At 42.2% G+C, this 144,179-nt stretch overlaps 4 protein-coding genes across 7 annotated transcripts; 1 reads left to right on the forward strand and 3 right to left on the reverse strand.

The window, feature by feature from the left end:
* Window positions 1–8,513: 8,513 nt before the first annotated feature.
* gatad2b (GATA zinc finger domain containing 2B) lies at window positions 8,514–51,833 on the reverse strand. The gene is made up of 11 exons (XM_035633874.1): window positions 51,685–51,833; window positions 20,441–20,821; window positions 19,017–19,146; window positions 18,532–18,663; window positions 16,202–16,330; window positions 14,368–14,538; window positions 12,061–12,424; window positions 11,447–11,649; window positions 10,898–11,008; window positions 10,392–10,596; window positions 8,514–8,882 (listed from the first exon to the last, which is right to left on the reverse strand). The coding sequence occupies exons 2-11, from the start codon at window positions 20,818–20,820 to the stop codon at window positions 8,746–8,748; spliced, it is 1,962 nt and encodes a 653-aa protein (XP_035489767.1). The 5' UTR covers window position 20,821; window positions 51,685–51,833; the 3' UTR covers window positions 8,514–8,745.
* Window positions 51,834–57,389: 5,556 nt separating this feature from the next.
* Window positions 57,390–70,718, forward strand: LOC118311562 (gonadotropin-releasing hormone II receptor-like). The gene is made up of 4 exons (XM_035635556.2): window positions 57,390–57,622; window positions 60,471–60,978; window positions 62,662–62,863; window positions 68,892–70,718. Exons 2-4 carry the CDS (start codon window positions 60,472–60,474, stop codon window positions 69,302–69,304), a joined length of 1,122 nt encoding a protein of 373 aa, XP_035491449.1. The 5' UTR covers window positions 57,390–57,622; window position 60,471; the 3' UTR covers window positions 69,305–70,718.
* A 744-nt stretch (window positions 70,719–71,462) lies between these two features.
* On the reverse strand, window positions 71,463–89,992 carry si:ch211-57n23.4 (immunoglobulin superfamily DCC subclass member 3). Its single transcript, XM_035633422.2, has 13 exons — window positions 89,693–89,992; window positions 88,804–88,948; window positions 87,714–87,844; window positions 86,385–86,522; window positions 86,109–86,267; window positions 81,430–81,595; window positions 78,677–78,927; window positions 77,328–77,492; window positions 76,996–77,184; window positions 76,044–76,157; window positions 75,633–75,759; window positions 75,387–75,501; window positions 71,463–74,966 (listed from the first exon to the last, which is right to left on the reverse strand). The coding sequence occupies exons 1-13, from the start codon at window positions 89,922–89,924 to the stop codon at window positions 74,892–74,894; spliced, it is 2,007 nt and encodes a 668-aa protein (XP_035489315.2). The 5' UTR covers window positions 89,925–89,992; the 3' UTR covers window positions 71,463–74,891.
* A 22,877-nt stretch (window positions 89,993–112,869) lies between these two features.
* Window positions 112,870–126,389, reverse strand: mgat1b (alpha-1,3-mannosyl-glycoprotein 2-beta-N-acetylglucosaminyltransferase b). Of its 4 annotated transcripts, none has more exons than XM_035634546.2 (4): window positions 125,878–126,389; window positions 122,462–122,510; window positions 119,374–120,621; window positions 112,870–116,254 (listed from the first exon to the last, which is right to left on the reverse strand). In XM_035634546.2, exons 3-4 carry the CDS (start codon window positions 120,229–120,231, stop codon window positions 115,553–115,555), a joined length of 1,560 nt encoding a protein of 519 aa, XP_035490439.1. In that variant the 5' UTR covers window positions 120,232–120,621; window positions 122,462–122,510; window positions 125,878–126,389; the 3' UTR covers window positions 112,870–115,552. The 4 variants fall into 4 exon arrangements, with proteins under 4 accessions (XP_035490439.1, XP_035490438.1, XP_035490441.1 ...); XM_035634545.2 differs by having other exon boundaries at window positions 125,250–126,389; XM_035634548.2 differs by lacking the exon at window positions 122,462–122,510.
* Between the last annotated feature and the right edge of the window lie 17,790 nt (window positions 126,390–144,179).

The raw sequence follows: 144,179 nt of genomic DNA on the forward strand, positions 1-144,179 counted from the left end.
ACGAGTCGTTCAGAACTGTTTTCAACTGGTCTTAAAACTGAAATGAGAAAGATAAAAGTCTTAACATTAAAGGATAATTAAATGATGCATGAAATGCAAAAAACCCAAAACACACTTGCTTCCTCTGTGTGTTTGTGTTCAGTGAAGGCCTCCACAGGGACCACAGTCACTGGTCACACGATGCACCGTGGAAAGAATTACACATGCACAAACATCCCAGGAAAAAGGATTGTAAAACTTTTTTTAGAGCGGCACTTTGTTATCATAAAATAAGTAAATGATGGAAATTGTTATCAGACTTCATTTTTAGGGTCTGTTCAAGCAACAAAACGTAGATGTGTTAAAATTCATTTTTTTGGTTGTCCCACTTGATCAAATATGTTTGAGAATGTGGAACAGTAATTTCAGTTCTTCAAATGAGGGGGGAAAAATGCAACCTTTTATTCAAGGTTCAAGTCTAATACCAGTTGACAAAAAAATGTGTATATATAATATATACAGTATATCATGAAAAAATATGACTCTTTACATATATATATATGAATTAATGACATGGCTACAAATGAAAATTTCTGTCCAAATTGGTGATACTGAGTTTGTCATGCATTATTTAGGCTTTAAATGAAACAACTAACATAATTGTCCCACATTATGAAATTCAGTCAGATTTGATTCTTTTGGCACAAAGAACACTAATAGGTGCTAGCCTGTCTCCTCTGGGCATGATATCTTTCTCCTGCTGTCGTTAGAAAACATCTTTAACACAGGAGATTTCAGAAAAGTATCCTGTGTTAATGTGTTACTTAGATATTGGAATAAATTGCAGAAGTAAATGATCCAAGATTACCCAAATTCGCACTGACGTTCACAAAAAGACTGCACATTGAATGCCCCTGTTATTAGCTGGAAAAAAATAAATCTGTTTTATTCAGATTAAAGTGGAAGTCCTATCATCATTACGGTTATAATGTTCACTTTATGTTGTGCTTCTGAGAGATGATCCAACTTTCTGCTCATTCTTTCTATCCTGTTAGAAAAAGGTAAATGAAGTCACACTTGGAAGCAAATGTTTCAACCTTTATTAAACATAGCTTGCAAGAGATAAATATTACAAAGGTATTTCCTCCAAAATTAGCTTATTTTTTCAATCAATGCATAATTGTCAATCAACTGGCAGTATTCAAACAGCATTATTTTCTTTTACTATTTTTGAAGACCGTTAAATATCAAGTATGTGCAAAAGGTCAGAATTGATGTAAGCAAAACAAAAAGAACTTCAATTGATCTCTGGTTGATTTCATCTTCTGTTTCTGCTTCCCAGATGTTTATTTTAACACTGTCATCATTAGGCAAAAAGAAAGGTCTCTACAGGTAAATCCAAAATTGATAAAAACTGATTTTGAGTTTAAATGTTCCCCTGCATTAGCAACAACAACTAATAGAATATTAAGCCAAACAAGAGAGGAGCATACATGTTGTATGTCGGTGTTGGCAGGGAAAGTGATCACTGATTCATATTTGAGTGGCCACTCAGCTTATGAAGTCAGTCCAGGTTTGATGTCAGAGCTTATTGGCATAGACTGATATACATACCTGGAACATTTAATACCAAACTTCTGTATAAAAGTTCGTTTTTGTGTTTTTTGGGTTGAAGGGGCCTTACAGGGGAAGTTAGTAGCTTCTTGAAAACCCATTCACTACAAATCATGAAATGTTACTGGCCATTTATCACCATGTCCACAAGTCATTGGTATTTTGTATACTCTAGACCACCGTTCATTTCATCAGGACTTTGGAATTCAATGGTTGGTCCATTAAAATTACAAAAAAAATTTCACACAGGCATAGAGATGATCTAGTTTGGCTTTTACTGGTCAAGGACTTGAGATCACCGATCTGCTCACTGCACTGAAGGACGACAGGAATCAATGTCCTCGTAGACCCGAGTCCCTGTGAACCACTGGAACCCTGATCTGCTGATGACGTGACCTCAGTGTCCTGACACTGGAGACAACAGTAACTGGGACTGTCTAAATGTCATCCTTCACCACAGTGAGCAGAACAAACGATTCAGCCTCCACTGCCCAGTTCAGCAAAGAAAAGGTCTGAGTGGTTCATAGGAGGCTCAAGTCTGCGTGAATGTGTGGACATATGCGAGTGGTCAGCAGGGATGTCATATGGACAGGATTTATAGTAAACATGAAAAAACACCAGTCTGTTTCTTTTAGAGATGCCGTTATCAGCAAACTGATGCAACAGTCTGACTCCGGACCGACATCCAAGTGCTTTTATCTAGAGCAACACAAGAGATGTTGAGATGTAATGGCAGACCCCATCCGTCTGAACCAATGAGCACTTTCCTGCAAACTCTAACCAGTCCAAAACCAAAGGAAATGCATCCAGGAAGATCGCTTCAACAAGCAGAGGAGGGGAAAAAAAGAATCCCAAACATTTTGCACATTAGTTACACAATAATACACAGTGATCACAAAACGAAATTACAAGCTTCACAATATTCATGGCTTTTTGTTTGCTTTTCTACACAATATACAACCATTTAATTTCTTTTTTTCAGTACAAGGGAGGAAAAAAATGCTTATGTACAATAAGTCATTATTACTTCAAACCTAGCAAATATCGTGTCATTTATTTCATAGTCAATACATTTTTTTTTTTTAACTGCAATTTGAAAATAAAAACGGAAATCATTTTAGACGTCAGATAAAGAATGACTTTTGGAATCTAAAAATTGACGTATGAAAAGAATCTGCATTCCAAATACAAAGGTGTGAGAATGCATCTGCAAAAGAGCAAGAGAGACAGGAGCTTTTTTCCCCCTTCAGCTTCAGCTTGGCAGCAAAAGGCATGACAAAAACATTGTAAAGTAAAAATTTGTCCCAGACATTAAAAATTCATGAAAATATAGCTCTACATCCAATTGTAACTGTTCAATCAAAAGGGAAGCAGATTTGTGTGTTTTATGTAATGAAGTAAAATTAACTTCAGTTTAAAACTCTGAATTAAATCCTAGGTAGTTTCATAGTCTTGGCAAAAGTCTTCCATTTCGATTGGCATGTTTATCATCACACCACGATGACACGGTGGCAGGATAACATGAAGGACCACAATACATTCCTCTTCCAGTCACACCAACCAACCAACCAACAGCCTCTATCAGTGTCTGCCCAGGACAGTTAGACAACCCTGCAGAGACTGCTGCAGCATCTCTGCTTTGTCTGAAATTGTCTTGGCCTGAGAAGAAGACCTCAGAGCCTGGGCCTCACTATCCCTTGGCCAGACGACGTCTTCCCCGTGAAGGTGTCCTTTCATTCCTCTTTCAAAGGTTCAAACTATCCAATACTCTGCTGCAGCACCAGCTCGAAAAAACTTCATCCAACAAAGGGTGATTATTTGATCAAAATAACGAGTTCCCTGCTGGACTGTTGAGATTTTGCAATCGATTCTATAACTTACTTCAGAATCATGGGTTAGCTTTTCGCACAGAATGAAGACAGAAGCCATCATTGAGAAAGAAGACTGAGCAACTAAAACAAGTGGAACAGAGGTGAACCTGGGCCTGTGTTAGCTACCTTTGCTAACTAGCTGCTGGGCTAATTCAACAAGGAAAACAGACACACGACGGGCCAGGACATGCACAAGCTTAGTTTTAGTTGTGAGATCACCTATTGGGCGGCTGTGGCTCAGGAGAAAGAGGGTTGTCCACTAACCAGAAGTTCAATGGTATGATCACCAGCTCCTCCCGCCAATGTGCTGGAGTGTCCTTGGGCAAGACACCTAACCCTAAACTGCACCGGATGGCTGTGACAGCACTTTATAAGTGATAGAAAGAAAAAGTGGTCTATCGAAGCGCTGTATGAATGTGTGTGCATGTGACTTGTACTGTAAAGCGCTGTAGGAGATCTATAAGACTAAAGGCCCATATAAATGCAGTCCATTTATCGACCCTTACCCCAACCTTAACCATCACAACTAAATGCCAAACGCCTGAACCTTAAAACAAAAGCCCCTTCACACATATACGCACATTCACTCTTCCATATGAAGTGCTTTAGTTTCTTTTTCCATTTTATTTTTAATGATAAGCTAAAATGTTTACTTACTTTGAGGAAGAGTTTTTAACTGCCAGCGTGGCTTCTCTCTTAAATGTTTGCATCGCCACACTAGCAATGTAGCTTTACTTAGCATAGCAGTGCTTTCAACTAAACGCTAATGTCAGGAGAAAAACATACTGACATGACAACGTTAAAAGGATAGGTAGCAGGTCAAATGTCATTTTAGCATGTTAAGATTCGCTAATGAACACTAAACACTAAGTCCAGTTGAGGCTGGATTTCATTAATTTTTCAGGTACAGTATTAGCTCAGAAACCAAAGTACTGCACAGAATTCAAATTTAGAACCTTAGGGTCTGATTACAAGTGAGCTAGAGTGCAAGTCCAGAATGAAGTGACTGAGTGTTATGTAGCAAGTCGTATGGTAAGAAATACAATCCAAACACTAAAGTTAACATAAACTGCACAGAAACTGAGATCAATATTTAGTTAGAAAAACGAGCTGACAGAATCCAACATGGCTGCAAGAGGCCACATTGACGCCTCTCAATGAAAGACCTGTGCTAGGATGTGTCACCACTATATGTGCAGCAGTCTTATGCTTCATAGTCATACATAACATTTTGTAGAGGAAGGGATGTAGAAAGAGTGATACCTCTTTTCACTGAAATGTCTTTGATGTCAACTGCCTGGTTCTTCTGTCATCAAATCAAACTGCCTTCAGAGCATCTCAGTCCTGCTGTAACCTGTCACCATGTCTATGAATATTGCACACTGACCAGAAAACGGTTTCAAATGCTTGAACTGCTGCAAACTCCAGGGCCCTGTACCATGAAGCAGGTTCAACATAACCAGGATATCTGTTTTCGGGCTCCACTGAACCCAACAAATGCAGTCTCACCAAAGCTGCTTTCAGACATGCATGACGAACATTGTCCTGAACTCCTCCAGATTAGCTGTATGTGAGAACACTAACGTTTCTCCTTCCAGCCCCCTAGTATAGTCTCCGGAGAATGTCTGATTAAGCCCATGTGAGAATGCAGCAGGAGAAAATCTACGGAGGATTCAGTGAGCGAGTTAATGGCTGTAAACAAAAACTCTGCTTTCCGCAGCGAAGTTATCATCATGTCCTGCCTCCCGCTGCTCTGCCCAGATGCCACAGAATGAGCTGGAGGTTATCCTGCGGTTGTAAACGCATCTAAATTGACAATATGCTGCTGCGTTGGTCATAACCTACACAGGAGAACACTCCCGCTGAGGAGATGGCCCTCTGTAATATTGAGGGTGTGTCATTATGGTGGTCTCTGAACGCACTGCCCCCCCTAAGAGACAGCCTCACTCTCCACCCACCTAGTTCTATGGGAGGTAGAGAATTGATGGTGAGTAGGCGGTACTTTGTACAAATTGATGTTATCTCCAGAGCAAATAAGGTTTCTGCATAAGTTAACATGGTGATGTACTCCACTAAAAAGTGATCCAGCGTTGTACCATTGTAAAACCTGGGTTAAACTTAAGTTACCTGGCTGACCACAAATCCTGCTTCCTAGTACAGACGTCTGAGGAAATCAGTGAAAACTTGTTTTTTTTTTTACATCTGGGTTCTGCCAACAAAGGGACCATTGACTGTATACAAAAATGGACATAGTCACCTGGACCGTAAAGTGAAGCCGATAGGAAAGCACTCTGAATGACCAGCAGAGGGTGACTCAACTTCTCATTTGATTTATAACGTCAGTAAACATTTTCCTGAGGAGTTCATAGTCTTAATCACTAGTTTCAAGTCTTCTTCAATACAGCATGATGTTCAATTTGTAAACTGTGGTCTCATTTAGAAGTCAAATAGACAATAAAGCACCGTATGAATTGGGGCATGGATACAGCATGATTGACAGCTAGTTCCGTCCAATCGTTGCATGGTTGCAGGTGTAGGTGGACCTGCAGTGGACAAGATCTCAGTCAGACCACCTTCACGATCATCTAAATATAGCTAATTCTTGTTTCAAACTGGCCATAGTGTTTAACTCAAGGCTTCAAAACGGTAGTTCACCAACAAATGGGTGTTGTCATGGTGGGTTGCCACTTGGATGAACGGCACGTCATTTTGATTGCCCCCTGGTGGCTGGCTGCAGTATAGGTGTAGACCCCATCTCCTCCATGTTAGGATATGGACGGGGTACGGACCCAAAAAAAAGTCAAAGCAAACTTTAAATAATTTTTCTCGAAGATGGATTCTGTCATTATAGGTAGAGGATGTTCAAGCGTTCATGTTTCTGATCAGTTTGGTTTAATGAGTTATTTGATGCCCTGAAGACAGGGTGAAACATCATGATCAGCTGAGACTGGTTGTTCGTCTGTTGGACCTTGATACCACCATCACTACTGCACATCTGGCTCCAGATGACGTCTGAAGTGAAAGATAATGACGACCGCACATATGAGATTTTTTCGCTTCATATTTGTACAACGGGAGGAGGTGGTCGATACGTCGTCCATCTTTATATACAGTCTATGACGTGGAGTGACAGCCACTACCAACAACTGAATATGCAGACTTGACCGGAGCACTTTTTGTTAGAATGGTGCAGCAGGTCTTTCCTCTGAGAAGACAAGTCCACACTAATCTAACCATCAGATGGTTGTGTTGCTGCAGCAGTGTATCAGTGGACCACCGAGTGTACGTCTGTGCTAATCATTTTGGCCAACGTAAGCTCCATTTATGAGCTCAGCACTCTTTATGTTGCTACATGATCGTCAACCAGCTTGAAAACAAGAGCAAAGAGATTAACTCTGTAGAAATATGTGATGTCAAAGTTGGTTATGCCTCAGCAAACAGGTTGAGATCATGAAAATACCTTGAACATGCAACTAGCTGCTGAAAAACCGATATTATGAAATGGAATCACTTAGTAACATTCAGAGTGTTGAGGCCACAAAAGAGACTAGTCCAACCACAGATTAATCTATAGTCGCCTTAAATTTATCAAAATGTAAAGAGTAGGATTCAATGAGCCCGTCTAACCTCACATGTGCAATGTTTGATTAAAACAAATCTTGATGACATGTCTCCTTACTTTGGTCGGCCATCAGCCAGCCTCCAGATCTTAGCCACTCTAGACTGTAACAAAACTTTTCCCAATTGGAAATATGCAAAGTGCTCCTCTGGAGTGAGGGAACTTGTGTGCAGAGCATACACACAATGATCGATCCATGTCTCTCCCATAAAAGATATAATCCACATCCTTTTTTTATCTGAAGCTAGGTATCTATACATAATCCATACAGATATTTCAATAGTTTCTGGTTTTAGCTATGTTGATTATTATCGTCTCCAGGGGCTAATACCTCTCAGATACGCCACCGATTAATTAGGAGACGCCGCAAAAAAGAAAAAGAAACCAAGATAAAAAAAGAAACCAAGATAAAGAACAGGAAGTGGGGTGGGGCAAAATCAGACAACAATCTAAAAACCCAAATAGAAGAAGCACAGGAATCGAGATTGTAGGTTTCTAGGTACACAATCTGACGTTCGCACAAAATGTTTTCATCTCCAGATTTGAGTTTGTTTCATTTTTCTCAAACAACATGTGATGCCAAGAGGAGCTGCTGGGTACGAGGCTTGAGTCTGTGCAATGGATGAACACAGGGAGTGAGTGGGCATGATGGGTGTCAGTGGCAGCTAGTGAAACGGGATGGATTCAGGAGGGAAATCAATTTTCCTCCTTGCCCCCTGTGAAGATTGGTGAACTTGGAGATGATGCCCTCCGGTCCTGTCGGCTCCTTCCTCACTGGAGTCTATATGGACTGCTGGGTTGCTGATAGTGTCCGTCAGTCGTGATTAGTACAAGTGCAGTAAGTCCTGCGTACATCCATCTGGTAACTGTTAAATTCTGTAACAGGAGAGGCTGACGTCTGAAGTGAATAAACTGATGAATACCTTTTGATGAGAAAGTCCAGGTTGGACTTGAGATGGAGCTTTTGAAACTGTCTGAGTGTGTGTGGCTGCTCTGCTCTCACTGTTCCCCCACACATTATTTAATTCTAGTACAGGCTCTTTTCAAGAGCAACCAAAGTAATTATTAACTTTATTTTGTATGTCAGTATTTTCCACTTTGTTACTTCAAGTTAGCAATCTTAAATTGTTCAACTTTATGTTGCATAGCAACCAGAATGAACCCTGTTGATCTTCTGTTACTAGCAATAGTCACATCTAAGCTTCATAATTGAAAGGAGAAAACAAATCCTAAATGGCCGTGGCCTAAAGTGACCCTACAATGGTTCACTGTCACTCCCCATAGCGAAGGAGAGACAGTGTAGAAACAAACACTTAGAAAAGAAAAAAGCATAATGAGTTATAGTAACTGAAGCGAAAATGGTAGTTGCAGGTATAATAATAGTGCTACCAGCAGCGATAATAATGGGAATTATAATTGTTAAACAACGCTGACGAAGAAGATTTTTACTATCATAAGAACATTTGAGATGCACTGACAGTTTAGTGTCTTTGTCCGACTTGGTGGGTTTTCATGGGTTGGTTTAAGGTAGGCACACGGACAGGCACTGCATGCGGTGGGGGGGTGGGGATGTTGGTTGATCAAGGAGTGCTTCAGTATGGCGGAGGGCTAAGAAGGGCAGGATGGGTGTGACATCAGAGGGGCAGGAGGGCTGGTCGGGGCTCATTTCTGTCCGGTGATGGACTGCGATATGGATCGAGGTGGGATCATGTCCAACAGGTACTCTCTCTGCCGGTCTGCTAAGCTGGAGCTCTTATGGGCTCCAACTGCCGCTGGGTTCAAATAGGCAATGTTCAACCCTGAGGGAGACAAGATACACACATCAAGAGGATACACTTCAGACATCCGCCAGACAGAGGCTTTCAGTTTGTTGTATATGTTCAGTGTAAAGATGCCGTCAACACTTCCTGCTCATGTTTTACATTACAAGTCTTCCAGCAGCTCAGAGGGATTCCTTTCTCCAGGCTTTTCATTTGTAACATTTTCAAAAAATAAACAGCAATAATTAAAAGACAAAGGGAGAAAATAAATGAGAGACTGTGACCAGTACATGTGCTGTTTCTTTGTGATGAGAATGATGTTTTACACTGGTGTTGTTATTGATGTGGAAAAGTTCCATGCCAGCAACTACATCACAGGTATTACACATCATACTTATCAGAAACATACTGTGCTGTTTATTCATGGAGGACTTATGTGTAACTGCATTACCACAACCTCTGGATGCACTCAGTGTCATTTCAAGTGACAGGGAGAACCTAACATATTTTCACCACATTCATCACCTCAGTTTAATGTGTTATAACATTTGTGTTTTTTACATTTGAAGTGCAAGAGGAACTCTTATAAGTTTGAGTGGTGACTGTCTGCAGACCTCCACTGTGAGTTCACTGCTGGGGCAGGCTCCCCTCTCAGTACAGGAAATAACAAACTTTTTTTATGCCCCGCAGAAAAGGGATGACAATAAGTGATTTGCAATACTCAAAGTTTGAATGCATGGCAAATGTTCGACGTCAACATAGCTGCCACTATCAATAAATGTAAATATAAATCACCAAAATGATCAAATATTATACGTGTGGGTAGTTAGACTGACGTATAATAAATATAATTAAAGTTACGCTTATGGTGGCTAGCTCTCGTATGTTAGCATTAATTGTGCATTAATGTTAGTTTTTTGTTTTCTGTAATGTCCTAATAATAATGGAGGCTAGTGTTAACGGTTTATAAAATGTTGCAGATGCTCTGGCTAGTTAATTGATATCTGTTGTCATATTAAGATTAAATAAAGACAATCAAAACGTTACTGTTGTACTGTATTAACATCACTTTCCTTCTGGAATTCATCGTTTCCAGTTAGACTGAGCAGTCAGACAAGGTGAGACCGCAAAAATCTTGACATCTGATTGATTTGGAAAAAGTAAAACTGTCTCAGATATTCCCATAATCATTCCTTTTTTTTTACCCTTCTCATTTAAACTGTGGCAAAAATGTTTGCCCACTGGACAGACGCATCAAGAGGAAGCTGGATGACATCACGGAGGTCAGACTTTTAAAATTGTAATCCATTTTGCTTAATGGACAGTGCCTACATAATACAAGATTAATAAAAGAATATTCCACCTCAACAGGCAGTGGGGCATGGTCATTTCTGTAACCCCAGTAACAGTGAGTCAGCTCTACATCATCACATCGATTTCAGGAGTTAAACATTCATCCATACGACATCAATAACTAGAGCTTATAAAATCAGGACCTTCAGTCTTTGGATTAAGTGGCTTGTGGAAACAAACATGTACAATAGGTACCTGGGATGTTGTAGATCTGGCGACGGCCGTCATGCTGCAGTCTGTTGCTGCTGCTACTGCCTCCGCCGCTGCCACAGTGCTTGGCACTATTCATTCCCATGAGGCTGCTGGCCACCGACAGTTGGGAGGCCTGAGCAAAGTTTGACAGGACGCCCCGCGCCGAGTTGGACAGACCTCGCTGCATGGAGGCCTGAGGCTGGGGAGCCTGAGGGAAATACAGACACGCCATTAACACCACCAGCACTAGGCAGAAATTACACAATTACAAATCACAGCTGGATTTTTTATTGAATTAGATTTAGTTAACTATCATGCCAATGCCAGAGATATTCTGGTAACATTTCTTTGAATCTCTCTACATAAATCATTCTTAAAAGTGCTGCTTTAAACCTTTTTTTTAGGAAAAGTGAAGATAAAAGCTCAAATCAATTATGAAAAAGAGGATGAAAGTTCATGAAGAACTCAAAGAATAATATGGATCTGTCACATGACGTGCTGCAGTGTACCTGGCGGAGGGCATGATGTCGGATCATGGTGTCAGTCTTGGAGGCGTTGGGGCCAGTTGGGACTGAGCAGGGAGAGAGGGCTGCCTGCTGCTGCAGCCTCTGTTCAATCTCCTACACAAGCACACACGCACACAAATGCACGTTTTATAGAAATCCTTTCAGGAAATGTGTTAAAATCAAACTGTGAAATCTCTCATGTACAAAATTTGTTGCAGCTCCAAACTGTGGTCAGGTGCTTCCTGATTGCTTTGGTTTTGACATGTCATTAACTGAACCAATAGGACAATTCATACTGCCTGTCAAGACAAACCACAACCAGGCCATGAGGTCCAAGGTCCCTCTGTAGACCTGTTGAGGACTAGGATTACTGTGGCCTGTGCTTTGAATACTAGTGTGATATTTCAGGTTTTCCTTTTTAATACATTTTACTTTGTCATTGTTGGGTATTGATTGTAGACTGATGCGTTATGTATATTTAGTAAAACAACTATTTTAACTATGTTAAAATGATACTGGTATATCCTGATGCAGAGGGACAGTGGGACTCACCTGCTCCTGCTGCAGGGCCTTCACAAAGGCGTTCTTCAGCCTGTTGGTGTGTTCTGCCTTCAGAGCCTTCTTCTGATTGGAAGTCATGCACTGCTCACAGAGGATTCGCCCGCTCTTCTCTTGCTTCCAGTGAGGGGTGAAGTCGGTTCTGCACTGGGCACAGAAGAAGGGCTCCATGCGGGCCAGATTTCCTCTGAGTTTACCTGCAGACAAGACTCAGCTTCAGCCCACGTCTCACAACAGGGATGATCTCTCTCTCTCTCTCTCCCTATATATAAACAGACTTCTATTTCTTAAAGATTATTTAATACTGTCTAATTATTTTAGCATTGCACAAATATTTTGCAAAAATAACAACATATTACATTATATTTCTTCTCCTTTCCAGTGACAGTGTGACCCACAGGTGTCACAGCATAGACTATAACTTATAGACTTAAACTGTCTGGATATCTGAAAGAAGGTCTTCCATCTCCAAATTCATACGGTTCTTCTTCTAGTCTTTGATGCGTCTCATAAATAAACACTTCCTGACATATGAGGTAGAAACCATAGCCCTACAGTATATGGGTTTTACTGGTCATGTTACGTGTCTCTGAGTGTCAGGTGCTCACCCTGACTGTCGAGCACACTCTGCACCACCTCCTCCAGGCCCACCATGTAGATGAACTCGCTGTTGGCGGCAGAGGGCAGGAAGTGGAGAAGAGGGGCAGGGGGTTTGGGTGGAGGGATCTCCAATAGGGTTTTCTCCAGCTGCTTCCTGAGGGCCAGCTTGGCCGCAGCCTGGCTGCTGGCCTGGTCGGCCATTGAACTCACCCCTCCACTGGCCGACCCGGACATGGTGGACGGGCTGACAGCCGAAGCTCCGCCCATGCCGCCTGCCACCCCACCGGCCCCCGCTGCCGCTTGCATGTGGGCCAGGTTCATGTACATGGCACTGGAGCCTGAGCGCTGGGAAGCTGCCACCTGCTGGCTGGCCTGCACGGACACACACATTCTCTACTTGTATTATTCATTATTAAAAGTCACATTTTTAAGGTTTGAATGCTGCCATACAGTTTACAATATCAGACATTTTGCTTCTATGAGGAAGTGGTTGTGTTTTTGTCCCAGCATTGGTTTCTAACTGCAGTTTTTTGTCTGTGCTCTCTGTGCACTCTTGCAGCTTGTCTCTGGTCTGACTTGGTTCTGGTTCTGGGATTGACATTTTCACAGGTTCATTTAAGTCTGTGTGTTAGTGTTTCTAAAACTGCAGTCTATCCAAGCAGACTCTCAGTCCCTGTTCAGACCTGGTATCAAAATCTGTCTCAGGTGATCTGAAATGGAATACCATTCATTTAATGTAACTGATCTCGGTGTTGTTTGAGCGTTGCTGCGGTGGGGCCTGAATGACTGTGCTGCTTGCCCCCACTCACTGAACTGTTACTTTAAACCAAAACCACAATAAGAGAAACAATCGCCTCTTAACTATGGAGGTTTTCTCCTATCTTCATTCAAAGGCGTGGTCATTATTTTTAAATTTTCCGTTCAGGGCTCTGGTCGATGACATACCTGTCATTGTGGGACTCAAAGGAATCAAACTGAAGCTCAGGATCAAAGAAAATCTACATGTGAAACTAATCAGGTAGATAAACTTCAGGATTGTCTTAAAGACATAAAGGCCTGGATGACTTATAATTTTTTACTTCTAAATTCAGAAAAAACTGAGGTCATTATACTCGGCCCTAAACACCTCAGAGAAACATTATCTGATCATATAGTTACCTTGGATGGCATTACCTTGGCCTCCAGCTCTACTGTGAGAAACCTTGGAGTTACCTTTAACCAGGACATGTCCTTTGACTCACACATAAAACAAGTCTCTAGGACAGACAGCCTTCTTTCACCTGCGCAATATCAAGAACATTAGAAACATCCTATCTCAAAAGGATGCTGAAAAATTAGTCCATGCATTTGTTACTTCTAGACTGGACTACTGTAATTCCTTACTGATAGGATGCCCCAATAAGTCTGTGAAAAGCCTCCAGTTAATCCAAAATGCCGCAGCTCGAGTTCTGGCAGGAACTAGAAAAAGAGATCATATTTCTCCAGTGTTAGAATCTCTGCATTGGCTTCCTGTAAAATTCAGAATAGAATTCAAAATACTGCTCCTAACCTACAAACCCTTAATAATCAAGCTCCATCATATCTTACAGAGCTCCTAGTTTCATATTATCCCAATAGATCACTTCGCTCTGTAAATGCAGGACTACTTGTCTGTAAACAAAGTCTGTAAAAGTAGAATGGGAGGCAGAGCCTTCAGCCACCAGGCTCCTCTCGTCATTATTATTGTTATTATTATTATTAATATTAATATCATCACTAATAATAACAACAACATAATTGTATTTTTTAATTATAAGTATCAGTCTGGTAGAGATTAAAGCGGCGGTTGTTCAACTGTCCTCCCTCTCTCTTCTCTCCTACTGTCTCTCCTCCCACCCTCTTTCTGCCCACCTCTCCTCTCTTCCCCATTTCTCTCCTCACCCCAACCGGTCGAGACAGATGACCGCCCACAACTGAGTCTGGTTCTGTCAGAGATTTCTTCCTGTTAAAAGGGAGTTTTTTCTCTCCACTGTCGCCAAGTGCTTTCCTCATTGTGGGATTTGTTGGGTTTTCCCTGTAATATTGTACTATTGACCTCACTATAAGTGCCTTGAGACAATGTATGTTGTGATATTGCGCTATACAAATAAAATTTAATTGAATTTAATTTAATGTGAGCAGGGACAGTTTGAGGGCAGAGGTTTTATGGAAAACAATGAAAAAAAGCTACCAAACAAACAGTCTCTGTTGGACAGAGTAGTACAGTACATTGTGTGATATAAGTGAATGCAGTGCAGAGCTTAGAGCAGTGAGCTGGACTTGGTATGAATCTATACCTGCTGGTAGCTGACGGCGTTGGCCATGCTGCCGGAGCCGGAGCGAGACATTCCGGGCTTGGAGGGGATCCTCTGGCCATGCAGCTGGGCGGGGTTGGGGGCTATCACTCGCTGGGACATTAGCATTGGTGGCAGGTTGGCATTGGCTGCTGACCTGATGACTGTATGACCCTACAGAAAAAAAAAAGATCAGTTATACAGAGGTGCTATGCAAATTAGCTAGAACAACCAAGTGAACCCTTTGAAATTACCAGCATTTATGTAAAAACAATTTCACAAAAATGCAAACACCCAATCTATTTTAACTAATAACACTCACATTACTGCATTGCTCTTCCCCAAACCATTCAAACATTCACTGTCAGGGTTGGAAAAAGTAGGTAAAGCCCTAGCCCACTAATAACTTCAGCCACAGTCGGTTGAGTCAGTAGTTAGAAAACCTTGAGTCCAGTCAATGAAACAAATTAGGAGGTGTTTGCAAGAGCTACTCCAACATTTTGAGCTGGCCATTTACAAGACGCATCTATTGATGTGAACCATGCCTCGCAAAAAAGAGATTGCAGAAGACCTACGATCAGGTGTAGGTCATTTGCATAAAGCTGGAAAGCGTTACAAAGTATTGTCTATAATGGAGACGGTAATGTTGCTAGTTTCCTTGGAAGTGGGCGCCCAGTCAAAATGCTGAATCTCAATGAGGTAAAGACGAACCTTAGAGTAACAGCTAAAGGCTTGAAGGAATCATCGGACCATACGCAAAACATTGAACCGGCAGGGTGTCCATGGCAGGACACTGCGGAAAACTCTCCAAAAAAAAAAACATTGCGGCGTGCCTGAAGTTTGCCAAAGAGAACCTTGACACTCCACAACACTACTGGGAAAACCTTTTGTGGACTGATGGTTGATGATTGAATTTTTCGAGGAAGAGCACATAGTACTATATGGCTTAAAAAGTGCACTGCTTACCAACATTAAAACACAAACCCAACAGTAGCCATTTAGATAGCCAGTATTTAAATAAGAACATATGTAGAGGTCCGCCAGTGTGAATGTAGCTCCTTACATTCATATCACCAAGTTCACCAAGTTGTTGTCATCCCTGTCTGCAGGGTTAGGGTTAGGGTCTCCTAGGGAATAATGCTTTGATCTTGTTAAAAGGGACCACGATTTATTGCAGGGCTGCTCGCATTGATCAATAAACATACATCTGAGTCTATACTACTGTGTATAAATCTCCTTTTTAATACAGAGGCAAATTTATGTGAATGTATTTGTACCACAAAACAGGTTTGGAGAGAATCCATATTAAAGAGGAAGTCCTCGCTTCATGTAGACGAACTGAGCATGTGCTGTTCAAATAGACATTGTACACAGTGTGGCCAGCAGAGGGCAGCAGCTGCCCAGTGACCCCCCCCCCCCCCCCACACACACACACACACACACACACACACACACACACACACACACACACACACACACACACACACACACACACACACACACACACACACACACACACACACACACACACACACACACACACGTGCTGACTATTTATTAGCATCTCAACATGTAATGGAGGAGCTGGGCTCCATCATGAGAGTCTGGACTGAACCAGGCCTAATGTTAGTCTACACCTGATTTAACCCTGATCTCACAGAGTCTGGTGAGATGATGATGTTGTAAGGTCAGGTGACTACACACAACAATGGTCACAAAAAACTCAGACTGAAGCAAATTGGAGATAATAAAATCACAGAGTTCTGTCTCGTTTTCCTAAGTCACAGCCGATTTTTCTACGGCCTTACTGTGGAAGTGCAGAAGTGAGAACACAGACCTGTGCAGTGCGGAGGTTCTGGGGCTCAGAGTTGTGCAGGCCCGGCCTCACTGGCAGCTTCCCCAGGCCAGGAGAGCTGTGCATGGGAGGAGGCTGAACAGAGGACGGAGCGTTCTGGACCACAGCGACCTGCACACAGCAATCAACACTAAATGAACAGTGCAATTTAACAGCACATGAGCTTTTATTACACATTCCATATTATATTTCAGATCATATTACAGAAGCCATTTACAGCTTGACCACAGCAACAGCCAATCCGACACCATCATACCGATTGACTCTTCAAATGCTTGTGATCATTTAATATGTCATCCACATTAGATGGTCAACTCCAACAGTCCTGCACCTCCAGGAAGTTACAATGTTCAGTTTGTGTTGAAACTGTTTAAGAGGGCAATTCAATTCAATTTGGGGCTGCAGTTTGTAAAATATCGGAGAGACATATTGATATCAATGTTTGCCGTTATAAAAACTTTCAATTTAAAGAACAATCAATGAGGTGTGCATTTATGTTTACATTTTACGCATTTTCCTATTTCCAGTGCTATAAATTTGGTTGTATTTGTGTTTTATTTTTATTTATAACGAAGTTGTAACTGTAAATTAAAATGGCACGCAGTAGAGCGCATACCTCCTCCAAAGCCCAACAGCCTCCTTAAATTCAATCAAGCCACATCAAATTGCACATATTCATAGATATCAGATATTAGATAGATATTAAAATCCATGAAAACAATTCCTGAATGCGTCCGTTTGTCCGGATCAGTGCCAAAATTTAATGGGTTCTTTCTTGGATCCTGCTGACAAACGGCCAGGGGCAAAAGCATTACCTCTACGGAGGAGGTAAATATCAAGCCTCGATTACATTTCATTGTCATAAGGGTTAGATAAGGACATCTTAGGAATCATTTCCAATTTGTATTAATATATCTATGGGCTAATATATCAGTATGAGAATTTTTTTACTCCCTAATATCAATATCGGCCCCTAAAATCCATATCAGTCGGGCATTAGCTGATACTAGCTCAAGTTATGCCAGATCAGTCCACACAGTATTTAGTGTGTACAGACAGTCACTGTGTCAGAGCAGGTCATCAAAGAGCCATTCATTCCTGCTGACCTTAATAAAAGGCAGTGTACCCCTCAGGGCCTCAACCAATCAGACATTGGCGTGACTTGTCTGAAATACCGACGTCACTTTTCCACCTGACAGCACCAACAAGATCATCATTCCTCTCTTAGAGCAGTCTCCAGTGGTCAGTGTGAGAAGACAGACAGGATGTCAGGATGACATAGCCTACTCTCAACTCTTTGCCGCAGTAAAAACTTTACAACTCAATCTACACTCACAATGACATTACCATGCAATCCTCCACAAACCCACCAAGAGTGTATTTAACACACTGGGGAGTTTATCTTCAGGTCAGTAAAGCTTGCCAGGTGTTCAGTCATCCACACAAAAAATATCCTGGTGGTTGCTCATACCAGCTTCCTTTAAACTTCACCTATATACATGAACTACCAAATATGTATAAAAAGTGTTCACATGAATCCAACTGTCCTTTGAACCTTCAGACAACTCAGTAACAACAAGTCATATATACACTCAGCTCAGCTCACACAGGGCAAACAACATGCAGAGGCTTCTGATGAACTCTGAACTAACTGAAGAAAAGAGAGAGTGATGAGAACATAACTTTCCAAACTCTTTGATGAAGGCTGCAGCATTTACAGCCAATTGCCAAAATATGCTTTGGTAGAGTGTTGTGGATGCTGTACAGTATGTGAGATTTGTTGTATAAAGGTTTTCATAAAGAAACATACTGACATGTATTTATATAAATAATTTCCAGTGTAGTACAGTGTAATGTAGTACTACTGTTAGAACTAAATGGCCTTCATTCTAAATTTAAGTTGTAGTATCAATGTCAACGACAGTAACAGTAGTCATCATGAAGAATGGCCCATTTTAATTCCACATGTCTACATCAATATCAGCGCTTTAGTTTTTTAGATCCCTAATATCTAAGGTAGAAGTTCTACAGTTCTATATGGCTAACAGCGAACTAGAAGACATTCACAAAGTGACACTGATTCTCCAACATGATCCCACAGATTGTGTCTGAAAACAAATCTTCAAATAGTCCACCTTTTGTAAATTGTGGGTTTGGACATTTTGTTTGAACGAATCAGTATTTCGGCTGAGCTCCTGGTTGAGGGGGTGACGGGGAGCTTTAGTAGGCGCTGATTCTGTGTGGTTAGTGATGCTGACTGTGATGCTGTGATGCTGACTGTGGACATGTGAGGTGTCAACAGCAGCACTGACCTTCTGCACAACGTTCTCCTTCTGCATCTGACTCTGTCGGAGCTTCTTCAGCAGCACCAGGCGAGCCTCCTCCAGACGCAGTTCCTCTCTAAGAGCTTTGATCATCTGCTGCCTTTCCTCGCCGCTCTTCCCCTGGAACAAACAAACCAACCAACACACGCACACAAAATCAGTTTACAAGTGGTATCAGAGGGAAAATTTAAGGGAACTAATTACACACCTTTGAGCTGTGCAGACTGCCTATATAAATGTTAAGACGAGCAAAAGCAGCAATGTGGTGTGTTATAGATATAAATTGTTTTATGACATGCAGCATAGGTCCAGCTGGCCAGGAGTCCAACCAGGGACCAGTTGCTCAAGCACCCCAACCATTCTGCTATTGGGTCACTTGCAGAGCCTTTCTTCTTGCCAGCCCAAACACGGACATGTGAGGATGTATTTATCAAGCTGTGCATACGTGCAGTGACTGCTGTTGATGGTTTTACCTTGAACATATCCAGGTTGGCTTGGTGCAGGCGCTCCTCAGGGCGAGGTGTTGTTCGGGGACTGGATGCCTCGTTGTCTGACAGGATGATGACGTCCGGAGACGGAGTTCGTCTGTCATGTTCCACATCACTTCACGGGAAAACAAGAAAAACAAAACGTCCTGTCAATTCGTGGAACATCTGAAGCGCAGGTTCATCATCACATATGCCACTTTCTCAAAAGTTGATCTGGGCGTGAAGCTTTGAGGCCAACTGGAGAGTTGTTCAGATGTTTGCTCAGTTTGGAGTTTAAAAGATGTGTGCCACTTCCCAGTTCGGAAGAGTTTGGATTTACAAGAACACACTCTGATCCAGGTGTTAAAACATCTGGGAGGCAGTGAAAAGTGAGTGTAGGCGTGACTGTGCAGTTGTGTGATTCAGATTTCTTTTTCCGCATGCAGCATTTTTGTCCTTTGCATGTATTGAACATTTTGGTTTAAATCAGTTTTATAAAGTATTAAAGAGATCTGGACTCTGGATCTGGAGAAATCATATACTGTGAACAATAGTGTTGGGGGGGCGGTCATTTTTGTTTGGATTATATTAGAGTCCGGCCTTTTTTTCTATTATTTGATATTCTGCTATTATGTGAGAATTTACACTAGCTTCGGTGAATGTAATATAACACACACACGCGCATGCACACGTCAGCCCAGCGAGCCGGGAAAGTTTGCGTTTATTGGGTCAGATAAGCTGGAGTTTACTGAGTGGACAGACAACGCACGTATAGAACCAGGTTGTGGAAAATGTTTTTGATAGCGCATTTTATGGTCCACATTTAAATGTTCACACATTTGTTGGTTAGCACTTAAAGTTAAAAATGGGACACATACTTTGATGTGCACTGAGGGATGTGTTCACAAAGATGGGCGAACATGATGGATGTGTCCCCCCCCTTACTGTTTCGATACACCCAGCTATACCTTTATTCAAACATCTAATGAAAAGCAAACAACGGTTTGTTTTGGAAAAGTCATGGCCTGTTAAAGCCTCGGGCACAAACACGATTTTCAAAGTCAGTTCTGTGTACCATTCATACTACTTGTAATTGCAGGCTTTCAGATGTTGTACTGTTCACACTACGAGACTCATCTGTGATGGAGGTTCACACACTACATGATCTTTCTCCAGGAGTAATCTCTCCAAAGTACGAGAAGTGACACGGGAAAATATGTGATACACGTGCAAAACAGGAATTGTTTGTCACTTTCACGGTGGACGTCAAAAAGAAACTGTGATCAATATAATGCAGGATACTCTTATGTTGACAGGTCAGAAACAGGAAGTACCTCCAATAAAGATTTGTCAGAAAATTTACTATTAATAATTATTAAGTCCCTAAGAGGGATTCTTCCTCCAGCCACTATGTTTAAATACATTCTCACCATCTTCTCCCAGCGCTCATATCCACCGGCTCATCTAGGATGTTCTCCTTCCCATTCTTACTGGGTCCAACATGGCCCCCGTGGCCTCCCAGCCTCAGACTCCCATTTAGTTTCTCCTCGTAAGCAGCACCCATTAGGCTCTGGTGGTGGAGGGAGCTAGCTCCAGGGCCCTTTCCATCTCCCAGGGGCCCTGCGACCTCCAGGGCAGCTAGGTCAGCTAGGTCCTTGCGTTTGAGCAGTGCCAGCATCTTGAGGCGCTCCATTGCCTCGTGGCCCTCCATTTTGAGGCGCTTAGCCAGTGCCTCCTCTCGATCACTAGGGGACTCCAGGCCTCGCTTCAGCAAGTTGAGCCTCAGCGCCTCCTCAGACATCCGCTCCATCCTGTAGGAAAAGAAACAAGGGTTAAAGCTACAGCAGACACAAGCCATCAGGGTCTGAAACCAGCTGACACTGGGCAGAATGAATTACAAAATACGACACAGTGATGTCACAAATGTGCTAAGTGGCATATTGCGCTGCCACAATAGTTTTTAACTGATCATTCAAGTCAACGTTTTGACCTAGTCTCGTTTTTCACATGAACAATAAAGAACACTATGAAAATGGCCTATCCCCATGATATCCTCAAGTCTCATCATGTCCCACTGTGGTGATTCAGAATAACTCTAACTCACTTTAGATATCAGACTTCTCTGCAACATCGAATGACGGTGATGCAACATCACCGTTATTATTAATTACAGCTACAGTATTTAATATTTTTCTCCGATTTTCTATTTGAAATATTCTCTAAAACATGTCTTCATGTTGAGAGGTTATGTCAGAGGCGTCTGTGACACAGACACATTGAACAGCCCAATCAACATGTGAAAGTGCTCCTGATCTACTCCTCATCTCAAATTGAGGCTTTAGGCTTCTATTAGCTCCATGTCTGAGTCACTGGCGAACAAGCTACAGATTCCTGCATTAGCTAAGACAGTGAACACAACAAAGATGTAGGTGGATGTCTGGGCGGAGCGTAACAGAGCAGGGAGAGGGAGGGTGGTTTGCTTTCCTGTCTCACAATAGCTAATAAATGTAGGTTGTTATTCTCAAAAGAGTTAAGTGAGCTTGTTTTAATAGTGACTAGTACCAGCTAGAGAACAGATATTTTTATATCTGGCATTAACATGTGATTGGTTATTTATGAACAACTTATAAAAACAAAACACATTGACCAAGTTCTAAGCAGAGACATTCCGTTTTGGAATAACTTGATTGATGATAACATAAGCACAATGAAATGCAGATGTAAATACACACAACTGTGCGCAGCAATCAGAATGCCAACTGATCGGCCAGACCACCACCTCTGGGGATTACAGCCAGGTTTAAATAACCTGGGACAAGGTCTGCACAACCTGGGACAAGACCAAAAACCTAAAAGCGTTAAACATGGCTCATAACTACACCTAGGGGTGGGCGATCTGGCCCAAAGATCATATGATTAACTATCCCAAAAGATCAGAATCACGATCCACGATCTGAATCACGATTTTTCTCACCATCTTGGCTACAAAAAGTGAGACAAAAAAACAACGAAGAAACAAGTGAGTGGCTTATGTCAGAAAAGGACAAATAAAAATTAAATATATTTAAAAAAATAACAGATCCGTGTTTGACTTGGACCAGCAGAAGGGGAGTGTACTTTCACTAAATGTTTCGACAGATCGCTCATGTTACCGCCTTTATTTTCTTTATTTTGAAAGATGTAGGTGGATGTCTGGGCGGAGCGTAACAGAGCAGGGAGAGGGAGGGTGGTTTGCTTTCCTGTCTCACAATAGCTAATAAATGTAGGTTGTTATTCTCAAAAGAGTTAAGTGAGCTTGTTTTAATAGTGACTAGTACCAGCTAGAGAACAGATATTTTTATATCTGGCATTAACATGTGATTGGTTATTTATGAACAACTTATAAAAACAAAACACATTGACCAAGTTCTAAGCAGAGACATTCCGTTTTGGAATAACTTGATTGATGATAACATAAGCACAATGAAATGCAGATGTAAATACACACAACTGTGCGCAGCAATCAGAATGCCAACTGATCGGCCAGACCACCACCTCTGGGGATTACAGCCAGGTTTAAATAACCTGGGACAAGGTCTGCACAACCTGGGACAAGACCAAAAACCTAAAAGCGTTAAACATGGCTCATAACTACACCTAGGGGTGGGCGATCTGGCCCAAAGATCATATGATTAACTATCCCAAAAGATCAGAATCACGATCCACGATCTGAATCACGATTTTTCTCACCATCTTGGCTACAAAAAGTGAGACAAAAAAACAACGAAGAAACAAGTGAGTGGCTTATGTCAGAAAAGGACAAATAAAAATTAAATATATTTAAAAAAATAACAGATCCGTGTTTGACTTGGACCAGCAGAAGGAGAGTGTACTTTCACTAAATGTTTCGACAGATCGCTCATGTTACCGCCTTTATTTCTTTATTTTGAGAGATTATGGGGGGTGGACCTCACACCCTCTGGGGGGCAAGGGGGTATGCTCCCCCGGAAGAAAATGTTGTACATTATAAAGTTAAATCCATCAATCTGCTGAACTTTCACAGCAATTTAAGAGTCTATATCTATGAAGGACTTTTTGCTCCTGTAAATGATTGTGTGCTGTCGTCAAGAATTTTATCATAAACACATAAGTTGTAAGGATATTAATGGAGGTGATCATCATTCATATCCATACAACCTATGTGTTGTATGAACACCAACCACATACCATTACTAAAAAGGGGTAAAAGTAGCTACTTTTGAAAATATCATCCTTTGCATAAAAACAATAACAGAACAGAACAATTAACTGTACAATGAACATCCTATTCTTGCAGGAATCTTTAATAAAATAAGTAATTGGTATAAAATTATGAACAGATTAGCATATTGCAATATATCAGATGATTTTTCCTCATATTTTTAATACCACAGTTCTGTCAATCATGGGTTTTTATTTAATTTCCACTATCATACTTGTGTTTTTCAAAAAAATTAAGTTAAATTTCTGACATACATTTATTTATTTATTTATATTTTAGGGGAAGCAGAGAGACTAATGTCCACTGCTTCTTACCAACCCTGCTAATTATTCAACAAACCTGTCAGTCAGTCATATCTGGAGAACTGTTCTCATCAGCCTGACACTTGGCGCGTGTGCTGTTTAGGGCCCAAAAAAGTACAGTGTTGAATTCTGACAAGGTTATGTTTAGTATTGATACTTTTTGAATAAACAGCTGATCAGCGATTTGAGGCTGGGATTCGTCAATACAAGATACTTTGTCAATACGACAACGGTGCGTCCGGGGTTCTGAACCGAACTTTGATTGAACAGTTGAACAGCTGTTTGTTCAGCAGCGTGGCGTCAGTCACCGCTGCTCAATTACTGGAGGTCACTTTTTGCCGTTTCAAAAAGAACAAACATTTTAAGAAGTGCCACTACACTAGTTACGTAAATAATAACACAGCGGACCTCTCCGCCTCCCTCAGTCTGTTATTAGCGTGTGTACATGAGCGCACGTACAACGTGAGGAGCAGTGCGCTGCTGAGTGACAGACAGAGAGAGAGAGAGACTGAGAGCTGCTCTGCTGGGGTAACTGTGCTAAACACAAATTTGTGCCCAGTCGCGTCTTTGCATTGACTTTGTATGTAATCTACTCGCGCAAATAATTAGGGTCGCGTTCGACGTGAACACACCTTAGAGATCTTTTATTTTGCGATGAGAAGTAAAAAGATATTTTCAATTTGTTCTGAGTCTATGGCGAAACAAATCAGAATATGGCGGCCCGCCACTGTCTAGTCAATGTATGGGAAACACTGGATATGCAAGCAAAAAATCATTTGTTTGATGTTTGTTGAATATAATCTATGGTCAATAAATGTATTTGCATCTTTACCATTATGCATATTAACGTGGGATAATAACCCTTCTCACCCAGTTTTATTAATACACACAAACTTAGGCTCTGTGTGCTGTTGATCACAGTGTCTGCTCTCCCTCTTAACCTCTACACTTTGTGCTCAAGTTTGCCTGCACGCTAACTCAACATGGCACAGCATTATATTTGTGTCACAAAATGAACCAATCGGAGAAGGTCAATCCAGATTGGCTGTTTGGTATCTACCTGCATTTCTACAAGACAAAGGGATGGGTTTGTGGGACCGCAGCCCAGGTATCCAGTCACTGAACATGACGGAATCAAATGGTGAAAACAGCAACAGTGTAGTAAACTGAACATGACATGATATTGTTGATGGAAAGTGGAACATTGATCACGGTACACGGTCAAAAGTCTAGCTGTAATATAATATTTTACAGTAGCTAGCAAGTTGGAAAAGAAAGATGGTAAATGCCCTTCATTTTGCTGCCTGCAAGCTGCAATCACCAATAAAATGTCAGTATAAAAATATTTTATATATTATAATATTTATATGTTTGATATTTTCTAGGTAGAGGTATAATTGGTAACCTAACCATTAGGGTTGTCATGGTAGTGTTACTGGTTTCACACCTTACACACACCAATTACATAACTTGCCCACCGGCTCCACATCCACTCCTTTTTATAGATAACAACCATTCAGTTCATTTTCTCATATCAGTGGTAGCATATATCACTAAATGAAAAACTCCACTATAAAAAATACTAGTTACAAATACTTAGTCTGACTGCAGTTATAAAATGAGTGTGAGCTAAGTGCAGTTGCATCACAGAGTAGCAGAATCTTATTACATGACGAGGGCAAGGGTGACCGATAGGGAGTAGGACTTGGTGTCAGAGGTAAAAGTAAAAGCACTTATTTGGCAACGTTTCTGATTCAACCAAAAGTGTACCATATAACATTAATGAGACAATCTGCAAACCTTGTGTGATGAAGGTGGCAGCATCTGGAGCTGCACCACAAGAGTGAAGCTGCCTGCAGCCAAATCTAACATTAGAGATCAGAGTAAAAGCTCTACAGAAACTGAGCTGATATGACTTATATTGTAAAACGTGTAGTGTAACCTGTAACACCGATGTCGGCAGGGGTTTACTACCCAGTGAGACACTGTGACATCCCTACTGACCGTATAATCTGATCATACAAACACTCAGGCTTAGGGGCACTTCAGCAAAGGAAATTGTGACCTGCGGATTGGGACCTTTTTTTTTTGCGAGAACAGGGAGCAGGGACTGTTCCATATCCAACATCACCGGAGTCAAATTAAGGTTTTTAACTCAGTATAACCACAATGGCCTGAGAATCAGTGCAGTGATGCACCAAGATGCAATAGGGATAAATTATTAATTAGCAACTGATGGTATAAGCTCATTCAGATGGAAGTGGGTTAAAACAGAATAGCCTGAATCTCTCTACTTGATGGTGACAAATACATAAATTGTTTGATATATGTATCTGTGTGTGTGTTGCCACGTGATTCATACCAGCAAGAAAAGGCTTTCGTAAGGATGACAAGCCAAGTCTTATGAGCACATCATAGTCATGTGACCAGCTTCAGCATGGGGAGTCACAGAGAAGTGAACCCATCAATTCTTTTGTTGTCTGGACGTAGTACTGCTTCGTACAATATTAAACATCACCAAATTTCAAAAATGATCAATACCACAGGGGTGGACAGAATAACAGGAAACTCTGTAACGTCCAGCAAAACAACCCTGTAATGAAAAACTACCTTTAGAATTTTTGATGGAAGAGTGGTGACCACAAGAATCTTACCCACTGCTGCCGCGTGAATGCATTTTAAGCATTTAAAATGGTAAAATATATCTTTGGTTCAGGATGAAACTGTAGCAAGTCAGACAAGGTCAGCTGAGTAGGCGGTCCTTCAATGTAGGCGGTCCTTCAACATCTGCAATCACAATGCTAAAGAGTGTGGCCACGTGTCCCATACCCAATTTACACCTGCATTAAAACATGTTTTGGGCGACTAGATTGCAATCACATAATGTTTGACCACATGACTGTACAGATATAAATGTAGCCAAGATGCTTTGAGGACATATTGTGATCTGATTGGCCAGACCATCTCCAGTGCAGCAAATAGACAGCTGGTGGTTATTAGCCAGTAAACATCACGACACCTGAAGGTTGAATGAAGAAGAAACCAATCAGAGCAAAAAAAACAACCAATAACACCAATTTACGGATGGTCACCATCTTCCTGTCTTTTTTTTGTTGTTGTTTGGCACTGCACAAACGAGGATGATGTAGCGTGAGCTTGACAGTGCGATCAGAACTCAATGTGGACACATAATACCAGCTGTCAATGTAATTAACTCTGAATGGGGTTTGAGTGATCGGATCTCAAAAACATCTTTAACATGTCTTGGGTGTAAAAAGCTATCCACCTGTGATCAGATACAGATGTTTACTTACAGTACAGTATATAGCACATTTCTAGGCTTAACAATTACTCTGAACACTTTACTCTAAAGTCATATTCACTGTGTGGCTCAGAAGTAATAGCAGGTCATCCACTAACCAGAAGGTCGGATGGTTAGATTCCAGGCACCACAAGGACCTCTGTCCAATGCACAGCGATGAGGACAATAAGAAATGGGTTTAACATTTCTGTGAGACCACACATCCCAGGACATAATCGGCCACTCATATGTTCAAGTGATGACATCTTCAAATGTCACCTGCCTCTGCAGAGCTGGCAGCATCTGGACAGAACCAACCCTGCAACCCACTCTTCAGCCTGTTGCCTTCTGGGAGACACTATAGGGCCACAAACACAACTTCATCCCAAAAAAATACCTTTGACACCAGACTTCTATCAATTTCTACAAATCATGAAGATATAAGTCTAAGAAATGTAAACAAATCTGAAAATTAGTGGTAAATACTCGAAGTCTACAGATACGCAGTTTTAATTTTAGCGTCTTCATGTCAATTAACTTTAAGCTTCATAAGCTTAACATCAACAACGTTGTGGTTGTGTAAAACATATGATGATTGGAGCAATTGCGTGTAAAACGTGTTTAACAGGTGGTGTAAAAAAGGACTTTTATTTTTGACTTCACTTAAATAGCTATGAGCATAGTTGTCCTTAAGTTACCGTGTCACTGGTCTCTGCTGCCTCCTCTGGGCTGTGTGCACTTTGTGTCATGTGTAAACAAAATGGCATTTTTATTCAGGTGAGGAAGATTGCTGAAGTTTTTTTCAAATTAATCTGTTCTTCCACACGCTGCATGCGTGCAACTTGAAAAAGATAAGGCAGACTTGATTTTCACTTTGATTCATCATAAGGGTGCTCCAATCCATCGGCCACCTATTGTCATCCAATATTGGATCTCAAAAGTAAGACTCACGAGACAATTTTTGTGTGCAGGTAAAATAAATATGGTGTGACAGGCTTTACCGGTGTGGCAGTTCTCAAAAGTTGATTCTTGATCTCAACTTTCAATTTTAAAACCCTCCCAGGTTGATGAGGTCACCGCACATCTCGGGAACGCTGCATACTAGAGAACAAATTCTTTTTTTACCCTTTGTGGTAGCGTTTTGTGTTTCAAATTGTAATGGTATCACTTTCATACGTTTTTTTTATCCAGTCTTGAACTGCACTGTCTATTTCGACTCTGTAAAATAGGGATGTCACCAGAACCAATACTACGGTACTAAGTCGGTCCAAACATTCTGAAAACTCGACGGTACCGAGGTACCGAGGCGGTATTTCTTCTGGAATTGGTGGGGGCAGCATATGGGGGGGGCATAAACCGTTGCCAACAATGCTAAAACAATGTAACGTTACAGGCTACCACATAGTGAGCTAACATTAGCCATTCAGCCTGTGTCCAGTCAACAACATGTAGCTGATGCTCACAGTATATAAGGTGTGTGTGTGTGTGTGTGTGTGTGTGTGTGTGTGTGTGTGTGTGTGTGTGTGTGTGAGTGAGTGAGAGCGTGTGTGCACTTGCGGGCCTTAGTACTGTAACTGTAGCCTCTACGGTTTTCTCATGCATTGTCAGACAGTATGTTTAATAACTGAAATATCTCTCTTCTTTTTTTTGCCACTATGAGCCAGAGGAGGATCCACCAGGAGCAAAGTCAGCAAACATTAATACAGCCAACCACATCAAAAGCTCTTTAGAGGCACAGAAAATATGATTCTAATTCTAATTCTAATTTTAGGCACAGTATTGTTTAAATAATTGGAAGGCTATATGCCACTGTTGCCGTATAAAGAGTTGCTTAATTTTATTTATAATACTAATAAGCCATGACTTCCAATGGCCGAGTCTTATGGCCGGGTATTGCAATAGTAAAGCTGTGTCATAAAAAAGTAATTTTTTTGTAATGCTTAATAGTTTTTTCATTTAATATTTGAAGGCTTCATGCCACTATTGTTGATGTTTTTGTAGTGTTCTTTAAGAATGGTGTCAATCCCTTATTACCTTTATTGCGGTATTGTTTAAGTATTACTGTTTTTATTACACCGTGGTATCAAATTTGGTATTGTGTACGTTTGGTGGTTTCGGTCCGGCTAATAGATTTTTGGTATTGTGACATCCCTACTGTAAACCCAACTCTGAATTCTTCTGTACCTTTTTTTGTGTGTTGAAATCAGGTTAGCAGCATGGTTAATTGCCATGAACTCACAATCCCATGATGCCTTGGGTTGAGTCTGTCTATGTAATTAATAATGTGTAGGTTCTCTTTCACATATTTGAATGGGAAAATGGAAAAAATAACGTTCTCATCAACACATCAAACATTTTCAAAGACTTAAGAGAACATTGTTCATTATTGTTCTCCTTTTTTTTTGGTGTTTATGATCATATATAACTATTTACATATTCTTCACTGCAGCACACATTCTCTTAGCCCAGTTGTGTGTGTGTGTGTGTGTGTGTGTGTGTGTGTGTGTGTGTGTGTGTGTGTGTGTGTGTATATATATATATATAAATAAAACATATATATAACTTAATTGTGCATTACAAGATAAGGAGACCAGGCAACTTAGTAGTAGTCGTTATTGTTCCCAGTGATCTGTAATTGGCCCCAAACATGCTGATAGAAGAAACTCATGAGTTTAAAGTGTCTGCTAAGCAAAAGAAATGAGTGGCTGTCTATGACTGAAATTAATTTGCTTTTTTTGTGGTGTCACAGTGACGTGATCCCCCTCCATTAAGGTAACAACTAAATGTGCAGGCTACTCCCACCTCCTCCTTTGTGACAGACGGTGCGGGAGCACGGTGTGCATCCACACAACATGCAAATGGATGCTCTAATTTCCAGCACTGCACAATGACATCATGAACACCTGGACCAACACTGAAAATGGCAAACAAAATTATAAATCCATGAACCATATTGATCTGATCTGCTCATTCCGTCCTTCTCTAACATCTCTCTCATCTACAGCAGCATCATTTTAATAGGGAGGAGTCTTAATGATCGTACAATATGACCACACACACACACACACACACACACACACACACACACACACACACACACACACACACACACACACACACACACACACACACACACACACACACACACACACACACACACACACACACACACACACACACACACACACACACACACACACACTTCTCTAATTCATTTGTGACGCAGCGGCAGGGCCTAGTCGTCGCCTCCATTTGCTGAGAAAAAACACAAGCAGCTTCTGCAACCTCTCTGCCAAGCCTCCACCTTTAATGAGACACAGAGCGCCGCTGAGAATGGAGCTGATGAGCCAATCAAGGTCGGCCAAGTGCTGCACGTCACACAGCGGCACCCCACACCAGCCTCCCCTCCAGCCCTCCTCTCCTCGGCCACCGTCGCCGCTGACTGCCTTTACATAATGTAATGACTGTTTCAGTCAGCTGCTACACAAGCCGCACACTCTTTCTCTTGAACCCCCCCCCCCCAAAATCCTCCAATAATCCCTCCTACCACCTCCCATCCACCCCACCCCTCTTGCTTTCAGCGCTCTGCCAGGCCAGTGTGTTAACGGAAAAGAAAAGAAAAAGAGACATGGCGATGGAGAGGTAAAAAAGACAGTTGGTGGATGTTGATGGGGCAAATGTCACTCCCTCTAAAGATAATATCACATGACCAAACATGCTGACAAAGTTAGTCAGGTAGACGTCTTCATCACAAATCTTATAAAAGGCTCCTTCCACTGGTAACACACAGAGTATAGAGAAGTAGCCCTCCATCATAAAACAGCACACAGCCAGTGTCCAGACATCCACGTACAGCGCAGCATTCCAACAGAAGGCAGGATTTTGAAACCCCCTCTCCTGCTCCAGCTGTACAGTACCACAAAGAAAACCCTCCCTGCTCCTCTACCCTCCCCCAGTTCCTCAAACCCTCCGCAATTTCCTCCCCCCTCTTTCACTGTAAAAATAAACACATGCTTACTTTCAGGGGCCCCTTAAATGCAGCCAGAGCCGAGGGCTTCATTTGTTCATATTACACCGTCCAATCAGGAGTGGATGTGAAGTGTGTGTAGGCATGTGTGCAGGAGCATGTCTTTGTGTATGTACAGGAGTAATAAAGGGGTGTCAGCCAAGACAGAGCTGAGGGAGTTTTTCCTTCATCTTGTGCTATCCTCGCATAAGTCTTTGTGTGTGTGTGTGTGTGTGTGTGTGTGAGTAGAGCTAGAAAAGAGGCAGAGATGGCAGCTCTTTCCTGATATAATGCCAACTCTTAATTCCCTCCTCCCATCCCCCATCCCCCAACACACACACACACACACACACACACACACACACACACACACACACACACACACACACACACACACACACACACACACACACACACACACACACACACACACACACACACACACACACACACACACACACACACACACACACACACACACACACACACACACACTATTCTTTATGCACCGCAGTGTCTGCTGCTAAAATGTCCTCCTCAGAATAAAACTAGTGGCATTGTGCACACTTGCACTTTCAGTCGGCAGCAGAAACACCCTCTCGTCCTGGTCTATGATGTTCTATCCTGTGTTCCAGCAGGTTAACATTGTCAGCTGAAGAGTGGAACAGAAGTAAAGGAAATTTGCAACTACACTGTGGAATCTGCTGCTCATTTCATGCATGATATGCATCATGACAATTCATTTGGCTGATGCAATTCCGTTCCTACCAGTCTGCCTTGTGTCTGTCCACCACCTCCATCTCTTCCTCATGGATCTGAGAAGCATTCCCCACTTCATTTTTCAACCGTTAGATCCGTCGATGTCAGGCTTATCGCTGAGTAGCAGGAGCCAGACGAGTCAGGCCTGACATCCCATCTCCACCCAAAAAACAACAACAAAAGGTGCAACCACTGATCTACTGCTGCAAATCACCTCCAGTGGTTCATTTATCGCACCGTTAAAATGGTGGCGAGGGGTGTAAAATGGTGGCATTGACACAAAATTGGCAGGACCCTGAGCTTAAGCCCCACCAATAGGGAATTTTGGGGGCTGAAGCCGATATCGATATTAGAAAGTACATTTTTTTATAACAATATTATATGTGTGTGTGTATATATATATATATATATATATATATACATACACACACACATAAACACATATACACACACACAAGGTAAATTGTAAACATAAATTCAAATTTTTTCTGCTCTGCCATGAATACAAATCAATGTCATGCTTGGACGATCTTAATATGGCCTATGATCTGCTTTTCAGAGGAATCGTGCAGATTGCACAGAAGTTTCTGCAACGCTCTGGAGAACACCACCAACCACCATGATGACTCTAATACAAGACAGTCCTGTTACAGAAAACTGCACGTTCATTCATTACAATCAACAGACATTAATTTTATTATATATTATCATATTCGGTGCTGCTAACGGTATTGAAGAAAATAAAGCATTTGTCTATAATGAATCTTTGCTATTTCCAATTCTGAGGAGAGATCTGTGTGTCTGTTCACCTCCTTAATTCATCTATCTCTATGATTGGTCAACACAGCGCTTTGTCAGTAGGGCTGAACGATTAATCGCATTTGCGATAATATCGCGATATGATAAAACGTATTTTTCTAATCGCAAGGGGCGCGATTACACGGGTCACGTGATACGCGAGTGAGTGTAAATTACATTTATGTTTACAGGTTATGTAAAATAAATTGTTTATTTTCGTAATTCAAGTTCTATATATTTGGTTGCAATTGTTTTTTCTCTTAACTTATAGTTATTTATGATAAAGTTTAAGGTTAAACTAAAATATCAAAGCCTCACTTACATTTCTTTGTCATAAAGGTTTGATGACATCTTAGGAATCATTGACAGATTAATATATATTACGGCCAATGTATTGTATCGGAGACCTTGTACTCCCTAAAATCGATATCAGCATCTCCCCCAAAGTTCCATATTGCACCAGCATTTGGGGGACTGATTTTAACTTTGGTTGATGTTGGACAGTATTTATCCTTTGCAGTATTTACATTTACAGTTTTTTAAAACCACAGCATTCAATCACTGTTTTAACTCAAAGGCACTCAGTAGAGCAGAGACCTTCGTCAAGGCCCAGCAGTCTCTCTAAATTCAACCAAGCAGCAGTAAATTGAAAATCATTAACCTAAATGTCAGAATTTGTTCATCCAGATGCCTAAATTATTCTGGGAAAATTGTTGAAATGTTTAAGAAAGTGAAAAATATTTCCTTGATCCACTCCTTTAAGTGGATCCACAGCAAACTTGAATGGGTTCATTCTTGGCCCATGTCACATCCTTCCTAAGAGTTTCGTGGAAATCTGTTTGTTAGTTTTTGTGTAATCCTGCTGACAAACAAGTTGAGAGAGTGATGATAGTAAACGTCTGGAATTTTATCATATCGAATTTTAGAAACCAGTAACCGTTTCATCATTAACTGTGCTCTTCTGAAAATGAATGGGTCAAAGAAAAAGAAGGAAGAAAATGTATGAGTTTACCTGCAACTAATGAGCTAGGAGGCTGTATGATGCTCTGCCTCAGCTCTGCTTCACTGGTACAATCAGAGTGTGACTGTTCAGACAAGCAGAGGCTTAAAGTTAGAATGGGAGATGGGAACAAAATGGATGCCTGTCATAATCCCTGCACGATCCAGTAAGACACGATACCTGTAATCCACACTAACGTCTAGAGGCTAGACTAAGCTTCGCGGAAAGTTCAGACCCGAAAGCAAGCCGATAATTGCAGGTGAAGGCGGTGTTCCCACTAAGAAATCAAAATATAGCTGTAAATTTTAACAGTGTTGGGCGCAACAATTTACATGCATCTTACCTAGTCATATCGACAACCTCCACGCTTTTTGTAAGGTGTGTCGCATTGATTTAAATGTAGCGCACGGTGGGAAACAGCGGCACCATCGCATGTAAATAATAACCCCCCCCCCCCCATCGCGCCGCCATGCCCCCGTACAAATCTCCCGGATTTTGAAAAACCAAATGTTGGCAGGTATGGTCATGACAGCATTACATTTTAGGGTTCAAACCCCGACAGGGGTAGAACCCTATTGTTTGTGTGTCCACAGAAATCTTTATTATTCTCGTTCCGCCTTATTACGCTAATTATCCAAAATAGCCACACAGTGGTGCTGTAATTAGGGCCAAAAATAAAATTTTGGAAGGACCACGCCCCTTAAAACGTGACTCCATTTGACACACGTCATGTTCATTCTGCTCTACAAAAAGCCTCTTGAATCACTAATGTGCCACTTTATCAACACCAAATTTGGTATGATGCCCTAAAGTATTAAAATGCATATTTCTGGTATAAATGAGATTGGTCCAAAAATATGGCCGCTACTAGCCAAAATGTCTTTGCAGAGGGCGGAGCTTAGAGGAATATTGTCTATAAGTCATTAATCATTTGTCCAATCATCAGAAATCTTGGTACATAACTTACAGCTGTGCTACAGTTCTAATCAAAGCCACAAATGTGTATCTCAATAACCACTGAACAGAATTTCATCAAAACTGGTATGCAATCTCTGGGGGCAAGTATTGGTCAAAATTTGAGGCATCATCTTGATCTGTTGAAGTGTGTTTTTTGATTTGCTTCTAATTTAAAGCAGCTATATATTGAATTCAGATGGATTAAACACAGTTAACACAGTGACAGTGATCACAGGGAGCAGGGGGTGAACAGAAGCCATCACTGTTGTGGACTATATGTGGTTCACAGAAGTCACATGGAAATGAATCTGACAAAAACGATTAAACGTAATTTAACCAGCTCCCAAACAGTCTGCCGTCTAACTGACTCTCCAGTCACTTGGAATGAGGGTCAAAAGTTTTACAAGCCCGAAAAACAAAAAAGCTAACTGATCAAGAAACTGTCAATTTCTGTCTGGGGCACCTACACACAACGACCAGCGCAGTAAGAGTTGAATTGATCAGAGTAAGTGTATGTGTGTGTGTGTGTATATCACAGGTGTCAGTTATTTGTAGATGATGCAGACAAGAAATTATAGCAAATAAATTTTGATAACAATTTAACTACAAACAACAAATAATGATCACTGCATAAACCAGACCAAAATCTCAACTTTCATGGTGATTAGTATAATTTGGTAAATCTTAAATAATTAATCGAAAAAAAAATAATAATCAAGAGATTAATTTATCTAAGTTATATGTCCTGCTTGGGAAAGTGAGGAGCAACAATTATATTACTATATAACTACTATTTGGTAAATAAGAGAAGATAAATGTTGTATAAAAGTGAACATTGACTAATTCACTTAACTGTAAATACAGTTTATACAGTTTTATTACCAGGAAGTGTATGAACTAATCACATATATCTATTGTAATGATCATGCTGAGCAGGATGATGCATAAAGTGAGTCTGCGCACTATTTCCTCTCCTGATTGTGTTGACAGGACATCAGCCTGGCATCTGCAGACAGCTGTTAGCTGGTGTTCGCTGCCCAGCAGGGACAGACTGAATGAATTAGTATGCGCACAATGTGCACCTGACTTCCACAGCCTCACATCTCGTAACCGGAGATAATATCAACAAACACAAACCGACAGTTTTTTCACTTGATCAGCAGAGTCAGCTGACCATCCTGAGTCACCACAGCCCTGTACACTGATTTAGGTCCACATAGACAGTAAGTATTCATGTTGCTGCCAGAGGACTGTGTGACTTAGATAACCAGCTATCATTCATGTTAATTTTTATATTAAAATAACATTTGAGGTCATATTGCAAATTCAAAGATCAATTTTCAAGAAAATGCTTGTAACAGCCTTAAACTGTACAAAGCCAAACTACTGCAACAATACTGACGTCGAGTCACCTCATCCATCATGCAGTTATCTCACGTGGAGTTATTTTTAAAATATATCACGCATGAAAGAGACCCTGTGATAGGGGAGTCATATAATTTGGCCAATTACGCAGTCATCAAAAGTGATCGTGTTGAAATAGAAAGAGATCATCTGCATTTAAGTCAGGAGTGTGGCAGTATTTCAGCTTTTCGGCAACTTGTATAGAAAATCATTTAAGACCTGCTGACAAGACAAAGACTAGCTACAGCAGGTACAGTACAGCAAGATGACAAAGATGACAACAGCTAACAACCTACACGAGCACTCATCTCCACCACTACCATAAGGACTCGACAAAGGAAAACAGGAAACTCTTTTCCAAAAATCACTGTGCAAGCTAAAAAAAAAAAACTAGAGCAACTGGCAACTCTGTTACAACCAAACTACAGCTCTATGCTGAAGTCCAGAGCAGGGGTTTAAGAAAGCTGCCCACAGAAAAGGCTGGGCTTTTATTTTTATTTTTTACATTTTTAACAATTTCTCTGCAAATAATTCATGGTTCTTGATGAAAAAAAATCGAAATATTTAGAATGTGTGCAATTTGATTGAATTTATGGGAATTGTAGGGCCTGGGTGCCGTACTAGTTCTTCAAGTGTTCAGTTGCCCAGTGGGTGAGTCTGAGTTTAGAATATCTTTTTCTAATTTTAGCTTATATTTTGTTAACCTAATCTATTTTGACAATTTGTTTTCTTTAACAACTGACTGCAGCACATGGACACGTCCGTCTGTATTTCTGGGTCACTGATGCTGTATCTCTACTCTGCAGATAGGAGCTGCTGTGTGTGGTGAAAACTGTTGCCCATCATATAGATAGTCCTTCGGGAAACTACCTTCTAAGAGTGGCTGTATCTCAGGAGGTAAAGCCGGTCATCCAATAATCAGGGGGTGCGGTCGAATTGTCAAATTTGCTTAGGAAGTTTCCTAAATCCTGAAATGACCCAGAAGTTTTTCATGGGCAGCCATTATAAGAGCTGTTCGGATTCTCTAAATGCTTAGGAAAGGTGCTTCAATGCTTCCTTTCCTTTCTCCTTTAGCATAGGGTACACTGGAGCTTCCTATGCAAAAGGAAAGGAGAGACGCCCCACAATTCATTGCGGCAGCAATATTTAACGTGATGTGCAATGCCTGAAATTAAACGATTAAAACGTAAATAGTAAATAGTAGAAGAAGAAGAAGAAAAAGAGTATGAATATAAGTTATCATGTAAGTTACTGTTGTCTCTGAAGCATTTACATCTGATGTTATATGGTGTCATGTGGATAAATATGAGTGGAAAGGAGCGAGAGTAAACTTTCTTAGTGACAACCTTTTCCTTTAAGTTTCGTAACCTATATCATTGTTTTTATTTCAATTACAACCTTGCTAATGAATACATATTTTTCACTGTGTTGTCCATGTTTAGCATGAATCAACCATCTAAGAACTCACAGGGCCGTCTAGAAGATGCTATCTTTCTGTAGTCCATCTTCAGAAATGTGTAGTTTCACCAGGACAGACGCATCTGCCGTCACATGACGTAGTTGGAGTCGGATTCTCTGAGCAGCACTGTTGGCTTATGAATATGAAAAAGTCCGATGAATCCCGGATCCATTCAGAGAGCTCGGTCCCTCAAGCAAGATACTGAACCCCTACAGTTGTACCAGCAGTGTGTGTGTGTGTGTGTGTGCGCGCGTGTATAAGTAAATTGAACATTTACAGTAGGGTCACAGTGAATAAGACAAGAAAGGGGCTATGTAAGTAGAGTCCATTTACCAGAAGCTGCTACCGTCTGGCTTCTAGCCAGTGCTAGACAAGATGGAGGGATGTCCGAGAACAACAAACCTTTCCCTGTGCGAACTTGTGCGTGAGTGCGTGCACACTGATGACAGGGCTGCTGGGAATATGACCAAAATGTGTATATGGCTAGTTTTTGACACTAATGAGGCCAATCAGAACGGAGCCCATAGCAACAGAGTTGTAATTGGTCGTGTGGAGTGGCTCAGGAGCTGATGGTTGTGGGATGCAGATTCAGAGCCAATGACAGTTGAGAGGAGAATGCTGCTGGTGCTTTGTTTTGGTTGGAGCGACTGGTGCGTTGACTGCAGTGTGAGAATTACACATACCTCCACCTCCTGTCTGGATTCACAGCACTAAGGCAACACACCTTCCACCTAGTGCTCAGACACAACACTGCTCTTTATTAAACAAGACATCAGCTCATTGTGGGCGTTGCTATGACAACCAGTCGTCTATTTTTATGCTGTGCCACTAATCAATTCCTGTTCTCCTGTCGCCTGCGGGGTGGGGGGTGTGCATGTGCGTGTGAGGGAGGAGAGTACAGTTGGGTGGGAAGGGGGGCAGTGGTAGAGGGCAAAGGGGAGGAGGAGGAGGAGGGGTGAGTGTGCTGTTGAAGACAAAGAGCAGCGCAGAGGAAGTGAGAGAAAGAAACCATGTCGACGATTCATCTCATACCAACACACTCCACAACACAGAGGTCGTAATCCACATTATTCTGAGTATTAACCAGGCAGCACACATCTGATCAAACATTACATTTACACATATCACTACACTTCTGACAACTTGTATGACATTTGACAGACAAAAATCAACCAATGACTTAAAAGACTAAAAAAACTCATCTGTAATTCAACTAATCATTAATTGCAGCTACAGATATACCAAGCTGAACCAAAGCATTGGTGTTGGAGCTGATCTCGACATTTTAATGGATCAGTATCTGCTAAAATAAAGCTCATCAAATTACAATCTTCTACATATGCACCGCAATATCAAGCTATTTAATAGGCTTAATAGAAATGAAGTTGGTAGTGGCCATGTTGTTGTAGGAATCATCCACTTGAAGGGGTGGGAGGAGGGGCGACTGTGGCACTCACTGCACCTGCCCATACAGTATAGGTGGCCTATTTGGGACCATGTAACCCCAGTCAGATAGACCGTTATTTATTTTTTTAATAGACGGGTTCTCGACTGGCTGCAATAGACATAGAAGAAACTGCAACCCCCCCCCCCGCCCCAACATTGCGGCGGCCGTGCGGCCCACAATTGGGCTGGCCCATCTTGCCAGATTGCCAGTCTGATCCTGGTGGTAGTAGTAGTAGTAGTAGTAGTAGTAGTAGTAGTAGTAATATCATCCAGCCCTGCAAACTTACCAATTGTGCAAATAATGACAAAGATACTCGCCAAAAACATATTTTTACACCTGCCTTCCTACCTGACGATGTGACCGATTTTCAGATATAAAAAGTATTTATATGATTGCTTGGCTGAATATCTAATATTTATTATTCAGTCAGAGATGTGCATCTTAATTGCTCCTCCGACATTTAAAATTCTTTATTTAATCAAATTTCAAATCTATTGCTTTCCATCTTGCATGAGTCCAGAGTAAGGTAATCATTGTCTTGTTTTAAAATGTCTTTCTACAATGAGTGCACTCACGCTCATATATTGTCTATGGTGTGCATTCACATTTGCATGTAGGTGAAGGCATGTGGAAGCATATGGCGGACATCTTTACGGACCTGCAGTTTATTAACAACACTGTTCCCTGTTGGTCAGACACGAAGTGACAGAACAGCCCTGAAGAAGATGCACTGCCCAGTGAGGACTACAAGCTGGCACTTAGCTTTAGCTTACTCTTGTTTGCTGACATCAAATTTGGAGAGAAGACAAGATTATCTGAATAATTTTCACACACTTGACTTCCATGGTGCTTGTTTGTCTCGTTTCCTGACTAGAGGGATAGTTATGCCTTATCCTCTCACTGAAGCTGTGAACACTGGCACGACAGGTCGGGTTCTTGTTAAGGCTGCTCTCCACTGACACGAGAGCTGTTGGGGTTTCTCTCGATTTTATTGTAAGGTGTGGACCTTACTCTGTAGAGGGTCTTGAAAATCTGGGTTTTTGACAGCCCTAGCTCTGTAAATCGACAACGGACCGCACCACACAACACTATGTGCAGTTTATTAACATCACTCGTCGTCATTGCTAGCGGGTGGGCCTGCAACTCCGTGGCTTTGGCCTAGGGGTTAGTGTGTCAGACTCCCATACCAAGGACCAGGGTTCTCCGCCGGGCCAGAGCAGTAAAATCCCTACAAAAACAAAGAGAGATACAAGCTTTCTCCAGAATTGCTTACTGCCCCTTTAAGACTTTTGGGCCAATGTGAAATATAATTACGAGGGCTGTTTATAAGGGTAAAGAAATGTTCCCACTAGGTAATAAACACTCACAACACCAGTGTTACTGATTCCACCAGACATATCACAAGAACAGAAGTGTGTCAGCCAGTCTGATTCTGATCTTTAATGTTAGATTTGGCTGATTCAGATTGGGTTTCTTAGAGGGGCAGCTATACTACAATCCAGCAGCCCCAGGCTAATGTTTAGTCCTGTACCTTAATGAGGATAAACTATGATATATTGTGTTACACATAGAATACACGCTCTAAGTGTAACAATTCAATTCAATTTTTATTTGTATAACGCCAAATCACAACATACATTTACTTAAGGCAGTTTTACATAGTGAGGTCGAGACCTCTCAATATTACAGAGAAAACCAAAAGTTCCCGCAATGAGCAGCTCTGAGAATGTGGAGGGAAGACTCCCTAACCTATATATTAAAATATCAGCACTGACTACAAACTCCAAAATTACCATAAAGTTGAAACAACACCTCCCTAACACCGTTTCAGCAAGAACTGGGAATCAGAACCTTTATCTATTATCAATAGACACAACCATTTTTACACCAAACCACAGTTTGAAAAAGTCATTTTCAAACTGTGCCAACCTCTATTTGATTAGATGTCTGTGTGTAAAGAGTAGAAGCTGTGGCTGATCAGCTGTTATAGACACACAGTTCGTGTGTGTGGGTAATATGCTCTCAGCATACAGGCGTGTGTGGATTATTTACATTCAGACACAAAGAAATGTCACCGTGTCTGTATCCTCAGAGACATGGCTTGACTCTTCATCTCCATGAACAATGAGGAACTAGAATGTCGCGCAGTAGAGCACATACCTCTGCCATGGCCCAAAAAGTCCCCTTATGTAAACACATTTAAATCCCCTTGATCTAGAGTTTTTCTCTGGACCCACACCCCTGCACACAATCATCAATATCAGTCCCCTAAATATGCCAGATTTTTTAAATCAAGATCCATGCATTATTCCATGGGAACTTGGGGAAAATGTCAAAAATGCAGTATATAATCTCGCAATATTAAAAAAAAGTGACAAAAATCCTGGATCTGCACCAAAATTTTATGACTTCTTTCTTGGCACATAGGGCACCACACATAATTCCTTATCCATCCTTCCACCACGTTTCGTTGGAAATCCGTTCAGTAGCTTTAGCACAATCCTGCAGACCAGCAAAAACACCAACCAACCAGTGGTGAAAACAACCTCCTAGGTGGACTGCATTCATTTATAACTGTGCAGTGCATCTTAAAAAACAACCAACTGAGTCTACCACAGTGTTGCACATGTGTATATAATTACATTTACAACAATGTGGCAAAACCAGGTAGAGTCAAGAACAGTTGTAAATGGAGCAACCTGTTTGTGGTTTCATCTTCTCTGTGATCCTTTGTGTTAATGTGAGGTCTTTAAGTGTTCCTCTCATCAAACACAACCAACAGAAAAACTAGCCTCAAAAAGAAAATGGTGTTATTTGTTCCCTGAGGTCAAATGAGACAAATGATTTACAATAGGGCACCACACATGATTCCTTATCGCCAGACAGAATTGTGTCTTTCCTGTTGCTGTTTCACTATTTATTTTAACCCAGGGAACAGAGCGCAGGGAAAACGCACTGAGCCAGTCTGAGCCGGTTTGTAACCTCAGGGTATGGAATTATCTCTTAATATGTAGCCGTTAGTGGTCAAGACGTCACACAGTAAGACAGTCTGAGAGAGCAAACCAGGGTGGGAGGAGGGGAGGAGGAGGAGGAGCAAGCCCAGTGTTTTCAGAGCAGAAAGAGGAAAAACTCTTCCTTCAGGAGCTGGCACTTTGACAAGAAAAGAGTGAGAGCAGAACTTCAGACCACAGGGTGGGGCATACACAGTTTCACCAGCCAAATGAGAGGAAAAAGAAGAAAGAAAGAAAAAGCAGCGGGAACATGAGACATGTAGTCAGAGCGAGGCACACAAAGGTAGACAGACATTTTAAAATGGAGCTGAACGTGGCAGCAGGGAGGAGTTTCAACACACGTTACAGACAATCAAGTACAACAAAAGGATCACACATGTTAGCACACAACATAACACACATCAGCACACTTACATTAAATATAATAATTCCGATTAACTACACAAACCTAGTTCACAAACCAAATTCACCCTCAGGTCACATGGCTAATGCATCATTGTTGGATGCTAGTTCTTGTTTACATACACTATGGAGCAAATGTGACAGATGATGTGAAGTTTAAATTTTTCCCTTTTCCCTTCGTTTCGTTGTACAACAAAAAACTTTCTTTACAGCAATAATTTGGAAGATGCTTTACGTTTTTCCATGTATAATGTAGATGCGAGAAGGAAATCTGCATAAAGGCCACACAAACAAATATGGAGTGAAGGTGACAAGGAGCAGGAGAGGAAAACCTGACACTGACCCCACAACACCACTGACTTCTTTTAGCACCTAAACAAGAATCATGACAAAGGTACAGAGAGAGATTATGGATGAGAGCAAACCCCAGACTCAGACGTTTCCTGCGACACAAAATATGACTAATAATGATTGAAGATGGAAGGAGACCACAACTTCAGATCTGCAAACACCTGGATGCGGTCTACACGTCAGGAAAGGGCTTGAGTGATAACACGTACCGTTATCTGACTATGACACCTGGATATGACATTCAGGTCATTACACACAGGCCTACTGACAGATGTTATTTTTGGGTACACATTGATATAAAAACACTGAAATGGATGGAACAATGTGGGCAGATGTGTATAGTAATGACTTACTCTTACTCTTTACACATGCTTAAGTAACTTTTAAGTAAATTGTACTTATACAAAATTTGGGGAAGGTTAAACTAGGGCTGAACGATTAATCGCATTTGCGATTATATCGTGATATGATAAAACGCGATTTTTTTTAATCGCCAGGGACGCAATTACACGGGTCACGTGATACGCGAGCAAGTGGAGCGCTCAGTGAAAGAAAAAAACAGCAGTCAAGCTGCACTTTAACCTGCTGCGCAATGGCCACAAGCTCGACAGCGCAGTCAGAAAATGATTCAGCGGAGACTTTAGTGTCGAAGAGGAGCAGCACGTCGGTTGTGTGGAAGTTCTTTGGTTTTAAAAAGGAGGATGCTGCGCAGCGTCAGGTACCGTGGCAACTTCATGGGGCAACACCACCAACCTGTATCAGCGCTTGACACAGCGCCGCGGTTGTTGGCCGTGCCGCGGTGTACGGCCAACAACCAGCGACAGTGGTGACGAACACAGAACCACACGAGAGTTGTTTGAGACTGTTACTCCGTATGAAAATGAGGTGACGAACACCACGACTATTCCGTCGTTAAAGAGACAGACTGCTAACAGAGAGAGAGCTCTCACCCCTTCTCCTCTTCAACACATCTCACTCTCTGTCAGTGTGTGTGCGTGTGTGCATGCGCACTAATTATAATCGTAAATTGAATCACAATCGCAATATCTGTTGAAATAATCGCGATACGATATTTTCCCCAAATCGTTCAGCCCTAGGTTAAACGCATCAAACATTCGATACTGACCAGCAGTTTGAAAGCAGCATAAGCTTTACTCTTGACTTGACTTGAAAATGATTACTCTTATTCCATTATATATTTATCAAGCAGGAATATACTTTTAAATCCTTGATTATTTCATGCATTTATGCTCATTGTGTTATGAGGCTGGTGCTCCGTTATCCTATCACAGCCTTATTACGCTGGTCATAGCAGAGTGATGACAGCGGCCACAGCAGGAGACTCACATGAAACTAAACAGCCTCAGCTCCACTCTGGTCTTTTGCTGCTGTTGTAGTTTGTCAGCAATAGCAGCTAATATTAACACAACACCTCGAAAGGTGTAGCAACCCCCGGCTGTCAGCGCAGGTCTAAGGTCAGAGCAGTGACTGTGTGTTAAGTTAAATACTATAAAGGCCTGGGCGATATGGAATAAAATCTTATCACGATAATTTTCTTCATATTGAGTCGATGTCGATATATATCACGATATAAATCAAATCACTATTTCTGTCAAGCTTACGGTTCCTTTTTACTCCCAAGTGAGAATTTGAACGTGACAAATGTGCTGTAAAACATTATACAACTGTATTTCAAATAAATAAAATGGGTATATATCATAAACTAAAATCTTACTTCTGACCAGTCAGAAGGTTCAAGGAGAACACACTGCATTTGTGGGTCAACTCCAAATAAATAAAATCTTAATTCTAAATTTCAAAGTCTTAAAGCTTTAAAGTTTTACAGGAGAACACCAACTAAACAGGTATTAATACAAAATCAAATTAAAAACAAAAAACTCACTATCCTGTCCTTTTATAGATTCAAGCTGTTTTAAATTGTCGGGATACAAACCCATAAATAAATAAACAAATTTGACTTTTTGGGAACAGGCTTTCGACATTTGCAGCGCACACTACTAATCTGTAGTTGCCAAAATATCTCCACACTATCAAATTCCCCGGACCCATCTTGTAATCAATGTCCTCGTCTTGGGCCTTGAGGCTGTGTCCGTCGGGACGTCTTCATTAAACGCTGTCGCTCGACTTAACATTTCCTGTCGTCATTTTCTCTTTCATCTTGATCTCACTCCTGACGGACTGATGTGCACGACTGCAGTAGCCCAAACATTCACAAGTGAGTTGCTGCTTCTTCCACTCTCTGCAGTGTGCGTCAACCTAACTTGACATGTCTGTAACTCTACTCCAGCCATGTGTCTGTCAAAACCTGGATGGAATGAATTCTATCGTTGTTGTATCAACCGTGTCCTATATTTCTATTGAGGAAAAGTTATATCGCGATAATTATGTTCATTGTTTTTTCGTCCAGCCCTACGTCCATACAGCTGTGTTAATGCACTGGTATCGTTATCTGAAAGGGCATCGAGTAGGGTAAAATTGTATTGGAACATCTATAAATCTGTTACAATAATGGAAGTTATAAATGTGTAAATCACACTGGGTGGCTGTGGCTCAGGAGGTAGAAAGGGCTGTACACTAAACCAAAGGTTGGTGGTTCGATCCCAGCTTCCCCCAGTCCACATGCCGATGTGCCCTTGGGCAAGACACTTTGGCAGCTCCTAAGACAGTGTGTGAATGTGAGAAAAAATGTGCTGTATATTGTGTGTGAATTGGTGAATGTGCCGTAAAGTGCTTAGATGGACTGTATTTCTATAGCGCTTCTATATAAAAACAGTCCATTTACCATTTAGTGTGAATGGCTTTTTGAATGTGTCTGAAACAAATAATATGAGAACCATATACTTTTTATGGGAAAATACCAACACCACAGAAAATGTGTCTTATCTACAGAGAGAGTAAAGTACCCCAAAAAGTTCTGTTACTACCATGTTCCAGAACCGAATAGGTTCAAATGTGAACGGCACCCAATCCTACTGTTGTGCATTCCATTGGTTTTTAATTTGCTGTGTGTTAATCTCTTCAAAACATGTAGACCTAACACTGCAGATCACCTGTACTCTGTGCTTCTTCGTGTTACTCTTACAATACTGATCAAAATCAGCAACTTCTAGAAAAATATCATCGATGTTTGGTCAAATTACATGATCATTTGTATCACTGCAGAACACCCAGGTTTAAAATCCCTTCAATGTACAGGGAGCATGTTGAGGATTGACCTTGTGCAGCACCTGGCTAAGTGCAGCACAGCAATGCAGCACTGATGTGCACACTGCTTATTCACTGGCTGAATTAGTCACAGCGGCAATGCCTCTGTTTGCTGGGCCATTTCCACACTCAAGGAAATTAAACTCTTCTTTCATTTTAATACAGTGAGCGTGCGCCTACACATGCACACACACCCACACACAGTTAATGACAAAGTACAGGCACCGCAAACACGCATGATTTCTCAAACACCAAGGGTGTACACAATTCAAATTATTATGGAATTTTATACATTTATCATATTCAAATTCACAATCGTGTTTGGATAAATATAAAATTTAGGGAAGTAGAATTCGATAGCCAAGCGATTTTGGCCTCAGTCCTGGTTTCGAACCCTTTTTCCTAGGTATATACTGATATATACCAATAAAACACAGCGGAAAAAAATTTGTTGATTAAATGTGTCGGACACATTCAAATAAAAGCTGTAGCTTACTAACTTAAAGGGCAGTAGGCAAACTAAAGCAAGACACATTTTGAAAAAATCTGCGAATATTTCCTCACGGTTAGCTGTTGGACAAAGAGAGGTGCTAGCGGGTGGCACCGCAACTCTGTGGTTTTGGCCTAGTGGTAGCAAGTCGGTCTCCCATACCGGAGACCGTGGGTTTGTGGCCCGACCAGAGCAATAAAATAACAACAACAACAAGAGAGAAACAAGCTATCTCCAAAATCACTTACTGCCCCTTTAAATGTTTTGTTTATGAGCTACTTGATCCAAACAACTGAAGGTCCAGATTCAAGACTGAAGCCGGTGAGTACAACTTTAGATCTGATATGGCAGGACAGGAGAGAAGATGATTCACTCTGTTGGGAGTTGCTTTCAGGTGAAGACAAGCTAGAGGCGCTGATGAAGCCTTTGTCCTCTATCTTCTCAGGAGACACGCAGTCAGAGAGCAGCTGGTGAACATGTTGGTGCATTTAGCATCTAAAGAAACAAGTGCAGCCATCATGTTTCACATTGTAATTTTCCTACTATGATGAGTCAAAATGTCTACCGTGAGAAGGGCCTGACCAATTCAAGTGGCAATATTGTTTTTTTTGCAACCAGACGTAGGAGCTTAGGTCGGTCTGATTGAGAACACGTCCACTGTAGGGCTGAAACGGTTCCTTAACTTGATTACAACAAAAGCATAGATTAAAATTCTTTGCCCCGAAGCTTTATTTAATCCATACGACGTACTGCTCAGTGTCTGTGTTCACACAAGGGGTGGTCAAAAAAAAAACGATTCATGCAAAAATTGTGATTCTGATCTTCTAAGATCCTAAATCATTCATAACTTCCAAAAATCGATGTTTACAAACTCCTTTCCCCGTCTTACTGTTCGACTTCCGTAGAACACTGTTGCAGCAAGCTACTGGCTAGTCAGTCACGCTAGCCCTTAGTTTGACTCTATAAAATACCAAATGGAGTAGCAAGAAATTCAGCCAGCCCCTTTGTCATTGAAGGCAAGTATTTGGGTGCACTTAGGATTTTACAACCTCCCAGGGAAGACGGAGCTGGACATGACTCATTCAATATGCAAGGTTTGCAAAAGGAAAGTCAAGTACTTCAGCAACACATACTCACATACTCTTATACGCCATTACCCAGAGTTGAAAGAGGAACAGCATGGACCAACACTGGCAGCCAACCAACTCACACTGCACTACTTTAGCAAACTTTCAGCCAACTCTGAACGGGCAAAAGAAAATATCACTAAATCCATCGCCTGTTTCATCTCAAATGACCTGCAACCCTACAGCGTAGTCAAGAATGAAGGATTTAGATGTATGATCGAGACAATGGAGCCAAAGTAGGCCATGCTATCACGTAACTCTTTTTCCTGAAAAAGCGTTGCCTCAGGATGGGGAATAGCGTAAATTCATCACAGACATATGCATTTTTTCCCCCAATACAGTTAGAAGCACCGATAACATTGGAGCTTATTGATACTACGGTCTTTCATAATTTTGCGCCATGGCCTGTTTAATACCAGGTTTCTGTTCCCACCCCTAGATGAGACGGAGCCCAATCTCCTCTCGTAAAAAATATTCTAATAATTCATCAAAAATCTAAATCCAGGAAAGGCGTACCACAGCTGCTGAATTCATGTAGGGGAAACTGCATTTTTGAACATCCACACTAGGAGGTAGAGGGTATAACCTGTCATCACAGCCTCCTCCAACTGCTCTATAACAACTCAGTGTCTCCTGTGTGTCTTTGTTTCCATTAACACAATGAACTGTACATAGGAGATAGTAACACACACTTCCACACAGTCCCTTTTCCAAGAGAATTGTGGGGTTGCACTCAGTTGTTCACATAAAACCTGAGGGAAGTAGTTGTGTGAAGAATGAAGAAAAAAACCTGACACACCTCCACACAGCAGCACCTGACTATCAGACTGCCATGTGCCTTTGACCTTGGAAAGGAGGTTCCAGATGCTATCGGGTAATCTGAGCAAAAAATAAATAATTTTACAAACTAATTATCAATAATTTGAAAATAAAACCAGTGCATGTTTGCTTCCACAGTTATGTTCACTGAAATCTGATGCAAACCATAGCTTTAAGCCTGGTGTATACGCATATACAGTACATGTGGCTGAATCCCCATCACTAGCCAACGGAACTGAACCATTTAACGCATGCCACCACACATACATACTGTGTGTGTGTGTGTGTGTGTGTGTGTGTGTGTGTGTGTGTGTGTGTGTGTGTGTGTGTGTGTGTGTCCGTCCGTGTGTGTGTGTCCGTCCGTGTGTGTGTGTGTGTGTGTGTGAGAAAAGGGGGGCTAATTTGTCAGACACTGTTTCACCTGAACCCTCAGCTCTTTCTAGATTTGGTTGTGGCTGAAGAAGTTTCACATCCACAGTGAATAACCATTGGATGCTACATGTCTCAAAATGTGCCCTTGGTTAGTTACACAAACACCATTGTTCGCTGCTGTAGTTTCAATTCTGTAGATAATAACCTTATGATTATAAAAACAAGACTGTATAATTAGAAACAAGTCACCTGATGCCTGCACTGATTGAGACTGTGATGAAAACCTACTAACTTGTGGGTCGTAACAGCAAATATCTGAGAGATAGGAGCTGGGTACTACTCAGACTTTAAATAGAACTAAAATGCTATGCTACACTTCCTCTTGTCAACAAATCCCATATGCAGAGCCAAACCAACACTGAATGTGATAGACTGACGAGTATTTTGTGTATCAATACCTGATAGGTCTTATTCCTCTGTGCCATGTTGTACAAAAACTATTAAAGACATCAGTGAGCCACACAGTTGCACTGGTCCCACACACACCGTCCTGCTGCCCCAAATACTCACTAGAGCCCCTAATGTGGATTAATCCACAGCTGAAAATAGTCCACAACTAATGAACAACTGCTATGGAGCTAAATCTGAGCCTATAGTTTTCTTAACTTGAAGAAAACATTGGAAACTGGAAGGTCAAATTTTGATGTTGAACTTTGAAAAAGAAATGTGTTCAAAATAAATCTAAGTGAAGGAAAAAAAATGTTTTCAAATTAAATATTATTTTGATACAATTCTGGAATTCTTTTGAATGAATTGTTCACTTTCATGAATATTTTAATATTTGAGGTCTTATTTTTTCAGTTGCAGATTTTATGTTTTCAGATTCAGATCTTATTTTTTTCAATGCTGAATCACATTTTCACTTTTTTCCCACTTTTAGGTTGATTTTTTTCAGTTCAGACTTTTGGCACTGGTCTGGTGTGGGGGCAGAACAACTGGACACTTTATTGACACCATATTTACGTGATTAGCAGTAAAAAAAAAAGGCGGCAATGACAATATTGCAAGCTGTTTTAGATCGGGCTTGGCACTAATCAGTAGTATGAAAGCAACAAACTCTGCCATAATTCAGGTAAGAAGGTTTCCCTTTTTTTGAATGTACGCTTGGAAATTGGTACATTTTTTAACATAGGGACATGCATAAAAGGAAATATAAATCAGATGGATTTCAGACTTTTTAAGGACCCACGGAACCATGTATCAGCTGATCAATCAATATGCAAATGTGCAAACACCCAATTATCAATATTGGTGTTGGCCTAAAAAAAAAAAGCCACTATCAGTCAACTACTGGCGTCTCCTCTCCAGCCCTACTGGGACATTGTGGTTTAATAAAGCTTAATTGCTGCTGTTTGACGGGCAGGTAAAAAAAAAACACTAGATGTGAGAAATGATCATTACTGGCAAATCTGTGGAACATAATACTTTTTTGGCTAAAGTTATGCTCACTTGGTTGGAAGGCACTTAATGTCCCAGCATGGTTTGGGGCTCTAAGGTTGGGAGTCTACGAGGTAGCCGTCAGTGAGAAGTTTGTGTAACAGATCTACATTAAAGAAATGAAAAGGAGTGGCAACAGCTTGAAATTCCATGTCATGATACACACGCACAAAATAATTCAGAATCTCTACTATTTCATCCTGGACGATTTAATGATGGCTCACGGACATGGAGCCCTGACTGCTTGCTCAATAAGAACAATGCTTCAGGTAGTGTACTGTCAGAACAGTGTGGTTGGCTTCAACTGTATGCTGCTGGGGCTGCCGGGGGACTGTGAGCTGAAAATGGGAAAAGGAAGGTCTCCACCATTGAGAATACTACAGTTCATTCACACTCTTCAACCGCAAGGACCTTTCATTCATACGAACCACTATCACTATGTGAGTGGAGGGCTGAGTTTGTCAAGGTCTGCCAACTTTTATCTCACAACCAGAGGCTGTAAGGCTCCTGTACCTCAACGCTCACGTCTGTGAAGTGAGCACCATGTCCTGAAGAAGACGCCACCAAAAACCAGCAGCGGGTTGAAAGTGATACACTGCCGAGCAGAGGGAAAGTGACAATGCTGCCGTCTGTCAACTTTCCCAGCGACTAAAATATGTTGTTAATAGCCAACCTTTCCTTATCTACCGCTGCTGTATATGGCACAACAACAATATACCGTACATGGCCCGTTCTTGTAAATGTGCACGACCTCTCTTCATGTCAAAGATGGCACTCACTAGAATCCAGCCAGGGACTGTAACGTGAAATGACTTGGAGTGTGATAGCAGGTCAGCTGTGAATCCATCTGCCTGTGACTCATGTAAATCTGGAGGAGCGGTGCAGCAGCAGCAGACACGAAATGAGCTCCAGTACACTGCAGAATAATAGGCAGCACACATTAAATATTGATTCCCGTTTTGTCTCGAACGTCATCCAGAGATCTGCCTACGTTTATCCGCCGCGCAGCCAGAAGAACGCCTTGGCCCTCACAGTAACGTGATGGTTCGTGCTGTCAGGCGCCAGGCAGCCATTTAGCAGCATATGGAGCCAGTTGAGTCTCTACGTAAATGGCTGATGCATTTCGAATTTTTGTTCCTAATTGCCGAGAGCCATCAGCAGCTCCGGCCTCCTCCCGGCGCCTTTTCATCCGCCACTTCTCGCAGCTTTATCCCATTCGAACCGTCAGAACACCCCATCTCATCCCGGTGCTTTTTAAATGAGCATTAGCGAGTATTTGGAGGAGCCTGGCTCTTTCTCCAGTCGGAGTTAACCCCCAGAGACTCTGGATCAAACAATGAAACCGACCGGAGGCATTCCGCTTAACGTCCCCATCACACCGGAATCACAATATCTCCGTTAACCGTCGGTTAATATGGACACACAAACCGCCGGCCACGGTTAAGGAACACCTAAATGTGTGTGCTGCGCCTCCAGACCTTTAAATGTAAAGGAGCAGTTCTAGGCGACGGCTGCTGGTCGCCACAATGTCAGCCTGCATCAATAAATAGCGAAGGGAAGCCGCTCTATTGTCTATCAGCACATCGGCACATCCACCGGCGGCACAAAGACACAACTTGTCATCCTGCCGCTACTAGAATCCCGCCGCTGCCATTTCAAAAACATTCCCGGCCGGGGGCCAGGCCTCGCGCACATCCTCGGACTCACCTGTGTCTCCTTACGCCTCAGTGTGTACCGTCTCCGGGTTCACGGTCCGGTCCTGACAGCGCTGCAGCGGCTCCTCACCACCAGTTCCCGGCACCGGCAGGCAGCACTAAACCGCTGATTGGGCCTCGGCAGAGGATCACCCCTTCGGTGCAGCCAGACAGACAGCTCATTGGTCAGACTGTTACTTCGTATAACGCAGACAGACAGCAGATTGGCTGCTTGTTTCCCCAGCAGATCCAGACAGACAGCTGATTGGTCGTCCGGGATTTATGACTGGAGGCACTCGGACAAATGATTGGTCGTCATTTTCCGCGGCGGAGACTGAGAGTGATTGGCTGGTTGTTGTGTTGTTGTCTGTGTCTAGATGGAGAGCCATGTTACCATCGGTGTGTCGGTCTGTATTCCCCCAGTAACGAGAAGCTGGCCACACTATCTCTGTAACGTAGGTTACCTTGATTGGTATCAGGGGTGAAGAGACACCTGCTGTCTTGTCATGGCGGGTTCTAACGGCTTCCTATGCACGTATGTACATGACAAAGACCCGCACAGGGCAAACAGCTGTGACAAGAAACGTCACGAGTCTCACCAAACCAAGGCAGTCATGAGCATCAGACGTGTGTCTTCAGCGACTGTTCCAATATTGTGACAAAGAAGAGTCTTTGGCCTTCAGCGCCATGCTCCCCAATTGTGGCACAATTCACACATGAGGAGGGTGGAGGGTCACAGCAGCTGTCATTACCTCTGTGCAGAAACTATATCACTAATTAGATACCAGACTGACGGAACTATTTAGCATTTTGAAATATTAAATACTAACCATCTACTTGACATTGGATACTGCTAACATCTGCTTACGAGTTTTCTTTGGGAACCATATCCTTTTCTTTGCAGTCTCAGTCCTGACACGCAGTAGATTCTTCTGTCCAGGTTACTGACACCTGCTATTTGTAAGTGTGGCATGTGATTCATATTTGCTGTTATTTACTTGAGTAAATTCATCCACAGCTTATTTTGGAAATGGAAGTAGTGTCTGTCGACTGTTTGATACACCACAGTTGAAGCTCTAAGACACAGTTAGGCTATGACACATATCGTAATACCCTTGGCTAATGGCTGCAGATAATGAATTATGTTAGATGTTGCTGGTAGTAGCTATTCATATCCACTACCATGATGATTGAGCCCTCTAGTGGCTGGACATGTTTAAACTTCACTTAAAACAAAGGTGTGACTTGCATTACTATTGTTCAGTCAATGCTGTATAATGATAATTTTATCTTTCGCAATCATCAATACTATTAACTGAACATCTACACTATATCCAGCCTGCTGCTTCTGTGATGATACAACTTTTTTTAGAAAGCCAATTCAAATTTTTAAAAAATTATTCACTCAGTGATTTCCAAAAACAAACAATAAAATAAAATATATCAAACAGTAGCAACATTTTGCGTGGCCAGCTGATCAATTGTGCAGATGTCCATATATGAATGCCTGTGTGGTCTGCTCCCTTGCAGACACCTGAAGAATGAACTCAGTTTGAACTGGTGATTTTATAAATGGTTGATAGAGCATTTATTGAGGCTTCGTTGATCAGTTATATCTGGAATTTGATATTATTCCTCCAACAGAACACTTTTATTGTAAGGACTGCTTGTCAGGAATTTGACCTGTAGTAGACTTGTAGAACATCTGGACCAAATCCCTTTAATTATTTGTTATTTAGCTCATTAACATTTAAGACTTGCCACATTCAAAGACTGTTTAATTGCAAATTATTAACATTCATGATGCAGATAATTAAGCCTATTATCTTTTTGCTGTTTGTTTACTTACAGTGAGAAACCAAACATTTTTATGCTATTTAATTGATAAAGAGAATCAATTAATTCATAAAGAATGACCACTTTAAAAGACTAATCACAATTAACATTACTGTTAGTCAACAAACATCTGTTATTCAACTACAACTGGCAAACTGAGTAATGTTACTTCACTATCTGTACATAAAAGGTGTTTGTGGATTTGACCCATGTGTATTGTGCATGTTAGGGGATAAGCAAAGCAAGAGAGAGAGAAAGAGAGTTCATAACGTTCACAGTGACAGGTATTAAGGTGACATCTGCATGGGCAGAGAGATTATAAACCAGGTCTTGCTACATTAAACATAATCCCTCAAGTTACAGGTAAACAAGATATTTGCCTCAGTACAATCAGTTTCCTCTGTGAAGCATTGAGATCAGAGAAGGAAGAAGAAGAGGAAGGTGGTTAAAGGTTAATGGATTACTCCTAAAGGTAGTTAGCCAGTGGAATAGCTATGGACTGGTTTGTAATTTGTCGTTGATCAAAAAGGAGAGAAAACCTAGTTAGCAAGAATTGCTGTGATGGTCCAATCATTGAGGGTTGCCATCTGTTGCCAGCTCGTTCCGGTTTAATCTCTGTTCCTTCATCCCTGACAGCCATGCTATCCTGCTATCCGTATGCTCAAGCCACCAATGTATTTAGTCAAATAATAAAGGGGTTACTTAAAAAGAAAAAAGTAGATGTCCTTTGGTTAGCCTTAAGTTGGGTCATGGTAGACTAGTGGTGGTGTTTAAAGGTGTAAATTTATTTAGCCTTTTCAGAAACCATGTTTGATAGAGACTTCAGTAGGTATAGGTGAATGGGTAAATGAGGGATGAATCCAATGATGCTAGATCCAAAGAAATTTGAATTGTGCTGCCGGGACTATATGCCAGGTTCACCTGTGAAGGTTGCACAGCATCAATATCGGCAACATCCCGTTAGTTTGTGTTGCTGTCTGCATTTCCTGTTTTACTTGGCATCTACTAAGATTTCCTGTCGTTTCAGTTCCTGTTTCCCAGTCACTTGATTATTACTCGCCAGCATACCCCCACCCTTATATGCTCTGTTTTGTCCGGTTTCCAGTGCCAGATTGTCATTGTTGATCCTAGTGTTCATTGTTTGTGTCATTGTTTTCTTGATCCTGACATGCGCTCAATCTATCAATCAATCAATTTTTATTTGTATAGCGCCAAATCAAAACATACATTGTCTCAAGTCTCTTTACATAGTGAGGTCAAGACCCTCACAATATTACATAGAAACACAACAGTTCCCACAATTAGCAGCTCTGAGACTGTGGAGAGAAAAAACTCTTTCAAAAGGAAGACATCTCTAACAGAACCAGAACCATCTGCTGTGACCGGTTGGTGAGAGGAGAGAGATGGGGGAGAGAGGAGAGAGAGCGAGAACAGTTGTATAACCATTGCTTTTATCTCTACTAGACTGATACCTGTCATAATACTGTCACTTTTAGATGCAAGATGTTGTTATAATTATTATTATAATAATAACAACCATTTAATAAAAATTAAATGGTCAGACTTCTCAGCAACCTCTTTTCTTCTACTGTTGTGAAAGCCTCACAGCTAATTTTAGATTGTGGTTTAAAGAAGAATCTTTAAATGGGGTGGAGTCAGGCGTCCTTCATCTTTCCTTAGTAATGATAGTATCTCCCCAAATGCCGTAGGTACCTGCATTTTAAAATAGTTTAAATGCTCCCTCAAATTGACTATCCCTAGCCCTTCACCACTCCCCCCACTTAATCACCAACCCACCACGCGCGCACGCGCACACACACACACACACACACACACACACGATGATCATAGTGTTGATATTCCTATCGTGTCTATATTATCATAAGGCTGTCTAACCCTGGGTTCATAACATGGTCATAGAAAATCTGATTGGGCTGGAGTAACCGCTAATAATCTGTTTAATGTCGATCGCTTTACCCTGAATATGTCTATCAGTGTACACATGACTCCCATTAACTGCTCTGTTAAATGCAAGGCCACTCAAGTCATTAATTTGCAATGACTTCATTACCTCAAAAAATATTCACATCATCTTCCTCACTGAAACTTGGTTATAATGTGATTATTTTATGGGGGTTGGGGGTTGCTGTAATCTGTAGGGATGAATTTACCTGCAGCGCAGCACCTTGTGGGGAATTTCCTCCTTTGCATAATATGGCTTTCTTCATGGTAAGTGTCAGTCTACATTGTCTATTTAAGTCTTCTTATCTTCTCAATAGAAAAATCAAAACAGCTCCTTTATCCCCATGTTCTCTGACATATTGTCACTGACTATGTTTAAATATGACCATGTTATCATTCTGATAATATTCTGTTATGAATGTGGTTCACCTCTTACCTTCCACTACTTTCCATCCTGATTGTCAGCATATCAGAGTTCTGCCTGTGTAGCGGTCTACCCGGACCCTCAGCTAAATGTTCCAGACCTTCAGTCCCCTCATCAGCCTCCAGAGAGACCCCATCCACACAAGGCCTGCCAGTCGGCCGCTAGACGGGTGACGCCAGCCGGCCCAGCCTCCGGAAGGGAGGAAACAAGTCTACAAATTTAAAAGGTAACATATGAACACAAAACTGAAGAAAAACCCCACTCCAGTACAAAACCAGGATTTGTTTAAAGCATACCAAGTGGTGATGTCAAAGTGGTGATGCCCAGTCGGCCTCTAGAGGGTTGACGCCAGCTGGCCTCCAACCCAGCCTCCTCAGTAGACCCATCAGAAATGATGACATGTAAACTTTGACTTCTGAATTGTCTTATGAGCTACATATGGCCTGGAGGCTGGAGATCCCCCACCCACATGGGGTCATGGGATACCATATTGTCCTTATCAGAACGTTATCTTCTTCTGTTTTTTTAAAATAATCTGTATTCAGTATCAGTCTGTCCTCAGTAATTCTAAGTGACACACATGAGACTGTGAGTGGACCATCACTCATCATTCATTCATTCATCATTCATCATCTACCGCTTTATCCATTTAAGGATCGCGGGGGGGTGCTGGAGCCAATCCCAGCTAACATTGGGCGAGAGGCGGGGTACACCCTGGACAGGTCCCCAGCCTATCACCATCACTCATGCTAATATAAAATTAAATAAGAAAACACAGGGTGCCTGAATGTATCTCTATGGCTGACAGCATTTTATGATAACATGATGTTACAGTTCAACCTTCAAAAATGTTCCTTTAAAGGCACAGATCCCCAAATGCAATTGATTTAGATAGATACATCTAATCAATATGACTGTATGAATGTCTATGAATAAGTGAATATGAATAACTGTAAAGCACTTTGGGTTGTCGATACGGCTAGAAAAGAGCTATTTATATTCAATTCATTCATCGGATGCTGCACCATCCTGTATTAAGCCTTCATGTATGACATTGCAAGATGTGATTTGTCTGCTTCAAAGTGTGTTTTGACATTATGGAATTCATGAATCTAATTCTGATAAGTACACACGTCATTGGTTTGTGATTCTTATTTATTCATTTATTTTTAAAAATGAGACTGAACAAGATGCATATTTGGATTCCCAGTGCTACCAGATCCCAAATCATGGTGCAGATATGAAGCAATTGAACCTTTAAATGGATTATGTTGGCTGAGAACATATGGGAAGATTGAACCTTATCAAAGGCAGAATGAGTGACAGGAAGGTAAAAGCCAGTGACAGGAAAATGATACACTGCAGAGGAGATGAAGTGAAAGCTAGATGTGAATGAAAACGCTCATTAATTCTGCTCCTCCGTCCTCAGCTCTGCTGCACAAAGAGACCATACATGTACTGGAAATTCCCCAGGATGACTCTGTCACTAAGGTGACTTCCGCCGCAACACCCCGCGCGTCACCCAATTTAATTAACCAATCGGCATTGATCCTTGTGGCTCCTCGTTCACGCGGAATAATGCTCACTGTAGATAGCAGAGCGTGCGGGGCGGATGGTGGAGGATCAGAGAGACCAGGCTAATCTAACTGAAGCTTTGCTTTATCACACAATGAGAAGTGTGCAAGAGTCAGGGAGCAGGCAGTGATGCTCCAGCATCCGACACACTCAGGTAAGAATCCTGCCGCTTGTGTCTTTGTGCGTCAAAGTGCTGACATCTGCTGATAGATTCAGTAATCGGCACTTTGGATCGGTAGTGTGTGTTCACAGTACTTAAATCAGTATCAGCGTGTGTACACAGTATCAGTGAGGGGTGATAGCCCCCCGTGTCAGAGTACTGCAGTGTGATATAGTGAGCTGGAGATATGGAGCTAGTGAAACAGAGAAGGGAAAGCATCCACTCAGACCGACATTCTACAGAGAGCAGAGGATGAGAATAGTTCATTTTTGTGGCGTGAGAATCCCACCAGGATACCTGACCGTCATCAATCGCCTGCACCATGTTCTCTGCTGCAGCATCACAGGTGGAGCTGCAGTGGTTGGCCAGCAGAGGGCGCCCCTGCTCCACAAGCGTGGCTCAGCTGCTCGAACTGTTTTACTGTGATTTGTTTCATGTCTTCATATTCTCCCTTATCTTGACTCTTTTGTCATTTATTTTTTCCAACATTTCGTTTGCAATAATTCATTTTTTCAGTGTTTGGACCTGGGAGTACAACAGGCTGCAATTTAAGAAAACAATTTTCATGCACCAGTTTGAATGTACAGGATTAAGAAGTGAACAAATGCTGCGAAAAGACCAAACAAAGAAGCTTACTTCAAAATGTAAATGGCTGGGAAAGTGAATCATTGGATACTGCCTTTATCTCAAACTATGGTCAGATCTTCATCGTACAAACAATATCTATTAGAACTTATGACACGTGGTTCATTGTATTGCTCTGGTTCATATACATCATTCCAACATTCAGTGTTGGGTGTAAAAAGTATCAGCTAACTGCAGTCAGGAGTTTGTAAAGCTGGTGTCCTGAGGTGTGAAATACACTCAAACATTATGAGCTTGTTATGCACCAGAAGCATCTGCTGGTGTGAAGCTGGGAGATAGCAGAAGACTGATGAACAAGAAATGGTTGGAAATGTTACAAAGTCATCTCAGTGTTCAGATATTCATCACTTCAGTCTGACAGACTGTCCATGATTTAGCAGCCACACACTTTAGTTGTGTGGCTCCTCTCCAGCAGATGGCGCAGAGTGATCAGTGAGGTAAAGAAGAAGCCCAGAGTATAAAGGTTCAGACAGATCACCGGAGCTTTTAATGAGTCGACCACACAATTCATGGAGAGAATCCAGCAGGAGGAGGACACTTATAACAGTTATATTGTAATAAATAAACCAAAAAAATATCACTGTGTGCATGAAGTTGACATAAATCGCAGCTTCATCCAAACAGTGATCAGTGAAGAGAGCCTCATGGTTTGTCTTCCTCCAGGCCTGGACAGCTGGACATCAGATTGTCAGTATATCTTACCCGCCAGGGAGATTGTCCACCAGCCGAAGATCAGGAGCAAATCTACTCAGAAAAAGTAATTCCACCTGTTGGTGTGGCTGAGAGAGATCCTGACAATATGTCTGATCTGCAGCAGCTCTGTATCTCTAGAGAGTGCTTGGGAAGCCTTTCTCTGGATGGTTATTCAACCACTTGGAATTTATTTCCATTGTGAGACACAGATTTATCAGACTTGTGTGTTAGAATTACCAAACATTCACAAGAGTCAGTCATGTATGTAACAACACGTAACCCTATGAGAGGTGCGTTACATCAGAGTGGTTAGGTTCTCACCTAATTTGTCTTACATTAGTATTTCATGGTTTTCAGTGTGTCCACTTTTTGGTGTGTAATCTCCTCATTAACCAAAAGCATCAGGTCCATTGAGCATTTATTTAGACTTTCACACAATTTTTTAATCCTTAGATCATTTACCAATGTAAAAATGTGAACAGTTGGGGTATGAATTTGTTGTGCCAGTATTACTCAGTGTATAGTCAGGGAGTTGAAGACCTATTTTTATCTTCTTTCTGTGATTAGTTTGGTTCCCCACCAGATAGTTTGTACATCTTCTCGTATCAACAGACTGACTGCTGTACTGTAATTTGACTGAGATAAAATAAATTTGGCGAGTCCCAACCAGGTAACTGCACCTTTCTGGTGTGTGCCAGATAAACAAAATAAAAGAACCGGGTGATTACAGGAGTTTACCTGGTCTCATAAATGTTTGTTTAATTAAATTAAAGCCATAAGTTTACAGGATGAGATTATCAAAATAAACTTTTATTCTAGCCTATAATTCATTGTACATTCTCTTAATCTACTTTGAAAAAGCTAACAGCTTTTTTAAAAACTTACCAGCTCTCACATGTATTTTCTTCGATTATGTATTATCTTTTTCTGTCTTTTAAGTTGTTAAAATTAAAAGTAACAGCACATTGACCTGTGAAGAAAAGCATTTTGAAATGTTGTTTTTTTTCCCTCAAGGGGTTTTATTTACCACTTTTCAAATGTTTTTTTCAAACTACAACCCAATATAATTATTTAAAAATGATTTAGATGTACTTTCTTCGAAGGTACAGGAAAGTATTGCTCCTAATGTCCATGGAGTCCGTATGAATCTGCGTTGATAAATCCGGCTGCTCCCTCGGCTTGGAATGCTCATTGGGTACCTTTAAAGAGATCTTAAATGACCTAGAAGCAGACACTACTGGCTTTAAATACTTTGACTGTTGATGATGTCGTCTCTCATTTTCAATTGTTTCATGTTTTTGTATTTGTCTGCAACCACTGTTATATGTGCTGCTGCCTGTCTTGACCAGGACACTCTTGAAGAATATATATATTTTAAATAAATAATAAATAATAATCAAATGTAAAAAGCAAGAATTTAACTGGACAGTTAGTTGTCTCTATACAATAAACGTTATGTTACTATTACGTCATATTAGTCACTGTATGTTTCTCTGTGTCACAGGATGGCAGGAAACCAGTCCCTGTGGAATTCCACACCTGCTGAGAACTTCTCTGCTCCAACCTCCGCTTCACCCTGGGACGCTCCGTCCTTCACTGTGGCGGCACGCTGCCGTGTAGCAGCCACACTGGTACTATTTGTCTTTGCTGCTGTCAGTAACCTGTCGGTCCTCATCAGTGTGTGCTGGGGGCGGGGCCATCGCCTGCCAGCACACCTCCGTCCTCTCATTGCCAGTTTGGCATCAGCTGATCTGGTGATGACTTTTGTGGTGATGCCACTGGATGCCATTTGGAACATTACAGTGCAGTGGTATGCCGGAGATGTCATGTGCAAGCTGTTGTGTTTCCTCAAGCTGTTCGCCATGCACTCAGCTGCATTCATACTGGTGGTGGTGAGTCTGGACCGCTACCGTGCGATCCTTCATCCTCTGGACTCTCTGGACGCTGGGCTCAGGAACAGACGCATGCTGCTTGTGGCCTGGACTCTGAGTGTGCTGCTGGCCTCTCCACAGGTAAAGTCGGTTCTTGGCCTTTCATCAAATTTACCGGCTGGTGCTAAGTCTAATGCACATGGTCAACATTACTTTGATATGCAGTTAGATTTTAGGTAATGATTGTCTGTGAACTATCAAACAGTACCACAGATTGATCATGTTGAAAGGTTAGCTAACACTTACAGTAGGTCCGTTGAGTTGGATGTTACACATACACTATTTAAACGCAAACGAGATTCTTCAGAGATGCCCTGAGATTTATTGAAAAGTGAATTCGACGGTGTGCAACTAAAAACGCTATTTTGTTGTAAACAACTTGGCCAGAGTTTGTATAGAAATCCTTTCATTAGTGCAATTAATTCCCTGGTGTGTCATTTATTGTGCATTACATCATGGCTAGAAAATGTGATTTTTTTTTTAAATACAGTAATCAGAGACTTAGAAAAATACTTTCCCTGATCCATGTGTGATTATCTTCCAGAGGTCAGACACTTCAGTCTCTCAGGAGCTCAAGAAATTCTTTACGGGAAGACTGTTTAGATTACAATCTGAACTCATGGTAGGAAATCATCTGTTGTCTGGTGTGCGTCCACTGCACAGAGCATTACTGAGTTATAGTCTAGTCACAGACACAGTGATATACAATGATGTAATGAGCAATTTTTAAGTAGGAAAAAGGCTAACCAGGGACAGGGGTTGCAAATTAGCCTAGGCTAGAAACCCTATATACAAGACATATGTATCATGTTATTGTAACCTGCCACAATGTTTTTTTGCCTTGTCCCTGACAATAAACTAATAAGTAAAAAAAATGAAGTCACTGACCCCTAATACACAGAGCGATGACAACATATTGGAGCACAAACAAAACCATAGCAGCCAGAGCATATGCCATGAGTGATAAACATATGTTTTTTAATCTATGTTTATGCATAAGTGGCCCTATAGTCAATGTTTCTTTTAATGTCATAGTGTTATAGTGTAAAAGATCTTGGAACAATGTTACAACAAGAGACAAGAGTATAGTTTTTCTCTCTACAAAAGGTAGGACAAAACAAATCTTTGAAAAAATATTCCTACACCATTTTATCAAATCCACAGGGGATCAAATAAATAGAAAAGAAAATGTATTTATATGAGTCAATTAGTATGTCATTAAATATGTTGAGTAGTTCAGACTTAACCATTTGACGTATTTTTAAGGGACATATTATGCTTTTTCAGTGTAATACCATTTTTTGTGTATGTAAAAGGTCTGCAAAGTTAAAAAGCCCAAAATCCATGGCAAAGGGAGCTCCTCTCTGCTGGTGAAGCTCTTTGTCAGTCGTCAGGTCAACTCAGTAGTTCAGCTCAGTGTAACCACATCCAGCAGACAATTACAAACCAGCCTGTGCAGCCTCGGCCCCCCCACCCCCCTTCTGACATCTGCTTCCACAACAGTCAATAACAAGTGCTGGTCCCAATGCTGGTTGAATTTTTGACACTCCTGCAATTGCATTGCAATGCAATGATGAAGTGCATTCAAATGACCTGAATGGACAACATGGAGTCAAACACCCTCCTGCACTGTGTGGTTCTATGTGTAGTTTGTTATACTATAAACAAACATGATGTAAACTTTGTTTAGTGAATACAAACTACATGTGTTTTTCTGTGACTGCATGCATTCATTGCTCATGTCTCTACACTATTCATCCTCAGCTGTTCATCTTTCGGGCCATTAAGGCTGATGGAGTGGACTTCACTCAGTGTGTGACCCATGGAAGTTTCCGGCATCGCTGGCAGGAGACGGCATACAACATGTTTCACTTTGTGACGCTATATGTCTTCCCCCTGCTTGTCATGACTTTCTGCTACACCCGCATCCTCACCAAGATCAATGGGCAGATGCACAAGAGAAAAGGTGTGTGACCCCTGCAGGAAATCTCAAATAATGTTTCATCCTTTCCACCCGTTTCCACCCAAGGATACTTCCAGTTTACCTAAACGTATCCCATTGTTAACAATAACATTATACCCACCACTGAGGTCAAAGAAGAGTAATATTAAAAATATGTCAGACGACGAGACAGGTTGGAAAAAAGAGAGGTGACCAGTGAAATGATCACTTTGTTCATAGACCAACTTCCTGCTTCAACAGTTCTTCCTGCCCACAGTTTTCCTGTTCAATGAAGGATTATTACTGATACTGCAGGTAAATTGCTGAATTACTGATATCAGGTAAATTGTCTGTTAAACACAGAGCACAGTGACTAACACTAGAAAGCCAGGAACATGCTAGGGTTAGTCAGTCCCATCGCTGTTTGGACCCTCCAGCTCACTCTCAGCCAATATCAGTGTGCCTTCAAAGTTCACCACAGAGATCTGCCGAGATCTCCTTTGCCCCAAGCTAAACCTGATTCCACTAAATTAATGGATTTGACTGGTCCTTTATCAGACTGTAGAGAGAGCACAGACGTTGAAAAAGATGCAAAGTGTTTGGTTGTAGTGTAGTAGGAATACCTGTGGAGCGCACCATGGATAGTTCTGGTGACATGTCACTGTCAAACACAGTGTTTTACATCATCTGTTGTTATCTGGGAATGTAGAGTGGAAGCCAGCTATTATACTTCAAGCCCCAAAGGGGCCTTTGTTTTGGTGTCAGTTTTTTTTTAAGCGTCCAAGCAGCTAAGAAGCAGCTGGGAGCATTTCGCATTTGTTCTCATGTTTAAGGGTCCAAGCTTGTGGGGCTGGGAGGCGTGATTATAATTTTTTATTATAAAGGATTCAAACAGTGAAGCTGAAGTGTTTGTGCAACAAAAAACGTGAAAAAAAGAAAACCCACCTAAAATTACTTACATTGACCTCAAGGTGATGCTGCAAGAATATTTTTTACATTTTCACAAATATCTTAATCAATCAATCTTTTTCTCAAATGGTTTTCTGCCATTTTCCGAAAACCGAAAGTGAAATAAAAAGAAATACTGATACTGAGATTGTTCATCTAAATGAAATGTGGTATACATGATACAGACAATACTGACAAAAAAGTGATCAAAGATATTTCAATATATGATTGATATGAGAGTAGCCAAACTTGTTGCATGTGTTTGGATGCTAGTTCTTAAAGTCTTGTGATATTCTGCCTTTTGGGAATGCCAAAAATACAACAACAAAAAATAATTCTCTTAGTTGGCTGCATGAATCACATGAAATTTGGTTGGCACAATCATTTGATGTGTAACATCAAAATGTCTAAACATTTCACATTCGAAAATCTGTAGAATGTGTATGTTCTACAGGGCCAAACACTTTTCAGCACAAATTGTGACAAAAGCTTGGTTCATTGTAACTTATGGTAAATTCACAAATCCATCACTCACTATATTTTTCTAAATATGCAAAAAATTAATTATCAACAATGTCTTCACAAGACTTTATTAAAATCCACCCACATTAGCACAGACATACGCTAGATGGTAGGAGGAATAAATATTCACGTTCTACCAAATATATCCTACCGAATTGCAAAAATAAAAACGGATCAAACTTTCACATTATATCGTGGAACTTTTCACGTTATTAAAGGGCCCATATTATGCTCCAGGCACCTTTTCAGCCTGCCTCCACAAATATTTTGTTATCTGGGGTGTCTGCCAGCCCACGGAGAATGAATAGAAAACAATGAGGCGTTGATTCGTGCATGGCCAAGCTAGACTCGCGGCTCAAGGCCGGCCAGCGGAGCTCGCGGCTCGCGGCTACCGGCCGGCCGTGAGCTCCGCCGGCCCGGGATATCGTTATCATTCTATCGCCCAGCCCCTCATGCTCTGTGTGTAATTATGGAGAACGTGTTCGCCTCCCGGGTCTCTACGTCGTGTATGTGCCTTGTCACGTGCGACTGTTGTCATGGCAGCGCAACGGCGTAGTTGCGCAGCAGACCCGGGGAGGAGTGAGGCGGTGCGGGGAGGAGCGAGGTGTGCGATTTTCATAAAGTGGACGGGACTACTGCAGTACTTTACTGTGGGGAAGTCAGAAAAATAATCACATATTGAGTCTTTCTGGATCAATAACTAACAATTGAAACGTTGTCACAACACAAGCGCAGCCTCTTCCTAACCAGAGTTCAGTACACAATGAGCTACAGCAATTTTCATTCAAACGACCTGAATTCTGGGCTGGAGGAACATGTGTCTCAATGAGACTGGACTCTCACCCACAATCCGACCCAGTATATAAGCCTCTCCAGTTCACAGACTCAGTGCCAGATTGTTCTTTGCATCAATGAGAGACTTTCCAGCGTTTCGTTTGGACTGATTTCCCGGCTGTGACCCTGCTTCACCCCGACCGCCCTGCCTCGTCTCTGCCTTCTGTCCCCGACTACGAGCTTTGTCAGTGTGTTTCTGGAGGCCTGTCTGCCTGTCTCCTTGACGGCCTGGCTTCTCCCCGTACCTGCTCATCGTCGTGAGTTTCCAGCCATCAATTCTGTGGGTTCATCTTAAAGAGTCTAATCTGTGTTACACCCCGGTCGTCTGTACTGCTCCTGGGTGCCTGCTCTTCCGCCTGGTATTTGCTACAAGCTGCCCTTAGCCTGTTTTCCCTGCCAACCTGCTGGTCTGCTGAAATAAAGGACAATGCCAACTCTCTTGGGTTCAATCCCCACTTGTTACAGTTATAACCTTTAAGTTTACACCAAATAACGTTTACTGTTAAACTTTTCACGTTATTACGTGAAGCTTTCACATTATAACAATACACTTTTCACATTATAACGTGTAACTGAAACATTTTTTAAATTTCCTGCCTTGGCAGCAATACGCTGCCGTAATAATGTATGTTGACCTAAGTTTCTAAATAATTTTTAAAATTGGCCAATAGGGGGCCCTGCAAATCTTTTTTATATGGGCTCATAGGGTAACGTTTTGGTTCTGGTATTTTAAGGCTTGAAAGTTGGTGACAGGCTTCAATGTAGTCAAAGTTGAAGCAGGAGCAGGCAGGCAAGCACTGAGTGGTGTGGAGATGAATCAACACAGGAGACAGCAGGCTGGCGTGTGGTTAGTGTGAGCATAAAAAGGTGATTCACTGAGAATGCAAATGAACATAAACTTGAGCCGAATCACACTACCACAAGGTTAGGCGAATAATCCAGCGTTGAGTGACTGAAGTGCCGGAGTCTTACTGCAGGAGGGTTGATGGTTGATGTGCCCAGCCGCGCTGCTGCTGCTGCTCCTAATTATTCTCTGCTTGCCCCACACACAGTCACACAAACACACACATACAAAGAGCCAGAGAGGAGGAGGCAGGGGGGGAGACACTATGGGTGCGGACGAATTGTTAAATTTGCTTGGGAAGTTTCCTAAAGAGCTCTTTCAATTCAATTCAATTTTATTTGTATAGCAACAGACTCTGTTGTGGGCGGTCATCTGTCTCGACCGGTTGGGGTGAGGAGAGAGAGGAGGAAGAGAGGAGAGGTGGGCAGAAAGAGGGTGGGAGGAGAGACAGTAGGAGAGAAGAGAGAGAGAGGACAGTTGTACAACCGCCGCTGTAATCTCTACCAGACTGATACTTATAATTAAAAAATACAGTTATGTTGTTGTCATTATTAGTGATGATATTAATATTAATATTAATAATGATAGTAATAATAATAATGACGGGTTTGGGTCCTGCAGCTCTGGGGTCAGAGATACACTAGGAGAGATAGAAAACACAAACAGGGTTAGTGACATGTACTGTAAACATATCGGGGGATGGGGGGGTAGTATAACAGTTGCTTTAATTTCTACCAGACTGATACTTATAATTAGTGAAAACTGATACTTATAAATACAATGATGTTATTAATAATAATGATAGTAATAATAATAATGACGGGTTTGGATCCTGCAGATCTGGGGTCAGATCTACTAGGGGAGAGAGAAAACAGAGTTAGTGACATGTAATGTAGATACATGGGGGCAGAGAGAGAGAGAGAGAGAGAGAGAGATTGAAAAGGTGGGAGAAGGAGAGAGATATAAAGGGAGAGAAAGAGGGAGAAGGAGAGAACGGGAGAGGGAGAGCTGTTTGGATTCTCCAAATGTTTAGGAAAGGTGCTTCCTTTCCAATCTCCTTCAGCATGGGGTACACTGAACTTTCCAATGTGAAAGGAAAGGAGAAATAGAAGCCCCACAATTCATTGCGGCAGCAATATTAACGTGACGCCCCATGCACAAACGTAAATGATTCAATCCGAAGAAGAAGAGTATGAATAAGACCCAGAAGGGACACACGTCATCATGTAAGTTACCATAGCCTATGAAGCATTTACATCTGATGCCACACAGTGGTAAATCCCACTGAAAAATGCTGGAGCTAGCTGCTGCTTTTTTTTGTAGTCGAAATGTGTAGTTTCACCACAGCAGACGCACATCAATAACATTCGCCGTCGCATATTGACGTAGTTTAGTGTGAGTGGAGTCGGATTCTCTTTCGATTCCGATCTAGGGTGGATTCAGATTTTCCTTCCTATCTACTATTCCTTGACCACAGTGGAAAACTTGATGAGCTCAAGGAATGTTGAAAAGGAGTCCTGATAAGACTAGGAAAAGCGCTGCTCAAAGAATCCAACTCCACTTACACTAAACTACATCATTATGCAACGGCGGATGTTGTTGACGTGTGTCTGTCGTGGTGAAACTATACATTTCTGAAGATGGACTACAGAAAGCATGTTCTAGACGACTTGGTCTCGTGAGTTCTTAGAGGGTTGATTCATGCTAAACATGGACAACATGGTGAAAACCATTTATTCATTACCAAGCTCAGAATTAAAATAAAAACAATGATATAGACTACGAAGCTGAAAGGAAAAGGTTGTCACATTGGGACTGTTTGCTTTTGCTCCTGTCCACTCATATTTATCCACATGACACCGTATGACATCAGATGTAAATGATTCATAGGCAACGGTAACTTGCATGATGATTTGTGTCCCTTCTGGGTCATATTCATACTCTTCTTCTTCTTGTACTTCAACTTCGGATTTAATCATTTATGTTCATGCATGGCGAGTCAGGTTAAATATTGGGGCCGTCTATTTCTCCTTTCCTTTCGCATAGGGAGGTCAAGTGTACCATATGCTAAAGGAGATAGGAAAGGAAGCATTCAAGCACCTTTCCTAAACATTTAAAGAATTTGAAAAGCTCTTATCATGGCTGCCGATGAAATACTTCCTGGTTACACCATTTCCATTAAACTCAGTTAGAAACTTTTATAAGCTAATTTGACAATTCGACCACAGGGTAGGGTCACAGCCACAGGGTAGAGTCACAGCCAGGGCAGTATAGTATTTTTATGGGCCTTTTTGAAACTCGGCTTTGTTTTTTTGAGAATGGAATCCTTCGTTTTCTTTAACATTAAGTTGAACTAGCTGGATTTACTTTGCTCTGCTTTGTGAAGCCTGAAACCTGCTCGTTACTGCACTTTTTTTCAATCAAGGACCATTTCAATTTCACGACCAGGACACAACAGCCTGAAGGGTCCACCACTGAAGAAGATGTTAGTTTACTACTTTATGTTATATTATAAATTGTATCACAAGTGAATGATAAATGGACTATATTTATATAGAGCTTTTCTTGTCTTATTGACCACTAAATAGCTTTACAGTACAAGTCACACGCATTCGTACAGTGCTGCTATTTACCGCACGATTTAGGGCTAAGTGTCTTGCCCAAGGACCCATTGGCATGTGGACTAGGGGAAGCTGGGATCAAACCTCTGACCTTTGGGTTAGTGGACGACCACACACAAAACAAGATGATGATGATAATAATAATAATAATAAAAACAATAACAATACATTTTATTTCAATAAAACATCAGCACAGTCAAAGCTGTTCTGATTGCCTATGTACTTTCACTTATGTAATATGCTTTGCTCTATTTCTGTAATTTCCCATGTTGTGTTTGTGCAGATGGTGAGCAGTGCCTAAGGCGCAGTGGAACAGACCTCATACCCAAAGCCCGGATGAAGACCCTCAAGATGACCATTGTGATTGTTGCCTCCTTTGTAATCTGTTGGACTCCCTACTACCTCCTTGGGATCTGGTACTGGTTCCAACCAGCCATCATCCAGCACACACCTGAGTACATACACCACATTCTGTTTGTCTTCGGCAACCTGAACACCTGCTGCGACCCTGTCATCTATGGCTTCTACACCGCATCTTTCCGGGCCGACCTTGCTGATGTGGCGGCATGCTGCCGCGGCCACCAAGCCAACGCCTCACCTCGCTCTGTGGATCATCTGTCAGGTCGAAGAGCTGGAGCTGCTGGGGAGATGGAGTCTGACATGAGTTCAAACCAGCACAGTGGGAATCCAAGTTAAACAGAAGTAATCTTGCCCTGGAGAGTGAAGCACAGTTTCAATATACCCAGTGTCAGCCGTATGATATTCAAGGCATTCCCCATGAGTACATATTGGATTTTAAACAACTTCTATTCTTGCCCTTTACAATAGCTGATCTGAAGGGAAAAGCGTCTCTCCTCAGTACCTCCTTCAACATACTATATGTTTATGGTAGCAGCAGTTCTGAAAATGATTGCCCTTACCAGTCCCCCACAATGTGCTGCAAGAGCCATGTGTGCCAATACTTTGTCAATTACTGCATTCCAGTTTTATTTGTCGTTCTCACAGCTGTGTATGCCACGCCAGTTCAAAGGGATGAGCACCACATGCACATGTGCAATTCCCTACATCTATTACAGTCTGAGTATTTTGTTTCTTACATTAAGAGTGAAGCCTATGTATATGCCTGTTTTACCAATTTACCCACAGTGTAGTCTACTGAAAAGTATTTACATGTCATATATAGGCTAAACAAATACTCATACTGTATATGTAACACAGATATGAAATTGATGTCGATCTTTTTATCTCACTGTCAGAAAAGACAAAATATGTCCAAAAGTGTTGAGCTTTAACTTTAAGAGTCTATAATTACCACTACCTCCAAGAGAAGACAAAGACTGCGAACTGGATAATTATTGTTTCACTGCATGGCTGTTTGTGTCACTGATTGGTGCTATTTATTGGATAGAAATCAATAGGAAATAAGAAGAGGTCATTACTCAAGACGAAATGAAATATGTCACTGTGTAAAAAATGTATATTTAACCGATTGGAACTTGGCGAGTATTAAATTCATTGTAGAATGTAAGAAATAACTGCTTGTTACTTATGCATAAGTATATGATTAACATACATGCAATTCATATTTAATTGATATACTTGAGAAGCACAATAGGAACAACACACTAATACCAGGTAAAGGCTCCCTTTACTCTCAAACAGTTATAGAATCCAGATGTTGGGAACTTTCGGCTCCATGTTGAGTGCATCACTTCTGCAGATTTGTCAGCTGCTGTCAATCTCCAGTTCTAACACATCCCAAAGGTGTTCTGCTGGACCATTCTGCTCTGACCTTTCTCATCAACACAAAACTGCTGCTCACAGGATTGTTTTTGATTCTGGCTCCATTCTGAGAAAAAACTCCAGAGAATGTTGTGTGTGAAATTCTGATGTTTGATGTGAACATTAACTAAGGCCCCTGGAGGATTTGATGCATAGCACTGCTGCAACATGATTGCCCAATTAGATAATTGCATGAATAAGCAGGTGTACAGATGTTCCCAATAAAGTGCTTATTTAATGTGACTATACCAACATTATTATTCTCGAAATGCAAGCAGGTGTGAATTGGGGTCTCATATTTGCTTAATAAAAGTATTGGAAAACATTCTCAAAAGTTGTGACAGAGATGTCAGTGTGTACCTTCAACAGAACATATGCTGTACTGTGCTGAGCTCTGAAACTAGTCGGGAATTTATCAAAGTGAAAGTTTTGTGAATAAATAGTAGCTTTGCGATGGGCCCCTAGTTATTACGGTAATCTGGACTGAGGCTATGTTAATAGAGGTTGCCCAATTGCAGCTATTATTTAAAGAGAAAACAAAGGTAGATTATAATTAAAACCTCCTCCTGCTGTGGCCCAGGAGATAGAGCGGGTCGTCTACTAACGATAATGGTTCGATCCATGGGTCCTCTAAGTCTGCATGCTTACCCTAAATTGCCCCTGACAGCTGAATGATGTGTGACAGATAAAGTGCTGTGTATAGAAGCACTGTATGAATGTGTTTATGTGACTTTTAATGTAGAGTTTTGAGTGGTCAATAAGACTAATAGTGCTATACAGCCCATTTACCATTCAAAAAAGGCGTGATGATATAATGTCTGAAGGACAATTGTGAGATTAATTGTGATACCTCAGTGAGCTGGGAGAAGGAAGCCTGACAAAACTATTGGATGCGACAGACTGGATGTGTGTTTTAGGGTGCTTTCACACAGTCTGGACCAAGCTCCACCAAGGTCCGAACCATCGCTTGGGTTTTTGTTACATTGTATAAATTGGATCCGGTTAGTTTTTGTAAGTGGACTAAACAACTTTACATGACAATGCTATGGCAGAGAAAAATGAATTAAACAAAATGTCTTTATTTGGTTGTAGGCAAGTTGGAATGTGATGAAGGAAGGAGAGAAGTCTGACATTCAGATAGGGGAGTCTGCATTCACACAGAGACCAAGCTGTTCGGTAGAAAATACCAGACTGAGAAAGCTGCTGTCACAGTAAGCAGATAATTTTTGCGGAGAAGCTTATGGACACTAAAATATTAAATTATTTTCAGAATACTAAATGACAATGAATATCCATTTTGTTAAATGAGATAAATACATAAGAAGTCCGCTCAAACAAACCACAAGAAAGAAAGGGAAAATGTTATTTTATATTTCAGGAGTTATAATATAGTTGTTATAATGTTACTGTCTCTTCTCAGAAATTCCCTGCACTCTCAAAGTACTGGGCTGGTGACAGACAAACCTCCGCAAAAATCTAAAAACCCAAACTGAAAGTTTTTTTGTGCGAACTAACACCAGTAAAGATCTTTGTGAATGTCCTACATTTAAGTGTAACATTTACAGTGACAACCTTGCAAGTAACAGCTTGGTCTCTGTTTCCACCAGCATCCTATCTACAGTCAGCCGAACAAACCTTCTCATTTTGGTTAAAGACCAAGGACAGGACCCCAGTCCCAACAGGGTAAAGCTTTAGTTTTGCAGTTGGCTACAATACACCAGTGGAAAGCTAGGAGAACATAAAAACACTTGTCATCATTAAAGCATTGTTTCTCGTTGGTACTAGCAGCCAGTTTCCACTTTCCTACATTTTTTTTCCTTTTATTTTGTATTTCCTGGTTCACTAGTCACTGGCTGCTTCAAGGCAGAAAGCAAGTTTAGCTCAAAACATTTTGGAAAACTTAGACTCAAAGACCATCCTAATGAGCACATTCTTAGCATCATTACATGTCATATAAGAAAACATTTGAAATGATCATCATTAATGTAATCAGGTCTAATAACATTAATAATAACAATAGAAAAAGCAAACTTTCGTTTTGGCAACTTCTCATGTGCACTGCAGGGAGAACAAAAGACTCAAACGAAAAAAGACAGAAATAATTGGTTCAAAACAAAAGTTACAGATGCTTTAGTTTTAAAAACTAGTTTAACTACACACTTCACACTACAAAAACACTCAAGTTTTAGGTCTTCCATAACAAATACACTTTTTGGTATCGCATTGGCTTAAAAGCTTTCAGTTGTGTAAAGGAGAAGAGGGCAAAACCCCCAGGTTTTATACTGCTGTGCTTTGAATAATCCTTTAGCACTCATAAAGGGTTATGGTAAACCTTGTGGAGCATTAAAGCTTGAGGCAACACACGCGTTCGATCCATAAAACACTGAGCTTTTTCAGTCATATAAGAGGCACATTTGTTCATTTAAATTCAAAATGAAATCACAACCAAGTGTGTACTGCAGCTAACTATCTAGCTATAAATGGATGTTTGGTTGTTCACTCAGCAGTCCAAAGATATGAAGGAGATGTAGCTAGTCAGCTAATGTAGATGTTTTAGTTGAAGGATTTTTTCTGTAGTTTGCCAGTGTGAGTGATTATGAAGATTATGACATAGGACATATAAACTTTTAGTTTATATATATTCTTTGGAGAGCACCTTTGAATCTAAATTTGTAGTTCCCTCTCAAAGCTGCGGCCCTCAAGGTTTACATACTGTTCCTCCTCACACACATACAGTATGTTATCACCCACTGGAGTATGTCTCTGTGCTTTGGTAATGAGGTCAAGACTGTGAATGTTAAAAATGTAGAGGTATTTGGTTACATGTGTCTTAAAGATAGCTAAATAGTTACTCGACTAATTTAAAATATAAAGCAATTATTCCTTATACTATTGACATAAAAGTCTTTTTAAAATATCTGACATCTTCATTTGGTCACTTTAAAATGCTAGAACAAACAAAAAACAGTTCCATATTGAAGGGGTGCACCTGGAATAACCTTCAAACAAAAGCACATGAAAGAAAAGGTAATGAAATTATTATCTTAATTTTTTTTGGCTTGGGTTCAGTTAAAGCACTTTACAAACAGGTGACTCCTTTCAAACAGGAACCGTCAAAAATTGTAAGTAAATGTATTCTCTCTCAAAATACATTTTTAAAGGAAAATAAAGAAAACCATCAAAATGTTTACATCTTTGGGCGTCATTCACCCTGGTTTTTCACTTTGGATAGGCTGACACATGAGACAGAAGCCATGTCCGTGCTTTCAGGCAGGTATCACCATAAAACTTCTTCAGCTGCCAACTCAGTGTCGTCAAGGTCCCAGGGTGACCCATTTGGCGTCTGGAGAGTTAACCTGACAACACGGCGTCAAACAATCATTTTTGGCTACACTTCAGTATGCCATCAGGTTTGTGCAGATCAAAGTATTCTGTTAGTCTGAACTTATTTTCGGTGATGAACTCCATAGAAAAAATTGACTGCATTGTTTAAATCTTCACAAAATAGTCGTAGGTCCATATTTTCCATTAGCTGCATCCTCTGCACAAATACGTTTTGGGATCTTGATGGAGCAATGTTAATCATGGAGACAACATGACATGACCTCCTTGATATTTTTTGGTGACCTGGCTTGAACAGGAAGCTCCCTGTCTCATGCCAATCTCTGGTACAGTAAGGCTCAGGCAGCGGAATTCAGGCTCTGCAATGGTTATTGTCTCCATGGTAGTCATCCTGGTAAGCACTCTCTGGACTCGCCTTGTTGGCAGCTGGCATGGTACACTGGCACTGGCACTGGCACTGGTCAAGGCAGTAGTTGAAGGGAAAGGGTTTTTTGGTTGAGGTAGGCCGGCACAAGCAGCATCAACAGGCTAACACTGGCCTCAACTATGGCTCAGACATTCTTATCAGACTGAGGTAGCTTTCTTTGGAAGATTTGAATGCCTGTTTACATGTTTCTTCTAAATGGCTTGTACAGTCATTTCTAATCAGAGATGAGAGACCTCTGTAAGGCGTTTGCAAAGGCCGCTATGTTTCTTACCTTTCTTGTTGCAGAGGAACTGAAGGCTTAAATATTTGGTTTCATTTGGGGATTTAAGACCACAGGGCACATCTCCACATGTCAATTTACAAGAGGACATCTGAGAAATAGAATATTTTGGTTATGGAACAGACTCCCACTGGAAAAGTGACATGGTTGGTGTACACACTAAAAGAACGTGACAGCGCCACATCTTCAGTGGCAATGCTGTACGAAGGCTTTCTCAACATGCACATGTGCACAGGCACCGGCAATAAAGGCAACAGGCTTTGGTTCAAGGTAAGGGTGGAGATCTGGGGTGAATTAACATAACATAACTACTGTCACTGTTATGTGGAGGCGACTTTCAGGTTATTAGCAGCAGATTTTGGGCAGACTAAACCAATGACTGACATCTAAAGTCGGGTGTGGGGGGTGTGGGTGGGGTTGGATGGAATCCATGTTGCTGACATTGACCAGTGTTAGCCAGTGCCCGTGCCAGGCAAACTTGATGACTGCTGCTCAACGATGACCTGGCAGTGCGCTGGACAGACCACCTGCTCACAAGATGAGTCACAAGATAGATAGAAAGGGAGAGACAAGAGAGAAGACCAGCAATCAGACATCAATCGTGTATGGTACTTTTAATGACATAACCACACCCCCAGATTCCATCAGTTAACTTAGTGAATATAATCTTATCCTCTACTGTACATCTATAATCAGGGAGACAACTGCACCAAAGGGCCCCGTTGAAAGAAATCAAAATTTTATACACAAGGGGCTAAATAGTACATGTTGTATCACACGTGTGTGGTAGCAACCCTGCCTACCTCAGAAGTTTACTCATTGTTTTATATTGTTCTTCTTTTATTTGCTTAAACTACTCGTTTCAAGTCTCTACACTAGGGTAAATAATGAAGATGCAACAAAACTGTAATAAATGAAATAGTTGAATAAAATGAAAGAGTGACTACCTGGGGCACTGCCTTCCCTCTGGGGCAGTTTGCACCATCTTTAGGATTTCCAGTGTGTCTTGCGTCGTCCCTCGGGACAGACCAGCTGTCCTGAGTCCCTTTACTGCAAAAAAGACTGCAAACAGGTTCCAAATATGAGAATATAATCTGCATAACTTTACATCAGCATAGCTACAGGACAATTCATGACAAACATACATTTCTGTTTATTATTTAACAAGAGTTCGGATTTAGAGTGGCATTTACCTGCGACGGTATCCAAACATGAGGAAGAGAACACAGAAGATGATGCAGGCGGTGCCAATATGGATGCCAATAACGATGCCGCCCAGAGAGGCCTCTCCATCCCTGCACTGACACAGACTGTCCCCACCTGGAAACAAACACAGCACTACTGTGGAGCATGACCACCAAGATGCTAATCTAACATGTGGCACATACAGAGGGGGCTAAAAATCCTGATAACACAAAAATAAGATATTGGATGAAATTTGTTGTGGGTCTGATCTTTGACTTAATAAAACTGAGCAAAGTGTTTAGGTTGGGAATTAGCAAATGTGGGATTACTAATTGAGATATGTGCTCCTTGTACCTTGTGCTCCTCAACATTCACAGGTGTGGTCAGGGCACCTGCTGACAGTCTGTGATCATACTCACCGGTGCTTTGGTCACTGACGCCTTCCTCAGCCAGTGACACCAGTCTCTTGGAGCAGTCACTCTCCCCATTTCCATTGTAGGCCACCAGTTTGACTTCATACACTGCACCCGATTCTGAAACAGTCAGTCAGCAGTTTGATGATGAGTGGATTGATTTTTGTCTTAAGACTCTGCTGGGTACATGTGTACCGTTTCTACACATTGGCTATTGTATTGGTGATACAGGGATGTTTACTTGGTGTTGATTGCCATAATTTCAGCCAGAAATGATACTCAACCACATCATTATACGGACTGTAAAACTCACAGGTGTTGTAGTTTGGGATCTGTACTTTCAGTGTAGTCTATCTGACCTCTTTGTTTTTAATTATACATAAGATACATTCATTACATTTCTGCTTCAAAATATTGCTTTTCATTTTTGCTATATACAGTTATGATTGCAGCTTTGACACTTTAACCATACCCACCTATTCATAACTATTCATTAACTAAAGAAAGAGAAAATGATGGACAGACAGATATACAGAGAGATAATTGCCTACATCTGACAATCTATAGACCACTTAGTCCACAAAGCAACACATCTGTTAGTCGGTGGTGTAAAGAGACAGAATTTGCTCCACTTGTTCCTTTGATCTGAGAAACACACACACACACACACACACACTCACACAAACACACTCACACAGACAGACACACACACACACACAGACACACACACACACACACACACACACACACACACACACACACACACACACACTCACACAGACAGACACACACACACACACAGACACACACTCACACACACACACACACACACACACACACACACACACAGACACACACACGCACACACACACACACACGCGCACACAAGCACACACGCACACACACACACACACACACACACACACACACACACACACACACAAACTCTCACACTTACCCATGTTTGAGATGGTGTGGGCATTAATGTGACACGGCAGCTGGATGGGTCCCTGGAAGTCAGCGTGGGGCACCTTGCGGTAGGACAGCCTGAAGCCCTCAGCCTTCCCAGCCTTACTGGGGAGCTCCCACAGAACCTGCACAGCACTGGAGTTCACCACCTTGGTGAAGAATGTGGGAGGGGTCGGTACTGTATGGACAGCAAAGATAGAAAAGGGAGAGCAATGAGAGCACAGATATATCAGATCCTCTGGGGAAATGATGAGGATATAAACTAATAATGTAAATACATTAGCAGAATCCTCTGGTTGGGGCAGTGTGTCATGTTCTTACCTCCACCTAGTGTTGTAGCCACCACAGTGTGGGACTGCTGACTGGCTCCCAGAGGAGAGTAGGCCTTCAGGTACAGGGAGTAGGTGGTGGCTACTTCCAGGTTGGTAATGTCATGCTGGAATGAGCCTTTACTGATGGCTTCCTGCAGCTCCAGGCTGTCCACTTCTGTATCACACACACACAAACACACAAAAGACAAGTTGTTGTTATGATGAAGTACCAAGGGTATCTCACAACAGACTCATGGTAAATGGACGGTATTTATGTAGCGCTCTTCTATTCAATTCAATTCAATTCAATTTTATTTGTATAGCGCCATATCACAACATACATTGTCTCAAGGCACTTAACATAGTGAGGTCAATATTACAATATTACAGGGAAAACCCAACAAATCCCACAATGAGCAAAGCACTTGGCGACGATGGAGAGAAAAAACTCCCTTTTAACAGGAAGAAATCTCTGACAGAACCAGACTTAGTTGTGGGCGGTCATCTGTCTCGACCGGTTGGGGTGAGGAGAGAGAGGAGGAAGAGAGGAGAAGTGGGCAGAAAGAGGGTTGGAGGAGAGACAGTAGGAGAGAAGAGAGAGGGAGGACAGTTGAACAACCGCCGCTTTAATCTCTACCAGACTGATACTTATAATTAAAAAATAAAATTATGTTGTTGTTATTATTGGTGATGATATTAATATTAATAATAATAATAACAATAATAATGACAGGTTTGGGTCCTGCAGCTCTGGGGTCAGAGATACACTAGGAGAGATAGAAAACACAAACAGGGTTAGTGACATGTACTGTAAACATATCGGGGGATAGGGGGGGTTGTATAACAGTTGCTTTAATTTCTACCAGACTGATACTTATAATTAGTGAAAACTCACACTTATAATACAATACAATGATGTATTGATCACTCAGAGCGCTTTCCAGTACAAGTCACATTCACCCATTCACATACCTTCAATCAGCGCTTCTATACACACAATCACACTAAGACTTTATTAATCCAGTGGTAGCTCCTTCTTGCACTGAGGGTTCAGGCCCCCACACTCTCATACAGGGAGTGAGAGGGATTGCCAACATCCTCCTCTCACCTCGATTGTGTCCAGAGGACATTGTTCAGTCTTTTTCTGCCCCACAGCTTCCACAGCCACAACAGACCAATGCATAAGAGATCATTCATACACTGCCAGTACAGATGCCTGGGACAATTTAGGGTTAAGTGTCTTGCCCAAGGACACTTAGGCACATGGGCTGGGGGAGTCAGGGATTGAACCATGTGCCCTCTGGTTAGTGGACAACCCTCTCTATCTCCTGAGCCACAGGAGTGTATGCTGACACTCACCTCCTGTCTTGCGGATATGCAGGACGTATCCAATGATGCTGTCAGTGACGTCTGCGGGTGGCTGGCTCCATGTGATCTGCAGGGCGTTTGGTGACAGGACACTGGCTGTGAAGCCCTGGGGGGCAGCAGGCAGGTCTTTGCTCAGGGCCACAGCCAATCGGGCGCTGGCCTGGTTGGTCCCAGCACTGTTCTCGGCGATGCACTGGTAGATGGCCTCATCCTCTGAACTGATACGGGTGAGAGCCAGAGTGCTGCACAAACAAAACCCAGCTGCATCAGTTCATGATCACATGTAGCCCACACCAGGGGTAGAAGCAGTACTCAGGACCAATCATGTTATAGAAAAATACTCCCCTACAAGTCCTGCATGGAAAATCAGAGTTAAGTAAAAGCACATAAGTATTAGCAAAAAAGGTAGTTAAAGTTTTGAATACTTTAACTACACATAAAAGTAGTGGCTTGGTCCCTCTTACTGAAATATCATTAGACTGTACATGACATCAATGTGTGAGGAACATGTTACTGTATTGTAGCATGTTCCTGTTATACAGTAGCTGCTGCAGGTGGAGCTGGGACATCTGACAAAGATCAACGATCATAAGATGATTAATTGCAGAGGAAAGAAGAAAAAAAAGTTCTCATACAGTTTTTTAGTTTATGGACTTTCTGTCTTTGTTTGATTTCTGGTAAGATACTGGATCATTTTAACATGTATTGAAATAAAAACCAGGTTTTGTCTTTATCAATGTGTTGTAATTTTTCAGTCTTTCTATATTAACCACTGTGTAAAATCTTTATCATAAAAGTAATGAGTAACTACAGCTGTTTAGAGTGTAAGTATAAAGATTCTTGAAAAGGAAATACTCACGTAGAGAACAAGTACCTCAAAACTGTGCTTAAGTAGAATACTCAAGTGCATGTACTTAGTTACTTTCCACCACTGTACAGGACTGTATGTAATAACACAGTGATGGTCTGTAAATTACTGTGCAACTAAACGTAATACTCCCCCATCTCTCTCCTCTCCTCCAACCGGTCACAGCAGATGTCCTGTGTCTTTTAGAGATTTCTTCCCGTTAAAGGGAGTTTTTTTCTCTCCACAGTCTCAGAGCTGCTCATTGTGGAAACTGTTGTGTTTCTCTCGATCTCACTATGTAAAGAGCCTTGAGACGATGTCTGTTGTGATTTGGTGCTTTACAAATAAAATAAAATAGAAATTGAATTAAACTACTGCAACTTGACTTGCTCTGCTGTGAAGCCACCACTATGTAATACCACTTATTTTTCTATTACAACTACAATTATTATTAACACTACTAATATGATTACTCCCTTATAATAATTACAACATTATTAGGCTGTATGAATTCTAATCCTAACATTAATACAATGACATCACTGATACTGGTATTTCTGCTATTCCCGCTTTTGCTACTGCTGCTGCTTAAGCCACTGGTGTGCAAATAAAAGCATTAATATAATAATTACTAGGTTCCTTATTAAACATTACAGACTGGCAATGGTTCCTCCACCTTCATATACTACATATGTTGCATTATAACATGACTTATGTTCTATGTTGGCCTCCTCTAATGTCAATACAAACCTTTTTGAAAATGTGCATTTGTTCTGCTGTTGAACCAACACAACTGCTGGGAAGACAAATCACATTTCAACAAAATAGACCTGGGGGCGCATATGACGCCTGACGAACTGGGACCCTAGGACAATTGCCGACATTACCTCAGTTGGTAATCCAACATTGTCCAGCAGCAGCAGCAGGAATACCAAGAGAATAATATATTTATAATTCCCTCTAAAATGTCCAGTTGTTACTCTGTTGCTCTCCTTAGTGTTGTTTTTGTTCTTTGTACCTACCTGCAGGACATTGTAAGTATTTTATTGGTATCTGGCTCATACAATAACCCCACAAAGCACAGAGGCTGATTAAGTGTTATGGCAAATTTTGGTAATATGCACCAAAGCACAAAATGATTAGGACCAAATCAGGCAGCACCTGCTTTTTAAAAACCTAACTATGAAGCTCTCAGTACTCAATCAACCATATGTTGTGGATGGAGAGTCCTTCCTGACTGGCCTGGAGCAGTGTGATACCTGCTGGACGGCCCCTGCTGACACTCTCTCTGCATTGTGTATGTATGCTGGCCGTGTGTTTGAACAGAGTTTCAATCAGCACAGATGATTAAATGTTATTGTTGTTTGTTGTTAACCCCCTAGCTGATCATCAGGGTCTAACATGCTCAGTAACTCTACAGTACCACCATGTGTTACAGCTGTAAAATGCATAGCTGAAAAAAGCTCATCCATGCACTGACTTGCATTGAAAGCTTGCATTTGAGAATACAACCATTTCAGGAAATCTTCCTTCCAAATGTTGTGCACATTTGTCAAATGCATCTTTTCTCTGTGTTGCTGTAATACCAAAGCATCACAGTGACCCGCGCCTTCTGTCCTCAGACGTCTACATTTTGCCTGCATTTATTCACAGTCATGACATCATTCTTGCAAAAATAATGCAGTATTGCATTAGCAGTAGCAAAGAGTGCCACTCTGTGTCTTTGGGTTGCTATGATATTTCACTTAAGAATCGATGTGTTCTTGAATTGTTTGTATCATGATACTGTAAGTAACTTATCAGTAAGTGGCCCTGCAGGATCACAATGAATTAGTCATATTCATTCAGACTTTATTTGATTGTTGAGATTTAAAATTTGAAATTTTTAAAGATGTACCTGTTGTTGTTGGTCAGCTTTACATTGTGTCCAGGCATCAGGACCTTGCCATTCTTTAGCCAGATGAGGTGAGGCTCGGGGACACCCTGGGCCACACAGCTGAACACAGCACTGCCCCCTGCTGGTTTAGACACAGACTGCGGCCACTGCAGGAACTCTGGTGGAGCTGAGTAGGAGCAGAGAGGAAGGGGGGTCAAGGCATTGACCATATTACAACATTATGTTATCATTGCATAACCCTCACGCAATTTAAAATGCAGACTGATTGGACTGAAGTTAATTGGCCGTGTCAGTTTCTCAAGTCTCTGGATTTTCATGATGCACATGTGAATGGGAACACAAACATTCATAAACTGTGTGTTGTCTGGTGTGGTCAGCAGACATCATGTAAAGTATATGGGATTTGTAGGTAACCAGCGTGATATTGTTATGTGCTCTCTCGCTCTCTCTCTCTCTTTGTGTGTGTGTGTGTGCTTGTGTGACATAGAATGAGAGTAAGGGGTGTGGTGGAGGCATTATCTCTCAGGGGCATTGCCGTCCACCCCTTCATCTGTTCAGCTCCTCCACCACCATGTCAGAGTGTGAGGCGTCCTCAGCTGACCGTTCATCGATCCATACTCTGTATTAATAAGTAATTCTGTTGACCTTGAGTTTCACCTAAACATTTTCACCTTATTGTTTGATTTTACTCATAAACCTGAACAATATATTTTGGCCACTTAGTTGTGTCACTAAATTGTAACATAAGCACAAGTAGAGAAGTAAAAACATTTGATTAAATAAAAGGTAAATATTGCTGTTGTTAACAAAAAAGTATTTTAATGAATAACACTTTTAAAAGGTCCTCTAAATTCTTAATAATAGAAAGAGCTGTATAATCTGGTACCAATCTTAAACCAATGTTCAAGCTTATTTAATACTGTTGAGTGATTTAAGCTATAAGACTGATCATATGTTCTGTATAGATATCTAAAATAGCCACAAAATACAACTGTCAAATATTGTTGAATACAATTTTTCATTCAAAAATGTTTTTATAAATTAATTTCAATCATTCTTCAAATTCTAATTGAGCACATCACTTCTTAATTTGTGATAATTTTACTGTAATATGAAATTATTTGTTCTCATATTCAGATTTTCTTAAAATTCTGAATTCCTATCAAAGTGACAATATCATTACCACAGCAGGCGTCTCTTGTGTTGTCTGGTCAACCTGATTATTTTGACAAATAAATAACAACAAAACAGAACATTCCACAGATACTAAACTAAAACCCTTCAGTCAATGAGAAATCAGGCGAACATGTCATATACATGTAAGTATATTTTTGCCAAGACATTTAGGAAAGCAGTCATGTGGCTCAGCAAGTGAAAGACTTTGGTGCAGATAAAAGATCTGCAGCTCATTTCGTCTGGAAAACATGTGGACAAAAATGAGTAAGAGGGAGGGATGGATGTATTTAACGCACCATCCTCCAAAATGACTGGCCACCCTTTGTGTGTGTCTCAACATGGTGACACCCTGGCTGCCCTCACCCATCTGCTGGGATGCTATCCATCTTCCAGCCCTGCTTAATTAACCCTGAGACCACGCCTCCTTTCTCCTTCCACCTCCCTATGTGTCCATCCTGATTCAAGCGCCTCCTCCCTCACTCCAACTGTTTCCACAGACACATGCTTTGAATCCTCCTGTCAAAGTCAGGGGTCATAGGTTAGAGGTTCATCTCCTTTCCCTTTGCACCCCCCTGCTGCACCTTGCACCCTGAATTGACCGTCTAGTCGTGCACTTTTTGCCTGTCTGTCTGTTGTGTTCTTTGTCCCTGTGGTCACGGTCATGACTGTGAGAACACAGAGAGAGACTCTGCTAACCTTCACACTGAAACACAGACAGCATTCTCACTTCTCCCCACTGAACTTGACTCAAGCTGAAGAATAAAAACATGCACCTTCACTCTGAGCTTTACCTTCTTTGGATATTTGAAACTTGAACTACGCCAGTTTTTCAACAGTATGGGATGACTTAGCTCTTAGTTATGGAAGCGTATTGCTGCCACAGCAGAAATATAGAAATGGATCAGTATCACATATACTGATACTGATTCATATTTGTTTTTCTGCGGGGGCAGCAATACCCTGCCGTACTTACTAAAGACTAATAGAACCAGAGAAAACATTTTCCAATGCCATTTTTTCAATCATGTTTCTAAATACTTTTAACATGGAAAAACACCTTACATTTATATATATATATATATATATATATATATATATATATATATATATATATATATATATATATATATATATATACACACACAGTATATATATAAATGCCATTCTTTCAATTTTACTGGAAGCTCAATTAGGGTGTAACTCACGACTTCCTGCTGTGAAAGTTTACTTTCTCTTTTTGTAACCTCAAAACTCATTCACAGTCATGTGTGCACAAATATTATTTAGACCTTTCAGGTTTGTTTTGTATGACTGCATTTTCTTTTTTCTGTACTTTCAAACCTGTGGCTTCAAATGTCCTTGTTGTGGGATGAATAAAGGCTTATCTTATCTTATCTTCATTAAGTATTCAGTCCTACTAAATTTTTTACTTCACTGTTCAAATGTTTAACAGTTAAAATCACCAAGATGTTGGCCCTACGAAGTTTTGATTTATAATAATTTTGCAAAGCATTTAAAAAATAAAATATATATACACTTAATGGGTTATTGATGGGCATGGACCTCCATTTAAAATAATTAATCTAAAAAACAACAAAGTGTGCAAAACAAATTACCCAGGAATCAGAAAAGACTCATCTTACCTGGTTACAACTTCATCTAATAACATCTTTTATAACACACACATTGTGGGTGCTCATGGTTCCAGATTTACAAAACATAAAGGGCTTTGTTCTGTCTCAATCCCAAAACCAGAGCAAACTGATCAATATATTAATGGATATATTAGAGATCAGTGCCTCCTCTCCTGCCATACACCTGAGGCACTGTCAATCACTGTGACAGAGTGACAGCAGGAAGTATTTATTGATCTGGTCAGACTAAAGAGGAACTTGTAAACAAAGCTGAATTACATATATAACTATAGATTCATGTCATTGAGCTTAAAAAACGTCTCATTTATAAGAAATCTATTAAAAATACATATAAATCATAAACTAGTTAATATCATACTTAGGCATTTTATTTCAAATGGAAACCCAAACTTCTACCTGGAAATGTGATGCTTATGGCATCACATTTCCCACTGTTATGTTAATACTGTGGTGTGATTTGATCAGTGCATCACTGTAAAGAACAGTTAGTTCTCTAAATTGATTTTGACCATTTAGATTCTGATCTGTTTCTAACAAATCCCCCAAAATGTCCAGAAGTGAATATCACTGTAATGTTCTTGTGAGTGCATGTTAATAACAGTGGTCCAACCCTGACCCTGTACTATCCTGTACTATCCTGAGCCAGTCAGAATTGAAATACCTCAATGTAAGAAATATATCTTTACATGATATGACCATTACACTTACATATTATCAAAACTGTACTTGAAATATTTGTTATATAATATCAGTGGGTGATGAGTATTGATAGATTAAGAAACAAGCAGCATAATGGCCTCGGAGCTAGTATAAATTTGTTCAGTGTATGTATGCAGTACAGAGTATCTATGTTGTTTTAATAGTAAAGTAACCAGCAACAACTCCTTTCAAATGTAACAGTATAAAGCACAAATGTACACAGTCCTTCCCTCACCACTGATCCTCGCTGTATCTGTGTCTCAGTAAGTTGCTTTTAAACCTTTTAAACCTTTGAGCAAATCAAGTTTTTCTGCCATGATGAAAAGGAACATTCATCATTCCCAGAGAAACCATAGACATTATTCTGTCTCTTCCCTTGTGCTCCCCTGTAACACTTAGCAGGTGAGCTGCTACAGTAATTGAGCTGGCCTAAGGACATCCAATTAAAACACAGCTAATGACAGTGAGAAATATAAGTGGTCTGAGTGTATGGACATCTGCAGGGTGATGGATGAGTCCACATCCCCCTATTTGTTAGAAAGGAACTGGAAGGGGAGGATGTGGGGAAGGGTCTCACACCATCAGTGTCACCAAACACCAAACATAGGATCCCAGCCTCCACCCCCACTAAACAGCCCAGGGCAAAGGTGAGAAGACAGGGTGGAGCTTTAGTATTGACCCGTTCCTCCCTCTGCCCTCACCAAACTCACACACACACACACACACACACACACACACACCCACACACACACACCCACACACACACACACACACCCACACACACACACACACAACACACACACACACACACACACACACACACACACACACACACACACACACACAATACATGTCATGGAGAAAAACAATGTTACATTTTTACAGATGTTTTTTTTCTTTGCCAGACGTAAATTCAGATTCATAATCTCTCTTGAGCTGCTGGTTATGGCCATGCCTGCCTATGATGTAAATGTGATCACAAAGTGATTTTCCAGAACTGTTCCTTGCAAACGAAAAAGTTAGCTTTAAGTTTTAAAGGAAGTTTTAAACACTAAACCTGTGGCCAGTACCGATGGCCACTGTCGGGCCTGTAGAAAAATTCAAACTTTTCACAAGATCACGAGAGCAGTAGTCTCTGTATGATCTCACCTTGCACCACGAGTCGTCCGAGCGCAGTGCGTCTCATTCTGGTGCCGGGACGATTGGCAGCACATACATACACACCGGAGTGCTGCAGGGAAACATCTGAGATCATCAGGTTCCCAGTCCCCAGAACCTGGATGCCTTCCACCCCAATGGAGCGTCCATCTGATGGACACAGACACAGACAGACACAGAGATAGTTTGAGATATAAGTTAGAACATGATGGTTGTAACTAATCCTCCTCGGACCATATACATTTGATTAGAATTCCCCAGTCATACCTAGCCTGCTCCAGGAAACTATGGGCCTTGGGTTTCCAGTGGCTATGCATTCCAAAATGGCTGTCTGATGGACAGTGATGGTCAGATTCTGGGGTCCTGACAAGATGGCCGGCTCCTTGTAGATTCTGGAAGCTCCATCTGCATTGATGAAGGAATAAAAGTGAGTGTGAATGAAGAGTACAGTGCTGCATGTCAATCCACAAAAAAATATTTTCACTAACTTTACTCTCACATCGTCAGTTATTTTTATTTCACTTAGAACGCAACATTGTGCCGCACAACAGTTGATACATTTACTGTCATAAAGGCCTAAGGAGGAAAAACCAGTGCTCATTGTTTAACGTCCATTCTACTACATTATTTAACATGAACATTCAGATGGCCTGAATTATCATTCAAAGCAGACGGCTTTAATCAGATGACTTGACTATTGGACCTGTACCTCAAATTTAAGTTTGATATCAAAGTAAAATCTGTTACATCTGAAAACTGTTGGACTGTGTAAGCTCGGTAAAATATCTTTTTCCAACCACTGTCCCCCTTTTTAAAACCCTTTTAAAGCTTATTCTATGGCTCAGCCTCTGTCCTTTTTTATTGTAATGATTTTGTCATGAAAGGTCCTTGGGTTTGGTATCAGTTACTGACACTTCCAATTCACTCAAAATCAAAATCAAATCACAGGAGCTGAAATTCAAAAGATTGATCAATAGTCCAAATACACAGGGAGAGAAGAGCAATGTAAGAAAGGTCAGGTCATATCCTCTCTGTGTCCTTTGCCTGAATCTCTGTGGTTTGGACTTGTTTCACTGTTCTGTATGTTCAACATGTTCAGCTGTATCAGAGCTGTTAAGCTACGGCTGATACAAACCAAATCTTTCCTGCAAAGCTCTCCGATACTTTTTTGAATTTGTCACAGAGTTAGTGGAGCTGCAATGGTGGCTCATGTGAACGAAAACAAAAGACACTGTGTGACCGCACACCTCCGCAACTGGAAAAACCTCATCAGCTCCTGTGATTTGATTTTGATTTTGAGTGAATTGGAAGTGTCAGTAACTGATACCAAACCCAAGGACCTTTCATGACAAAATCATTACAATAAAAAAGGACAGAGGCTGAGCCATAGAATAAGCTTTAAACAGGTTTTAAAAAGGGGGACAGTAGTTGGAAAAAGATATTTTACCGAGCTTACACAGTCCAACAGTTTTCAGATGTAACAGATTTGGAATGAAAAAAGAATTCTGATGTTTACTGCAGTGATGTGAGTAGAGCTCCAAACATTGTTCAATTTAGAGATCCTTCTCGGACTGTGCTACATAGGTTTCCACCTACCAGTGATGTTGAGAACAGCCTCGTGGCTGGAGCGAGTGTTTGCTGGGTTGGTGGCGACACATCGGAAAACCCCAGCATCAGCCTGCCTCACTCCAGTCACCTGGAGAATACCCATTGGCAGCAGAGTGTACCTGATAGGTAGGGGAGGTCAGAGGGTAGGTGAAGCATTGACGCTTTTCACATCACAACTTCACTTATTTCCGAAGTGGCAACCCCAAACCAGTGTATGAATGTGACAGAGGAAGCATTGTATATAGCAGCGCTGTATGAATGTGTGTGAATGGGTGAATGTGACTTGTACTGTAAAGTGCTTTGGAAAAGCGCTCTAAAGATACAGTCCGTTTAAAGTGACCCTTTAATGTTGATTGTGGGGTTTAGATCAATTCTGGGTGTACGGCCATCAGAATCAGACTGGGCCTTTGTACAAGTTACAGTTTTTGGATTAATGAATTGTTCAAATTTGACATGTCTTTTTTTCCATTAAATGCTGATAACATGTAACCTAGCAAGGTTGCTGTTTCAAGTTCAGTCTATATTCATGTCATTTATGATTGATTCCAACTGTGAAATCTTTTTATGGTGAAAAAAGGGACGAGTCTTGATTTGCCAGAAACAAAGCTACAGTCAGCTCCATGAGTTATACACAAAAACAATGTGGTACAGTATTTATGCCCCTTTAGAGTGATTGCAACATACAGAGCTTACAGCTGGAAAGTGGAGATGTTGATTATGTTGTAGGAGTGTTTCCTATGCATGTTATCTTCAAGTCGGTAGCATTCGTTTTTTGTTGTTTTAGGGTAAATGCACCCAGAACATGGGTGTTTCTGTGAGCGACAGCTCAGAGCAACTTCATAGATCATTAGTTCTGAGCGAAAATTATACTTGTTTACATATTACATGAACGTCACTGTCACCCTGAAAGTCCAACCAAACCCTGATCACAAATACCAGTTCAATAAAGCATTGTGTTATGGATTTATGCAAAAAATGAACAGCTGACAAAAGTCTTAGCTTGTTACATCCCCAACATCCCTACTGTGCAGTGCATAGTTCTACACTGTAGTGTGTGTGTTTGTGTGTGTGGTGTTACCTGTTGTCGGTGGTGCTGAGTGGCACTCTGTCTCTCTCCCAGGTGATGTTGGCCTCAGGTACACCGTTAATCTGACACTGGAAACGAGCAACGCCTCCCTCATCCACAGACATAGACAATGGGTGGGTGTGGAATTTAGGAAGAGCTGAGAAGTAGATGACACAAAGATCAGCTTCAGTGAGGAAAATATTGGCCATAGATATTGTATCAAAACAGAAGGGACCGATTCTGCTTACAAAACAAGATTGGTTAGCATGACTTATCTCCCCCAGGGGACATGGTAGAAAAGAATCTAAAAATCTTTGTGCATGGATTAATGAGCTAGAATGAGTAGGAAAGTCATAAATTTAGTCTCCACTATAGTGTGGCTACCTCTGGGGAGACAGCAGGATGTGGGGAGGGGGAAATATAAAAAAATAAATAATTTTAAAAAGAAACACAATACCATAGTTAACTGAATAATTAAGTATGCAGGAGCACAGATGTCCGGACACTGGTTCATCTGGGTTTTCCAAATTCCTCATGGTGACAATTGTGATAAAATTATTTACCTTTATTATATATTTTGATTAATCCACCACAGAAGAAAACTAAATTGGCATTCCCCGATTACACAAGGGGAATAAATGTATGATTAGACCTAAATTATGATCTCACAACTGTAGCTGGAGGAACTGCAGCTTGTAGGTAGATGTGGTATTGAATATAATGCACTTCCCCTCTGCCCGTCTTGGCACAGTGAGAAACTTATTCTGCTCACCAGAGAATAAGCAGTGACATTATTTCTTTGTGTCTCTGAGCAATATCAAGCACATGTTTTTGTATGTCATAAAATATATAGTACAATTTTGTAACAGTCTTATGTTGTGTTGCACGGTCAGACACTTACATGCCAAAAGGACTCTGGCCTTGCGGCTGACCAACATGCCATAGCGATTTTGGGCAGCACAGTCATACTCGCCCATGTCTGCCTCGCTCCCCTCTCTGCGTTTCTGGAAGCTCTGGAGGAACAGTGTGCCATTTGCCAGCACCTGAACCCGCGGACTGGGAGGTAAAGGCACGCCATTTTTACGCCACGTCACCATGATCGGCTCCTCACCCTGCACCCAACAGTCAAGCATGAGAGGCTGATCTCTCACTGCAATCACATCACTAGGCTCCAGCAGGAAAGAGAGCTCTGAGGCCAGACAGCCAGCTGCAGACAGGACACAGAGAAAGATTGATTATCAGCGAGATTATGATCTTGGATTCAGATTACATTTCAGTTGAAACCCTTTCTAACTCTTACTCCTGTGTCATGATGCTTCTTCAAACAGTAAGTGGGAAATATTAAAATGTTGTGAGGTACAGTGTCTGAAACGTCACAGGCAATCTGTGAACATTACTCCATTTTGGACCTTGATAGATATTCAGGGTTTTCTTTTCTATATTTTACGGACAGTTCATAAACATGGCTTGTAGACTGACTTCAGACTGATCTCTGGAAATTTTACAGGTGGCATGAATTCATGTTGCACTGTAGCTGTTTTATGATTGTAATTTAAGAATATTAAGAGGGGACAGAAAAAAGGGAGAGGTCAACGAGAAAAGTCATGTTCAAGTAAAGCCAAATGAAATTTCACTCTGTCCAAAAACAGAATCTGGTCACATTCAACAAATCCAATAGAATTACTGTTCTAAAATTAGAAACATGAAAAGTTAGTGTCAACATGGAATGAGTTGATTGTGGGAAAGCAAAAATTAGTTTATTGTTTAGTCAAGATGTAGGAAAATGATGGTGGATCATATAAATTCAACCCATATTTCATCTCAAACATCACATGGTGCCACAGACAAGTGTGGCCTTTTCAGGTGGACAGAGACCCCCTACTCCATTGTCCAAAAAACCTCTCAACAGAAATCATCTCATTTGATTGATGCTTATTTCATTTTGCAGCCTATAATTCTTTGACTGAAGAGCCACAATGGAGGCTGAATACCAGCAAACCATTCAGACAGAGGGAAACAACAATACCCAAGCTGGAGAGGAGAAGACCGGCAAGGGTTGCTGGGGTCAAGTTAAGAGAGCCACCATTCAAGCAGGGACCAATTGTGACAATAGTGTTGTGACAATGCTTATTTGCACCCAATCCCAAGTAACCTCTGAAAAATCTCCCATCAGCCACCATGCACCCAAGGGCACCATCTGCCCCTTCTTATGCATCCCCCGACCCCTCCCTTCTCTTCCAATCCATTCAGATCCATCTCTGAGGTGACTTTCCCATGCCACCAGACCTCTCTTTGTCACCCTTGTCCCCATTCCTCCATGACCTTGGTGAAGCTCCCAGTCTTCCCCATTTTCTTTCGGTCTTTTCTGGTGTTAATGTTCTCATATGCAAAGAGCCTTGAACCCTAGCATCAACCACTTTCCTCCCCAGCTGTGAAGGAGGAACAATGCAGTTGCACTTGACCATGGACAATCAGTGTTGCTATGGAGTCTTGGACCATGTCCTGCCACACAAACAGCATCAAGCACAACATCCCACAACTGAACTTGACTTCAGGTGTTTTCTGTGTATCTGTTCCCAATGAAGTTCAGTTTCACTGTGAAGGCCAGCTCATGCTCTTTGCTACGTTTTGAACATCATTATCAGTCCACATGTATTTTCCCACTGATTCGTAATTTTCATTAAAAACAAAATACAAAAACATTTATCTTTAGGGGTAGCAATCTGGAAGCAGACATCTAAGAGATATAATATATTCTGGCTAACCCTAAGTATGGACTGAGTTATCAGGGCATTGCATATACAAACCACAAAGGCAACCATTTTGCCATTACAGCATTCAGCTACAATTCCTCTGGAAATGAGCATGTTGATAGTTCTTTGTTGACAAGGTAGTTGATGAAATGGCTTTGAGGTTTAATAACAGTCCATCAAATTACAGATTGTCACTTGTAGAACACAGCCATGGAGCGTAAGCACAGCTTTAACATACAGTAGAGCTGCTTCCCATCCTCATGATCTGAAATTGGTTTTACTGTCACATTAAGAAATGAGCATTTACCCTCCTTCTCATGGCAGCCCCCGCCCTTCCATCCCCAAGCAGATGCAGCCAACAGAGGGGATTGTGGGTCTACTGGTCAGCCGTGTCTGGACAAGCTGATAGAGCCCTGCAGCCCCTGAGCCTCCCATCCCTGAGGCCTGCTAATGAAATCCAGGGCTCCCAGGGGGGAACTTGTATTGCATTCTGTGTCCACGGTTATTGAACACATAGTGTTGTAACTATGAAACCTGAAAGGCTAGTGTTGATACAACATCTTCCTAGCAGGCAAACGGCTGAGATCACACTACAACAGTTAACTCAGACTTTAGTTCATTGTTAGTCCAGGGTGGCTTTCAGTAAAATGTATTACATAATACAACAAGACATCAGTGTACAGCTTCAGAACAATATTGTCAACAATAATTGACTAGCACTTCTTAAGAACTATTGTTTTCGATTTGGCAATGTCACAGGATCAATCCCTTCTCTTGTTTCTAGATTGAAACCTCAAATCCTATGTGATCCTCTGCTTCAAGATAGATGACGGATGATAAGACGAAAGGATGTTGGACAACAACCTTGAAGGCAACTCCAGACTGGAGAAATAAAATGTATTCTGTAAAAGTTCCAACAAGCTAAACCTGCATGGGGTGTGATTAAGTGTATAGCATTGAGATTGGATCATTTTCACTATAGGGGTAGGACAATAATGAGATTTCTTTTGAAAGGAAGGGGGTTGTCCAGAAACCCCCACACTAGCACCATGTGCTTGTAACCCCAAGCCCCTCAGAGGTCATGGGAGAGTCAGAGGTGAGGAGGATGGATGTGTAAATGAGGTTAGGGGGGGGTGCATGTGTCAAGCCTGTGCTACTCTCCCAGCCGTCCACTGCTATTGTTCAGTGAGACTGCTGCACCTGAACTTCACAGATTTCTGTCCAGCCCCCATAAAAAGGGACAGAGAATGAGAATGGGTCTTGATCGGCATATAAACATTTTTTTTCATCAATATCTTTCCTCGTCTCAGTTCTAAATACATCCCTGGAGGGATGCAGGGATTTGAGACAGGAATTACAACTTGACTGAAAAAAATGTGCAGTATTAAATATTCTATTCTTGAATATTCAATACTGCCCTTTTTTCAGGTTCCTTGCCCCTGACTGCTTCCTCTAACTGTTTTCAGAGGAAGCTTTTAATGCTTTGAAGGTGCAGTTAAAAGTCTGGACAGGAAAATGGGAATATCTAGGCAGATATGAAACCCATTGCCCCAGGGCTTCCTCCTTTGTACTCCTAGTGCAGAGGTGGGTAACTGTTTTACTATCAAGGGCCATTTCAATATTTACAAGATCCTTCGAGGGCCATACTTAATGTTTGAACACATATATCACCCAATCCTGTTTATTGCAATTGAGTGGAACTGCTTCTCTTTGGTTAGGTGTCGGATGTAAGATGGTATAATGATGAGCGTCATCTTTGGAAGAGCCATGCATGACTTGTAAAGACATTAATTTCTCCCTTGTATCAAACTCAGCAGTGATCACACGTACAAAATTTCTAGTTGTCCTGTATTGTTATGTCTGTTGTTTCATCACCGGCTAGAGAGAAAAACTGGAAATTTCTTGCTGTATACTCGTTAATTCAATATATGGGTGTCATACCAGTAATCTGCTCTGTGACAGTTCATCAAGATATATCAAGACACTTTGGAACAGTTTTACTTTGTTTGGTTCCAGAAGCTCCACAGCAACAACAAGGCTCCCTCAAAAATTCTCCTTCTGAATGAGGTTTCAGCTTCTTAGCTATTAGCTCACTGACAACAAAACCTGCCTGCAATCACATTGTCGCTGATGGAATGTGGTCTTGTGAAAGCTGCTTGTTGGACACCACACTCCACTGATGAGCGGCAACTTTTAAAGAGCATTTGTCTCTTTGTAACCAATTGGCAACCCACCATGGAATCAGCCATCGGTTTGTGAACTACTGTTTTGAAGGCTTGAGTTTATCATTTTTACCAGCACCATCTTGGTTTTCTGAAACCAGAATTAACCCTTTTTGGAGGAGCAGCAGTGTGGCCTGACTGATAGCTGGTTTACTGCAGGTTCACCTACACCTGCAACCATGCACCATTGGACAGTACAAGCTGTCAATCACACTGTATCCACACCCCAATGCATATTGTGATTTATGGTCTAGTTGACTCTAAATGAGACCACAGTTTACTAAATGAACATCATGCTGTATTGAAGAAGACTTAAAACTAGCGATTGAGACCATGAACTCCTCAGGAGAATGTTTACTGACATTATAAATCAAATAAGAATTAGAGTCATTTTCTAAGACTTTAGACTGTCTATGTACAGTCTATGTTCGTGGACTTTTCCATCATCGCCACAAATTAGACTCTGGTTTGTCTTTTACTTCAACATAAGAAAAATCCTTGTTGACATTCCACATCTACTTTTCTTTTCTTGACAGTCAACATGATGCTTGTTAGCCACGGCATGTATCAGCTCTATTGCAGTTCTATAGTCTATTGTATTATCTTTGACATTGACCTGACAGACTCACAGCCAAGGACATTTTAGTCTACTGTTTAATGTTATTTTCTTTAATTGTGGAAAATTACAATTCTTTTAACAAATTGTCCCCCGGGGTACACCAAACTGGTCTTATAATAATACATATATCAGTTTCCTAACATATTGATTAATTGAAAAGCCTCACCAAAAACCGGGGTCCCCAACTGCGATGTGGATCAATAAGCAATAATCTCTAATGTGATGGAAAAGAGGCTTTTGGTGATTGTCCAGCAGTTGAGGTTTGAGTCAGTGAGGTCTCAGCTCACAGAGTGGGTGCAGCAATAAACATAATGGAGATCTCACTAAAAACAAAAAGGCCAGTCAAGAAACCAAGACTAGACAAGACAAAACCCAAGCTATTAAGTAGTGAGCAGCTAGGCGATGCGGTCAATCTGACACGTCCGAGACTCATCACTGCAGGAGAGCTGCTGCTACAAGATCGGTGGAAGCACCACCAGATAAACCAGACTGTAATCTAAGAGGGCAGTAATCGTTGTAGAGAGAGATAAATGTGAGTTGTAGGCTCCTATAAGTCACTGCTGCAAATTATATAGGACCACTGAACTTACAACTTTTCTGGGAAGGTTCACACAGTTACACAGGTATAACATTATTTAATTCTGTAACAACTTGACTGACGATGTGTTATTGTTTTTTGGTGCTCCGTGCTTATTGTTGAAGGGCTGTATTTGTGAGTTTGTGGTGATTGTAGTGTTGATCACTACAATCAGGGCAGGTCTGTTGTTTATCCTTTCATCTTCTGCTCATAAAGGTTGTCATGGTTTTCAGTCGTGGTGGCCACTGTTGCTCCTCTTCTTTTAATTTCAAGAAAACCAACTTCACTGTTTTTTCTACGACACTGTTTGATTAAAAATGTGTGTCTCCAAAGAATTCTAAATGAAGTTGTGGAATTTATGTGGCAATGTGAGAGTATGCAGTCATGATTCCACCATTGAGACTAATACTGCTCCTGGACACTTAATTTGTGCATGTGTTTGCATGTCTGTGTATCCCTTACTTGCTTAACTAGTTTGAAACAATAATGGGAAAGTGTTCCAGATTTTCATGACTGCCTTAAAACAGCATCATATTCAACATGTGTCATCTGAGCTTGTGCTCCTCAACAGCATGTGAGGAGTTTTTCCCTCTAAAACATCCAGTTCATGGAGGGTGGTCTTTACTGTTCTTTGTGCTGATGGTCAGACATTTGATGGTGAGTGTGGTCGTAGTCAGCATGCTAAAAATGTACTGGTCATGACCACACAATAACTATGACACAGATGAGCAGCTTTGTACTTGCACAGATTCATCCTAATATATAACAATGAATGCACAAAATCAGTGATAAACCAGTTATAGAAGATGTTAAACGGACTCCTTAAGGTTCAATGCATTCAAGCAGGCTCATGCAGTCAGCTTAATGTTGGATCAGCGCCCTTAACAAAATGTCCCATCAGCCTCCTAATCATATCTGTACATGCTGAGAATCCTGTTAGCGTTAGCCTAGACTCTCCACAGATTGAGACATTAGCCTGTTTTCATTCACACTGCAGGGAATGCCGGTCACCACAGGCCCTTTCTGCTGGCCTACTCCATCATGGACACAGTGTGTGTGTGTGTGTGTGTGTGTGTGTGTGTGTGTGAGGCCAAGGTGTGTAGGTTGGGGGTTGTTGAGGGCACGGTCATGGGCAGCTGTCGGGGGATTACGTTTTACACACATATCTTTAATAAGGTCTCAATCTGAGCAGACTGAGGACAGTGTTATGTAGATGAGGGTGTGAGGGTCAGGTCACTGAAAATTGAGGGATTCTCGGAGGGGGTGAGGATGGGGGGGTATCTTTTGTGTGCATGGTCTGCCCCTCCACACAATGTTCCACTGACCAGGATGACCCCCTCCTGAAGGTCAGAGGTCACTGACTCTCACCCCTCACTGCAGTCCGAACCAAACACAGAGCCACCTACACCGTCTGCTCTGCTCCCCTTCATGCAAAGCTGTTCTGTTGTCTCTTGAATAAAACATTATCGTTGCCATTTACAGCTCTGTGGATTCTGTTGAAGGTTATGTGATGATCATGCATTAAATACAACTTGAAAGATTCATTCAGGTTTTCAATTTTTCTTTGAAAATATGAATATGAATAAATTAGCGCTGGATACTATGAAATGAATACTCTGACGCTAACCATGACAGAAGGTGAAACAGTCGAATAACATTTTCTGGGAGTTTTCAATTGCACTCAAAGTCTTCCTCAGTGGATGGAGCCTATAAGCTAAATATCACCAGGAAGGTACTGAGTGGACCTCCAGTTATTTTAATCTATTTATTTGTGCTACTGATTCTTACGTATCTACTTTAGTCAAATCATGTCTGGTGGTCTTTTGAATGGTCAATTGAATGATTAAGTTCAATTGTTAAAATTTATAACAAATTCATATTTTTATTTTCAAGAGTTATTTGGAGACCCTCTACTAAACGTCCATTCAATCTTCAGGCTAAAATAAGTTATTCAATATTTTCAGTGCCACTGCTTTAAATGGACTTTGAGGTATGTTTGCATTTTCATCCACACATCATTGTACATTTGTGTTGAAAGTAAATTCTTTAATCCTTCCAGGAAGGCCACAAGATGTAGCTGAAAGTTCAGGAGAGACGTTGTGGAGTAGATGTCATGGTAAGAACTGTCATCAAATTATGAATTAGCTAAATCTTATTACCAGAGATCAACAATCACTTTGAGTCTGCATATTGTGCTTTTTTGTGCAGTTAAAATCAATCAATATCTATGTGCATATTGACAATAGCTTGCAGTCATTTGGACTGAGACCAGTGATCATTCTTTGTTGGTAATATGTGGATTAGTAATGAGAACAGAGCAGAAACCACAACAATTCAAGAATTAAAATCCACTGATGATAAACCAGCACTGGTAGAACAGTGATTCAATTTACTGGTAGGTTTTACAGGCTGTTGTGATGATGATTACGGATTACAGTATGTAAACTGGATGGATAGTAATTTAGATTTAAGTTCCAGCTGACTGTAAATCAGAACGATAAAGGTTCCAGCAGCATTTGCTCTCTGGACTTGGAAGTGTTCCCTTTACTCTCACACCTGAACCGAGCTACACAAACTGTACTTACTCAGACAGTAGAAGTATGCCAAGGAGAAAACAAGGATTCTTGGTGCCATTTTGGTTTTCTTCATTCCAACCTTCTGGATGTTAAAGCTTCTTAACCCTAGAACTCGCAAACAATTAAAAAGTAATCCAAGTGGAAAGGCGTTTTATTTTGTAACTACCTACAATGAATCTTCTTTGGTGATAAAGCAAAAAAATTGTAAAGCTTTTATTAAAGCATTGTTATCTTTCCGAGTCCCTGGTCCAGCATTTCGCCCACAGAAGGCTGCTGGTCATGTCCAAAGCTTCTCTGAGGATCGAGTGAGGAAGACACCTCATCCTGCATAGAGCTCATTAGTTATTTAGCCTCATTGTTGTCAGTGAATGGACACTGATATAGCGGCTTTCACTGGCCTCTAGCAGGTTGCTCTCTCTGAACCAATCGCAGCCCTTGGGTGATGGAGGGGTGGAAGCTCAGCCTGGGAGGCACGATTGATATTCATTTAAACAGAGGGATGCTGGACAACTGCTCTACCCCACTCCGCCCCACCGCCTGATGGCCCAGCTGTGTCCTGACCTGGACCTGCTGCTCTCAGCCAGTCTGAAGAAGTGACCTCTGACCCTGAGCACCTTTTACTCAAATGAAATACTGCACATGTAACCGTTATCAGACTGGAAAATATTCCAAATTCACATGAAATGCTTTTTGTAAAGAAACTGTCAAAGCATTTTGCAGAGCAATGTAGATTGTTTTGACACTACCGTAAAAGAAAAAAAATTACTATCAGTGATCATTAAAGTGCTGAGTTTTCCAGGCTAGTTGGATTTATATATGGTGAACAGTTGAGCACTCTATTTACCAGTTCAGCATGGAATCAAGAGTCATTCTGCACCTCCAAATTAGGTGCGCTGTACCATTTAAGTTTTAAGGTGGAATGTTGTTATGATTACTATAATGATACTGACATAATAGATTCAATGACGTTGTTAAAATTTAAAAGAATAATAATAATAATCCATCCATTATCAATACCGCTTCATCCATTAAGGGTTGCGGGACACCCTGGACAGGTCGCCAGCATATGGGGAGGAAGCCGGAGAACTCAGAGAGAACCCATGTATACACAGGGAGAACATGCAAACTCCACACACAAAGGCCCTGGTTGGTTTCAAACCGGGATTCAAACAAAGAATAATAATAATAGTAACAGATTTGGATTCTGCACCTCTGGAGTCAGAGATACACTATGAGAGAGAGAAAACAAACAGAGTTAGTGACATGTAATGTTAATACATGGGGGCAGAGAGAGAGAGAGATGCATGATGGGAGTTCCCCCAGCAGTCTAGGCCTATTGCAGCATAACTAAGAGATGGTTCAGTAAACACCTTAACAGCTCTAACTAACTATAATCTTTATCAAAGAGGAAGGTTTTAAGTCTAATCTTAAATGTAGAGAGGGTGTCTGCCTCCCTAGCTCCAGAGGAGAGGAGCCTGGTGGCTGAAGGCTCTGACTCCCATTCTACTATTAAGCCGCGTTTCCACCGCAGGAACTATACCCAGGAATTAGGAACTAAAGGAGGAACTCTGTGCGTTACGACCACAGGAACCAGGCTTTAAATTTAGTTCCTGGGTAATTTATTCACCCTCGAAAAAGACCCTGCTCGGGAGGTACTACTAACCAAAGGTTCAGGAACTATGGGGAGGGGCTGCAGTGCTGAAGAATTGTGATTGGTCGAGTACTCGCCACATTTAATTTCACCTGCCGTGTTTGAAAGCCAGTGTGCAGCTGCAAGCTCACTACTGTTTAGTTGCTTCACCACGCTTCGTCATGGACACGCAGAAGAGAAGCTACGATAACGGTGGCCCCGAAGTTCAAACCACAACAGAAACTCACACAACACGACATTTAATCACACAACATGACAGCAATTCCCCACAACACAACAGCAACTCGTGCAACACGACAGCAAATCACACAACACTACTGCTATTAACCACAACACGACAGCAACTCACACAACACAACGTCTAGCAAGTTATCGGTTCCAGACCGCGGTGAAGATAGTTTCAAGTTGGATACTAACTAACTGACGTACCGGGCCAGTGTTATGCCGAGTTCTGCTTCTATTGATCCAAAACAAGTACTTGCTTGGAGAAAATATGAGCTGGTAAAACCATAGATCTCCAGAAATAAAGTTACAGTGTGGATGCAATATTCGGCAGAGGCTACTAAGGTCCTTTTGGTGGAAACGCGACTTTACACACTCTGGGAACCACAAGTAGTCCTGAGTTTACAGAGACAAGTGATCTACTGTGATAATATGGAACTATGAGCTCTGTAAGATATGATGGAGCCTGATTAGTAAGGGTTTTGTAGGTGAGGAGCAGGATTTTTAATTATACTCTGAATTTTATAGGAAGCCAATAAAGAGATTGGCACTGGAGAAATATTATCTCTTTTTCTAGTTCCTGTCAGCCTGTGACATTACATGACATGCAGGCCTGCAATTGTTTTCCTTTTTATTTATTATACATAGAATCTTCCCTAACTCTAACCAGGTGTTTCAGTTGCTTAACACTTAGGAAAAAAGATGGGGAGTACTGCACTGGGTCAAAGACAATAATACTGGAGATGTTGGAGTAAAATAATTAAGTGTTTTTCAAAGAGTCAAGTAAAAACAACAAAACAATTAGTATTGGTACTGTCATGCCTTTGTGTAGTTTCTTTAAGTGGGTGCTACTCATAAGGTCATGTTACCATGTCATATGACTACTTTGAAAAGGTTTTTTAAATTGCATTCCAGTATCTCTTTGTAATTGATAACCAAATTAAGTGTTTTTTCTTGTGATTTATTCATGAATGCATATAGAAGTTATGTCAGAGTGCCCCAGATTCAATTCACACAGCCAAACAATACCATGAAGTTTCAAGGGTAAAAACCCCTATGATACCTCAAACCAGTTGAGTTCAAGGCTTAGATGTTGGGGTTAGGTCAGGAGAGCCACGCTTGTGGGTCCAGTGCACTGGCACAGGAGGGCGCATTGTTTTGAATTCCCACAGTTTCTTGTGGTGTATGTGTGAACAGCTACAAAAAAAATATCCTCCTGTAGCAATAATAACATAAAAAAGAAATATGAATCGAAAACTGATCAACAGTGACAACTCAGTTTGGGAGCAAGTATTTACATGTTTCAATATAAATACCTAAATACACATATTGTTAGACAGACATATAAGACTGTAAAATATAGAATGCTGTATAAAATGCATGTCAATATTCACATGCCACTTTTCACAAATATGTATTTCTCTTCCACACATACAAGGGGACAATCCCGTCAAAATAAATATAATAAGAACTCAGGCAGGTCCATGGTGTAGTTGCCTGTTGAGCTTGATCTAACAAGGGCTTTATGTTGGTCAGTATTTCATACAGCAACGCAAACAACAACAAAACATAAAATGCAGGGATGGTATTTTTTTAAGGCATTAGTTCTCCCACACATTTCACAATTTTCCCCTGATCCAAATGGCACAGGGGTCAAGGGATCAATTCTGACAAGGGGATTTAGTGGAGGGTCCAGTGGATGTAAATATCCATATGTAAATATATGTAAATATCATTATCAGTTTAATCAGTAAGGTTCCAGCTCACAGAGTGGGTGCAGCAACACACATAATGGAGAGCTTCCTAAAAACAACAAGCCAGTCAGGAAACCAACTGTTGCAAATTATATAGGACCACTGAACTTATAACTTTTATGGGAAGGTTTACACAGTTACACAGGTATAACATTATTTCATTCTGTAACAACTTGACTGATGATGTGTTATTGTCTTTTGGTGCTCAGTGCTTATTGTTGAAGGGCTGTTTTTGTGTCCTATCTATCCTTACATCTTCTGCTCATAAAGGTTGCCACTGCTGTTCCTGCTGACTGCTCCTCTTCTTTTAATTTCAAGAAAACCATCTTCACGTTTTTTTCAACGACACAGTTTGTTTAAAAATGTGTGTCTCAAAGACTTGTAAATGAAGTTGTGGAATACATGTGGCAATGTGAGATTATGGATGTTTGGCAGTCCTGACTCCACCATTGAGACTAATGCTGCTCATTGACACTTAATTTGTGCATGTGTTTGCATGTGTGTATCCCTTACTTGCTAAACTAGTTTGAAGCAATTATGGGAAAGTGTTACAGTTTTTCATGACTGCCTTAAAACAGCATCATATTCAACATGTGTCATCTGAGCTTGTGCTCTTCAACAGCATGTGAGGAGTTTTTCCCTCTGAAACATCCAGTTCATTGAGGGTGTCACAAAGAACAGTCTTTACTGTTCTTTGTGCTGATGGTCAGACATTTGATGGTGAGTGTGGTCGTAGTCAGCATGCTAAAAATGTACTGGTCATGACCACACAATAACTATGACAGATTCATCCTAATAAAAAACAACTGGTTTACCACTGACAAAATCAGTGGTAAACCAGTTATAGAACAACTAAACAGACTCATTAAGGTTCAATGCATTCAAGCAGGCTCTTACAGTCAGCTTAATGTTGGATCAGCGCCCTTAACAAAATGTTACCGGCTGGGCTGTGACGCTGGTGGGCACACCCCTGCCTCTTTCCTGTGTGTGTGTGTTCTGTGTATGTGTTTTGCAGATGTGTATGGGTGTGTGCGTCGGTGCTTGTGTGTTTGTGGGTGTGTGCGTCTTACAATTAGCAGCTCGTCGCTGTTACCTGTGGAGGCTGTGCTCCATCCTCATCAGTTCCTGGCAGTATAAAGACGTGGACCTCATGGACAGACGTCGCCAGATTATTGGAGCAGTTATATGGTAGTGAGGACGTTGGCTGCCTAGCTTCATGTTTAGTTCTTCTTGTGATTTATTGCAACTGAACCTAACACTACATTCTCTTCCCTGTATGCAGAGGCCTGTATTGGATCCAGGTGTAACCTACACATCTTCCTTCTCCAGGCCAGCACTTGTCAGCTAGCTATCCTCCTGAGCTGCCTCGCCTCAACCCACGCTCACCATACAGCCTGGGCCACCCGAGCAGTGGCGGATCTAGAACATTTTAGATGGGGTGGCAAGAGGTCTTGGCATGGGAAGACAGTATGTGGGAAATCCCCATATGTAAATGGCTTTGGCAAAACCAACGCAAAAATACTTTCAAAGAAAAAACAGACGTGTGTCACGTGACGTGTAGTTAAGATGGCAGCATAGCACTTAGCTCCTGCTCCTTTTCTCCCATTACACACTTTATAAGTCCTTAAACACTTAACTTTCATCGTTCCAACGAAGCTTCATTCATCAAAAAACTGTATTTGAAGGTAAATCATGGCTGACAGGACCAGAAGGCAGAACAAAGACATCCAACGATGACGGTCACAAACAATCACTAACCAGCATGACTCATTCAGCTCTACATGACCAGCGTGACTTCATTGAAACTCAATTTTCCAAGATTGAGGGACGTTTTGAGAAAATACAATCGTAAGTGTCTGTAAACACCAAAGAACTAAGAAAACTGAAAGCGGACCGCAAAGAGCTCTCTGCCCACATGGAAAAAGTTGAGGAAGCATCCCTACACAGGTACGAGTCCCTGATAGAGACCTTGGCACTCAAAGAGGATCGAAACAGAAGAGACAACATTCGTATTATTAACTTACCCGAAACGAGCGAGGGACCCAATGCCCTGGCTTTTCTCAATGCCGCACTTCCAAATGGTTTCCGACATTGGCTGGGGTAAAGTTAGAGGTAATGAGTGCCCAAGAATGTCGGGGGTAAAATTTAAAAATAGAATAAAAAATGTATCCAAAAAACAAAAAAGCTGTAAATCCCCTTACACACTACCCAAGCATTATTAATTCAAAACAGGAACAAGCCCAGGGTTCAAACAGTTAAAGTATTAATAGGGCTAGGGTGGCAATATCTCCACTTTGAGCTTTCCTTTTCATTTTCATGCTTCAGCTAATCTGGCCTGCAAGAGTCAAGCTGGGAAAAGCTCTGGTTATCCTTGAGTTACAGTTCACTGAAGGGCCATGTAGCTAAGAAATATGAAATCAGAAAAGATTTATCACATGCACACAACAGTTATGTTTAGATGACTTAATCCCATTGTGTTTATTTTCCCAGTTTGACAGGAAGGATGTAACCTAGTTTAATGTGTGCAGCCTCAATGCTGTTATATGTTAGAGTAAGCGGATTTTATAGTATTGCTCAGCTAATCAAATGAAAATGATCGATCTCCTAGCTAGCACTGTGTAGTGTGTTGTAACATAACGTGGCCCCCAATAAACGTTATGGATTCAAACATGCCAGTTTTTAATATTCAGTATCAAGCTGTTCTTATCTCTACTAAAATCAAATCGAATCAAAGGGCAAAATGCTCTTATAAACAACACCGGAGCGTTACAATGGGAACCCAGGTACATGCGGACAGTTCATTCTCCAGTGCTCACTACTTTACGAGCTACAGTCCTCCGCCTTTGTTTCTGATAAGTCACGCTGTGTATATGTTGGGGATAATGTCTGGGAAATCCGTATAATGGGCTACAGCTTAATGGGAGAGGGATTCCCCCATAGTCAGCTCTTATTCCAGATTTAAGGCAGAAATGAGAAACGTTTTTGATCACCCTGTGTAAAGGAGGAAGCAGGCAACCGATTACTTAATCTCCAACAGGGCTTTAATTCTGTGCCTAACTACACCATTAAGTTCAGGATATTGGTAGCCGAAAGAGGGTGGGATGAAGGTTTTTTTCCCCTCATGGCTTAGCAGACCATATAAAAGACAAGCTAGCAGCTAAGGATGAATCATAAAGTCTGGAATCATTAATGTCCCTAACTATTCGTCTTGATAACAAGGCAAGGCAAGTTTATTTGTATAGCACATTTCAACAACAAGGCAATTCAAAGTGCTTTACATAATGGGAAGAAACACATATAAAATGACATTAAAATAGTGTTCAATTTGGATATCCAGATTCTCTCAATTCTCTTTCTCACACATTCACAGTGGCGTTCCATCTAGGATTTTGCTGTATGACTGAGGCCTGAACCATCCATGCACCAAACAATGCTGTACGAAAAGGCTGTGTTAATTTCTTTTCTTCAGAATGTTGTGTCCGTGCAGGCTGAATCTGACTTAAATGGTGTTGTTGGTTTCCAAAGTATATTATGGACCACAATGTTCACATGATATCACATAATCATACTTTTTTGTTGCTTGTGGTGCCATCCACCTTGTTAAGGCAAAATGTAAATAACATGCTCCAGCAGGCAAAAGATAGCTGGGAGGGCCGTGAACAGCGGGTCCCCCCCACATACATCCTTCCACTGGCACATATATAGATCCGACAGTATTTCTTGGCAACACAGAGTTGGGAAATATTTTTTTTCTTTAATGAAAAAAGATGCTTTTATTTTATTTTTCTGTTCTTTATTGCCTGCAGTAATTACAGCAGATCAGCTCTTAATGTAATTCCACAGTCAGCAGCTCCCCCTACAGGCCACACAGAGAACAGTGCATGAAGCTTCTGAAGGAATTCAGAAAGGGTGCTAAACGCCAGGATCTAAACCAAAACAGGCTGGAACTCCCAAACCATATTGGTCAGATCAATATGAAACATAAAACTACTATTCAGCTGAAGAGACACTATGTCTTTGTCTCTGGTGCCCCCAATGTATATGTATGTGTGTTGTGTGATTAGAATTCAATACCTGCTAATTCCCAGTTACCAACAGTTACTCTTTAACGCTGTTATCAGGTTATTAGCTTCAGCAGCACACTGTTTTTTTTAAGATTATGCAAGCTCAATTGAGAAAATTCAGAAATACATGAAATCACTTATGCAATTTAATTTGTTCCCAGACATCCTCCCTTTCACACCCTCACAGCCCCCTTGTTGTTCGCCCACTCAAATGGTAAAGTTTGGGGAAGACATTTATGTTTCATATTACTAAATATTGTAATTCATATGTTTGAAGCAAAATGTTAGTTACTTTGAAAACAAACTGTATTTGTTCAGAGGGTCACCCACTCATGACCAGATTTATAATTTATATTGATGACACTTACTTTTTGAAATACCTTTCCTGTGATTCACAGTATATGGCTGGACCATGTATGAAATGTGAGGAGGCTTTTCATTTAAAACAATGGTGTAAGTTCCTTTCGTATATGGAGTTCACATGAACAGCTGTTTTTTGTTTTTTTGTATCACAGACAAAGTTTTTCTAGACACTTGCGTCATGTTAACTGGTTTAATCGTTGCCATGTGTCCATGAGAATGTGGGCACTCAATAAGTTATGGGCGGCTGTGGCTCACGAGGTAGAGTCGGTTGTCCACCAACGTTGGATCCCAGCTTCTCCTAGTCCACATGCCAACTTTGGTCATTGGGCAAGTCACCTAACACTAAATTGCCTCTGGTGGATCTTCCGTCAGTGTGTGAATGTGAGTGAGGGTGGGGTAAATGAACGAGTGTTGTGAACGGGAATGTGACTTGTGCTGTAAAGCGCTTTGAGTGGTGCTATATAAAGGTGCTATATATGTATATATATACACAGTATATGTACTGTCCATTTACCATTTAAGTTGTGTGAATCATGTCATTTATTAAAAGAGCTAATTTTTTACATGTAACCTGATTCTTCCGGCATTTGATGCAAGGGTTGGCATGATGGAAGTGGCAGAAGATGAACAAAACAAGCCTTTCTTGTCCACCACCAGAACAGCAGATGAGCACTTACATGTGGGTTGTTGGATACAGGGCTTCAGTTAGGCCTAAATATAAGTATATCGACTCTGCACCAAGCACTGTAGACTGATATCATTCAGCTGGGTAGCTGGTGAGATGAGCCCATTTAATTACAAAAAGTAATAGATTTGTTAAACTGACCACATATTTATATCTGAATGCTTTCCTGAAAACTATCCAAACAGCAGTAACAGCATACTGCCTGGATTAGTTTATTCATTGACTGAGAGCTCTTAGAGACCTATGAGCTATGAGCTTAGAGAATAGATATCCACATGTGAAGTTCAACAGATACATTGCTCTGTTTGTTTCCAAAAGACTTTGAAGTGACAGGATGCAGAGACTATATGCTCTGTGATTTCAATATCTAAATCCCAAAATGAACAGACATTATTTTCAAAACTGAATCTCAAAAGTAGCTGGATGTTATCTTGTGCTGGCCAGAACAGTTTCACTCGCCTGGAGCTCATTTTCTTGTAAAACTAAAGAGGATAATAGTGATATTTTTCTTGTCTTCTGTACTGTTTTAGCTTTTTGCTATACTGAGAAAGTTGAAAATCTGCCTGTTCAAATCAGAATGTCCAGACAAAAGTGGAATTATCTTTACCTGCTGCAGTGTCTGCTAACATCGTATACATGTTTACCCCAACAACACCTTTTCTGAATGGTAAGACGTTTAAATAATCAGATTGTAAATCATCAGCACATCTGAAATAAATCAACATGCACATTAAAGCATTATTGTTAAAAATGATTTTACTTTAAAAAAACATATTGACTCACTACATAGAGTAACTACATAGGCATATCGGTCTGCTATATTGTAAATCGACACATTTATTGACTACTAATTACCAAAAATCACAGTTCTGTAGCTCTGAATAATGGATTTCTAATATACCCAGCTAAAACATCTCGGCCCCAATGGTTTGGATCAGCTATATTTGTAGCTTTGTCAGATATATTAATAAATAATTAGTGTATGTTGCTGCAAAAGGTGGAAGTAGCTAAAAGTTAAAGGAATGTTACATCATTATCGTGCAACTGAAGGTGGTACAGAAATCATTTCAAAGGCAAACCAGTGTGAAATGAATGGGATTAGTGGAAGGACCACAGACGGTGAGGACAGGAGAGCAGAGGAGACGAGAACAGGAAAAAGGAGACAAGAACAGAGCAGAGGAGACGAGGACAGGAGAGAGTTTTTTTGAGGTTTCAAAGGCCCTTTATTGAGACGTTACACAAACAAAATATTTTACGTGACCTCAACATTTTGAGGGTAAAAAGCAAAAAGGAAAAATTTAAAAAAATTCACAATAACTCCTCGTCCTCCCCCACAGAACACGAAGCTCCCCCAACAGCCCACATCCGACTGAAGGCCTGCAGATCACCCATCATCTTATAGTAGGTGTGTTCCACCTGCAGTCTGGCTTTCAACAGTCCTCTCAGAACCGGCACAGGTTCCACACTGCCCACGTTCTGGACCCGGTTCTTACGTGTCAACCAAATGGCCAATTTTCCAGAACCAGATAAAAAAGTTTACAAATGTCTGCACAGTCTTTTTCTTGGCACAGTATTTTCGGACCAAAATAAATAACGAAAAGGAAAAAACCTCCCAAAGACCTTGGAACCACACCTTCAAACAATCAAACAATGGCAACAGGCAAGGACACTGAACAAATAGGTGCACCAATGTCTCAGAGTGTGAACAAAAAATACACCCCTCCCCTAGCTCAGAATCAAGGTGCGCTCTGTATCTGTTCGTAGCTATCGCCCCATGCACAATCCTCGACTGGAGGTCTGCTGTCCGCTTTTCAATGGGCAGCTTGTACAGGGACCGCCAGCTGCCTTTCGGGGAAAGGTCTGGGCCGAAAAACTCAGTCCACCTCGACTCCTCTATCCCTGCAAGAGAGTTCAAGTTCAAGGTTTTTACACAGATTTGGTACAGTGTTTTCTTCCCTGCATCCTGAAATGTGTCCAGGTGAGGGGTTCTGAAAAACAGCAGCTGATTACCTCCCTCCTGCCACTCCCCCACAGCCGGGGTGATGGACAGAGAAGGGAAACTGTCTTCACACTGTCTTCACACTTGGATGTTTATTAGTCCCTGTCCTCCTTCAGCCACAGGCAGGCAGAGGGCAGCTGCTCAGATCCAGTGTTTACTTGACCAGAAAAAGTCCACGATGGATCTCTGAACTTCCTCTATCAGGCCTCTTGGTGGCGTCAGAGCAATGAGTTTGTGCCAAAGGGTCGAGGCAACCAAGTTATTGACCACCAGAGCTCTTCCCCTATATAGGACAGCTGGGGTAGCAACCATTTCCATTAAGACAACCGAGCACACACTTTGTCCTTCACTCCCGCCCAGTTCTTTCTTTGAAACCCCTCTGAGCCCAAAAACACTTCTAACACTTTAAACCCCTCCTTCCCCCACTCAAGCCCCCCAGACAGAATAGGCGTCACCTGATCCCTCCCCTGTCCTACCCACAAGGCTTCACTTTGGGCCCAGTTGACCCGTGCAGACGACGCTCGTTCATATAGCGACAGGGTGTCCTGCACATTTTGAACATTCTGCTGGTTGGAAAACAGAATGTTCACACCATCTGTATAGACTGAAAGAGCAGGAAAATCCTGGTCGAGTCCAAATGACCCAGGCATGGTGAGCACACTGAGTCACTTCCTCAACATACAAAGTAGTGGCTCAATATCAAGACTATACAGCTCGAATACCTCGCTTTACAGGGATAGGCCGACTCAGCCCTGCCCCAATCTTCACCAAATATTGTGCATCACTGTACGATACACCAACCCAAGCCAGAAACCCATGACTGATACCAAACGCCTTCAGTGCAGAAAACAAATGAGTGATCAACCCTAACAAAAGCTTTCTCTTGATCCAAAGAAACAATGCCAACACTTAAATTATGATCTTTACATAAATCAATTACATCACGCATAAGACAAATATTGTCCATAATTGTTCCGTCAGGAATGCAATAAGTTTGATCAGAGTGTACAACTACTTCCAGAATGTTTTTAAGTCTATTTGATAAGGCTCTTGAAAGGAGTTTGTAGTCTGTACAGAGGAGGAACACTGGCCTCCAATTCTTTAGTAAGGCCAGGTCTCCTTTCTTTGGCAGCAGAGAAAGCACTGCTCGCTGACAGGAGACAGGAAGTGATCCTGTCCTGAAACATTCCCTTAATACGCCGTGAAGATCAGCTCCTAGAGAGTTCCAAAGCTGTTTATAAAAGTCAGTGGAGAGACCATCAATCCCCGGTGCCTTTCCGGAAGACATCTGATTGACGGCAGTTGTCAATTCCTCCATTGTCAGGTCAGAGTCGAGAGCAGCTTTTTCTCCCTGGTTGAGCTGCGGAAGCCCCTCCAGGAGCTCCTCACGGCACTCCTTGCTGCACTCTTCTGCCCCAAAGAGATTGGCATAGAAATCTATTGCATGGCTCCTCATCTCTGCTGGACTGGTGGTCACTCTGCCTCCTGGAAGCTGAAGGCAGGTCATCTGCTTCCTCTGAGCAGCTGACCTTTCAAGATTAAAGAAGGAGGTAGGGGCGTCCATGTCCTTTAGCTGAAGGAAGCGAGACCTTACCAGAGCACCCTTCACTCTCTCCTGCAGAAAGGAGCTCAACGCCAACCTCTTCTCCTGTAACAGGTGACCTGTTGAGGGGTCTGGATTACTGCGTAACCCCTCTTCAATGTCCTTAATGGTGGTTTCAAGCAACTGCTTTGATCCTAGCTGTCGAATGGGAGGTGTACTGCTGGCAAAAAACACAAATCTGTACTTTACCCACCTCCCACCACATCTTCAGAGAACTTAAATTTGCTTTCTCAGCCCTCCACTTTTGCCAAAAGCACTCAAAACTGACAGAAAGTACTGTCCTGCAGGAGCTTATTGTTAAAAAACCAGTGGGATTTGACCCTGTTGCCAGGTGAGATGACTCACTCTACACTAATGAAGTGATGGTCAGTGAAACCTACTGGACTGATATTGCTGTGTGCTAGTCTTGATATAAGGCTTTGGGAGATGTAAATCCTGTCAAGTCTTGCTGCACTCACCCTGTTATTGCTGACTCTCACCCATGCGTACTGCCTGGATTGTGGATGTTTCACTCTCCATGCATCTAACAGGTCTAAGTCTGTGATGAGGCTGTTAAGGCTCTGAGATGACTGTGGGCGGGGTTCCTCACTTGTCCTGTCATTGGTGAAATCTGTGGTGCAGTTAAAGTCTCCACCGATGATGAGCTGATTCTGTTGGTAATTCCTCAGTTCATTTCTTAGGAGTGTGAAAAGACCTACCCTCTCCGTTCCCTGATTTGGAGCGTAAATATTGACAAAACAAAAAACTGAGCTTTCTACTTCTGCTCTGACAATAAGCAGACGGCCCTTCACCATTTCAGTAGAAGATAGGAGGGTTAGCCCTGCAGTTGCTTTGAATGGCACAGCTACCCCTACCTTCCCACCAAAGGCCCCAGTCTGTCTCGTCTGCTGGAATGGTATGTGTCTCTTGTAAAAACAACACATCTGTATTTTTTTGTGTTGAAAATTCAGAAATTAAAGCCCTTTTCTGTCTATCTAAGATCCTATCTTAAGGCTCCGCATAAAGAGGTCAGAAAAGAGGAAACAAGTTGAAACGAGCCGCGGACCTGTTTGTGTGGGCACACATAGCGTTTATGTCCCACATCTCCACATTCAAAGCATCTGATCTGTCCGGAGCTGGTATACACCATGTACGAGCCGTCATCGTGCTTCCCCCGGAATTCACGTCCAGTGTCTGTGTTGGCGATTCGAGGAACACCTGCCGCCTCAGAGACCGCACGTGCTTCAGTTTCGGGTCCTTACAGCCCAGACTCACACTTTTGAAATTGCTGGCCAGTTCCAACAGGTCGTTGTGAATAAATGGCGGAACACCGGATACGGTGATCCGTGTGGAGGGAGCGGACAGCGGGGACACCTGCACTAACACGTCCCGGATGAACACGCCACTCTCTATCAGGCGATGGACGAGAGGCTCCTCTGTCAAGAACACAACCACTGCTTTGTTCATTCTCGATGTGTATGACAGTTGGTCGTGTCCTACCTGTTCACCGACAGACGACAACACTTCCTCCACCGTCACGTTATGATCCGGCGGGACGATCCTTGCTCCTTGCTGGAGAGACGGAGGAGGCGTCTCGGAGGACGCCATTCCTCCTAACACACCCGACAAACTGTCGATCCCTCGGCCAATACGCAGACAATTTACAGAAATAAACTCTTACCTGATCATGCAAACAAGGTGAAGAAATACAGGGATAAAACGAAAACCATTCAAATCTCCGCACCACTCGCACGTCCACCACCACCACTCACGCTCACACACACCGGAAGTGGAAGAGGAGGAGGAGAGAGGAGACGAGAACAGAGCAGAGGAGACGAAAACAGGAGAGAGGAGACAAGGACAAGAGAGAGAAGAGAGAGAAGACGAGAGTTTGTGACAAGTTATATTTGATCCCTTGTCACAAAAAAAGAGACGGAACCTTTGAGACCAAGCAAAATACAATGTAGCATGACGGAACTTCACTAACGTCAGGGCTGTTGTTTTCCTCAGGGTTCTACTCCTGCATATGAGAATGTATGAAGTTGAATGAGAACTCAAGAGTCCACTAATTTTGTTCATGTTGAATCACTGTGTTGTGAAACCTTACACACCTGAATGAAACTTTTGGTAGAGCAAACTGTGGCACAGCCTCAGGAACACTGGACGCCCCTAGTCTGATTAATCTAGAGAATCGTGCTGAGGCTGCAGGAGGTAAGCTCAACAGTCTTTTTGACTTTTGACACTTTGGACCCTTGATGAACTGAACATCAAAGACTGTCTTTGTATTATTTATTGAGTATTATTTTCTAACCATTGTTCATCCTTTATGGATGTGTTTTTACTGGCTACTTCCAGTACAATAATGCTCCATGTCACAAAGCAAAAGTTGATGTTTCATGAACATCACAGTGAGTTCAGTGAACGTCAGTGACCTCCCTATAGGATGTGGTAAAACAGAAGATTGCTAGCAGACAAATCTACTGAAATGAAATGTCATGTCAACATGGTGCAGAATCTTAGAGGAATGTTTCCAACATCTGGTCGAATCCATAACATGAAAACTGAGGCTGTTTGGAGAGCAAAGGGAGGAACTAATGAGTATACATGTGGTGTTCCTAATGAAATGTTTTTGTTGAGTTTTAGTGTGGGTTAGACTTCCACATATCAGGCTAATCTACAGGGGTCTACAGCTTTTACAGCCCACCAGTGTTTGTATATACGCCCTGCTGCCCATGACCCAATCTCCAGTCTTTGAGTAAGTTAGCACCAATGCATCATCTGCTGCTGCGACTCCAGACGTGGGAGAGGTGCATACTGCCACTGTCGATCAGGACAAGAGTGTGAGGTTGAAGAATTCTTAAGGCTGAAGTAAGCCTTCCTAATAACCTTTCAATTCACCATTAAACATGAACCAAGATGCACTGATGACCCATTGTTCACCAGGGACAAACAGGAACATGACATGAACGTTTCAGTCCTGCACATTTCACAGGTGAATGAAAGAGTGACTCTTTTAGCATTTGGACAAATATCAAAATAGTTGATTTTATTTATACTGTTAAAGTTATAAACACATCAGGCAGTGGTTTTACGCATCACCATACAGACATTCTTGTTGATAACCTCCCAAAGCTAATTACAGTACAGTGATAATCATTTCTCTGCCTTCTTGTAGCAGAAACAAATAAAACTGTTTTTTCAACTAACCTTAGAGGCCAAACCGTGTGGAACGTCATGGAATCACAATGTGCCCCGTATCAGAGCTTCAGGGTGATCATCAGTAAAATGTCAAACTCATGTCTGAATCTCATTTACAGCTTGGCAAACCTTTAAGAACTTTAAGTTCTAGACTGTTAAATAATTTCTAAAAATATCTTATACATTATAGTTTCATCCTTCACATTAATAATTTCCTTCAACGCATTTAGTCACCAAAATCATTCAGGTGTGGCTTCATAACCTTCTGAAAGGAAAAAGGGAGGTGGACAATTAATATGTTTTTTCCTTCAGCAAAGCAATTATCTTCAACCATCAGTGTCATGGAATTTTTACTGGGCTGCTCAAATACATTAAAGACAAAGAGAAAACAAAAAGATAAGAAAATATCCAAAGACCTGATGGCCCTGAAAGCCTCAGTATGCTTCAAACAAAGGTTTCTGAAATCCATTGACAGAAAAATTGAAGGAACCGTGTCCGACAATTTCGAGCCATCAATCACACACACACGTTTCTCCCCCCCCATGTTTCCTTTTTCCAGCCTTAACCCAACTACTTTCACTTTATGTAGGAAATGAATGCAGCACGGATGCCTTTGAGGACAGAACTTCTGAAGTGTAACATGTCCCACTTGACTTGAAGCATACTGAGGCCTTAATACCAACAGGTCATCTCTCTGCTTCACACTGCTTTCAAAGCCATGTTCATCACCAGCACTATGTGGATACTGCTGTCTGTAATACAAATTGCCCTTTTGGGGACAATAAAGATACCCTTGGCCCTAAGACAACATCCAAAATAAAACGTTTCAGTTTCAAAACCGTTTAAAAATGAAAACTTTCTCCGTCCAGAGAAGGGTTTGAGCTCCATATCAGAAATTATCTCCGTTGGTTGCTTAGTTACAGAAAATGCTATGAATGAGAATGAGCAACTGAAACTAAGATAAGGGATTTCTTTTCTTGGACTGACTGAGGTGGAACTGTCACTGAAAGTAAGTGTTAGCAATGTTTTGCGTTCACTGCTGGCAGTGCAAACAATAACACAAGCCTTTCAAATTCTTATGGGGCAAGCAGCTTTTTCAAGATTTTCAATTTTGAGTGCCCAAAAACTTAGTAATTGTAGCAACAATGATGCATTTTAAAACAACAGAATATTAATATGGATGTAAAAATAGGGCAGCAGTGCTGATAACTGTTAAACATCTGCTACTTGTCCTGTAGTAAACATTGTCAAAGCTGTTTTGTTATGAAGTGTCTGTCAGTTTTTGTTCTTGCTTTCTGGCATCTTCATTTTCATTTTCAACAAATCATTTCTTACGAATTATTATTATTGTTTCTCAGGTCTCATGTCTGGTCTAGTGAAGTTATACTGCAAGTGTCCTGCAGTCATCTCCTGGAATGAAGACACCTCAGTCACTGAGCACTTAATTTGTTACTGGAGGAATTCTAAAAATACAATCTTATATGATGCTAGGTACTCTTCTTAGCAATCTGTAAGGTAGGGGAAACAACAACAGACAGCTGTAAGTTTTGTCGCAGTGAGCGAAAAATAAAACGTGTGGTTTGTATTGACTTAAACAGAAGAGACCCTTTTTTGTCAGACCAAACCATTGTGCTAAATATTTTGCTTCCACCTAGCACTGGTTCTCCCCACCTTATACCTTTTCCTACAATCTGCTGACCACTTTCAACAGATGTGCCAACAGATTTCATGAAAAGTAATATTTAGGTTGTTGATATTGGATCAGAGCTAAAGTAGTTTCCAAAGTTAGTCTCTCCGCTTCTAATGCAATTCTTTCTCTGAATCATCAATGAAGAGGCCTTACTTCTTAATGATAACCATCAGGTCTATAACTTGAACTTTGTTCAGCGCTTGATATGGCATTTGTTGACCACATAAAACCTTGTAGTTTTTCATATCCTTTGTACACAACTCTGTTTCTGATTAGTTTTATAGACTTCACCAGCAACATGATCTTAAAAGCTGGGTCAATTTCATCAACTTTCCCCAAAACACAATTTTTAACTGATATGATAACTCTGCTTGTTTGTGGCTTCCAGCATTTATAGTATCATCACTTCTTGTTGACGATTCAAATTATTTTCTGCTACCAACCTCCATTTACAGCTGATATACAATACATCAAACAAAGTGGGCCCTTAAAGCAAGGCACGTTGCCAATATCTCTTTTGAAACAGTGTTTAAGGGTGGAATTTTCCTTTCCTAGTTTCCTAAGTTTGAACTTCATGTGAGGTCTGTGTGGCCCTGGACTACTGATCCTGAATGAGCACCCTATTTTAGAAGCTCTCCTGACAAAGGGGTCTGGGTCAAGACTCCACTGATGTGCAGCCCCACCTGTGCCACTTCAGTCCCTCCATGAACCACTGTTTCTGCTGATATTCTTTGGTCTCAGAGAGTTCCTCTGAGTAAGGCTTTCTCCCCTCTTCAACCCCATTTACATTGTACTGAATCAAACTCTCAGCTCCAGCTGATGTCATACTGCATCCATCCCTCTGGTGGAGCCAAGAGCACCCTTCGGCCTCGGTACAGGAAACCCACTATGCCCCTGTAACCTGTACGAGGAACTCCAGACTTCAAGTCATCCATCACCCCCAGATTTCGAGCAAGGACTTTAAAACTGTCGCGGCTGGAGTACTGCACCCTGTATGGTCCAGGGCCTCTTAGGATGCCCCCTTGTTGCAGTTCTTCAATTTTCACCAGTGGTGCACTGTAAACCTCTTTGATAAACCTTCCATCATACTTCTCTTTTAACAAATAAGACAAATTCTGTTTGGTAAAAGGCACAAATTGAGTGTTTAGCTTAATATAACGAAGGTATTGGTCAAAGAATTGACCTAAACTCACGCCTTTACGGCCAAAGGTGATAGTCCGTGAAATTTCTGGCCGGATGCAAGAGCGGTCCTTGCGCTGCTCTGGTTGACGCATCCAGTCATCCCAGAAGGCCAGGGGCCATTTAGGTTCCAGTTCGTCCCACATGTCCTTCAGTAGCATCCAGCCAAGTCCGGGAAAGAAGTCTGTTCTATAGAGAAGCTCTGCCTTGGATGGATCCACCAAGGCATCCTTGCCATTATCATTCCAGGCAGAAACACACCACAGGGTGGGATCAGAGTGCAAAATTGGGTACAGGGCTTGGAAATACTCAAAGAAGTCCGGTGCCACCTAAATGAGAGAAGAGAGATGCAAGATGTTGCTGATTGGGTCCAAACAAGAGGAGAAAAGCATTATTAATAGGGATGCACCAAATTTTCCGTCACCGAAATTGTTCAGGCGAAAATAGCAAAAAAAGCTTGTTCGGGTCTGGCCGAATAATTCAAAAGACTGAATAACTTCTACTGAACAATATTTAAAAAAATGTTTTTTTCTCTTTTGATTAAATATAATTATATCGGCCCAAGAGAGCGTCGGCCCACCAGGGAAAAGCCCGGTATATGCCAGATTACCAGTCCAGGCCTGATTAAAGTGCAATTGTGGAAGCAGCATTTTACTGTTGTAGCTGCTCGAGGGGTAGCAACTTTAGTTTGGTCTCATGGTTTCAAACCTAAGGCTCAGGCCCCTCAAAAAATCACCAAACGAATCTGAGGGATTGTAAAATGAGGGAGAGGAAAGAAAAATGTTGGCAAAAAATTTTTGAAGCTAAATTTGTAACTCTGAGGATAAGCAGTATAAAAAGCGGATGGACAAATAAGTATTCATTTTTCCATGGATTTTCCAAAGGTATTCAAGACATTGTGTTCAAGTGAACTTCATCAGTTTAAAGTGAGATTAGCCAAACAGAGGCAGTTAGTCCCAGTGGAGAACATTTACATAAATAAACCTAGATTGCTAGGCACAGTTTCTCCCTCCAGCTCTTGGTTGCAGTCAGAATTACTTAAAATTTCAGGCTTCAATATTACTTAAATTAATGTGTTGCCAATGGTACACGTTTAAAAAAAAACAAGGGGCTTTAAAAATGTATTTTTCGTAAATCGTATAAATGTCTTATGTGTTAAGTGAAATGACGATTCTTGGAGCTGCTGTATTTTACAGCTGCTAGGGTGCCCAGATCCAACATATGTCACAGCCTTTGAAAGTTCTGTGTGTGTGTGTATATGTTGTTAGCATCTCTGCACTGGCTTCCTGTAAAATTCAGAATAGAATTCAAAATCCTGCTCCTAACCTACCAGGCCCTTAATAAACAAGCTCCATCATATCTTACAGAGCTCATAGTTTATATTATCCCAATAGGTCACTTTGTAAACTCAGGACTACTTGTGGTTCCCAGAGTCTGTAAAAGTAGAATGGGAGGCAGAGCCTTCAGCCACCAGGCTCCTCTCCTCTGGAACCAGCTCCCAGTTTGTGTCAGGGAGGCAGACACCCTCTCTACATTTAAAGTTAAACTTCCTCTTTGATAGAGCTTATAGTTAGAGCTGCTCAGGTGTTTAGTAAACCATTTCTTTATTAAGCTGCTATAGGCCTAGACTGGAACTTATAGCATGAGCATCTCTCTCCCTCTCTATCTCTCTCCTTCTCCCTTTCCCTCTCTCTCTTTTTCTCCCTCTTTTCTCCCTCTCTCTCTCTGCCCCCATGTATTTACATTACATTTCACTAACTCTGTTTTCTCTCTCTCCTAGTATATCTCTGACCCCAGAGCTGCAGGATTATTATTATCAGTCTGGTAACGACTAAAGCGGCAGTTGTACAACCGTCCTCTCTCTCTCTCTTCCCTCCTACTGTCTCTCCTGTCACCCTCTTTCTGACCAACTCTCCTCCCCATTTCTCTCCTCACCCCAACCGGTCGAGACAGATGACTGCCCATAACTGAGTCCGGTTCTGTCAGGTTTCTCCATGTTAAAAGGGAGTTTTTTTCTCTCCACCGTCGCCAAGTGCTTTGCTCATTGTGGGATTTGAGGCTCTATCATTTGTCAGCTTTCTCCTAGGGTGCTCCATTGCTAGGCGACAGAGGTGAGGGGCAGAACACGCTGGTGAAGCCACGTAGGCTTCGTTCTCCGAAGGGGGCGGCCCCTGAATTTGGACGAAGCTATTGTTTGGTTTGGGTCTCTGTACAAACACAATAGAAGAAAACTTGGGGCCTGTACTACGAAGCAGGATTTGCGGTTATCGAGGTAACATCAGGTTTAACCCTGGTTTTATGTCCTACGAAGCTAGTTCTCTTCTTTCCGGGCTAAATCATCATGGTAACTGATGCTGAACGTCTAACCTGATCCAGAGCAGGTTACGTTCCAGATAAGAGATCAAAACTTGTCAACAGCCCAACTACTGACCAATCAGATCACTGGAAAAACAGAGTCATCATTCTACAGGAGCCAGGGTCAAGAGAGTTTAGTGTAAAGTAATAATAAATAAAGCGCAGCAGATATTTATAGATGAGTGAAATCATGTTTATATTCCAGACTTTTCATTTGTCCACTGTGGTTTAAAAACAGTGTCTTATAAACAGAGAGAGAGATTGTCAGACTAAATATATACATAGCTCTCAGGTTCTGCACTTTACAGTTCTTCATCAATAAACAGTTCCAGCAAACCAATCTTCCTTTAACAATACGTCACATAAAGCTCTGCTTATGTCAAAATGCTAAATATTGCGCATATTAATTAGTCCACTTTAGAGTTTTTCATGAAGCTTGGTGGAAAGATGAGACATGGGCCAAGAAAGAATTACATTTTGGAGTGGATCCAGGGGAATAATGCATGGATCTGGATGAAAAAATCAGGCCTTTTTAGGGGACTGATATCTATCTGTGTGCGATTTGGTAAGGATCCTATTAAAAATCCAGATCTTGTGGATGTAAATGTGGTTTCCTAAGTGGGACTCTAGTTGAACTTTGGAGTAGTTGTTTCCCTCTGCTTTCCATCTTTGTGATAAGCTAGGCTAACCTCATCCAGACTCCAGACTCAAGTTTAGGATAATTATGAATATATGCCACACAGCTAGCTATGGTGCACCCATTTGTCACCACAGAGAAGTCTGGGAGCAGAATGAAGCTCCAGGAAAATACTGAAGAGTAATTCTATAGCGGAACAAGGATAGGTGGTGTGGATGTGAGTGTATATATAAAAGTCCTGATACGGAGAGTGATCCTCTCGCAGCCAGAAGAGTCCACTGCCATCCTTGCCCATCACTTTCTCATTACTGCCGACAATTTCCTTTATTTTTTCCAGCTGTAAACGGCTTCCCCATTTTTCTTGTGAAAGTGGTGTATGTCACTACTACTAAGTAAATGATGAGCTACTATAACGTATAGTTATGTCACGACAATAAGGCAGAATTGAGCACTCACCTCCAGGTCATCCTCGACTATGACTACAGTGGACTGGGAAAAAGTATTGAACACTTGGTTGAGTGCCCAGCGGTAATGTCGGGCAATTTTGTAGTAGCCCTGGAACTTCCGGTGCTCTGGCCGCACTCTGATGTCCGACAGGTCCGGCTGGCGTATGTGTGTCACTTGATCTCCATATGAGCCTATTACACGAGCAGTCTCGGCGTGGCCACAGTCCTGGCTGACAATGATTGGATATAGTTGTGGAGAAGGGCGGTACTGTATCAGTCGGTCAAGGCTCCGTTTTACCGTCACCCTGTCACAAGCAATGACTAGAATGGGAATGACTATTTGTGTGCTGGCAACAGAAAATGGCAAAAGATTCTTCTCGACAGCCTCCTCCTTTATTCCAACGGTCTGGTGCTGCTCCAACTTATAGTCTAGAGTTACTGTATGAACAGGCTTCTGTGTATGTATTATTTCAGTCTGGGCCCTGTCATCTACACCGAGAGGAAGTGGAGGTTTTGATGGCTGGTGGACATCCTCGTTTTCGACTTGTTTTGTATCATCAGTTTGTCGTTTACCGACATCTTTCTGCCGAGCCCAAACTGCCCTGTGACTCTCAATCTGCTTCAGGAGCTTTTTCTGGGTCTCAAGTTGAACTTCAACCTCCTCTGCCAGGCGGATCACCTCCCCAGCCAGGTTGACCTGGCCTCCTCTACCAACACCCCACTCCTCCTTTCCTCCTGGTTCTGCTCCACCAACTTCTCCGAGGCGGCCGATGGGAGGGCGACCCCAAAGATAAAGTAGAAGCAACGCATTCCAGGCAACAAACAGGAAAGCACTGCAGAGTATAAGAGAACCTTTCTTGCGAACCATGGCCCAATGACACTAGAAAAGGGATGTGGTTGTGAAAAGGGCTGCAATTCGATGAACCAGAGTGAGAAACCTACAGACCAAGGTGGTAATCTCAGACGGGAAGGAAGTTGACATCCAGTCACATTGTAATTATTTTCCAGATAACAAAATCATCCTCTCTTTTGGGCAGGAGGGTGTGAGGAGGAGGAGTGTCCACTTTGAAATTATTTTACATGGTCCAACTGTGGAACGCATGAATTCCATGAAATCCAAAAAAGACGAGGCAATGAGCAGAGACAAATCTCAAAGAAGATCAGTGAGGGGACGTTGCAAAGGTGCAGAGTTAAAGTAAGAGGGTCACTTTGGGTAGAGGGAGAGTGACTCCTCAGTTGCTATCCTTTAGCCATCATCCTGAAAACAGAGCAGGAAAACAAATGATCAGAAGAATGAATGCAGCTCATTTCAACTGAAAATTATTAAGCAGAAACAAAGACCTGGAAAGCTGCACTTGTGCAGCTGCTTGTGAATACTGTATAGTCACCAAATAACATTGGTTTCTCTCACTAAAAATGGCCTCTTGATGTTTACATTTCTCAAAAAAATGACATTTTTGTATTATATAAAAAGTTAGGTTTCAAATTGGACCTGCTATCTATACATATATACAACATTTTCCATTCAAGTAAAAAGGTTTTGATCAGTCAGTAGTAGGTGAGGTCTTAAATACCATAGCTATTAACAGAGAGTAAATAGACGGTTGACGGTCATTCACTACATGTGTGTAGGCAAACTCATTAAAATATGCAATAGTTCAGTGTATATGATTTAATAGTGGCATTAGAACCAAATCTAGACGGCTGTGGCTCAGGAGATAGAGACGGTCCTGCTGTGACTGCTTGGTAAAGAGCAGCAGCGTGTTAATAGGTGAATGTGACTTGTGCTGTAAAGCTTTGAGTGGTCAATAAGACTAAAAAAGAACCATATAAATACAGTCCATTTATAATTTTGACTTTTACGACCCAGATTGTTCTCCAGGGGAGGTGCCTTTAACACTCCTCTTTATGTTACCATCAACCTTCTAGTAAGTGGACAATCCTCTCCATCTCCTGAGCCAGCAGTTAAGTCCACACTGTGGTGGGTGTCTCTGTGTAACATAAGTTCATTATAAAGTAATCATTTGTTGCCATGTCATGGCCGAGAGACATGACAAGACTACACTTTGTTCCCCGACCGATCACAGTTTGACATCTTTTACGGTGTGCATGGCGTCACCGTAAAGGAAGTGCTTGTGACAGAGTTGCGAGTCTTTCGGTTAGGAAATCACAAGGCCTCTGAGATGTGGCATCGGTTGTCAGTTTGGTTGTCAGTTGACAATACTTATCCACTTATCCTTTAGTGAGAATTCCATTCACTTTCTCAGGTTTACACTCAATATGATCTGCACATTTTGATGACATCTGAGCAGGCCCTGCTAGCTTGTGTACATTCTGACTCAGCTAGTTGTTGTACAGACACACAAGGATAGAGGTAAACATATCAAAACATTCAAGGTTGAATTGTTGTATTGAGGAAGCTGCAGGAATCTTAGATCTGCCTAGATACCATTAAAAGAAGGTGTGCAAACCGTTTTGTATTTTGACTGAACTGACCCTTTACATCAGCCCTCTATTACATGTCTGTCAATATCTGAGATTCTGCTGCGCAGTCAAGGTCCATCTTTCCATGAACAAACAGAGCTCTGCAGTCAAATGACACTACCGAGTGTTTGCAGTGTGTATGTGAAAGTCAATGGGCCTCATGCAAGAACATATTCGTATACTAATCCTAAATTTCTCACACGAACAGACCACGTCGGATTCATCAAACGCTTCGATCTTCAGAAAAATGTGTAAATTACGTGCGTAAACAGGATGAATGTCACCCGCGCGAGAGTGCAGGAGTATTGCAAATTAGCATAATCAACGCCCCCGAAAATACCATATACGGTTTTGCTTCCTGTCCCATGTCAGAAGGAGCTCATTCATGAAAACGGCATTAAAGAGTAAAAAGAAGATTTTTATGAGATCGGAGATTGAAGTTCTGTTTTCACAGATCCAGAAATAAAAGTGTATATTTCAGCAGCATCAGCAGGAGTTATGTGACGGACTAAACCAGAGATATTAATACTGAGTCACCTGTGAGTAGGACTGTCACTGAAATAAAGAGGAAATGCACTGATATGAAAATGGCAACAATAAAAAAAAACACTCACCGCATCAAGATAATCGATAAATGCAAGGATGTCTAGGTGAAGTCTGTCACTGTTAGGGATGAAAAAATACGTAACATAACCAACGATGCAGGCATATTTTGTGCTCCTGGATCAGTTTACCTTCGTTGATTGCAATATTATACAATTAAAGCATGTTATAATTATTTGACATGCCTTCTCTGGCGTGTGGAGCAGTCTACCACCAGCTGTGTTAAAGCTCGTCCAACTGCCCTAACTACACCAACTGGGCACGAGTCAGTGTGTATATAACGCTTGTTGTATGAACCCTCCTGCCTCGTCTGCGGGTTGCCCAGAGAAGCCCTGCGCTAATTTGAGTGAAGTTTAAAGATATGATCTGAAAATAGTTTGCAGGGCAACAATAAACAACTGACAGATAGCCAGCAACTCTGTGCGCCCCCTGCGCAACATGCATGCCAACTGCCAAAGATGTGTGCTCCCCTGGCCATTGCGCAACGATTAACAGGTACAGGAGGCCAGGAGGACAGTGAGACAGGTGAAAAAGAATCCAAGGATCACCACCAAGGCCATCCTGGTGAATCTGGGCTCTGCTGGTGGCAACGTCTCAAGGCAGACAGTCCAACGGACACTGCACGCTGCTGGGTTCCACAGACGCAGACCAAGGAGGACGCCACTACTCCAGATAAGGCACACAAAAGCCCGCTTGGCCTTTGCAAATGCTCATCTGGAAAAGGAAGAAGACTTCTGGTCTTCTGTTTTATGGTCAGATGAAACAAAAATTTAATTGTTTGGCCACAATGATGTATCCTTCATTTGGCGTAAAAAAGGAGAAGCTTTCAACCCTACTGCATCTCCCCACTGTCAAACATGGTGGTAGGAACCTAATGCTTTGGGGGTGTTTTTCAGCCAATGGACCAGGGAACCTAATCACAGTAAACGGCACCATGAAAAAAGAGCATGTATCAAGATTCTCAACAGCAACATCAAGCAGTCTACAGAGAGACATTTCAGCACGACAACGACCCAAAACACACAGCAAAAGTGGTGAAGAAATGGTTAGCGGACAAAAACATTAACGTTTTGCAGTGGCCCAGCCAGAGTCCTGACTTGAATCCAATTGAGAATCTGTGGAGGGAGCTAAAGATCAGGGTGATGGCAAGGAGACCCTCCAACCTGAAAGAGTTGGAGCTCATTGCTAAAGATGAATGGGCAAAAATACCAGTGGAGACATGCAAAAAGTTGGTCAGCTATTATAGGAAGTGTTTGATTGCTGTAATAGCCAATAAAGTCTTTTCTATTGATTATTGAGAAGAGTATGAATAATTTTGGACATGCCACTTTTTGTTAAAATGTAAAAAAAAAAGCTGAGAATTTTTTCACAATGATGCCTCTTGTACATCGTCTTATTATCTTCTGGGAGACGCCTGTTATTTCCAATCAAAAAACACTTGCTGGTTGAATAAAAGTAACTTTAAGTCAAAATTTGCCAGGGGTATGAATAATTTCGGGCTTGACTGTATATATATACTTATATGTTAACATTTTATTTAAATTATTTTTATATAATTGCTTCAAAGTGATTGAAAAAACAATCCATAAATGGAAAAACATGTTTTGATTAACAGCAGACGAATTTACGTGACTCCTACGACAGGTCTCGACCACTCATAAATTCTGTGTATTTGAAAGAAATCCCGAAAAATGAAAACAATGGTGAATGCCGGAATTTGTCCTAAATCACTCGTACGCACGATTTAAGGACAAATCTGTCTTACGAACAGTTCTTGCATGAGGCTCAATGTTTACTTTGTTACTGTTAGCTGATGGAGGGATGAAACAAGTGAGTGAGTGGAGGATGAAGAAACTCAAACTAACTCCTCCACTGGAGCGCCTCAGAATTAGGAAAGCCTAAACCAATTAGTGACGATAAATATAGGCCCAAATAATCCTGTGAGGATGGTCGTCTGGCTGTAAGTAACAGTAGTGGATCTCTGGCTGAGCTTCACTGCTCTGTGACAAACTTTACTCTGCCGAGTATCAACGTATCAACATATCATACTGTTTTACCATCATCCGACAAAGTATACATAGCAGTCACATGTTTGAAGAGTGACAAATGGTTGTGGTAAAGGTCAGGATAGCATGTTGTGGACAATTCAAAATGGATTCCAAATTTAAAACACAACAATCATCTCACTTCAATGTTTGCATGCAGCAAACATTGTTTAAAATGCAGCATTTTAGTAGCTGCAAGATGGCAAATCTCCATTAAAGTTTTCAGGTGATTTGCCAGTTTTCTTTTGCATTTCGTCTTCACATATTTGGAAGTTATTTCAGCCACTTGACTATGTTGTAAGTCTGTCATGTGGTCACGTGGTCACCTGGTCACAGGGTCCCAATACTGTTCATCAACACCATACACTACGTCGTCCAGTTTGACCATAGAGTTGAATCAACATCTATTCAAACAGAAATTGAACAGCATGACTTAATGTATAGGATTTCTTGCTGGACTGTAATATTAGGCAGTAATGGTTTAATGCGAGTACCTAATAAACTGGCAACTGAGTGTACATGATACTGATCCGTTTTGAAAAGGTTCATAGACCAAATCGAATGAGCTGTTTGCAGACTGACAATCAACTCAGACTGCAAGTAGACACGAGGAGCAACAAGTGATGTAGAAAAGTAGAGATAATACAAGAAGGAAAAGAGGAAGTTATTGAAGTGTGGGGACAGAAGAAAACCAGACGTCTGAAGAGATTTAGAACTAAGAAGAAGTGAAGCGAACACAAAGGGTCAAACAAACCTTGCCTGTGCGCAGCCTCGTCTGCTCTTCAATCCTGCAGTTAATGATGCCTCTGACGACGAGAGGAGCGGACAGTGAACAGGAAGAGAGGGACTGTACCAGCTGAGTGCTCTTCTTCAACCCTCCTCCCCCCGTCAGACAACGTGGAGCTGACTGGTAGGATTAGCACAGAACCTACCGAGGCACTTCACCGTCCAGCCCCGGGCTCACGTGACTCCACAGTGGAGGAGCCACTCTTAGTCTGATAACGGCAAGTACTATGTACTTCGAGATCACACACGTGTCCACGGTGCACACGGCAGGTGCGAGGGTCCCAGCTGTTATGCTTCACACACTTCTTCAGGGGGATCGAGCTAGCTGGCAGCCAACAACCGGCTCGCTCAGTTAAAGCACGTGATGCAGTTGGTGTTAAATGCAGCCCAGTCCGAGCCGGTGTTCTCTCATCACTAAAGTCATATCACAGCATGTTGCATTGAAAAATGTCTTGTAATAGCAAGCTAAGCCACAATGCTAACGTGCTGTTGGCTAGCTGGCTAACGCCGAGCAGCCGCAGTGAAGGTTTTCTCCCCAGTCGTGAGTCGTCCTGGTCGAGGACATGAGTGAAGCAGCTGCAGTCGGACTCACTCACCTCTCACATGCCCCTCTGCCTCTTGGAAGGACACGAGACTCGCACCAGGCTGCCGCACTGACTGGCTAGCTGACTGGCTAGCTGACTGGCTAGCTAACGTCGGCCGGTGGAGCCACCCTCACATTTCCTTCGGTGTCACATTCACTGCACATACTGTGTTGGTACCAGCGGCTCCACTGCTGCCCGCACCTCCACCTCTGGTTCACATCATCTCCCCAGCCCTGTTCTTGTATCCATCACCAGGGCTTCTGTTGTTAGCAGGCTGCAGTATGTGCTCCGTTACAAACGTAGCACTGCCACCGCATGTGTGTTCACCACAGACTGTATTCACAGACACGCTTCAGTGAGTCCTTGGCTCAGCCCTGCTTCAGGTTCTCCTGCTCCACTGGCTGTACTGGCTGCCTGCTACCACTGGCTTCACTGGCTGCTACCACTGGCTTCACTGGCTGCTACCACTGGCTTCTACCACTGGCTCCACAGTGGCTGCCTGCTCCACAGTGGCTGCTGCTACACACAGACTGGCTGCCTGCTCCCAGTGGCTGCCTGCTCCACAGTGGCTGGCTGCTCCACATTGGCTGGCTCTCCTTGTCACAGCATTTTTCATTTGGCTACTCACAACTACACTTAAGGATTGTTAACTCTAGTGAGACCAACTCCCATCCCTTACCATTTCACTTTACAACATGCCAACACATGGAAGCCCATTTCTGCCAGGAAAAGAAAAGAAAAAGATGAATGCTTAGTAGAAATTATGAGATAAAAAGCCATAATTTTGAGATAATTCCGTTACAGCAGCACACAGAACTTCTGTTTTCATCACCTCGATGGTGTAGTGCCCTAACAAGCAACCCTGGTAATGTCAACTCTTTATCTCGACTTACTATCTCATGAGATAAGTTCCTTTATTGATAACAGCTATATAAGAAATAGAATACGACAGAATCTAGGGTCAAACAAGATCAAATACTATACAATAACAAATACTATATAAAATGACTTGCATTGTACCTAAAACCTACTATCTCATAATTTTGACTCGGCATTCATCTTTATTGTCACTAGCGGAAAAGGCTTTACCTACTGACATGAATAACAACAAAAATAATGTTGGGTAATAATAATAATTATTATCTTTATCAATTCCCCTTATCTACAACCTCTGTTACACCAACAGCAAAAAGTACCGTGATGTTGGGGGATATTCATGTTCCAAAAACACTGGATCCTACACTTCTAATAATGCAACTTGATAACATCTTTCATATGAGTAAATTCAATTGCATTATAATAATTCAAAAATATATAGACCTTTAATATTTAAAGGTCATCATACTTTACCTCTACCACTAAATAAATTAAGATAATTATTATATTTCAATACACAATGGCAATCCAATAAACATCTTTAATACAGTACAAGCACAACTGAAATTGTACTCTCCCTGTATATGGTACATCATGTTCATTACATGATTTAGTTGATTAAAGATTATGGTCCCACTTTATGTCTCTTATCTTAGTTTTTATTTTAAATGGTGTATATATATATATATATATATATATATATATATATATATATATCACTTTTTTAGTCTTATAAACCACTCCAAAAAAATAAGGGAAAACTTAAATCCCACATGAGATATTGATGAGCCAATTATTTAAGTTGCACCAGTAAGGTCTAACAACCACTCTGAGGATTTCATCCCGGTACCTAACATCTGTCACCGTACTGTTGGCTATGACATGAAAGTCTGTGCGACCCTCCAAGGATATGCCTCCTCAAACCATCACTGACCCGTTGCCAAAACAGCCATGCTGGATGATGTCACAGGCAGCATAATGTTCATTATGAGTCTCCAGACTCTTTATCTTGAAACAGCACTACTGAAGGTTACCAACGACCTTCTCATGGCCTCAGACAGTGGATATGTTTCTATTCTCGTCCTTTTAGATCTTAGTGCTGCATTTGATACCATCGATCACAAAATTCTGTTACAGAGACTAGAACAAAGTGGGATTAAAGGAACAGCACTAGAATGGTTTAAGTCCTACTTATCTGATAGATTTCAGTTTGTTAACGTTAATAACAAATCTTCCATTCATACAAAAGTGAGACATGGAGTACCACAAGGTTCTGTACTGGGACCGATACTTTTCACTCTATATATGCTTCCTTTAGGCAATATTATAAGAAAACGCCACATCAATTTCCATTGCTACGCTGATGATACCCAGCTGTATTTATCTTTAAAGCCACATGAAACTAATCAGGTCGACAAACTTCTGGATTGTCTTAAAGACATAAAGGCCTGGATGACTTATAATTTTTTACTTCTAAATTCAGAAAAAACTGAGGTCATTATACTCGGCCCTAAACACCTCAGAGAAACATTATCTGATCATATAGTTACTTTGGATGGCATTACCTTGGCCTCCAGCTCTACTGTGAGAAACCTTGGAGTTACCTTTGACCAGGACATGTCCTTTGACTCACACATAAAACAAGTCTGTAGGACAGCCTTCTTTCACCTGCGCAATATCAAGAACATTAGAAACATCCTCTCTCAAAAGGATGCTGAAAAACTAGTCCATGCTTTTGTTACTTCTAGACTGGACTACTGTAATTCATTACTGCTAGGATGCCCCAATAAGTCTGTGAAAAGCCTCCAGCTAATCCAAAATGCCGCAGCTCGAGTTCTGACAGGAACTAGAAAAAGAGATCATATTTCTCCAGTGTTAGAATCTCTGCATTGGCTTCCTGAAAAATTCAGAATAGAATTCAAAATACTGCTCCTAACCTACAAAGCCCTTAATAATCAAGCTCCATCATATCTTACAGAGCTCCTAGTTTCATATTATCCCAATAGATCACTTCGCTCTGTAAATGCAGGATTACTTGTGGTTCCCAGAGTCTGTAAAAGTAGAATGGGAGGCAGAGCCTTCAGCCACCAGGCTCCTCTCCTCTGGAACCAGCTCCCAGTTTGTGTCAGGGATGCAGATACCCTGTCTACATTTAAAGTTAAACTTAAAACCTTCCTTTTTGATAAAGCTTATAGTTAGAACTGCTCAGGTGTTTAATAAACCATTTCTTTATTATGCTGTTATAGGCCTAGACTGCTGGGGGAACTTATATCATGAGCATCTTTCTCCCTCTCCCGTTCTCTCCTTCTCCCTCTTTCTCTCCCTTTATATCTCTCTCCTTCTCCCACCTTTTCAATCTCTCTCTCTCTCTCTCGCTCTCTCTCTCTCTGCCCCCATGTATCTACATTACATGTCACTAACTCTGTTTTCTCTCTCCCCTAGTAGATCTGACCCCAGATCTGCAGGATCCAAACCCGTCATTAGGGCCCGAGCACGAGGTGCGCGGACCTGGGGCATTGCATGCACCAGGGCCGCATGCACCGAGGTGCAAGGCCCTATTGTTTCCGTAAGGATTATTATTAGGGCCCGAGCACGAGGTGCGCGGACCTGGGGCATTGCATGCCCCAGGGCCGCATGCACCGAGGTGCAAGGCCCTATTGTTTCCGTAAGGATTATTATTATTAGGGCCCGAGCACGAGGTGCGCGGACCTGGGGCATTGCATGCACCAGGGCCGCATGCACCGAGGTGCAAGGCCCTATTGTTTCCGTAAGGATTATTATTATTATTCTTATTCAGCATCGTTCACTCATTTTACACCCTGTTCCCATATGCGAAAACGGATGAAAATTGGCACACACGTCAGAAACTGCTCCCGCTACTCAGGCCTAGAGGCCCGGCACTGGGTGTGGCCCAGGGGCTTCACAGCGCCCCCTGGAAAAATCAGCAGGTATAGGAAAAAAAATTTTGGAGTATCCTACATAAATGAAATTTGGGAGGCAGATACATCTTGTCGGACCTGACAAAAAACCTCTTGGCAAAATTTCCTATGACCAACAGGAAGTCGGCCATTTTGTGTCAAAATCCATATTTCACGTGCCATATTTTAATGAACTACTACTACAAATTTCACATGAGCTACTTCAAATTTGTCGTGTGTCATCTAAAGACCCATGGGATGAAACGATATCAAAAGCTTGAGTGTACGTCAGAGGCCCATGCTGTGACGGCGTGGCGAAAATGTGGCGAATTTCGATCCCTCGCCATGAAAATGGAAGTCGCTCGTAATCGAAGGTACATGCTCCGATCGGACCCAAACTTCTCAGGCATGATAACAGTCTCGCCCTGAACAGATTACCATGTCAATATTGGACATAGGTCATAGCGCCACCTACTGGCAACAGGAAGTAACATGTGTCTACACTTTTACGCCCTCTGTCTTATAGGTTGACCACATCATCGTCAAATTTGGTCAGCTAAGTTGTAAGAAGTTGCTAACGTGGTACTATGAAATTTGTGACCATATGTCAAACGCTGTCGCCATGGTGACGCCTTGTTCGCCATCAAATACGAATACATATTTGAGGCACTTATGATGCTTTGTGTCTCACGAAACTTGGCAGACATGTTCAGAGTGGCAAGACAATATGTCCGATATGTGTCTTTTGTCCAATTGTGTCAAAATGGCTCCATAGCGCCCCCTACAAAACTTAAAAGTCAATTATCCCACCTTTAAATTTGACGTAGAAGAACCAAATTCGGTGGGCTCATGTACCTCCCGACGACCTACGAAAAAGCCTCTTGGAGCAATTAGCTCCGCCCAACCGGAAGTCCGCCATTTTGATTTTACCTTGGCATAAGGGGCGAACGGAAGGCCTCGTACTTTCGCGAACTCCTCCTAGGCGGTTCATGGGATCCGCCTCAAACTTGGGCAACGCGTAGAGGAGGCCTTCCAGATCAAACGATATCAAAAGATTTTGTCTAAATCGAAAGGCGTGGCCGCGGTGAAGCGTGATTCGCCATGAACAGGAAGTTGCTCCAAATCAAAGGTACATGGTCTAATCTGATCCAAACTTCTCAGGCATGATAACAGTCCCGCCCTGAAAACAGCTTCATGTCAATATTGGACATAAGTCATAGCGCCACCTAATGGTGATAGGAAGTTTGAAATTCTTCTTTTATGTCCTCTGCCTCGCAGGTTCACTGGAGCAACCTCAAATTTGGTCAGCTTAGTTGTGAGACATGGCTGATATGATACTTTGAAAATTTTGACCATGTGTCAAACGCTGTTGCCATGGTGACGCCCTGTTCGCCATCAAATACGTTACATATTTGAGGCACTTATGATAATTTGTTTGTCACGAAACTTGGCAGACATGTTCAGAGTGGCAAGACAATATGTCCGATATGTGTCTTTTGTCCAATTGTGTCAAAATGGCTCCATAGCGCCCCCTACAAAACTTAAAAGTCAATTATCGCACCTTTAAATTTGACGTAGAAGAACTAAATTCGGTCGGCTCATGTACCTCTCGACGACCTACAAAAAAGCCTCTTGGAGCAATTAGCTCCGCCCAACCGGAAGTCAGCCATTTCGGATTTTACCTTGGTGTAAGCAGTGAACGGAAGGTGACGTACTTTGACGAACTCCTCCTAGGCGGTTATTCGGATCCGCCTCAAACTTTAGCAACGCGTAGAGGAGGCCTTCCGGATCAAACGATATCAAAAGATTTACTCCACATCGAAAGGCGTGGCCGCGGTGAGGCGTGATTCACCATGAACAGGAAGTTGCTCCAAATCAAAGCTACATGGTCTAATCTGATCCAAACTTCTCAGGCGTGATAACAGTCCCACCCTAAACACATCTACATGTCAATATTGGACATAAGTCATAGCGCCACCTAATGGTGATAGGAAGTTTGAAATTCTTCTTTTACGTCCTCTGCCTCGCAGGTTCACTGGAGAAACCTCAAATTTGGTCAGCTTAGTTGTGAGACATGGCTGATATTGTACTGTGAAATTTTTGACCATATGTCAAACGCTGTTGCCATGGTGACGCCCTGTTCGCCATCAAATACGTTACATATTTGAGGCACTTATGATGCTTTGTTTCTCATGAAACTTGGCAGACATGTTCAGAGTGGCAAGACAATATGTCTGATATGTGTCTTTTGTCCAATTGTGTCAAAATGGCTCCATAGCGCCCCCTACAACATTTCAAAGTCAATTCTAACGCCTTTAAATTTGACTTAGAAGAACCAAATTCGGTCGGCTCATGTACCTCCCGACGACCTACCAAAAAGCCTCTTGGAGCAATTAGCTCCGCCCAACCGGAAGTCAGCCATTTTGGATTTTACCTTGGGGTAAGCAGTGAACGAAAGGCGACGCACTTTGACGAACTCCTCCTACGGGACACGGGTAAGGGAATTTTCCACTTCGTGGCTGAGAATGAATGGGCATTTTCCTGCCATTGGTCAAAGGTCATCACAATGGACTTGCGTCCCTGTTAGGGTGTCATATGGCTGTGACTAAGATCACGAATTGCCGTTGGACACAGGGGCCCCTACCACTTCCCTAACTCGTACACCTGTCCAACTGATGGACCTTTTTGTCCACTTCATTCACTTTGTAAATTTTTGGGTGTCCGCTTCGTGGTACATTTGTCGACATTGCAGAACTTGTCATGGTAGTACAGTACGGTACAGTAAATATGTCCAATCGGAGGAATATTTGTCCACTCTGGGTAAATGGCCCCCTTTTGCCCAAAACTCGCTTGCTGACTCTGGGGCGGGGTACCAGGGGCCCCCGGGGCCCCCGGGGGCCAAAAGTCCAATTAGCCCAGAACTCACTTGCCGACATCGGGGGGGAGAGGCCTGAGGGGGGCCCGGGAGTACCAGGGGCCCCCGGGGGCCAAAAGTCCAATTAGCCCAGAACTCACTTGCCGACATCGGGGGGAGAGGCCTGAGGGGGGCCCGGGAGTACCAGGGGCCCCCGGGGGCCAAAAGTCCAATTAGCCCAGAACTCACTTGCCGACATCGGGGGGAGAGGCCTGAGGGGGGCCCGGGAGTACCAGGGGCCCCCGGGGGCCAAAAGTCCAATTAGCCCAGGACTCACTTGCCGACATCGGGGGGAGAGGCCTGAGGGGGGCCCGGGAGTACCAGGGGCCCCCGGGGGCCAAAAGTCCAATTATCCCAGAACTCACTTGCCGACACCGGGGGCTTTGGCACAAGGGGCCCCCGGGGGCCCCCGGGGTAGGTTGCACTTCCACCGAGTGGACATGTTCCCCCCACTGAGGAGGACTGTGCTGGCCGGGTGGAAGAGACCACCTTGCCTTTGTCCAGTTGGAATACCCTGACCTCAGCTCTAAGGTATTTTGAAGTGTACGTACACTTCGCCGCCTATTTTTAGGACCCCCGGGGAGCCGGGCAAGGGGGGGTTGGGGACGTCCACTCCGCGACATGGGCCGCTTCTTGCCACTGGACGGTTTCCGGAGCCCGCTTCCCTAGGGTGGGGAAGAGAAATCATCGCGTCCCGACCGGCCGTCGCGAGACCCGGCGGACGCGTGGAGAGCGGCTGCCGGCGCGTCCCCGACGGCAAGAGTGCGAGGGCCCGATCATCGCTGCTCGCAGCTTTAATTAGGGCCCGAGCACCGAGGTGCGCGGACCTGGGGCATTGCATGCACCAGGGCCGCATGCACCGAGGTGCAAGGCCCTATTGTTTCCGTAAGGATTATTAGGGCCCGAGCACGAGGTGCGCGGACCTGGGGCATTGCATGCACCAGGGCCGCATGCACCGAGGTGCAAGGCCCTATTGTTTCCGTAAGGATTATTATTATTATTCTTATTCAGCATCGTTCACTCATTTTACACCCTGTTCCCATATGCGAAAACGGATGAAAATTGGCACACACGTCAGAAACTGCTCCCGCTACTCAGGCCTAGAGGCCCGGCACTGGGTGTGGCCCAGGGGCTTCACAGCGCCCCCTGGAAAAATCAGCAGGTATAGGAAAAAAAATTTTGGAGTATCCTACATAAATGAAATTTGGGTGGCAGATACATCTTGTCGGACCTGACAAAAAACCTCTTGGCAAAATTTCCTATGACCAACAGGAAGTCGGCCATTTTGTGTCAAAATCCATATTTCACGTGCCATATTTTAATGAACTACTACTACAAATTTCACATGAGCAACTTCAAATTTGTCGTGTGTCATCTGAAGACCCATGGGATGAAACGATATCAAAAGCTTGAGTGTACGTCAGAGGCCCATGCTGTGACGGCGTGGCGAAAATGTGGCGAATTTCGATCCCTCGCCATGAAAATGGAAGTCGCTCGTAATCGAAGGTACATGCTCCGATCGGACCCAAACTTCTCAGGCATGATAACAGTCTCGCCCTGAACAGATTACCATGTCAATATTGGACATAGGTCATAGCGCCACCTACTGGCAACAGGAAGTAACATGTGTCTACACTTTTACGCCCTCTGTCTTATAGGTTGACCACATCATCGTCAAATTTGGTCAGCTAAGTTGTAAGAAGTTGCTAACGTGGTACTATGAAATTTGTGACCATATGTCAAACGCTGTCGCCATGGTGACGCCTTGTTCGCCATAAAATACGAATACATATTTGAGGCACTTATGATGCTTTGTGTCTCACGAAACTTGGCAGACATGTTCAGAGTGGCAAGACAATATGTCCGATATGTGTCTTTTGTCCAATTGTGTCAAAATGGCTCCATAGCGCCCCCTACAAAACTTAAAAGTCAATTATCCCACCTTTAAATTTGACGTAGAAGAACCAAATTCGGTGGGCTCATGTACCTCCCGACGACCTACGAAAAAGCCTCTTGGAGCAATTAGCTCCGCCCAACCGGAAGTCCGCCATTTTGATTTTACCTTGGCGTAAGGGGCGAACGGAAGGCCTCGTACTTTCGCGAACTCCTCCTAGGCGGTTCATGGGATCCGCCTCAAACTTGGGCAACGCGTAGAGGAGGCCTTCCAGATCAAACGATATCAAAAGATTTTGTCTAAATCGAAAGGCGTGGCCGCGGTGAAGCGTGATTCGCCATGAACAGGAAGTTGCTCCAAATCAAAGGTACATGGTCTAATCTGATCCAAACTTCTCAGGCATGATAACAGTCCCGCCCTGAAAACATCTTCATGTCAATATTGGACATAAGTCATAGCGCCACCTAATGGTGATAGGAAGTTTGAAATTCTTCTTTTATGTCCTCTGCCTCGCAGGTTCACTGGAGCAACCTCAAATTTGGTCAGCTTAGTTGTGAGACATGGCTGATATGATACTTTGAAAATTTTGACCATGTGTCAAACGCTGTTGCCATGGTGACGCCCTGTTCGCCATCAAATACGTTACATATTTGAGGCACTTATGATAATCTGTTTGTCACGAAACTTGGCAGACATGTTCAGAGTGGCAAGACAATATGTCCGATATGTGTCTTTTGTCCAATTGTGTCAAAATGGCTCCATAGCGCCCCCTACAAAACTTAAAAGTCAATTATCGCACCTTTAAATTTGACGTAGAAGAACTAAATTCGGTCGGCTCATGTACCTCTCGACGACCTACCAAAAAGCCTCTTGGAGCAATTAGCTCCGCCCAACCGGAAGTCAGCCATTTCGGATTTTACCTTGGTGTAAGCAGTGAACGGAAGGCGACGCACTTTGACGAACTCCTCCTAGGCGGTTATTCGGATCCGCCTCAAACTTTAGCAACGCGTAGAGGAGGCCTTCCGGATCAAACGATATCAAAAGATTTACTCCACATCGAAAGGCGTGGCCGCGGTGAGGCGTGATTCACCATGAACAGGAAGTTGCTCCAAATCAAAGCTACATGGTCTAATCTGATCCAAACTTCTCAGGCGTGATAACAGTCCCACCCTAAACACATCTACATGTCAATATTGGACATAAGTCATAGCGCCACCTAATGGTGATAGGAAGTTTGAAATTCTTCTTTTACGTCCTCTGCCTCGCAGGTTCACTGGAGAAACCTCAAATTTGGTCAGCTTAGTTGTGAGACATGGCTGATATTGTACTGTGAAATTTTTGACCATATGTCAAACGCTGTTGCCATGGTGACGCCCTGTTCGCCATCAAATACGTTACATATTTGAGGCACTTATGATGCTTTGTTTCTCATGAAACTTGGCAGACATGTTCAGAGTGGCAAGACAATATGTCTGATATGTGTCTTTTGTCCAATTGTGTCAAAATGGCTCCATAGCGCCCCCTACAACATTTCAAAGTCAATTCTAACGCCTTTAAATTTGACTTAGAAGAACCAAATTCGGTCGGCTCATGTACCTCCCGACGACCTACCAAAAAGCCTCTTGGAGCAATTAGCTCCGCCCAACCGGAAGTCAGCCATTTTCCTGCCATTGGTCAAAGGTCGTCACAATGGACTTGCGTCCCTGTTAGGGTGTCATATGGCTGTGACTAAGATCACGAATTGGACGCAAAGTGTGCCGAAGCCACTGAGCCTGTCGGTGGCGCTATCACTCCTTTCTGGGCTGGGGGGGGGGGGGCCCCGGGTATTGCCGTTGGACACAGGGGCCCCTACCACTTCCCTAACTCGTACACCTGTCCAACTGATGGACCTTTTTGTCCACTTCATTCACATTGTAAATTTTTGGGTGTCCGCTTCGTGGTACATTTGTCGACATCGCAGAACTTGTCATGGTAGTACAGTACGGTACAGTAAATATGTCCAATCGGAGGAATATTTGTCCACTCTGGGTAAATGGCCCCCTTTTGCCCAAAACTCGCTTGCCGACTCTGGGGCGGGGTACCAGGGGCCCCCGGGGCCCCCGGGGGCCAAAAGTCCAATTAGCCCAGAAGTCACTTGCCGACATCGGGGGGGAGAGGCCTGAGGGGGGCCCGGGAGTACCAGGGGCCCCCGGGGGCCAAAAGTCCAATTAGCCCAGAACTCACTTGCCGACATCGGGGGGAGAGGCCTGAGGGGGGCCCGGTAGTACCAGGGGCCCCCGGGGGCCAAAAGTCCAATTAGCCCAGAACTCACTTGCCGACATCGGGGGGAGAGGCCTGAGGGGAGCCCGGGAGTACCAGGGGCCCCCGGGGGCCAAAAGTCCAATTAGCCCAGAACTCACTTGCCGACACCGGGGGCCTTGGCACAAGGGGCCCCCGGGGGCCCCCGGGGGCCAAGAGTCCAATCGGCCCAAAACTCACTTGCCGACTTTGGGAGGAGGGCCCGAGGGGTGCCGGGGGGTACCCCAGGGGTACCAGGGGCCCCGGGGGCCCCAGGGGTACCAGGGGCCCCCAGGGGGTACCTGGGGGCCCCTGGGGTAGGTTGCACTTCCACCGAGTGGACATGTTCCCCCCACTGAGGAGGACTGTGCTGGCCGGGTGGAAGAGACCACCTTGCCTTTGTCCAATTGGAATACCCTGACCTCAGCTCTAAGGTATTTTGAAGTGTACGTACACTTCGCCGCCTATTTTTAGGACCCCCGGGGAGCCGGGCAAGGGGGGGTTGGGGACGTCCACTCCGCGACATGGGCCGCTTCTTGCCACTGGACGGTTTCCGGAGCCCGCTTCCCTAGGGTGGGGAAGAGAAATCGTCGCGTCCCGACCGGCCGTCGCGAGACCCGGCGGACGCGTGGAGAGCGGCTGCCGGCGCGTCCCCGACGGCGAGAGTGCGAGGGCCCGATCATCGCTGCTCGCAGCTTTAATTATTATTATTCTTATTATTCTTATTATTCTTATTCAGCATCGTTCACTCACTTTTCAGGCCTTTCCCATATACGAAAACGACTGAAACTCTGCACACACGTTAAGAAGTGCTCCCGCTACTCAGGCCCAGAGGCCCGGCACTGGGTGTGGCCCAGGGGCTCCACAGCGCCCCCTGGAAAAATCAGCAGGTATAGGAAAAAAAAAATTGGCATATCCTACATAAATGAAATTTGGGAGGCAGATACATCTTGTCGGTACTGACAAAAAACCTCTTGGCAAAATTTCCTATGACCAACAGGAAGTCGGCCATTTTGTTTCAAAATCCATATTTCACATGCCCTATTTTAATGAACTACTCCTACAAATTTCACATGAGCAACTTCAAATTTGTTGTGTGTCATCTAAAGACCCATGGGATGAAACAATATCAAAAGCTTGAGTGTACGTCAGAGGCCCATGCTGTGACGGCTTGGCGAAAATTTGGCGAATTTCGATCCCTCGCCATGAAAACGGAAGTCGCTCGTAATCGAAGGTACATGCTCCGAACGAACCCAAACTTCTCAGGCATGATAACAATCTCGCCCTGAACAGATTGCCATGTCAATATTGGACATAGGTCATAGCGCCACCTACTGGCAACAGGAAGTAACATGTGTGTACACTTTTACGCCCTCTGTCTTATAGGTTGACCACATCATCATCAAATTTGGTCAGCTAAGTTGTAAGAAGTTGCTAACGTGGTACTATGAAATTGGTGACCACATGTCAAACGCTGTCGCCATGGTGACGCCTTGTTCGCCATAAAATACGAATACATATTTGAGGCACTTATGATAATTTGTTTGTCACGAAACTTGGCAGACATGTTCAGAGTGGCACAGCGATATGTCCGATATGTGTCTTTTGTCCAATTGTGTCAAAATGGCTCCATAGCGCCCCCTAGAACACTTAAAAGTCAATTTTAACACCTTCAAATTTGACATAGAAGAACCAAATTCGGTCAGCTCATGTACCTTCCGACGACCTACCAAAAATCCTCTTGGAGCAATTAGCCCCGCCCAACCGGAAGTCAGCCATTTTGGATTTTACCTTGGCGTAGGTGGCGAACGGAAGGCGAAGTACTTTGACGAACTCCTCCTAGGCGGTTATTCGGATCCGCCTCAAACTTTAGCAACGCGTAAAGGAGGCCTTCCGGATCAAACGATATCAAAAGATTTACTCCACATCGAAAGGCGTGGCCGCGGTGAAGCGTGATTCGCCATGAACAGGAAGTTGCTCCAAATCAAAGGTACATGGTCTAATCTGATCCAAACTTCTCAGGCATGATAACAGTCCCGCCCTGAACACATCTACATGTCAATATTGGACATAAGTCATAGCGCCACCTAATGGTGATAGGAAGTTTAAAATTGTACTTTTACGTCCTCTGCCTCGTAGGTTCACTGGAGCAACCTCAAATTTGGTCAGCTTAGTTGTGAGACATGGCTGATATGATACTGTGAAAATTTTGACCATGTGTCAAATGCTGTTGCCATGGTGACGCCCTGTTCGCCATCAAATACGTTACATATTTGAGGCACTTATGATGCTTTGTATGTCACCAAACTTGGCAGACATGTTCAGAGTGGCAAGTTGATATGTCCGATATGTGTCTTTTGTCCAATTGTGTCAAAATGGCTCCATAGCGCCCCCTACAACATTTCAAAGTCATGGCCCCCGCCTTTGAATTTGACGTAGATGAACGAAATTCGGTCGGCTAATGTATCTTCCTCCGACCTACAAAAAAGCCTCTTGGAGCCATTAGCTCCGCCCAACCGGAAGTCAGCCATTTTAGATTTTATATGACTTAACATGGAAAATCAAAGGTGTCGTACTTTTACCACCTCCTCCTTGGCCGTTAATCGAAACCACCTCAAACTTGGGCGAAGCGTAGATGAGATCTTCCCGATCAAACGACCTATAGGGTTTATAGTCTACGACGAAAGGTGCGGGCGCAGCGGAGCGCGATTCACCATGAAACGTGAGCTATTTTTTCACTGTGTCGGGGATGCTTCTACAGGCACGAAACACAGCACACATATTACAAACATGGACAGGTTCGATCGGACATGAGTTTTGAGTTCGGCCGTTGCAAAGCAGCTCCTTAGCGCTCCTTACAACACAAAAAAACCAAGCCACCCGAGCGTATGAAATGTCACCAGCGAACGTATCTACAGGCCGAAGTCTGTCAGTGCCACGAACTGAACCCACCAGGAAGACAGCATTTTCAAAGTGAGGACACGGGGAAGAGAAATCGGCGCGTCCCGACCTGCCTTCGCGAGACTCGGCGGACGCGTCGAGAGCGGCTGCCGGCTCGTCCCCGACGGCGAGAGTGCGAGGGCCCGATCATCGCTGCTCGCAGCTTTAATTATTATTCTTATTATTCTTATTATTCTTATTCAGCATCGTTCACTCACTTTTCAGGCCTTTCCCATATACGAAAACGACTGAAACTTGGCACACACGTTAAGAAGTGCTCCCGCTACTCAGGCCCAGAGGCCCGGCACTGGGTGTGGCCCAGGGGCTCCACAGCGCCCCCTGGAAAAATCAGCAGGTATAGGAAAAAAAAATTTGGCATATCCTACATAATTGAAATTTGGGAGGCAGATACATCTTGTCGGACCTGACAAAAAACCTCTTGGCAAAATTTCCTATGACCAACAGGAAGTCGGCCATTTTGTTTCAAAATCCATATTTCACATGCCATATTTTAATGAACTACTCCTACAAATTTCACATGAGCAACTTCAAATTTGTTGTGTGTCATCTAAAGACCCATGGGATGAAACAATATCAAAAGCTTGAGTGTACGTCAGAGGCCCATGCTGTGACGGCTTGGCGAAAATTTGGCGAATTTCGATCCCTCGCCATGAAAACGGAAGTCGCTCGTAATCGAAGGTACATGCTCCGAACGAACCCAAACTTCTCAGGCATGATAACAATCTCGCCCTGAACAGATTGCCATGTCAATATTGGACATAGGTCATAGCGCCACCTACTGGCAACAGGAAGTAACATGTGTGTACACTTTTACGCCCTCTGTCTTATAGGTTGACCACATCATCATCAAATTTGGTCAGCTAAGTTGTAAGAAGTTGCTAACGTGGTACTATGAAATTGGTGACCACATGTCAAACGCTGTCACCATGGTGACGCCTTGTTCGCCATAAAATACGAATACATATTTGAGGCACTTATGATAATTTGTTTGTCACGAAACTTGGCAGACATGTTCAGAGTGGCAAAGCGATATGTCCGATATGTGTCTTTTGTCCAATTGTGTCAAAATGGCTCCATAGCGCCCCCTAGAACACTTAAAAGTCAATTTTAACACCTTCAAATTTGACATAGAAGAACCAAATTCGGTCAGCTCATGTACCTTCCGACGACCTACCAAAAAGCCTCTTGGAGCAATTAGCTCCGCCCAACCGGAAGTCAGCCATTTTGGATTTTACCTTGGCGTAGGTGGCGAATGGAAGGCGAAGTACTTTGACGAACTCCTCCTAGGCGGTTATTCGGATCCGCCTCAAACTTTAGCAACGCGTAAAGGAGGCCTTCCGGATCAAACGATATCAAAAGATTTACTCCACATCGAAAGGCGTGGCCGCGGTGAAGCGTGATTCGCCATGAACAGGAAGTTGCTCCAAATCAAAGGTACATGGTCTGATCTGATCCAAACTTCTCAGGCATGATAACAGTCCCACCCTCAACACATCTACATGTCAATATTGGACATAAGTCATAGCGCCACCTAATGGTAACAGGAAGTTTGAAATTGTACTTTTACGTCCTCTGCCTTGCAGGTTCACCGGAGCAACCTCAAATTTGGTCAGCTTAGTTGTGTGACATGGCTGATATTGTACTGTGAAAGTTTTGACCATGTGTCAAACGCTGTTGCCATGGTGACGCCCTGTTCGCCATCAAATACGAATACATGTTTGAGGCACTTGGGATGATTTGTGTCTCACGAAACTTGGCAGGCATGTTTAGAGTGGCAAGACAATATGTCCAATATGTGTCTTTTGTCCAGTTGTGTCAAAATGGCTCCATAGCGCCCCCTACAACATTTAAAATTCAATTATCCCACCTTTAAATTTGACGTAGAAGAACCAAATTCGGTCGGCTCATGTACCTCCCGACGACCTACCAAAAAGCCTCTTGGAGCGATTAGCTCCGCCCAACCGGAAGTCAGCCATTTTGGATTTTACCTTACCCCTATTGGATTTTATTTTATCCCTAAGCAGTGAACGGAAGGCGACGCACTTTGACAAACTCCTCTTAGGCGTTTATTCGGATCTGTCTCAAACTTTAGCAACATGTAGAGGAGGCCTCCCTGATCAAAAGATATCAAAAGATTTAGTCTACATCGAAAGGCGTGGCTGTGGTGAAGCGCGATACGCCATGAGCAGGAAGTTGCTCCAAATCAAAGGTACATGGTCTGATCTGATCCAAACTTCTCAGGCATGATAACAGTCCCACCCTCAACACATCTACATGTCATAATTGAACAAAAGTAATAGCGCCACCTAATGGTAACAGGTCGTTAGAAATTTGACTTTTACTTCCTCTGCCTGGCAGGTTCACTGGAGAAAACTCAAATTCGGTCGACTTAGCTGTGAGACAAGGCTGATATTGTATTGTGAAAGTTTTGACCGTGTGTCAACCGTAAGTCAACCTTTTTGATGTTTCGACCTGAAGTCTGTCGGTGCCACGAACTGAACCCGCTAGGAAGACAGCATTTTCAAAGTGAGGACACGGGGAAGAGAAATCGGCGCGTCCCGACCGGCCGTCGCGAGACCCGGCGGACGCGTGGAGAGCGGCTGCCGGCGCGTCCCCGACGGCGAGAGTGCGAGGGCCCGATCATCGCTGCTCGCAGCTTTAATTATTATTATTATTCTTGTTCAGCATCGTTCACTCATTTTACACCCTGTTCCCATATGCGAAAACGAACGAAAATTGGCACGAACGTCAGAAACTGCTCCCGCTACTCAGGCCCAGAGGCCCGGCGCTGGGTGTGGCCCAGGGGCTCCACAGCGCCCCCTGGAAAAATCATCAGGTATAGGAAAAAAAATTTAGGCGTATCCTACATAAATGAAATTTGGGAGGCAGATACATCTTGTCGGGACTGACAAAAAACCTCTTGGCAAAATTTCCTCTGACCAACAGGAAGTCGGCCATTTTGTGTCAAAATCCATATTTCACGTGCTATATTTTAATGAACTACTCCTACAAATTTCACATGAGCAACTTCAAATTTGTTGTGTGTCATCTAAAGACCCATGGGATGAAACGATATCAAAAGTTTGAGTGTACGTCAGAGCCCCCCGCTGTGACGGCGTGGCGAATATGTGGCGAATTTCGATCCCTCGCCATGAAAACGGAAGTCGCTCGTAATCGAAGGTACATGGTCCGAACGGACCCAAACTTCTCAGGCATGATAACAATCTTGCCCTGAACAGATTGCAATTTCAATATTGGACATAGGTCATAGCGCCACCTACTGGCAACAGGAAGTAACATGTGTGTACACTTTTACGCCCTCTGTCTTATAGGTTGACCACATCATCGTCAAATTTGGTCAGCTAAGTTGTAAGAAGTTGCTAACGTGGTACTATGAAATTTGTGACCATATGTCAAACGCTGTCGCCATGGTGACGCCTTGTTCGCCATAAAATACGAATACATATTTGAGGCACTTATGATGCTTTGTGTCTCACGAAACTTGGCAGACATGTTCAGAGTGGCAAGTCGATATGTCCGATATGTGTCTTTTGTCCAATTGTGTCAAAATGGCTCCATAGCGCCCCCTACAACACTTAAAAGTCAATTATCCCACCTTTAAATTTGACGTAGAAGAACCAAATTCGGTGGGCTCATGTACCTCCCGACGAACTACCAAAAAGCCTCTTGGAGCAATTAGCTCCGCCCAACCGGAAGTCCGCCATTTTGACTTTACCTTGGCGTAGGCGGCGAACGGAAGGCGTCGTACTTTCGCGAACTCCTCCTAGGCGATTCATCATATCCGTCTCAAACTTGGGTAACGCGTAGAGGAGGCCTTCCGGATCAAACGATATCAAAAGATTTAGTCCACATCGAAAGGCGTGGCCGCGGTGAAGCGTGATTCGCCACGAACAGGAAGTTGCTCCAAATCAAAGGTACATGGTCTAATCTGATCCAAACTTCTCAGGCATGATAATAGTCCCGCCATAAACACATCTACATGTCAATTTTGGATATAAGTCATAGCGCCACCTAATGGTAATAGGAAGTTTGAAATTCTTCTTTTACGTCCTGTGCCTCGCAGGTTCAATGGAGAAACCTCAAATTTGGTCAGCGTAGTTGTGAGACGTGGCTGATATTGTACTGTGAAATTTTTGACCATGTGTCAAACGCTGTTGCCATGGTGACGCCCTGTTCGCCATCAAATACGATACATGTTTGAGGCACTTATGATGCTTTGTTTCTCACGAAACATGGCACACATGTTCAGAGTGGCAAGTCGATATGTCCGATATGTGTCTTTTGTCAAATTATGTCAAAATGGCTCCATAGCGCCCCCTACAACATTTCAAAGTCATGGCCCCCGCCTTTAAATTTGACGTAGATGAACGAAATTTGGTCGGCTTGTGTGTCTTCCAACGACCTACAAAAAAGCCTCTTGGAGCAATTAGCTCCACCCAACCGGAAGTCAGCC

This window comes from Scophthalmus maximus, chromosome 5 (genome assembly GCF_022379125.1).
Source record: "Scophthalmus maximus strain ysfricsl-2021 chromosome 5, ASM2237912v1, whole genome shotgun sequence".
NCBI classification, from domain to species: domain Eukaryota; kingdom Metazoa; phylum Chordata; class Actinopteri; order Pleuronectiformes; family Scophthalmidae; genus Scophthalmus; species Scophthalmus maximus.

What these genes read in the sequence shown, in the direction of transcription:
- LOC118311562 (XM_035635556.2), top strand. Translation starts at nt 60,472, where the DNA reads ATGGCAGGAAACCAGTCCCTGTGGAATTCCACACCTGCTGAGAACTTC. An exon ending in TGCTGCTGGCCTCTCCACAG is followed by an intron (nt 60,979 to 62,661) that starts GTAAAGTCGGTT and finishes ATTCATCCTCAG; the next exon opens with CTGTTCATCTTTCGGGCCAT. An exon ending in GCAGATGCACAAGAGAAAAG is followed by an intron (nt 62,864 to 68,891) that starts GTGTGTGACCCC and finishes GTGTTTGTGCAG; the next exon opens with ATGGTGAGCAGTGCCTAAGG.
- mgat1b (XM_035634548.2), bottom strand. Translation starts at nt 120,231, where the DNA reads ATGGTTCGCAAGAAAGGTTCTCTTATACTCTGCAGTGCTTTCCTGTTT. An exon ending in TAGTCGAGGATGACCTGGAG is followed by an intron (nt 116,255 to 119,373) that starts GTGAGTGCTCAA and finishes TCTCTCATTTAG; the next exon opens with GTGGCACCGGACTTCTTTGA.
- gatad2b (XM_035633874.1), bottom strand. Translation starts at nt 20,820, where the DNA reads ATGGAGCGGATGTCTGAGGAGGCGCTGAGGCTCAACTTGCTGAAGCGA. An exon ending in AGGAGAACGTTGTGCAGAAG is followed by an intron (nt 16,331 to 18,531) that starts GTCAGTGCTGCT and finishes TGCTGTGTGCAG; the next exon opens with GTCGCTGTGGTCCAGAACGC. An exon ending in GAGTGTGCTCGACAGTCAGG is followed by an intron (nt 11,650 to 12,060) that starts GTGAGCACCTGA and finishes TCTTGTCTGCAG; the next exon opens with GTAAACTCAGAGGAAATCTG.
- si:ch211-57n23.4 (XM_035633422.2), bottom strand. Translation starts at nt 89,924, where the DNA reads ATGCTTGACTGTTGGGTGCAGGGTGAGGAGCCGATCATGGTGACGTGG. An exon ending in GGCTGTTCTCAACATCACTG is followed by an intron (nt 86,523 to 87,713) that starts GTAGGTGGAAAC and finishes TCATCAATGCAG; the next exon opens with ATGGAGCTTCCAGAATCTAC. An exon ending in AGTTTCCTGGAGCAGGCTAG is followed by an intron (nt 86,268 to 86,384) that starts GTATGACTGGGG and finishes TGTGTCCATCAG; the next exon opens with ATGGACGCTCCATTGGGGTG.